Below are 144,179 nucleotides of genomic sequence, written 5' to 3'. Positions count from 1 at the left end.
GAGTAAAGTAGACTTGTCCTCAGAAGCCCTGCCCGACGGAACGATGGAATGAACGAGTACGGCGCTGCGGAAGAATATCAGCCGAACGAAAAGGACCATGGAAAAGAGTTAATCTCAGCCATTGAATAATGCGGTATTATTTGGTAAATGGAATGAAGTGAATAATAAACCAGACCTTTTGTAAACCTGAGTCCGGTCATTGGAGTCCTGTGAGTCATACACGAAATTCTCCCACAGCCTATATAACCCACGGCAGGGCGTTTCCCAAGGAGCAGAGGGGAGATGAGCTTTGACGACAGAGAGACGAGAAGAAGTCCAGGGTTGAACTGCAGCTCGAGCCACCGAAACTGCACTCACTGCAGCTCGAGCCACCAAAACTGCACTTGCTGCAGCTTGAGCCACTGAAACTGCATTTGCTGCAGCTGGAGCCACCAAAAGTGCAGCCACAGCAGCGTGAGGCCTGGACGACAGTTTGGAGCAGGGCCGCGAAGGAGCGGCGGCTGCCCACGAGTCGATCAGCTGCAGAACTAGTTGGACCTCCCTATCCCGCCAGCCATCCACCAGCCACCCACCTGCCATCCCTATCATCATTCCCCGTGTAAGTGTGCTCGTAGTCTGTCTTTTGTCTTGTCCCTGGGTAGTAACAATTAAGACTGTAGGTAAGCTAGCGTTGCACTGTGTATCTAATCTCGTCTGTAAATAAACGTGACTACTTTCTTCTTGATTATATGTGTAAATAATAAATCCCATTACTCTTCTGTACGTCTTCTTCCTCTTTGTATTCGGTCGCTTTAGAGTTTTCCCGATTGAATAGCGGTGGCGCGATCCGGCCAAAGTTTGGGGCAAATCGGGTATTAATCAAGGAAGCACTGTTCGGTCGTGGTAATACCAACCGCTCGGTCAAAATAACATCTTTAACCGCGTCCGCAACAATTGGTGTCGAGGAGTGGGATACGAGGCCCGAAGCGCGCTTAACGCGCTCAAAATTACAAGCAGCTGGAAATTTGTTTTGTTTTGTAAAGAAAAAACCCGAATTTTGAAATCGCGCCATGGCTGGTCAAGGCGATCGGATGCCGGTGGGTGAGCTAGAGATAGACGGGGTGGAATCGACCCAGGACCTCGGGGAAATGTATATGGAGGATGTGGTTGAGGGGGTATCAGACGCGCAAAATGGCGCTCTCGCGCACGAGGTATCAGGCGCGCAAAATGGCGCCTTTGCGCACGCGGTTACAGCGGCACCAAATCTAGCCGCGCCCGTGACCGTAGCAGCGCCGCTGGGGAATTCGGACCTTTTTATGTTACAAATGGGGGCCCTTATGGACAGGCTAGAAGCAAAAATGGATGCTCAGGGTGAGCGAATGGGACAAATGGGGAACCGGATGGATGCTCAGAGTGAGCAAATGAGGGCTCAGAGTGACCAAATGGGGGTAATGAGGGACGAAGTGAGGGCTGATAGTGAGCGATTGGGGGGAGAAATGGGGGGCAAAATGGGAGAAATGGGGGGAAAAATGGGAGAAATGGGGGAACGGCTAGAAGCTAAATTTGAGGGGTTAGACAACGGGATAAAAGAGGTAAAGAATGGGTTAACAGGGGTGGAAAATAGAATGGCTGCCCAGGAGAATCAGTTAGAGGGGGTGAAAAATGGGTTAATGGGGTTAGAAAATAGAATGGAAGACAAATTGCGGGAAATAGGGGAGCAATCCGCCCGGGAAATCGAACAGATGGGGAACCAGATAGAGGAGGTGAAAATCGGGTTAGAAAGTAAATTGGATGCTCAGAGGGATGAATTGGGACAGATGAGGGTAGCATCTACAAAAGAGAGGGAGGAGATGAAGGAGGAGATACGACGAGGTGTAAGTGAGGAGGTCTCGGGGGTACGCGAGGAGGTAAAGCGAGGCGAAAAGCGTATAGAGAAAGAGGTGAGGAATAATACGGCAAAGTTACAAGGGGGAATAGAAGATCTGACGGAGGAGGTGGAACAGCTGACGGAGGGACAAAAAGAACTAGTGGAGCAGGTACAAAAGAACACTGCGGTACTAGGAGGGTTAAAGGCGACACAAAAAGAAATTAAAAATGACAATAGCGACACAGAGGCAATGTCAGATGGTACGTGAGGGACTGACAATGAGGTTGGACGAGGTGACAGAGGTAATGGAGACGAAGGACCGGCAGGTGAGGATGCACATAGAGACGGTCACGGTAGCCTTAGAGGACGAACTTGAGGAGACGCACCGGGAAATAAAAGAGGTGAAGCAAAAATTAGAGGAAGTGGAAGAAGGGGTGAGTGAAATTAAGAAGAGACGAAGGGAAACTAAAAAGGAAATAAAGGAGGAGGTGATGGAATTGGTACAAGGTCTGTGCTCGAATCGTGATGAGGTGCTTACTAACCAAATAAAGAGTTTGCAGGTGGCAGAGGAGGTGCGGAGACGAGGTGTCAAGGTGAGTGGCAATATATTCGGAAATGTATATGATGTGAGGGGAGCTTCAGTCGGCTTGGGGGTTGATTTAGACCCGGGTGTTCGTGAGGGACCAATGGTGAGGTGTATGACTGGTCCGGAGTGTGTGGAAAGAGGAGGTGTGTGAGAATGTCCGACTCCGGGGTGTGTGAGGAAAAAGTGCGCGCCAAGGAGTGAGTGTGCTGTCAAGCGTGAGTCGGTCGTAGCGCGTGTGCGAGGGGGCACATGGAAGCGCGGTGTGGTGAGTGTTACAGAGGAAGTAACGAAAGAGTGTGCACAAGAGGATGCGCGAGAAAGGTGTGTAACGGACGGGTGCATGGGGAAAGAGTGCGCTGTCGAGAGTAAGGGTGAGTGCGCTGTCAAGAGTGGTGGTGAAAGTAGTGAGAGTGACACGGAGCGTGAGTTGGTTGTGACAGGTGAGCGAGGATGTACACCTGGAATGGAAGGATGCACACCTGGAATGGAAGAGCATGTGTGGGAATGCACACCTGAGTTGGTCGTGAGGCACGTGGTTGGGTGTGCGAGTGAGAGCACACCTGTGATTGTCACAGAGGAGGTGACCGAGGAGGGGGCGCGAAGAGGTGTGTTGGTGAGGTGTGCGAGCGACGAATGTGTGCCAAGGTGTTCGGTGGTCAGGTGTGTGACCAAGTCTGTGAGCGGAATGAGTGTACCGAGGTGTGTAAGGAAAGGTACGAGGAGCATGGGAACAGCTGGAGGTATGAGCAAGAAAGGGGTAGCGTATGCATGTAGGCATGCAGGTGAGGCATCGACGGTAACCGGGTTAGCGGTTAGAACGACATTTAGCCGAATCGGGCCCTCGGTGCGTGCCGGGCTTCGCGTGCCGCGAGAACCAGCGAGGATCCGAGCCACGGCGGGTTCGAAAGGACCGCCGTACGCGATCCACGCTGGGCCTCGCTTTGAACGGCCGCGTCCGTGCTCCACTAGGCGGAGCGGGCAGCCCGATAGGAAGGGTCATCATGGCGACCACTTTTTATTGAGACGTTCCGGCAGGTCGAGATCGGGCAATTGGATGGCTCCGCGCCGAGGTGATGCGTGGGATCTCGGCACGGGTAAGCCCCCGTCCCTGCACCGAGTGCCGGACGCATCCAGCCGCCGGCACCAAAGAACCCGCGTTCATTGCTCGGCTGTACGAAGCCGGGCTGTAGACGTGAATTGGCGCACCGAGAGGATCTAATAAGTAGACGGGTAATGAGGTTAGTGTTTTGGACCCAAAATTTGAAAAAGGCAAAATTTAATGATTGGCAAAGGATTGGCAGAGTGATGATTGGTAATGGTACAGTGATTGGCAGATGATTGGCAAATTTTTGATTTGTTGGATTAGGTGTGCAAAATTTATAGTGGGACCTCCCCGATGTGGTGGGATGGCAACTCTGTCATCCCTCACACCACCGGGGGGGGGGGGGGCAAAGGAGCACTAGTTTATGGGGTTTATGGCAGTGAAAACTAGCCCGGGTGGGTTAGGATATTGTGTGTAGGGCCCTAGAAGATGACATTAGGTAACGTTAAGATTAGTTAGTGACAAGGATACCTGTAGTGGGGACACAGGTAGGTTAGAGTGGATTATAATGACGTGGGAGCGCAATAGTTTAAAGGGGTGACTGGGAAGCGCAAGTTTCAGAGGGGAGTAGTTAGATGAGATGATGCCGTGTGTTTGAGGATTGAACAGGTGTGATTGCACAGGTGTGCAATTGAACAGGTGTGTGGAGCAGTGTATGAGGGAGTAGTGGTGATTGCGTGTTGTGTTGACCAAATGGTCCAGGAAGAGGAGGAGGGTGCAGGTGGCACCAGGTGTGAGTGCACAGGTGTGCAACAACAGGTATGGAGAATGGTTGTGTGGAATACATGGAGTGTAGAATATATGGGGTATTGGAATGGATGGTCGTGGAGTGAGTATGGTGGAAATTGTGGAGTGGAGTGGATGGTGCGAAGGTGTGAATGGGGGAAGAGTGGACCCCCATCACGAATACCCGGGGCGGGTAGTGTAAGTGTTAGATAGAGGGTATAGGTAAATTGTGGTTGGATATTGGCATCTGTGGTGCGGGTGAGAGAATGGCATTTGGATGGGTGCATTAGTGTTGTGGAAATGGCTGGGCGTGTAGCCTGTTAGTGTGTGTAGTTGGTTTGAGCACTCCACCACTGTGAGGATGTCGGCCAGGTGAGGCCGCAGGTGGGCTCTGGGAGCCGGTAGTTGTGGATGGGGCCCGAGGATCCGGAGGACGGACCCGGGTAGCCCAGTGCCAGAGGGCACCAAGGGGTGACAGAGCCCGGAGGGGCCTTCGCCAGTTAGATAGGTTAGGGTGAGGAGCTAGGTAAGCTCGGGTGGCAACTGCAGTGGTGGAGGTGTGCAGGTGGGTAGACCTGCTGGGAGAGCTACACGTCGCAGCCCAGAAATTGTGCGAGGGCACCGGGAGATGAATCGGGGGAGTGAGACCCCAAATTGAGAAGCACCACAGTTGGTCAATGGGAATTGGTTTTTAGAACCCATAGTGTAAGTTGGCCAATGGATTGGCAGGGAGAGACCCCGGGTAGTGTAAAGTGTGTTAAAGTCATTTAGAGGATAGATAGGATGAAGGATCTCCTCGCACCATCTGCATCCACTCACCTGAGGTGACAGGTACTCCACACCATGCCATGTTTTAATTATTTTTTATGATGCAAATGTTTTGGATTGTGAGACGCATCATGACGTGGGTGTGACATTGTGCTTTGTTGTTCCATATCTTCCTCCTTATGAGGATTGGTGATGAATTGGGTGATGGCAAATTTTGGTTAGAGGGATTGTAGAGACGAATTTGGTGTAGAAGAAATATGGGGAAGACGAGACATTCGCGACGAATTTGTAAATGTGTAGATTTTTGTAAATATGGGGTAAGGGCAAGGGTAGTGTAGGTGACAGGGGGGGTGACGTACGGTAGGGACGAGCTTTCTCACTTCGCCCTCCGTACGCATTTCGCCTTGCATTGCCTTGTTTGATGTGTACCCTTGTGACCTTACCCCTCGCTCATTTGTCTCTTTTTGTCTCCCACATGACCTGTGTGCCATTGGGCGCCGAGGGGAGCATGCGTGAGTCCTCCATTGTGCGCCCGGAATTCCCAGAACCAGCTGTCTGCATCGATGCACCACATTATGGACCACATGCCTGTGGCCGAGCACCACTGATGGACCCCATGGGTTGGGGCATGGCCCCTCTGCTGGAACCGGCCATGAGGGCCCGAAATCTTGCTGGTGGACCTTGGCCACAGGGCACCGATGCCCCACAGGTGAACCACACGTAGTCGGCCCTGTGGGCCATAAATAAAGAAAATAAAATGGACACGTTGGGCACACTTTATTGCAAATAGGCCGCCAGTAAGAAAATGAAAGAATGACAACATCTGGAAGAACAAATAATAATAACCAGCAGAGGGAGCCGAAGAGCAAGAGATCACCTGCAGGGTTAGAGGTTGTTGGTTTTATTTTCTTGAACAATGGTGACTGCACCGATTGGTGCTTGGGTGTGTATTGGTGCGTTTTTGGGTGCTTTAATGGTGCATTGATGCAGAGCAGACTGTCTCCCCCCCAGAAAGAACAATTACAGGTCCTGGGTTAGTCTTGTAAATAAAAGCAGAGTCATTGTAAATAATGCTCCCCACCGTCAATGTATAGTTTGAAGACCATTCCACAATTCGGTTAACTGTGGGCGTAAGTCTGTTAGGTCAGGATGCAATGGAGCAGCGGGACACATTTATTTATGTTTTAAAAACTGTCGCACTCAGGGTCAGGTTAAAAGTAGAGGGAACTACACCTACGTGTCACACTAAATAAAAGTTGTAGGCCCGGGACGTGCCTAAGAGGAGGAGGGTGCAGTGTTGCGGATATGAGGACTGTATTTTTTTGATTGTGTGTATTATTATTATTGTTTATTCTGCGCCTCCTGCCTCCGGAGCTGTGTAAAGGTCAAAGGGCGTCCCATAATTAGTCCATAAAGCATCCACACAACAGCTAATCATAGAATACCCCTGTTCGATAGCTTATATCTTATTATGTGTTTTAGGGTAAGGCTGTGTCTCCCATTAATTGAAATACTCCATTGCACCAGTGAAAGAGATAGATTCCCTTCATGCCCATTCCCAAAACCTCCATTCCCCCTTTCATCGATTGGAAACTAGCTCCGCTCCAATTGCCGCCATTGACCACGAGGCAGGGTTGGGGAAGAAAGGCGGGTCCCCACCTCATCATAGAGGGGAGGAGTGAGTCAGCCCCACTCAACCAACCACGAACAAGGGGTTGGACTTGGAGAGGGTGTGGAAAGAAACATCGAGGAGGTTCGCGAAGGTTGAGGGGTGGGGCCTATATAACCCACGGCAGGGCGTTTCCTAAGGAGCAGAAGGGAGATGAGCTTTGACGACAGAGAGACGAGAAGAAGTCCAGGGTTGAACTGCAGCTCGAGCCACCGAAACTGCACTCACTGCAGCTCGAGCCACCGAAACTGCACTTGCTGCAGCTCGAGCCACTGAAACTGCATTTGCTGCAGCTGGAGCCACCGAAACTGCAGCCACAGCAGCGTGAGGCCTGGACGGCAGTTTGGAGCAGGGCCGCGAAGGAGCGGCGGCTGCCCACGAGTCGATCAGCTGCAGAACTAGTTGGACCTCCCTATCCCGCCAGCCATCCACCAGCCACCCACCTGCCATCCCTATCATCATTCCCCGTGTAAGTGTGCTCGTAGTCTGTCTTTTGTCTTGTCCCTGGGTAGTAACAATTAAGACTGTAGGTAAGCTAGCGTTGCACTGTGTATCTAATCTCGTCTGTAAATAAACGTGACTACTTTCTTCTTGATTATATGTGTAAATAATAAATCCCATTACCCTTCTGTACGTCTTCTTCCTCTTTGTATTCGGTCGCTTTAGAGTTTTCCCGATTGAATAGCGGTGGCGCGATCCGGCCAAAGTTTGGGGCAAATCGGGTATTAATCAAGGAAGCACTGTTCGGTCGCGGTAATACCAACCGCTCGGTCAAAATAACATCTTTAACCGCGTCCGTAACAATATATTCTGTATTTGAAAGTTTGCTTACTGGTCAATTGTTCTTAAGATCTCAATTGTCTCCCTTTTTACACACTTTTATTTCACTTAATCTGAACTTTGTTTGTTTGTCCCGTTTCAAATCTTTGAGCCGTTCGTTTTCTAGGCTCCATATGTCCTAGAGAGCTTAAATTTGGCCCACAGTCCTCTTTTCTGGTACATTTTCATCTATCAAAATGTAATTCCAAATTGTTTTTTTTATAAATAAAAAAAAAGGTTTAAAACTTAATAAAAGAAAAAGTGTGTAGCCATAAAACATGTTTTTTGGTTTACTTGTTGAACACGATAATTATGTTGGCTTCTTTCCATTGCTTGTGGACTTTTCCATGTATTAAGCAAGCTGTATATCGTTTAGCAAGCTGTACTGTAATGGTGACTCCTCCTTCCATAATTGTCGAATAATACTGTTACTGATCGCGGTTTAGATGCTACTTTGCCGAGCGAAGGCTCCGCGACCGAACAGTTATTCCCCGATTAGAACCCGATTCCACCCAAACGTTGGCCGGATCGCACCGCGGCTGCTCAATGAGGGAAAAGACTAAAACGACGAATGCAAAGAGGAAGACGAAGGCAAAGAAAGGTTTGGAAATACTACTGAATTTATTTACTATTTACACACATAAGCAAAAAGCAAGCAGTCACGTTTATTTACAACACATAAGACGCAGGTGACACAGTGCAAATACGAGCTTATCCAGACTTAATTAAATACCCAGGGACAAGACACACAGAACAAACTCACGTACACAAGAAGGGTGGAGGAAAGGAATGAATGCTGGAAGGAGGAATGGGAAGGTTCAGCTGGGGCAGATGGTTCGGGCTTGATCCCGCACAGGACGTCGGCTGGACCTCGACGGCCACCGATGCCACCGCTATCTGGTCCCCGCGGGGTAACGGGTTGAAGCTGCCTGGTGGAGTCAACGCTGCTTGTGGAGCCAAAGCTGCTTCTCTGGCTCACCTCAGGGCGCGTCTGCTGTCTCTGGCGCAACTGCTGGTAATTGACCTTGAACCTTCTCTCTCTTGGCCCTGGTGTCTCCTCACCACCGACAACTCAACGCAACCAACACAACCACTGACCACTCGACGCCACCACTTCTCACCACCGACTTCTTACCGCAACCAACGCAACCACTGACCCTCTACTGACGACCAACTCACTTGCTTCTTGTGTGCGCGCCTTTTTATAGCGCCTCCAGCGATCAAGCCGCCGGCCTTCAGGACACGCCCATCGGTGTGCTCACCTCGGCCCTGGTTGGTCACGCGACCCTCTCGCTCCGCCCTTGATGACGACGGGCGGGCACGCCCCTCTTCTCCGACCCGAGCACATGTTCAATGGTGGTTTTTGGAGGGGAGGTAATTGGCAATCGAGGCTCGGCAATGACGAAAGGGGATGTGAAAGGAAATGGAGATTTTGGGGATGGGAATGAAAGGGGATCTATTCTCTTTCACTGGTGCAATGGAGTACTTCAATTAATGGGAGACACAGCCTTACTCTAAAACACAGAATAAGATATAACTATCAAACAGGGGTATTCTATTATTGGCTGACGTGTATGCTTGTGGACTAATTATGGGATGCCCTTTCACCTTTACACAGCTCCGGAGGCAGGGGGGCGCAGAATAAACAATAATAACAATTCACACAATCAAAAAAATATACAGTTCTCATATCCGCAACACTGCACCCTCCTCCTCTTAGGTACGTTCCCGGCCTACAACTTTTATTTAGTGTGACACGTAGGTGTAGTTCCCTCTACTTTTAACCTGACCCTGAGTGCGACAGTTTTAAAACATAAATAAATGTGTCCCGCTGCTCTATTGCACCCTGCCTAACAGACTTACGCCCACAGTTAACCGAATTGCGGAATGGTCTTCAAACTACACACTGACGGTGGGAAGCATTATTTACAATGACGCTATTTTTATTTACAAAACTAACCCAGGACCTGTGATTGTTCTTTCTGGGGGGGAGACAGTCTGCTCTGCATCAATGCACCATGAAAGCACCCAAAAACGCACCAATACACACCCAAGCACCAATCGGTGCAGTCACCATTGTTCATCAATGTTCAACAATAAAAAAATAAATCAACAACCCCTAACCCTGCAGGTGATCTCTTGCTCTTCGGCTCCCTCTGCTGGTTATTATTATTTGTTCTTCCAGATGTTGTCATTCTTTCATTTTCTTACTGGCGGCCTATTTGCAATAAAGTGTGCCCAATGTGTCCTTTTTATTTTCTTTTATTTATGGCCCACAGGGCCGACTACGTGTGCTTCACCTGTGTGGCATCGGTGCCCTGTGGCCAAGGTCCGCCAGCAAGATTTCGGGCCCTCATGGCCGGTTCCAGCAGAGGGGCCATGCCCCAACCCATGGGGTCCATCAGTGGTGCTCGGCCACAGACATGTGGTCCATAATGTGGTGCATCGATGCAGACAGCTGGTTCTGGGAATTTCGGGCGCACAATGGCCGACCCACGCACGCTCCCCTCAGCGCCCAATGGCGCACAGGTCATGTGGGAGACAAAAGAGACAATTGAGCGAGGGGTAAGGTCACAAGGGTACACATCAATCAGGCAATGCAAGGCGAAATGCGTACGGAGGGCGAAGTGAGAAAGCTCGTCCCTACCGTACGTCACCCCCCTGTCACCTACACTACCCTTGCCCTTACCCCATATTTACAAAATCTACCCATTTACAAATTCGTCACTATGGTCACGTCTCCCCATATTTCCTCTATACCAAATTCGTCACCACAATCCCTCTAACCAAAATTTGCCATCACCCAATTCATCATCAATCCTCATAAGGAGGAAGAGATGGAACATTAAGCACAATGTCACACCCACGTCATGTTGCGTCTCACAATCCAAACATTTGCATCATAAAAAATAATCAAACAACCTGGCATGGTGTGGAGTACCTGTCACCTCAGGTGAGTGGATGCAGATGGTGCGAGGAGATCCTTCATCCTAACTATCCTCTAAATGACTTTAACACACTTTACACTACCCGGGGTCTTTCCCTGCCAATCCATTGGCCACTTACACTATGGGTTCTAAAAACCAATTCCCATTGACCAAACTGTGGTGCTTCTCAATTTGGGGTCTCACTCCCCCGATTCATCTCCCGGTGCCCTTGCACAATTTCTGGGCTGTGACATGTAGCTCTCCCAGCAGGTTTACCCACCTGCACACCTCCACCACTGTAGTTGCCACCCGAGCTTACCTAGCTCCTTACCTAACCTATCTAATTTGGGAAGGCCCCTCCTGGCTCTGTCACCCCTTGGTGCCCTCTGGCACTGGGCTACCCGGGTCCGTCCTCCGGATCCTCGGGCCCCATCCACAACTACCGGCTCCCAGAGCCCACCTGCGGCCTCACCTGGCCGACATCCTCACAGTGGTGGAGTGCCCAAACCAACTACATACACTAACAGGCTACACGCCCAGCCATTTCCACAACACTAATGCACCCATCCAAAGACCATTCTTTCACCCGCACAACAGATGCCAATATCCAACCACAATTTACCTGTACCCTCTACCTAACACTTACACTACCCGCCCCGGGTATCCGTGATGGGGGTCCACTCTTCCCCCATTCACACCTTCGCACCATCCACTCCACTCCACAATTTCCACCATACTCACTCCACGACCATCCATTCCAATACTCCATACCATTTATTCCATACACCTGTCCTCCATTCACCTGTCGTTGCACACCTGTGCAATCATACCTGGTGCCACCTGCACCCTCCTCCTCTTCCTGGACTATTTGGTCAGCACAATACACAATCACCTTCACTCACTCATACACTGCTCCATCCACCTGTTCAGTTGCACACCTGTGCAATCACACCTGTTCAATCCTCAACCACACGGCATCATCTCTTCTAACTACTCCCCTCTGAAACTTGCGCTTCCCAGTCGTCCCTTTAAACTATTGCGCTCCCTCGTCATTATCATCCATTCTAATCTACCTGCGTCCCCACTACAGGTATCAGTCACTAACTAAACCTTAACGTTACCTAATGTCAGCTTCTAGGGCCCTACACACAATATCCTAACCCACCCAGGCTAGTTTTCACTGCCATCACCCCATAATCTAGTGCTCCTTTGCCCCCCCCTTCTGTGGGGGGATGGTGGACTGCCCATCCCACCACATCGGGGAGGTCCTACTATCAATTTCGCACACCTAAATCCAACCAATCAAAAATTCTGCCAATCATCTGCCAATCACCGTACCAATCATCAAATTTCGCCTTTTTCTAATTTTGGGGCCAATACACTAACCTCATCACCCGTCTACTTATTAGATCCTCTCGGTGCGCCAATTCCCTTCTAAAGCTCGGCTTCGTACAGCCGAGCAATGAATGCGGGTTGTTTTGTGCCAGCGGCTGGATACGTCCCGCATTCGGGGCAGGGACGGGGGCTTACCCGGGCCGAGATCCCACGCACCACCTCGGCGTGGAGCCACCCAATGTCCCGATCTCGACCTGCCGGCACGTCTCAACAAAAAGTGGTCGCCATGACGACCCTTCCTATCGGGCTGCCCGCTCCGCCTAGTGGAGCCCGGACGCGGCCGTTCCAAGCGAGGCACAGCGTGGATCGCGTACGGCGGTCCTTTCGAAACCGCCGTGGCTCGGATCCCCGCTGGTTCTCGCGGCACGCGAAGCCCGGCACGCACCGAGGGCCCGATTCGGCTAAAAGTCGCTCTAACCGCTAACCCGGTTACCGTCGATGCCTCACCTGCATGCTTACATGCATACGCTACCCCTTTCTTGCTCATACCTCCAGCTGTTCCCATGCTCCTCGTACCTTTCCTTACACACCTCGGTACACTCATTCCGCTCACAGACTTGGTCACACACCTGACCACCGAACACCTTGGCACACATTCGTCGCTCGCACACCTCACCAACACACCTCTTCGCGCCCCTTCCTCGGCCACCTCCTCTGTGACAATCACAGGTGTGCTTTCACTCGCACACCCAACCACGTGCCTCACGACCAACTCAAGTGTGCATTCCCACACACGCTCTACCATTCCAGGTGTGCATCCTTCCATTCCAGGTGTACATCCTCGCTCACCTGTCACAACCAACTCACGCTCCGTGTCACTCTCACTACTCTCACCTCCACTCTCGGTCGCGCACTCACCCTTACTCTCGACAGCGCACTCTTTCCCCATGCACCTGTCTGTTACACACCTTTCTCGCGCACACTCTTGCGCACACTCTCCCGTTACATCCTCTGTAACACTCACCACAGGCGTGCATTCTCCCTTACTCTTGACAGCATGCGCTTTCCCCATGCACCCGTCCGTTACACACCTTTCTCGCGCATCCTCTTGCGCACACTTTTTCGTTACTTCCTCTGTAACACTCCCCACACCGCGCTTCCATGTGCTCCCTTGCACACGCGCTACGACCGACTCACTCTCGACACCACACTCACTGGTCGGCGCGCACTTTTTCCTCACACACCCCATGGTCGGACATTCTCGCACACCTCTTTCTTCGCACACCAGACCTGTCGCACTCTTCACCAACGGCCTCTCACGAACACCCAGATCCAAACCAATCCCCAAGCCGACTGAAGCTTTCCTCACATCATGTACATTGCCGAATATTTCGCCACTCACCTTGGCACCTCGTCTCCGCACCTCTTTTGCCACCTGCAAACTCTTTATTTGGTTAGTGAGCAGCACATCACGGTTCGAGCACAGACCTTGTACCAATTCCATTACTTCCTCCTTTATCTCCCTCTTAGTTTCTGTCCGTCCCTTCTTAATTTCACTCACCTCTTCTTCCACTTCCTCTAATTTTTGCTTCACCTCTCTTATTTCCCGGTGCGTCCCCTCAAGTTCGTCCTCTAAGGCTACCGTGACCGTCTCTATGTGCATCCTCACCTGCCGGTCCTTTGTCTCCATTATCTCTGTCACCTCGTCCACCCTCATTGTCAGTTCCTCACGTACCATCTGACATTGCCTCTGTGTCGCTATCAAGTCATTTTTAATTTCATTTTGTGTCGCCTTTAACCCTCCTAGTACCGCAGTGTTCTTTTGAACCTGCTCCACTAACTCCGTCTGTCCCTCAGTCAGCTGTTCCACCTCCTCCGTCAGACCCTCTATGCCCCCCTGTAACCTAGCCGTATTATTCCTCACCTCTTTCTCCATATGCTTCTCACCTCGCTTTACCTCCTCGCTTAGCCCCGAAACCTCCTCACTTACACCTCGTCGTATCTCCTCTTTCATCTCCTCCATCTCCTTTGTAGATGCCACCCTCATCTGTCCCAATTCATCCCTCTGAGCATCCAGTTTACTTTCTAACCCGATTTGCACCTCCTCTATCTGGTTCCCCATTCGTTTGATTTCCCTGGCAGATTGTTCCCCTATTTCCCGCAATTTGTCTTCCATCCTATTTTCTAACCCCATTAACCCATTTTTCACCTCTTTTATCCCATTGTCTAACCCCTCAAATTTCTTGTCTAATCCCTCACCGGTACCCCTCGCTTCGTCCCTCATTACCCCCAATTGCTCACTCTGAGCATCCATCCGGTTCCCCATTACCCCCATTTGGCCCTCCAATCGCTCACCCAATCTGGCTTCCAATTGCTCACTATTCTTGTCCATAAGGGCCTTCATTTGGATCATAAAGAGATTCCAATCCACCACTGGCGCTGCTACGGTCGCGGGTGCGGCAAAATTTGGTGCCGCTACACCCACATGCGCGAGGACGCCATTTTGTGCGTCTGATACTCCCTCAACCGCCTCCTCATTGCTCCCCTCCATTTGATCCTGGGTTACTCCTAACCCCTCCTCTAGCTCACCCACCGGCATTCGATCGCCTTGACCAGCCATGGCGCGATCTCAAAATTCGGGTTTTATTTCTTTAAAACACAATTTTTCAGCAGCTCGTAATTTTGAGCGCGTTAAGCGCGCTTCGGGTCCAATCCCACTTCCCGACACCAATTGTTACTGATCGCGGTTTAGATGTTACTTTGCCGAGCGAAGGCTCCGCGACCGAACAGTTATTCCCCGATTAGAACCCGATTCCACCCAAACGTTGGCCGGATCGCACCGCGGCTGCTCAATGAGGGAAAAGACTAAAACGACGAATGCAAAGAGGAAGACGAAGGCAAAGAAAGGTTTGGAAATACTACTGAATTTATTTACTATTTACACACATAAGCAAAAAGCAAGCAGTCACGTTTATTTACAACACATAAGACGCAGGTGATACAGTGCAAATACTAGCTTATCCAGACTTAATTAAATACCCAGGGACAAGACACACAGAACAAACTCACGTACACAAGAAGGGTGGAGGAAAGGAATGAATGCTGGAAGGAGGAATGGGAAGGTTCAGCTGGGGCAGATGGTTCGGGCTTGATCCCGCACGGGACGTCGGCTGGACCTCGACGGCCACCGATGCCACCGCTATCTGGTCCCCGCGGGGTAACGGGTTGACGCTGCTTGTGGAGCCAAAGCTGCTTCTCTGGCTCACCTCAGGGCGCGTCTGCCATCTCTGGCGCAACTGCTGGTAATTGACCTTGAACCTTCTCTCTCTTGGCCCTGGTGTCTCCTCACCACCGACAACTCAACGCAACCAACGCAACCACTGACCACTCGATGCCACCACTTCTCACCACCGACTTCTTACCACAACCAACGCAACCACTGACCCTCTACTGACGACCAACTCACTTGCTTCTTGCGTGCGCGCCTTTTTATAGCGCCTCCAGCGATCAAGCCGCCGGCCTTCAGGACACGCCCATCGGTGTGCTCACCTCGGCCCTGGTTGGTCACGCGACCCTCTCGCTCCGCCCTTGATGACGACGGGCGGGCACGCCCCTCTTCTCCGACCCGAGCACATGTTCAATGGTGGTTTTTGGAGGGGAGGTAATTGGCAATCGAGGCTCGGCAATGACGAAAGGGGATGTGAAAGGAAATGGAGATTTTGGGGATGGGAATGAAAGAGGATCTATTCTCTTTCACTGGTGCAATGGAGTACTTCAATTAATGGGAGACACAGCCTTACTCTAAAACACAGAATAAGATATAACTATCAAACAGGGGTATTCTATTATTGGCTGACGTGTATGCTTGTGGACTAATTATGGGATGCCCTTTCACCTTTACACCGCTCCGGAGGCAGGGGGGCGCAGAATAAACAATAATAACAATTCACACAATCAAAAAAATATACAGTTCTCATATCCGCAACAATACGTTATCAGGCCCTGGTACGTTCCCTCTTTTCATGTTTTGTAATGCATGTTTAAATTCCCAGTTTGTGATGTCTCGCATCTCTTTGGCTGTTGCTTGATGCAACTCTTCAACCCCTTTGTCTAAGTGGTAAAGCTGTTCATAAAATTCTTCTATTCGTCGTTGCATTTGTTTTGATCTCTGAAGGATTACAGTTTTGCGCTCAACAGTTTCTGTCTCTCTAATCTGGTATCAATCTTTATTTTACATAAAAGCATTCCATGATCACTTCCTGGATTCACTTTGTTGAATACTTTCACTTCCTGGAGAATGTTTAATTTGTTTGTTGAGATGAAATCGATCTTGTTTTTTGTTTGTCCATCTGGACTTTTCCATGACCATCTTCTTCATGTACTTTTCTTAAAGAATGCGTTCATGATTTTTAGTTTGTTACTGACTGCAAACTCAATGAGTTTGTCTCCTCTTTTATTTCTGATTCTTGATACAAAGTTTCCCATTATGTCCTCTTCTCCACCTTTCTTAAGTTCCTCTTTCATGTTGAAATCACCTATTATCAAGTGATAATGCGCTTTTTATGTTTTAGCATTCCTGTTATCTCTTCATACATTTCGTCTTCCTCTTCGTCATATTCCGTCAAATTGGTCAAATAATGCATATTCCTACATTTTATTTTTGCTTTAATTGCTTCTCAACAGGGACATCAAACCAGGTGCAGCTGCTTCATCTATAGGACACAGCCTAATGAAGAACAGTCAATACTAAAGAATATGATTTAAATTGAAGTATAGAACTGCAAAACTGGAGGTTCTTGGGCGCATGTGCAAGCTCGATGAATTCTGAGTCGAGGAACGTTTTTTGTTGAAACGTCGTAGAAAAACGTTGAAACTAAACACTCGTCTTATTCATGTTCTGATTTGTGTTGAAAATATACCATTCAATTTAAATACCTTGTTCCTCAATCACACACTGATGATAATCAATTCACCAAGATGGAATCCTTGTCACACACACCCAACCTGTTCACCAAGTTTTGTCCAAATCAGTATACAACTTTTTGAGATATCCTGTTCATAAACAAACAAACAAACACACAGGGGTGAAAACATAACCTCCGTCCACCTATTGTTTGGTCAGAATCGTCCACCTTTGGTGGTGGAGGTAATAAAATAAATTATAAAACTCTTCCCAGGATTGTAGCAATATTTCTACATTTCTACCATCTGGGTCATCTTTTGCATGTAAAATCACTAAATTTTACCTGCACCACCGAAGGAGGTTATGTTTTCACCCCTGTCTGTCTGTTTGTCCATGGGCGGGATATTTAAAAAAAAGTTGTGGACGGATTCGGCCGAAACTTGGTGGCAGGTTGGTTGAGTGACAAGGAAGAATTGATTATGTTTTGGTGAATATGCAGATCTGGTTCCTGATACTAGAATTTTAAAACTGATTCTTCACCATTGAAGCTTAGTGTTGGCTTAACAGTTAAGGTAGCTGGCATAAGATCTTCAGGTCCTGATTTCAAGCTCCAGTCACGCCATAAGTTAACATAGGTTGACTCAACTTGTCAACCTTCCGATGTTGGAAAAATCAGTACCAGCTTACGGGGAAGAATGAGCCATTTGAGTGTCCTGCATCGGAGTGGCAACCCATCCAGAATTGTGCTCCCCACTGCCTCGGTAACCCTATGCAGCTAATGGTATGAAAATGAATGGTTATTATCATTACAAGTGGGCACTCCCGCCTTACGGGTGGGAGTACCCTTCTCGGCCCATATTCGGCGGGCAATGTTCTGCGGCACAGTCTTGAGCGGCTTTGGAAATGCACTTTTATAATTTTTGTCATTTTTGGAAGAAATTTTATTGGTCACAACATATCATACTCAATATCATAAGAAAAAGGAAGATGATTTGTAATACCGGATACCACCAACGGTGGCGCTATTTACGCCGCATGTCAATTTTGGAGTTGCGATGACATCCACATTTGCTCCATTATAGTCAGATTATTTTTATTATTATTTATGTTGCAGTCGCAATTGTTGTAGTCATAGCAGGAGTTTTCATTAGTGGTTTTCATGTTTGTGCTTTTACATCGACTTTAACTTTATATCTGAACAATTATTGCATTTTACTTCCCTGCTTCTACATTTCGGTGTGATTTACCAGTCATGTCAAGCATGTTGCTGACTCCTTCAAATTATATTTGTAGATCTGTTTTATTTTGGAATTTCTTTTTAAGCCTCTGTCAACGAAGTCAACAGAGGCATTATGTTTTCAGATTGTCCGTCCGGCCGTCGGTCTGTGATAGGTTTTCTTTAATGCCAAATGTCAGAGGTCATGAATGAATGATCGTTTTAAGGTCATTTTCCCCGCTAGAGTGGGGGTTGGCCTTGCGGGCCCCATGACAATCATGGTTCCCTGTTTGAAGCAATGTTTTTTTTTTTATGGCTGGATGCCCTTCCTGACACCAACCCTTAGTTGCCTCTTACGATGCGCAGGGATACGGGTGAAGGGTGAAGGTGACCATAAAAGGGTGAAGTGATATAACATGTGGGCCCAAATGGACAGAAAAGCTCCTTTCCTGAAGACTTTGTTAGCCAGATGGAGTTTTACCGACATTCCAAAACCGATACTGTAATTTTCCTGATACTATTTTGAGTTCAAAATGCTTACAATCAACGTACTCAATATTTTGATTGTAAGCATCTGACAATGTTTTGATTGTAAACATCCTCAGATTTTGATTGATAAACATCCTCAGATTTGATTGTAAACATCCTCAGATTTTGATTGTAAACATCTTACAATATCTTGATTGTAAGCATTTTATATTATTTTGATTGTAAGCATCTTACAATATTTCGATTGTAAGCATCTTACAATATTTTGATTGTAAACATTCTCAGATTTTGATTGTAAACATGTTGCAATATTTTGATTGTAAGCATCTTACAATATTTTGATTGTAACTATCTTACAATATTTTGATTGTAAACATGCTCAGATTTTAATTGTAAACATCTTACAATATTTTGATTATAAACATCTTACAATATTTTGATTGTAAGCATCTTACAATATTTTGATAGTAAACATTCTCAGATTTTGATTGTAAACATCTTACAATATTTTGATTGTATTCATCTTACAATATTTTTATTGTAAACATCTTACAACATTTTGATTGTGAGCATCTTACAACATTTTTATTGTAAGCATCTTACAATATTTTGATTGTAAACATCTTACAATATTTTGATTGTAAACATCTTACAATATTTTGATTGTAAACATCTTACAATATTTCGATTGCAAGCATCTTACAATATTTTGATTGGAAACATCCTCAGATTTGGATTGTAAACATCTTACAATATTTTGATTGTAAGCATCTTACAATATTTTGATTGGAAACATCCTCAGATTTGGATTGTAAACATCTTACAATATTTTGATTGTAAATATCTTACAATATTTTGATAGTAAACATCTTACAATATTTCGATTGCAAGCATCTTACAATATTTTGATTGGAAACATCCTCAGATTTGGATTGTAAACATCTTACAATATTTCGAATGTAAGCATCTTACAATATTTTGATTGTAAAGATCTTGCAATATTTCTAATGTAAGCATCTTACAATATTTTGATTGTAAAGATCTTGCAATATTTCGAATGTAAGCATCTTACAATATTTTGATTGTAAACATCCTCAGATTTTGATTGTAAACATCCTCAGATTTTGATTGTAAACATCTCACAATATTTTGATTGTAAGCATCTTACAATATTTTGATTGTAAACATCCTCAGATTTTGATTGTAAACATCCTCAGATTTTGATTGTAAACATCTTACAATATTTTGATTGTAAGCATCTTATACTATTTTGATTGTAAGCATATTACAATATTTTGATTGTAAGAATCTTACAATATTTTGATTGTAAGCATCTTACAAAATTTTGATTATAAGCATCTTACAATATTTTGATTGTAAACATCCTCAGATTTTGATTGTAAACATCTTACAATATTTTGATTGTAAACATCCTACAATATTACGATTGTAAGCATCTTACAATATTTTGATTGTAAACATTCTCAGCTTTTCATTGCAAACAACAACAACAACAACAACAACAGGCATTTTTAGGCCATTTTCCCTGCTAGAGCGGGGGTTACCCTTGCGGTCCCCATGACAATCTTCTCCATCTTGCCCTATTTTCTGCATCTCTCCTTGTTAACCCCCTTGCCCGCATTTCTTCTTCCACCATCTTTAGCCAAGTCTTTCTCGGTCTTCCCCGTCCTCGACTGCCTTCTACATTCATTTCCATCACTCTTCTCAACCAGTCACTTTCATCCTTCCTCAACACATGACCAAACCATCTCAACCTGTTCCTCTTCACAGCATCAATCACAGGCTCTATTCCCATCATCTTTCACAATTCATCATTTGTCTTCCTCTCTCTCAACGATACTCCGCACATCCACCGAACCATTCGCATTTCCACCCTTTCCAGCCTTCGTTGCTGCTCTACATTCATGACCCATGTCTCGCTCCCATAAATCATAACACTTCTCACACATGCAGCATACACCTTTCCCTTCAGCTTCAACGACACTCCCCTCCTCATCAGCACGCCACTCAGTTCCCGAAACTTCTTCCATGCACATCTCACTCTAGCAACCGTTGCCGAGTCTGATCCACCTTCTCCATTCAGCATGTCTCCGAGGTAGCAAAATGTTTTCACACCTTCCAGTTTCACGCCGTCTCCAAGATCCAACTCAACATTTCCTCCATCTGCAGCTCCCTCTGTGCACACCTTACATTTGAATGCAGCTGCCACACTGGTTAATGACCCTCTCAGACCGCTACATTTTTGATGAACCCACTCAGCGCACATTGCACATTGAATGGAGTTCATTCCGACACCCTTCCTGCACACAGCACATGGCCACTTCCCAGTTCTTTCCACCTCACCACATGCTTTACCACTTGCCATCACCTTCGACTTTCCTATATTCACCTTCAGACCTTTTCCCTCCATACATTCCTTCCACTTGTTCATCTTTTCCTTCAGTCCATCCATACTTTCCGCAACCAACACCAGATCATCTGCATACAACAACTCCCACCGTAAACCCTCCTTTACGTTCTGAGCCAGCACCTCCATCACAGCTACAAATAGTAGTGGACGTAGTACCGACCCCTGATGCACTCCCACCTTCACCTCAAACTCACCACTTTTCATTGTAAACATGTTACAATATTTTGATTGTAAGCATCTTACAATATTTTGATTGTAAGTGTCTTACAATATTTTGATTGAAAACATCTTACAATATTTTGATTGTAAACATCTTACAATATTTTGATTGGAAACATCCTCAGATTTTGATTGTAAACATCTTACAATATTTTGATTGTAAAGGTCTTACAATATTTCGATTGTAAGCATCTTACAATATTTTGATTGTAAGTGTCTTACAATATTTTGATTGAAAACATCTTACAATATTTTGATTGTAAGCATCTTACAATATTTTGATTGGAAACATCCTCAGATTTTGATTGTAAACATCTTACAATATTTTGATTGTAAAGGTCTTACAATATTTCGATTGTAAGCATCTTACAATATTTTGATTGTAAACATCCTCAGATTTTGATTGTAAACATCCTCAGATTTTGATTGTAAACATCTTACAATATTTTGATTGTAAGCATCTTATACTATTTTGATTGTAAGCATCTTACAATATTTTGATTGTAAGAATCTTACAATATTTTGATTGCAAACATCCTCAGATTTTGATTGTAAACATCTTACAATATTTTGATTGTAAGTGTCTTACAATATTTTGATTGAAAGCATATTACAATATTTTGATTGGAAGTATCTTACAATATTTTGATTGTAAACATGCTCAGATTTGATTGTAAACATCTTACAGTATTTTGATTGTAAACATGCTCAGATTTTGATTGTAAACATCTTACAATATTTTGATTGTAAACATCCTCAGATTTTGATTGTAAACATGCTCAGATTTTGATTGTAAACATCTTACATTATTTAGATTGTAAACATCCTCAGATTTTGATTGTTAACATCTTACAATATTTTGATTGTAAACATCTTACATTATTTTGATTGTAAACAGCCTCAGATTTTGATTGTAAACATCCTCAGATTTAGACTGTAAGCATCTTACAATATTTTGATTGTAAACATCCTCAGATTTTGACTGTAAGCATCTTACAATATTTTGATTGTAAGCATTCTTCAGCTGTTTTTGAACCCATAGCTTGTGGGAGCTAATCTCGAGTCTTCACCACTTCACTACAACTTCAATTGGACACTGTAATTGAACAGTTTTTGGTGTGCTTCTTACAAAAAGGGGAAAGGTGGTGATGCATAACCCCTTAAAACTTTGCTAATACCAACCTTGAGCTATAAATGGGCAATGTCTGTCATTATCCAATTGACCAACAATGGTACATTTGGTCCAAAATGAAATATCATTAAAAATGCACTCTTGCATACTTCTGTTTTTTTTAACAGATAAATTGCTCATGGAGGACCTTGTATGCAAATCACATGCAGGAAAAGAACATGACGAAACATGAGTGTCATCTATGTAAAGTATATGAACATTAGTAGATGATGGACAAATCAACACAGTGTAGTGTTTCCTTGTAAATATATATTTTTTCATAAATGTACTTCCTTTCACATATTGGGCACGTTTTGCAAATGTGAAACAATCATAACAAGTATTGTTTATTTTATTTTTTTAATACAGGGGGTAGGAGCTGTGGGCAGGGTGAGGTGAAAACTGAGTTGGAGTAGGGCGAGGAGGGAAATGGGAGAGAGCGGGTGAGCAGGAAGAAGTGAGGGGCAAGCTTTGATGGGAATATGTGAGTGGCAAACTGTGAGGAGAAGGGGTGAAAGTTCAGTAGAAAGAGGGGGCATGAGCTGGAGGGATACCTGAGAAGTGGTGGGGTTAGGAGAATGTGTGCGTGTATGAGATGACGAGGGGGAGGGTATACTGGCATGAAGGGGTTTGACAACATTGTTGGATATGAAAGGAAGTTGATGGTCATGTGCAGGCAACCTCTGCAAAATGTACTTCTCATGATCCCCAATTCAGATGTACAGAGACAGACTTCATGGGAGGGCTGAAATGAAGGGTTGGTTATTCAAGGCATGAAGGAAAATAATGCTGTCGCAGTGCAGCAGGTAAGAAAGAATTTACTTTTGTTACCCTCACCAGAGGATAGGGTATTGCATTTGAGTCCGTTGGTTTGTCTGTCTGTCTGTTTGTTTGTTTGTCTGTTTGTTTGTCTGTCTGTTTGTTTGTCTGTCTGTTTGTTTGTTTGTCCGCACAGAATAAATATGATTTTCTCTGCAACCGTTGGTCCGATTGACATGAAATTTTCACCATAGGTGCAGCTCCTCCTGTATAATTTTTTTAAATGATAATTATGCTTTTAGTCACGATAATTAGTCACGTGGTACGGGCGCCATCTTGGGAAAAAACGAAAAACTTTGAACCTCTATATCTCCGAAAGCGCTGCATAGAAAAAATTGAGACATGGCTCATTGAAAAGAACTCTCCATGATGATGTCATAGGTTACTCCATTATGACGTCATAATTCGACGAGGACAAAACTTCATCCAATGAAGATGAAATTTTTTGAGCGTCATCTAGGGATAAATTGGTGGAGAAAACAATAATGACGTCATCGGTCACGTGGTTCGGCCGCCATATTTGTTTAAACACAAAAGCCTTAAAAACCATTAAAAACACGTCCTGGCGTGGGTCTGCAATATCTGATTGCTCTTTCTTGTTTTGATTAGACAGGTTTGGGAAGGAACCTTGTAAGGAAGAATAGGAATATATATAGTGATGAAGAATAATAACATATTCGGTGTTCCTGACAGAGAATGCAAATGAAGCATTTTAAAGTAAGAAGCACATTAATTAAATTATGAGGAATGTTACTTTATTTGGGAGGTACTGAGAAAGGAAAAGATAAATAATTAATGAAGGACATACCAGGCCAATGAGTTTGTGATGTTTTTTGTACTGAATATTTTTTTTAAAGAGAGGCGGGGGAAATAAGATAAAGGGGAGGAGTATTGAAGGAGAATACTTACATTAGAAATAGTGGAACAAGGCACACAGAGTCAGAGCAGAGAGAGAATTGGCATGCCAACTATAGCTGAAAGCCTTGTTGAGTAGGCCAGAGACTCCCAGAGACACAAATTGGACATACACCACATTACCACAATTCCTAGGGACACAAATCCGATTAACACGGAAAATTGGACAATAATGCAACCAAAAACACATGGACGAAACAATAACCGAGAGACGATGGATGCAGTGGCCTGGAAAACTTAGCTTTGATGAACTGGAAGGAGGTATTGCACAAACCATTGTTCAGTAAGCTCAGACCCATAACCGGAAGTGACTGGTCCATTGTTCCCCAATTCCTCTCTGGATCTATTCAGAAGTAACAGTGTTACATTTACCACTCTCCTGTGTTGCGATACCTGTCCTTACTTCAATGAGCTATTAAGGATATCGGTTAATACCACGCTTATCTTCTTGGGTACATCCTGCAATACTCTGAGGCATACAATCTGACTCTGGAGCTTTTCTTCACTTAGTTTTCCTAACGCTTCTTTATTTTCTGATTAATATCTGAACTATTCGAGATATCCTTCCTCAGCACCTAGATGGATTCTCTCAGCCGCTGGTAATTCTCCTGACTATTTGTGTGTGAATCTTGAAGAAAAATAATCATTCAACAAGTCAGGAGACGACGATGGTTCACGAGTGAGCGGTATTCAATGACAAAGGACGGACTATAACCGAAACAGGCCCGGACAGGCCAGGCCTGGAAATATCAACATGAAGTTTACTGACCTTGAAATGAGATAGAAAATAATGTATAATCAGTTATGAGGTTAGTTAGCTACACAATACCGAAAATTCGGTGAAAAATGAAATGAAAAAAAAAAAAAGGAAAAATGAAAAGTCGAGCTCCGTGGGGTTAGACACATGACATTGGCCTAACCAAATATCGAAACCCCTGTCAGATTCCACCAAACCTTTCTGGTCTTCATCAATGATCTCTCTGACTCTCTTGAAAATCCTCTGTATCTCTTTGCTGATGACTCTACTCTCTGTCGCTCCATTCTTCATCCCTCAGATCGGCAGTCTGCTGCCTCCTCACTTTCTGCAGACCTGGACAAAATCACAGACTGGGCAAACAAGTGGAACATGTCTTTCAATCCTGACAAATCTCACACTCTTACGATGTCTCTCTGAAAAGACCGACTGGACAACCCTCCCATCCACTTTCTGAATAATCCTCTCCAAGAAGTTTTGTCACTCAAGCTTTTGGGACTCACTATCTGCCATGATCTTTCCTGGGAAAACCACATTTCAAATCTGGCCTCCAAAGCCAGTCGCCGACTGGGCATCCTCCGTTGTGCGAAGTCCTTCCTTGGCACACCTGAGCTCCTCACCACATACAAGGCTTTCATCCGCAGCTCAATGGAATACTGCTCTCCCCTCTGGGCTGGTGCTCCTGCCTCACACCTAGCTCGTCTTCACGCTGTTGAAACCAAAGCATTCAGAATCATTGGAATCTCCCACGATGAAGCTAACTCCAAGGGCCTCTCACTCACTCACCGCAGGCAGGTTGGTGGTCTTTCCATCTTCTACCGACTCCTCTCTGGCCTTGCCCCCCCCGCCCCCCAGCTCTCTCTGGGCTCTGTCCCGCAAATATTCCTACAGGTCGCACAAGATCTGCCTGCAACCCTCTTATGGTCAAACTGCCAAAATCAAGACTCTCTGCTCACCTTCACTCCTTCATTCCTCTTTTCTCCCGCCTCTGGAACAAACTCCCTCACTCTCTTCAATCCCACTCCACCCTCCAGGTCTTTAAAACAGCTGTTCACCACCATCTCTTATCTTCCCCCATCCAAAACCTTGATCTTTTCTACCCCTGCTAATTTCACCCCAATTCCACTTTTTTGAAATACCAACTTCTGTCCTGGAAGTCCTTGGTGTCCTTGTGTTTTATACTTCTCCCTCCACCCCCCCCCCCCACCCCCTTCCCACGCCTCGTCCCCCCAAGCCCTCTCCCTTCCACACATCTCCCTGCTCTCAAATTTTGTGGTTGTGTGCTTCCCCTTCTCTCCCCATCTTGTTTTCCGCTCCCTCTTTTTATGTTTTGTTTGTCTGGTTGATTTGTTTGTGAGGTAAATGCTAGCTCTTTCACGAGCCTCGATTCAGTATACAAAAAAACAAAAACAAAAAAAACCCCTCGGAGAAGATGTAGCTTGAAATCGATTACCCCCTAAAAAGACATCCTTTTCGGGCGTGGCTCTGCCCACAATGGGCACAATACGCCCACTCTAGGCAGGACACAACGAGATCATGATATCAACCTCCCACCAAAGTTTCATCAAGATCGGATGATATCATCGGGTAGTTATGCTGCGGATAGACACACACACACACACACACACACACACACACACACACACACACACACACACACACACGCACACACATGACGAATATAGTGGTCACTTGATAACTCGTGAACCAATAAGGCTGCCATCTCACTTTCATTACAAACCAATCTCCCTGTGCTATTCCTCAAATGGTCTGCACTTATTAAAAGTAATATTTACCCCTTCATCATCATCAATGATGAATGACGTGTCTCCCACACTTTCCGGAGATTTGGTGCTCCTGCTTTGCTGTGCAGGAATTTGAAATGTTGCCAGGGTGCTCATGCCGATAACCTGCGTACTCTACATGAAGGATGCCATAGTATATTTAATGCCCACAAACTAATGCACGCAGAAGAGACACCCAGTTTAATGTCCGTCGGAGGGATGGCACACACATTAATGAATCCTCTTGCCTGTGAAACGCCGCGCACACAGGTCGGTGGTCTCTCTGTCTTCTAATGCCTCCTTTCTGTTCTTGCAGCCTTTGATTTGCCTGTGCTTTTCCCCCTCAGGTTTCTGCAAGGCATATGTGGTCCACCAGTAAACCCCTCAAGGTGAAACTCCTGAAATCTAGAATCACTGCTCACCTGCACTCATTCATTCTTCCTTTTTCCACCTTTGGACCAACTTCCTCACTCTCTTCAATCTCATTCTTCCCCCTGGGTCTTCAAGACGACTGTTCACCACTATCTCATCCCCAATCCAAACCATAATCCTTTCTATCACGTTACCTCCTACCCCCTCCCCCTCCCAGAAGCCCACTGTGCATCCTCCTCTACCCCTCATTCCTCCTCACATCCCTTATTTGTCCAAGTCTCCCTCTATTTTGTCCTCTAACCCTTCTGTTTGTGTCCCCACTCTCTCTATACTGTCCCATTTGTTCTGTTGCATCCTGATCTGATATGTGTTCCTGCTCTTCCACGAGCTTTGACTTTGTATACAAAATAATAAAAACAATAATGAAAATTCCCACTGCAAACCTTGATTTCCCCCTTCCTGATTGGCCTATGCCATCATTATAAAACACTTAAGTTGCACCCAAAATGATTCCCATTACTTCTTAAAAAACAAACCCTCACTGCCAACACCAATCTTCCAACTATAGGGGAACATCTATCACTCTACTCAAATTATATTCCCAGAAGTTTTGTCAGATCAAAGCTTAGAAGATCATTACATAGTAATCCTTCGCTTTTAGTCGACAACTCCTTCGTCGGAGTTGCCAACCTGCCGCCCTCTGTTTTTCAGCTCTTCCATGAACCTTGACTTCTGTATAAAAAGACTTCATGTGCACCAGTACCTTATTCTGGATTGAAAGTTGATTTGCCCAGTTGCTTTATCTCCATAATAGAGAATTAAATAATACTGGTAAAAACAAAATAACATCAGTAGAGACTTTGGCGTAATGGTGTTTTTGGAGCAATACCACTGCAGGGCACATTATCAAACTGAATTTTTAACACGAACAAACCTGCTACCCCACTGTCAATTTATCCTTGCTCTTTCATAAGCCTTGGTCTTGAAGAAAAAGAAAAAAAAAGACATTTTTTAAACAAAGTGGTTTTTCGATCGGCTCAGAGGGAGCAAACTCGCCTTTGATCTGCCTATTCTGGTTTAGACTACTTGCCTGACTCTAAACTGTTATCCATGTGTTTTGGAGGCAGGATGTTGTATCACTGTGTATGCCATTCCTCAGAGGAGACATTGAGCTGCCTGCTACATCCACTGGCATTCCTTTGCGGACATTATAAAGATGCAATATTACTTTTAGCAAAGAGTAGGTCATTGTGTGATCACATCTTGGAGAAATTTCAACTTTCTTCCCCGAAGTAGAGCTGCTTTCGCCGCACACAGTGATGGAGTAGCTTCTGTACATTCTCTTGAGCTATGGAAATGTTTATGAGATAGTCGTGGGTATCCAAAATGCCAACCAGAGGGGTAAGGGAGCAATTGCCATTCGTTTAACAGTAAAAATACTGATGATGGCTTTGACTTAAGACGATGCTCAGGCAGGGCTGTTTCACTCTGAGAGTACCTAATGCATGGAATGGTTTCCCTGGAAAGGTAGTGGCAGCAGGAACTATATATAGGTTAAAATCATAATTAGATAGGTACCTGGAGGCATTGCAGATGAAGTCTACATGTATGTTGGCAAGATTTCACATGCTTGATGGGCCTAGAGGCCTCCTCCTGCATTGAAGTTCCTTCTGAAACTTACACTGATTTTGAAAACGATAAACCGGTCATCTTGATTATTTTGCCGGGATTTGGGACAAAGGATAAATTTGCAGATCACACAATACCATTTGCGGGATCATAATGATCATATAATGCCAGGCAAGAAATTATTCTAAAATAAAAGTTGATGGAATTGTTTGTTTGAAAACAGGAACCCATGCTAGATCTCCAGTCATGTGACAATATGTTTGCATCAATGATCAGCTTTGGTCTGATGCACTGTTATAAACGTGGTGCCGACATGCCACAGACAACGTCACGGGAGTATATCCTCGGCCCAGCAGAGTGCCCATCCTCGAGTTCCCAAATCAACAAATATTAGTGACTACAGCAGGTATTGGAGAGCCCACCACCTGCATTCCAAACACCTGATTTAATGTTCCCATCATACAGGAATGTGGGACTCCCAAGGCAGAGTTTGGAAGGTATATTGGTGTCCATGCACTCTGCCTGCAGATCATCGCAGTGATCAAATATGGAACAATCATTGAAGTGATCTAGATCGCTACTGCCAAATCAACCAGAACACTGAGACAGAGGGAGCTTACATCACAGATCACATCACCTTTGTATTGGTCAAATGCTCACCAACAGCAATCCTTACAAATTCCTTGCCATTTTGAACGATGCGATCCATCTTGGCGATGAGCCGTACACAGTGCCATGCTCAACGGAAGGGGTCCTGGGTGTCTGTAACCCCTCTAGCCTTTCAGCTTGAAAATTACATGACGTAAAAATTAGGGGTGGATCCAGAGATTTTCCATGGTCTTCTCCAAAGCCATTTCTGTCACCCAAATCCCACGCTGATATTGTAAGTGCAATCGCAAGACCTGCAGATGTTAAAGTGTTCAGATATATTTCAAAATTTAACTTTATATCCCTTTTTATTATATACATTAGTGTGACTCGGCGAGCTCCGCGTGCCTCACCACACCTCGTTTCAGAGGGATAGGCATTTTTGACCATTTCGGGGTCTATTGGGTCTTCATGGTGTTTTGGGTCTTTGCAGTCTTTAAGGGTATTTTGGGTCTTCAGGGGTCTTGGTGGTCTTAAGGGTCTTGGGGGACTTAAAGGGTTGTCAAAGGTCTGAGGGATCTCAGCAGCCTAAAGGGTCAAAAGGTATCCTCCAACAGTACGTAATACGTAATTAAAAGTTCACGGACTGTGTTTTGGGTGTTAATTTTATTTGAAGAAGAAGAAGACGTTTGGGTCACAAATAAACAAACATTGAAACAAACATCACCATATACGTTTGCTCTATTATAATAAGATATGAGTGATTACAAAGTTAGCTTTTCTGAAAGATAATGGTTGATATCGATGTACGAGAAATTTTTTAAATATCCGTTTTGCACCCACCTTGATTACCTTTCTAACCTTGAAAATGACCTTCCAAGTAGAAAAGGAAATGACACACACCTACATATTTTCCTTCATCCGATGTGAAATTGCTTGCTATGAACAAAAATGTCACCAGTTTAATTCTACTATCGTTGAAAGCGGGTAACTTGGATGTCCCTTATATTGAAACGCTGAAAACGCTCTTCCTTTTCATTTATCTTTTCTATCTTCGCAAAAAATTCTGGCTTTGTAACATCTAAAGACCCAAAGTTAGGGTTAACACAAGATAGCAGTGGGGTTGGGGAGGTATGATGCAGAGAGGGGGCGGAGAGGGTGTGGGTAAGGGGAGGCTTGGGAAGACGTGGAGCGAGAGACAGAGAGAGAGAGAGAGACAGAGACAGACACATATTGGGCTGTAGATCTTTAAATCATTGGACGATGTTCGCGTGTTACCCACAAAGTTCCTGCGCAAAGGGGATAAAGAGTTGTGTTCTTCAATTTCTGTTCTTCTACTCCGTTTTGTGTGTGCACCAACCATCGGGTCATGCAGTGCAACATAGCCCATCACAAAGGTGCGTTTATCTACTTCTTGAAAAATTCACAAATTGACTTGAATTATGGACCATGAAATATTGTGGTGCATAATGTATGGGTCCTCCAACTTTCAAGGAATACATGCTTCTTGTGTGGACATAAATGAGTGTTCTCCTGCCTTCTTGTATGGACCATGAAGATTCGTATATGCTAAAGTGGGTTAATACAATTCAATCTTAAAATATTATAAAATGATCCAGTTAGTGTGAGGATGTTACCTAAAAATCTCATTTCTATTGTCCTTTATAATCCACTGAGGTTGCTTTGCAGAATAATATTTCATTGCAGAATTAAATAATTGCCCTAAATGGAGAGTGGATATCTGTCTGCATTCATCTTCATGTTTTCTATGTGCAGTGAAATGTGCCCAGAAAATAAAGTGATCGTGAGTGAATACACATGCCAACGGTATCGTGGAAAGCACACCACGTGCTTGAGGTATGGCCGCTTCGGGCTCAGGTGCTAAGTGGGTAGAAAAGTAATTATGGGGAAAAGGTTGAGGTTCCACAACGGTAAAACTTTTCCATCACAAATAACACTTGTTTTTTGTATTTATCATTGTTCATAATGTATTTTTGGAAATAAATAAAGTAAAATGAATTTGAGATGAAACCATTATTTACCCTCCTGATTTGATAAGTTTATTGATAATACAGGAACTGTTCCATGTGTAGTCCAAAACTTAAAAAAGAGGTTCCAGATGTATATCTGAAAATACCCTTTTCTGAGCTTTTTGGCCAAATAACAATGAGGATAGAGTTACTAGTTCATTCGAGCCTGGTGTTGGCTTAGCGGTTAGGGTGCCGGCTTGGGATCCTAGGATCGAATCCCGGTCGATCGCTGAACTAACGCCAAGGGGGTTGACTCGGCCTGTCATCCTTCCGAGGTCGGCACATTGAGTACCAGCTTGCTGTTAATTCCCTATGTGTCGCAAGAGGCGACCAACAGGGTTGGCGGCAGGAAGGGCATCCGCCTGTAAAACATTGCCTCAAAAAGGGGACTGAAAAAGGCCAATCCCTGCTCTGCGGGAAAAAATGGCCTCTAAAGGTGGTTCATAGAGTTACTAGTTATCTTAAGCAACATTTAGGAAATGGTCTTGCGGATGAAAATATGGACAAAGTTTTGAAGTCTTGCATCAGGAAGCGGATACTTGTGGAGAAAAATATTGATGATTGATTCGGCTGAGGCAGATCAGGTCGAGACCCTTAATTCCTGATACGTAAAACACCCGGCAACCCATGCCTACTGATAATATAATTTGTTTTGGAACGCTGGCTGCATTTTCTACCCACTCATCATGTAACTTTCCATGTTGAAAGTTTTGGTACAGTGAAAACGAATTTAAAAGCGAATACAGGTGAAAAAGTGAGGGCGGAAGAAAAAAGTGAGGGCCTTGACCGACATTCCGTAACATGGGCAAGGATGGTTGTGGACACCTATTCCTGTACTAGTTAATTTTTTTCTGGAGCTTATTCTCGAAAGCAAAATTGTTCTCTTCGGGTGCATTTACCTATTACTTCAACAAATGGTTGGGGGATTGAGGCAATGATGAGTTAAAGAAGGGGAAAAAGAAGGAATGTGTGAGAAAAGGGAGGTTAGGAAGTTGTGAAAGGGGATTGGAAGAAGATATGGCAAGGGAAGGAAAAGAGCTGCATGAGGCTGGGGATGTCAGGAGATGGGAAGAACCAATTCTTGAAAATTAGAGGAGGTGAAGACTAAATCACCTTTGCTATAAGAGAAAGGAGATTGGCCTCGGACTCATTTATATCTCAAGCAACCATTGGTGTGTTATTGTGTTTGTTTGTTTTTGTGACTTTTACTCTCAATTTCTTTCTTCCTTTTCCCTTTTCTCTTTTATTTATGTATTTATATTATTATTTCTCTCTCTCTCTCTTTTTATGTGTGTCCACAGAGAGGTGAGCTCTTGCAAATTGTTTTTGTAAGGTTCACCTGGCTGCACCTGGATGGGTTTGAGGGTTGAGGAGTAGCAGCCGAAACCCGAATCCTATCCAGGTTCCTCCTAATGATTGATCACATCTTTGACTATTCTGGTCCTCCTGATGATTGATCATATCTTTGACTATTCTGGTCCTCCTGATGATTGATCATATCTTTGACTATTCTGGTCCTCCTGATGATTGATCATATAAATGACTATTCTGGTCCTCCTGATGATTGATCATATAAATGACTATTCTGGTCCTCCTGATGATTGATCATATAAATGACTATTCTGGTCCTCCTGATGATTGATCATATAAATGACTATTCTGGTCCTCCTGATGATTGATCATATCTTTGACTATTCTGGTCCTCCTGATGATTGATCATATAAATGACTATTCTGGTCCTCCTGATGATTGATCATATAAATGACTATTCTGGTCCTCCTGATGATTGATCATATAAATGACTATTCTGGTCCTCCTGATGATTGATCATATAAATGACTATTCTGGTCCTCCTGATGGCTCCAATGCTTTATTTAGTCTTTTGTTTGATTATAGTTTTCATTACCTTCTATGGAGTAGTCTCCATGTTTTCACCACTCTCTGCTTTGTAGTATTCCTCTGTCTACTTGAAATCTTCAGTTTAATGAACTTTACATTGCACTTCCATCATCCTTACTTTCTCTCTTTTTCACTCGATGCCACTCTGAGTTTAAAAAAAAATAAAGAAAAGAGTTTGTGTAGGCTTCATGCCTTTCTGAAAGTATCCCAAAACCTCCAAATATAACTCGGTAAAGCTTGCCAAGCTGAGTAAGGAGTACTGAGTTTTGGAATGAGAAAAAAACAGCAAGAGTCCACTGGGAAAACTGTCCAGTGCCAGTGGTTTCCATGAAGCACAGACTGCTTATCTGTGCATCTTGCAAGTAGCCACTGATGATGTTTTTGGCTGCCCCCAACAATGCATGTTGCAATCTTGCATACGGAGGAGGCGATGGAGTAAACACTGTCTTCATCTAATTAGGACACATGCAGTAATATTAATGGGGTAACTAATTTCTCTCACATTATAATCTTCAAAATGTTACATTTGCAGGAAGAGATGCTGCAGTGGCTACCACTTCGTGTTGGGTCAGTGTTTGCCTGAAGGTATGGTCGTCTGGATTGATAAAAACGACCATATTAGGTCACAAAGTCATATTTGCATGACCTGGCAGTCATATTATATGCAGGCCTGGTAGAACATTTTCCAACACAGTTCTTTTGTCATCGATTCTGCTTTTAGATGTTAATTGTAAAAAAACATTTTTTTAAAGAAATTCTAAAATTTTAGAATTTCAGAGAATAATCAATGTATAGTCACTATATCCTATACCTATAATTAATTATCAATACATTTTTAGAATTGTATAATGGTTGTAACAGGTAAAACCTCCTTTGAATAACCTTTTATCTAGGCAGTGTAATGGTGGTATGGAAACCTATATGAGTTCCATCCCTTCGACACAGCAACCCAAAAATAAACAAGAAAGTATCTAACAATGCAAAGCCCGTCCACATCCATATGTATTCATACGTCTTCTTCTCCTTCTTCTTCTCCCGTATGCTCAAAATAACGAAAACAGTTTTTAAAAAAATACAAAATGAAAATTGATTTTATGCAGCCTTGACCTTTGACCTTTTGACAAAATAAAAAAAAGAATCAGCTTCTAGCTTTTGATTGGTGAACCAATTCAGTGATCCAATATGCAAATTCTTACGATTTCAGGTCAATGAGATGAAATTGATGATTTTATATGATGCTGACCTTTGACCTTTTGACTAAATTATTCATTTTTTCTTCTCCATTTTCTCATAATTAAGCTTTGTTGAAAATATGATGACAAAACTCAAATGGTCAATTAAAATTTCAGGTCAATTGGATGAAGATTGATGATTTTATGTGACGCTGACCTTTGACCTTTTGACTAAGTATATTAATTTGCCTTCTTCATATTCTCATAATAAAGCTATGTTGAAAATTTGATTACAAACTCTAAGTGGTAAATTTAAATTTCAGGTCAATTGGATGAATATGGATGAGGCTGACCTTTAACCTTTTGATAAAACTATTAATTTATCTTCTCTGTATTGTCATAATGAAGCTTTGTTGAAAAATTGATGACAATAGCTCAAAACGTTATGGACCGGGCAAAACAAACAAACAAAACAAACAAACAAAACAAAACAAAACAACACACACACACACACACACACACACACACACACACACACACACACACACACACAACCCTGTCTCCTGCTATTCACGGGACGGGTTAATATTGCACATACTTGCACAATATTGTGCCTCATGTAATGTGGCAGTTCTGCTAATACGGTCAAAAGGCAATGTGTCGTGTTGCGTTGTACTTGGGACGTATACGTTGAGAATACCACCTTGCGAGGTCGTATTTTGAATGTCAGTAAAGCTTAGCACATTATGGTGCATCACTCGGCCCGTGAGACCATTCCATATTTCAAGTTAGGCCATTACTCTCATGTGTGGCAAAAAGTCACGTGACTGATTGCCGTTAGGCAGCCATTTCTTTCTTTATATGGTTGGATATCCAATTCGATTCAGGTATAAATCGACAACTTCACAGATGCAATCACACTTACTACAAGTGCAACAACAACATGCATTTTAAAGGCCATTTTCCCTACTAGAGCGGGGGTTAGCCTTGCGGTCCCCATGACAATCTTCTCCATTTTGCCCTATTTTCTGCATCTCCCCTTGTTAACCCCCTTGCCCGCATTTCTTCTTCCACCATCTTTAGCCAAGTCTTTCTCGGTCTTCCCCGTCCTCTACTTCCTTCTACATTCATTTCCATCACTCTTCTCAACCAGTCACTTTCATCCTTCCTCAACACATGACCAAACCATCTCAACCTGGTCCTCTTCACAGCATCCATCACAGGCTCTATTCCCATCATCTTTCGCAATTCATCATTTCTCTTCCTCTCTCTCAACGATACTCCGCACATCCGTCGAACCATTCGCATTTTCACCCTTTCCAACCTTCGTTGCTGCTCTACGTTCATTACCCATGTCTCGCTCCCATAAATCATAACACTTCTCACACATGCAGCATACACCTTTCCCTTCAGCTTCAACGACACTCCCCTCATCATCAGCACGCCACTCAGTTCCTGAAACTTCTTCCATGCACATCTCACTCGAGCAACCGTTGTCGAGTCTGATCCACCTTCTCCATTCAGCATGTCTCCGAGGTAGCAAAATGTTTTCACACCTTCCAGCTTCACGCCGTCTCCAAGATCCAACTCAACATTTCCTCCAACTGCAGCTCCCTCTGTGCACACCGTACGTTTGAATGTAGCTGCCACACTGGTTAATGACCCTCTCAGACCACTACATTTTTGATGAACCCACTCAGCGCACATTGTACATTGAATGGAGTTCACTCCGACACCCTTCCTACACACAGCACAGGGCCACTTCCCAGTTCTTTCCACCTCACCACATGCTTTACCACTTGCCATCACCTTCGTCTTTCCGATATTCACCTTCAGACCTTTTGTCTCCATACATTCCTTCCACTTGTTCATCTTTTCCTTCAGTCCATCCATACTTTCCACAATCAACACCAGATCATCTGCATATAACAACTCCCACGGTAAACCCTCCTTTACGTTCTGAGCCAGCACCTCCATCACAGCTACAAATAGTAGTGGACTTAGTACGGACCCCTGATGCACTCCCACCTTCACCTCAAACTCACCACTGTTCCCGTCCTTCGTCCTTACAGCTTAGCGCGCTCTTTTGTACATTGCCATCACTACTCTGATCAACCATTCATCCACTTCTAACTTCCTCAATGCCCATGTCAATACTTTGCGTGGAACCCTATCGAATGCTTTCTCCAGATCAACAAACGCAAGAAACAACTTCTTCCTCTTCTCCATGTACTTCTCCTGCAACTGCCTCACAATGAAAAGCGCGTCTGTCGTTCCTCTTCTTGGCATAAATCCAAACTGCATTTCGTCGACTAGTGCAGGAGTGTGTCACAATTCGAATAGCATGTAGTCATGTGACAAGGCTTCTACTGAGCATTATTTTTTGTGGCTTTAATAGACATTGTTACATATTTATGTGAATTACTATTCAGGGCTTTGCTTATCAATGTGTAGTCGATTAAAGGTTGTTGTGATTAAAGGGTCAGGAGCCCTTCTGAGAAAAAGGAGACCGGAAACGGAAGAGAAAAAGACACGAGGTCCTGGAGACGTGACGATTCTTCTTCTTCCTCGCCAAGCTCGGACGCGAGCGGTGTCGATTGAGCAACGTAAGAGAATCGGCGTTTCAAAGCCCGTCTGGCGAGAGGAGTTACCGGGACGTGTAACTACCCTTTGACACGTCAAGTCACTGTGGGTTCGTGCACGAAACCAAGCAGCTGGCACAGTTCGCCTCGCCGTCTACCAAGGCCGCGTACGGGTCGCACCTGGGGCCGCGCGCGCTGGGCAAGCCGCGTGTTGCTTTGCCTGTTTTACATTACCCGCTTTGCTTGGCCAGGAGGTGCGTGCTGCAGCCGTTGTTCCCGGTACGGGACATGCCCGGTGAAAGCACGTCAGGAAGGGTCCGTTCAACCGCCCACGTGCGGAGATCGAACTACAGGAGTACGGAGACATTGTGAGAGACATTGACCACGGAGGGAGTCGGGAGTGGGGCTCACGTGAGGAATGTATAAGATGGCCATCTTAGAGTTAATGTAGATGAGTTTACATCTTTGTACTATTGATTGCTGATTGTTGAGGGTTGATTGCTCGGGGAATATATCATTGATTATTCCGGATCCTTGGTGTGGGGTTTTTTCTTGGTTGGAATTCATATTGATTGCGTTACGAAAGTGCATACATAATAAATCTTTCTGGCGGAGTTCCTCTCACGGTCCGGGGGTCACCGAGACCAGGTAGTCACCGGGAGGACCACGTAACAACATGCATTTTGTAGCAATTGTAGCAATGTCTACTCGAGCCACAAAGCAGGTTGCGCGATCAATTTGGTAGTTGGGACATGCATGCTAAATGACATTTCTACACCACAATCTAATGCACAATTATTATGCAGATCGCCCTATAAAGCTAGAGTTACTAGCAACTATCAAGGCTTCTGAGCAGCAATAGGTACAGTTGAAGAAGGAACCATGAGTCACCTTAAGATTTGGTATTTTCGAAATGGTGATAGCTACAAACCTATAAAAAGAATTCCTGTCTCAGTTGCTAAAGCGCCATATTGGTTGCTAAGGAAGGATTCACAGGATATCGTCACAATTGTTCAACTTATAATCGCTATTGCCTATAAACGAATACATCAGTTTTTTCCAACAAAAATCCATAAATTCCCCCAATTCCCCCCATCAATTCCCCTCCCCCGACGTCAAAAAAGTTGAAACTTTGATTGCGCCATGTCGGCCATTTTATTTTCCAGAGATACTTCTCTTGCACAAACTTGAAACACCCTGGTCTGCGGACGATGTCTCAAGTTTTGAATAGATTGGTTCAGCAATTCCAGAGATCATTGAATCTTCTCTTTAAAAAAAAACATAAACGCATGATTGATTGCCACCAAGCCTTTTGATGAATCGGGTTAATAGGGCATGTGATGTCATGGCCTGAAGCAATACTTTGAAGATTCAAGTTTATCGTGTAGCAGTCTATGAAACATGAGAGAGAACTAGAACAGCACCACTCTTCAACGTTGCGATGTCGACCAATATGCCTCTGCCCCCATTATTACATCATTACACACTAGCGGGGTCACCCGTGGGAATCCCACGGGCATGGATGTGTGTGACATTTCGACATATTGAGTTAGATGCTGCACATTCATTTTTACAAAATGGTTACAGGCAAGTCATCAGATCCAGAAATGGTGTAATGAACACAATTTATTTATTTCACATAATATGTGACCCCTCACTCCTCTCCACCTGACACTCTCCTCTCTCCACCTGACACTCTCCTCTCTCCACCTAGCACTCCTCTCCTTTCCAATCCCTCACCTCTCCAATCCCTCACACTCCTCTCCTCTCCAATCCCTCACACACCTCTCCAATCGCGCCTCACACTCCTCTCCAATTGCGCCTCACACTCCTCTCCAATCGCGCCTCACACTCCTCTCCAATCGCGCCTCACACTCCTCTGCAATTGCGCCTCACACTCCTCTCCAATCGCACCTCACACTCCTCTCCAATCGCGCCTCACACTCCTCTCCAATCGCGCCTCACACTCCTCTCCAATCGCGCCTCACACTCCCCTCCAATCACTCCTCTCCAATCGCACCTCACACTCCTCTCCAATCGCGCCTCACACTCCTCTCCAATCGCGCCTCACACTCCTCTCCAATTGCGCCTCACACTCCCCTCCAATCACTCCCCACTCGCCTCTCCAATCGCTCCTCACTCGCCTCTCCAATCGCGCCTCACACTCCTCTCCAATCGCACCTCACACTCCTCTCCAATCGTGCTTCACACCTCTCCAATCGCTCCTCACACTCCTCTCCAATCGCGCCTCACACTCCTCTCCAATCGTGCCTCACACTCATCTCCAATCGCGCCTCACACTCCTCTCCAATCACGCCTCACACTCCTCTCCAATCGCTCCTCACTCTCCTCTCCAATCGCGCCTCACACTCCTCTCCAATCGCGCCTCACACTCCCCTCCAATCACTCCTCACACTCCTCTCCAATCGCGCCTCACACTCCCCTCCAATCACGCCCCACTCTCCTCTCCAATCGCGCCTCACACTCCTCTCCAATCGTGCCTCACACTCCTCTCCAATCGCGCCTCACACTCCTCTCCAATCGCGCCTCACACTCCTCTCCAATCGCGCCTCACACTCCTCTCCAATCACGCCTCACACTCCTCTCCAATCACGCCTCACACTCCTCTCCAATCGTGCCTCACACACCTCTCCAATCGCGCCTCACACTCCTCTCCAATCGCGCCTCACACTCCTCTCCAATCGTGCCTCACACTCCTCTCCAATCGCGCCTCACACTCCTCTCCAATCGCGCCTCACACTCCCCTCCAATCGCTCCTCACTCTCCTCTCCAATCGCTCCTCACTCGCCTCTCCAATCGCTCCTCACTCACCTCTCCAATCGCTCCTCACTCGCCTCTCCAATCGCTCCTCACTCGCCTCTCCAATCGCTCCTCACTCGCCTCTCCAATCGCTCCTCACTCGCCTCTCCAATCGGCTTTCCCCGTTTCGTTTCTCTCGTTTTTCTCCCGTCTCGTTCTTTTTCTTGCTCCAAATCGGCCCGTCTCGCCCGTCGGCCCGTCGGAATCGGAAATCGGCCCGTCTTGCTTTCTTGCTTGCGCGTAAATAAATTGTGTTCATTACACCATTTCTGGATCCTTCCCTGTCATCCTTCCTGTCATCCTGTCATCCTTCCGAGGTCGGCAAATTGAGTACCAGTTCACTGGTAATTCCCTGCTTGTCGTTAAAGGCGGCAAAAGGGGTTGGCGTCAGGAAGGGCATCCGGCCGTAAAACATTGCTTCAAAAAGGGGACCGAAAAACAACAACAACCACAGTTCCCGAAAAAGGCCAACCCCCGCTTGCGGGGAAAAATGGCCTCTAAAGGTGGTTTTTACACCATTTCTGGATCTGATGACTTGTCAGTAACCATTTTGTAAAAATGAATGTGCAGCATCTAACTCAATATGTCGAAATGTCACACACGTCCATGCCCATGGGATTCCCACGGGTGACCCCGCAAGTTTGCATTGACGTTCGTCGATGGACTCGTTCGCCCGTCTCATTCGTTTTCTTGCTACATCCTGTTCAAGTCTGCGTTCTTCATCGATCGTCTCATTCATTTTGGAAATAGAAGTTTCCACGCAGCGCATGAATTGTCACGATCCTCAAGAGGAAGTGTCTCGTAATCATCAAATGATAAATGGCAAGTAAATTATATTGTGGAAAATTAAAGGTTTCAAATAAACCTATTTAAAGTGTATGCGCACATAACTAATAAAAAAACGAAGAAATATCTCTCGGTAATTTCCTGAAACATATTTTACTTCCGGCTAATAATGTTGAATGAAATAAAAACGAAGAAATATATGTCGGCATCATTGTTGACGTTTTTGTGACAACTGTCATCAAACGAAAAAGTAATATATCTTAACGGAAAAGCAAAAGAGAATTTTTAATGTATATCGACACGTTGCCGTCGGTGTCATGTTGGGCGGTGTATGATACACCATGACGCGATTTTTAAAAAGATATCTCTGCATTTTCCCGCGTGTGTGGAATGTTCTCAATTATTGCTGACACCGAGTCTAAAACCATCGATAAAAATGAAATCATATGGTGAGTTAGATTGGAGATAAAGGCGTGAGAGAGACTCAATGGCCTTGAAGTTACAGGCGTTTGAGAATTCATTTCGTTCTATAAACGGCAACTTTCATCGGATTTTCTTCCCGTTTTTTTCAACCGAGTCTAAAACGATGTTAGCGACTGTGAAAAATGAAATGATATATCGAATTTGATTTGAAATAAAACTGGGAGAGAGAGCAAGACACCACGGGCCTACAAAACAGGCCTCAAAGCTATGCGAGTTAATAAAATGGTGGATATTTGTTTATAATTATATGAAGCCTCTCCCAGAATGGGTGGAGCTATGGGTGGAGCTACTCTGCAAACCGAGTAAGCCACACCCCGGACAGACACCCAACAGATAGACAGACAGACAGACAGACAGAATCATCTACGGCTATTATAATATAGATACTTGAACCAAGTTTCATTTAAATTCCTTCAGCTGTTCTCAAGTATCACACTCAAGTACCTTTGATGCCAAAATCTATTCAGTTCGGCTTTGCATGCATCATAATATGTACTGGAACTAAGTTTGGTCATAATCCCATCACTGGTTCACAAGTTAGTGCAGTAACAGAAGTTTTGCCAAACCAGACATCTGACCTTTGACCTCTTGACCCCATAATCAAATCTGTTTATCTTTAGATCATTATACATACTTGTACCAAGTTTGACTTGTTTCCCTTCAACCGTTCTTAAGTTATCACGGTAACGAAAACCTATTATAGAATCCAACCTTTGACCGTTGACCTCTTGATGCCGAAATCTAAGCAGTTTCTCTTTGCATCATAATGTATGCTTATACTAAGTTTGGTCAAAATCCCATCACTGGTTCACAAGTTAGCTCGGTAACAGAATTTTTACCTTACGGGATCTCTGTCATTCGACCTTTAACCTCTTGACCCCATAATCTAATCAGTTCATTTTTCCATCATTAAACACACATGTGTCAAGTTTGAATTTGATCCCTTGAGCCATTCTTAAGTTATCACGGCAACGAAAACCTATCACGGACGGAGGGACAGACTGCCTGCCGGACGGACAACCCGAAAACAATGCCTCTGGAGACTGTCAGCGGAAGCATAAAAATTAGTGAAATAAAATAATCCCAGCAAGAACAATAGGCTTCCAGCTTCCAGATTGGAAGCAAACTTGTGCATTTTTATTGGTGCTGATGACATGTGATGTTGGCAGACAAGGATGTATGTGCTGATTCGCCATGTGAGCAGCACTGCACTGACAGCTTTGGCCACGTGCTTTGTTCTTGCTTCTCTGGCTACCGCTATGACCCGAAGCGACACAAGGCTGGACTGCGGCCATATTGCATTGGTATGTTTGGAGTCATATACATTTTAGATCAAAAGCATTATATCAGACAGAGATTTTGTAGAAATTAGAGGTTTGTGAATTGACTGCATGGCTTGCTTATTCAAAACTGTTATCTGCCTGTCCCATGTCAATGACATACTGCAGTGGTAATGTCGTCCAATGTAAATGTAATCACTGGTGAATATAAGCTAGCAAGTTGCCTGTGCCCGCAAGGGATTCTAAACGGGGTAGGGATGATTGAGGTAAAAATGCAAATGGCGTCTTCATTCATTGAGCCGACAAGCTGGGAGCAACAATTCTCAATTATTGCCACATCGGATGTAATTGAAATGCTCGAATGACAGTGACGTGATCCATTTGAAACTGTTTGATTGATATATATATATATACATACAGTATATATATATATATATATATATATATATATATATATATATATATATATATATATATATATAGTCACGTGAAAAAGTAAGTACACCCCTTGTAAAGTTTTGACTTTTTCAACGTATTTCAACAATATTGATAGATAAAGGTGATATAATATAACAAATATCATGAAACATTTACATTTTGTCGTCCTTTGTTTAATTTAAATAAACATAAATGCAAATTTCGCATGTGGAAAAAGTAAGTACACCCTTGGCTCTAATAGGTGGTATTGCCCCCTTTGGCAGAAACAACCTCAAGTAGGCGTTTCTTATAACTGTCTACCAGTCTCTGACATCGACTGGGAGAAATTTTTGCCCACTCCTCCATGCAGAATTCTTTCAACTGTGCGATGTTTGAGGTGTTTCTTGCATGCACAGCTCGTTTCAAATCCCCCCACAACATCTTGATGGGATTTAGATCCGGGTTTTGACTTGGCCATTCCAGAACCCTCCATTTCTTTCTTTTCAGCCATTCCTTGGTGGATTTACTGGTAGGTTTAGGGTCATTGTCATGTTGCAAGGTCCACCTTCGGTTGAGCTTCAACTTTCCGACAGATGGCCTCACATTATCCTCAAGCACCCTCTGGTACAATGAAGAATTCATAGTGGATTATATGATGGTGAGCTGCCCAGGACCTCATGCAGCAAAGCTGTCCCAAGCCATAATATTTCCACCACCATGCTTTACAGTTGGTATCAGGTTCTTGTGGTCAAATGCTGTCTTTGATTTTCGCCAAACATGTCTTCTGGTACTGTGGCCAAATAGCTCTACCTTTGACTCATCTGTCCAGAGCACATTGTTCCAGAAGTGCTGGTCTTTGCCTCGGTGTTCATTGGCAAACTTTAGTCTTGCCCTGATGTTCTTTCTGGACAGCAAAGGTTTCCTCCTGGCACACCTCCCATGCAGATCAAATTTGTGCAGCCTCTTTCTAATGGTAGACTCGTGCATTTTGACATCAACAGTGGCAAGAGCTACCTGTAGGTCCCGTGATGACATTCTGGGGTTCTTCGAGACTTCTTTCAGCATATTGTGGTCTGCTCTCGGCTGAACTTGTTGGGGCGGCCTGGCCTGAACAAGTTGGCAGTTGTTTGGAATCTTCTCCACTTCAAGATGATCTTCCGGACAGTCGAATGATTGATTTCAAATTGTTTGGAGATCTTGTTAAATTCCTTCCCAGACTCGTAGGCATCTATAACCTTCTTTCTGAAGGGCTCAGAGAGCTCTTTTGATCCAGGCATGGTGACGCTGCACACTTCAACAACAAAGAGCAAACCAAACGAAATGTCTGAGGTTTAAATAAGACAGGTTCCTCCAAGATTCTCTCTAACGATGTTCTAATCATTTGCACCTGAGCTGGTGCACCTGATTGTCTAATATTAGGTTTTTGAAGTAGTGATAAATGTAGGGGTGTACTTACTTTTTCCACATGCGAAATTTGCATTTATGTTTATTTAAATTATACAATGGACTACAAAATGTAAATGTTTCATGATATTTGTTATATTATATCACCTTTATCTATCAATATTGTTGAAATGAAGATCAAATAGCTGTATGTTGAAATATGTTGAAAAAGTCAAAACTCTCCATGGGGTGTACTTACTTTTTCACGTGCCTGTATATTTGTATTGTTATGTATAGTTTATGAAAGGGGGGGGGGGGGGAGGAGGGTTAGAGATTACCTTAGAAGAGATAGAACTGTATAGAATAGCATGGTCCGTGTGCGGGTAGGTAGCCAATATCAATGTAATAAGCAGGGACACGTCAGCTGAAGGATTATCTGTTTGAATGTGTACCATGCGAAGGATGTCGCTTGTAATATATAGTGAGGGATTAAGTGAAGGAACTGTGCGTACAAACCTCCTGTAAACATCTACCGGGTGCACCAGGTGGCAATACGGCATTCCTGTTGAGTTGGTAGAGCAAGGCAGATCATGGGACTCTGCCAGGCCAGAAGAGAGGAGTGATGCCATGACCATCTCATGGAAGGAGTGAAGCTCAACGCCTCGAGGGGCAGAGGGTTGTCAAGGGAGGAGCTGACAAAAGGTGCAAGAGAGTTGCGCTAGTTTTGAGGAGAAGAGGGAGGAGCTGATAAAGGCTGGCAGGGATTGCGAGAGTTCTGAGGAGAAGGGGGAGGACGCTGTATCGGGTGGGTTTGGGAGATCACTGTTTTGTGAGGGGAACTGAGTGAGATCCGTGGAGATTTATGAGTGAAGAGAGCTTAAAGCAAGTCGTCTTGCCTGTGCCTGCCTTCGCCCGATGCCTGTGTTCGTCTGCCTGCTGCATGTTTATTGTCCAATTAATCTCCCCATCACCTCTTCATCGTCCTGTTGTCTCCTCATCATCCTGCCCATTGTCTTGCCCATCACCTGCTCTTCGCCTGGTCTGTATCCATCCTCCCCTCCCCCGCTACCACCAGAGATGTCACCTGGTTTTATCCCTTACCCTGTCTGTGCCTGTGTCTGGTGTAAGGCACCTCAGATTCCTTTAGATTTATTTTACCACATTGTTTGCCTCATTTTACATAGTTACCTCCGCCATCGAAGGTGGATGGAGGTTATGTTTTCACCCCTGTCTGTTTGTTTATTTGTCTGTCTGTCTGTCTGTCTGTGAACAAGATATCTCAAAAAGTTGTGGATGGATTTGAACGAAATTTGGCAGAGATGTAGCGTATGTGACTAGCACGAAATGATTAGATTTTGGTGAATATCCGGATTCGGATCCGGCTAGTAGAATTTTTAAAGTGATTCTTCACCATTGGGAGATAGGGCCAAAAAACGATACATAGCAGGATATCACAAAAAGTTATGGACGGATTTGAACGAAACTTGGTGGATCGGTTGTGTGTGTGACAAGGACCAATCAGTTCGATTTTGGTGAAGATATGGATTCGGATATGAGAATTATTTAATCTTCTAAGTGATTCTTCACCATTGAGTGATAGGGCTAAAACCGATACATAGCACGATCTTAAAAAGTTATGGACGGATTTGGACGAAACTTGGTGGACCGGTTGGGCGTGTGACAAGGACTAATCGATTCGATTTTGTTGAAGATCTGAGTATGGATTCGGATGCGAGAATTATTTATTTTTTAAGTGATTCTTCACTATTGAGAGATCGGGCGAAAAGCGATATATAACACGATATTTAAAAACGTTCTGGACGAGTTACGACTAAACTTGGTGGACAGGTTGGTTAGGCGACAAGAACAAGCCAATTCGATTTTGGTTGATGTCAGAATCCAGATTTGGCCTATTAGTGGGATACAAAACATAAACTGTTCAGCCTGGTGGAGGTATGCGCTCTACTGAGTTCCTTTCTAGTTATTTAATGTTCTTTGAATTCCTCATTTTCCCCAACACAATCACATCGTCACATACCCCCATCAGGCCAATCTTCCCTGGTTATTATACATTCTGGAAAACCCATTTGATTTTTTATAAAAGCTTTAAGGTTCTCGTGATGCTCCTCAGTTGTGCCTGTGAGCATAAAGTCTGCAATAATTGACACAGTCTGAGGGAGATAAAGCCTATTCAGTCCATCCGTTGAGAGGCGTGTTAATCACCCTGAACATAACAATATATATATATATTGTTACGCAACCGTGATTAACACCACAGTTACGGATGGCCGATTGCGAGACTTTACACTCCCGAGGCGAAAACTCAATGGCGGATTCAAACTCAACACAAAGTTAAACGCGCGGAAGGGCAGACACAGCAAGCTCCGCAGCCCTATCTATTAAAATGAAACACCCAGGAAAACTGCGTTCAGATATATACAGAAAATAATATAAGGATTTATTATTTATAAGTAAAGACAGTGAAAAAGCCCGCGCCGGTAATACTAATAACTCGAATAAGCCTAAATTGGGATCCCACACACAACAGATATCAAACACGATACGAGGGAGGTGAATACGAAAATAACACGTCTTTTAGTTTTATGCAAAGTGTATTCGCGGGTACGGCCTTATCTCGTCCTTGTCGTCTTGGTGACCGCCGTCCAACACCCGGCTCCTTTCGTCCCGCGGCACGCCTCACTCCAAGTTCCACGGCCCCGCGGCCCTCTCCGTCCGCCTCCAAGCGCCACCAGGCCTCGTCGGTTCAACGGCCCACCCACACCACGAGCTCCTTTGCTCCAACGGTCCAACGCCGGGCTGCACAAAGCAAACGAACTCCACTTGACTCGACTCGACTCTCTTCGGGAGTGCTGGCAGCCAAGTCCAACTGTTCAGTGCCAACTGCCAACTCCAACGAACTCTCTCTCAAAAAATGGCGTCCGACCGTCGAATATATCTCTCGCCGATGACGTCACATTGGCGCACTCCTCAGCCAATAATAGCCTCCCAACTCGCCGGCTCGCCCATGTCACGCCCTCTGCGGCATCGCTCCACTCTCCCGTCCCCGACCCCGCGGTCCTTGTGTTATAACACGTGCCAGGCGAGGTTTGTAGGCCTTGGAGGTGTAAACGGTGGCGGCCAATTGTGGCGGTGTTTTTGGCCTGGTTTCCTGTCCATTTGTTCCGAAGTCATTGTCAGGGAAAGGAATTATTTAATGTTGCGCTAAGGACCTAACTAATGTTTATGTGGTTTGCAGTGCCATAATGGACAAAGGTTTGACTACTAGGTGAAACTCACAGGGGCGTTACCTTTAATCCCTCACTATTTAACACTCGAACCTCCAGGTAGATCCACAATCATACATCTTCCCCCGACAAACGCCTAAACATCAAGAACTTATTACATGTAGAGTCCCTGTCACGACAGCCGAATACCTACCTATTCAGATCTACCTAGCTCTAGATGTTGCTCTACCAAATTCATAACACAGCCCCCCCCCCTGGAACCGTAGCTCCTGCAAGGTTCACCGCAGGCGCTACCATTCCAGCCTTAACACTTACTGTCACACACTTAATTAACCTATGAAATAAATCAGGAAGGGCTGTGGGAAGTGAGTCGGACTACCTACCTACACTTCCTTAACATGCTGAACCCCTTAACCATCATGCAAGTATGTACATTTTCTTCGTTGTTCCTGTGGAGGGAGGAAACAAACAACACACAACACTAACTTAACCACAAAACTTAACCATCTTTCCAAAACTCAAAACTCTAACCTTTGTACATACCCCGGTCTACAGACCGCGTCCCCCGGTGGATGCCACAAGACACAACCTTACCTGCGGGGCCATCCCCAATGCATCCCCCTAAATTTCCACGGGCCCTGTCCAGATGTTACAGGTGAGTGACACGGCTCGGTGGATTTCGCCCACATTCATGCAACACAGACTCCTTAACCACTCATTCTCATTCCATAGGTCATCAAGGCATTTCAAAACTCAACAAAGCACTTATTTCGATACACCCCCTGCAGGACCATGGCATTGATGTCATTCACGTGTGTGTGCATTCCTCAACTAGGCAGCGGGGAGGTACCGCACAAAAAGATGGTGGGGGCGCATCAGGCTGTGGTGCCCGCAGTCCCAAAAACAAGTCAACCGACTTACAAGTTCATTGCCCCCCCCCCCTTTTACCTCTTGGCCCCGTGACAGCCCAACAGCCCCTTTCCGCCGTTACCTCGCCGGTGAGGGTCTCCACACACACCAGGCTCCTTTGCCTCCTGCTTTCGCGCAGCAACACGGGTCACCGGGGGACTTCCTCACCCCGCGGCGCCCAACCAGACCCTCCACCGACGAGCTCCAATTTCCAGTTACCACCGGCTGCCAGGGGTAATTGCCGCAGAGGGGGGCCCGCAGGCATCGCTCCTCAGAGCTTGCTCTGTACCTGCGGACACACACACCTTCCCCACCCACAAGACCCCAAAACACACTTCCTCCCCCGCTGCCATTCAATTCTCCACACAACTCAGCACAATTCAGTACAATTCTTGGTGTAAAAGGTGTTACAAGGCTTGCCATGGCCTGCCACATGTGAAATCCCCCAGTTCACATTTAAACCATCACACATTTCCAAAAGCACATTTCCAAAAGCACAAGTATCGCCCCTCATTATCTCCAATAATCATCACTCACTCTCCAGGTTCCACTCTCACGACCACATCAAAACACCTAACCACAATACAAAAACATACGCCACCCACAAGACACTGTGGCTCCCATTCCATCCCCTCACCGGCCATGTCATCACTCTCACCCGCCTCCCAACTCCAATTTACATGTCCCCAATTTCCAAAGCAAGTCCTGAAGCCTGGGACAGTACTCCTCAAAACACTCACCTCAAGTGCAGGTAGTTACAGGTTGGTCAGGTCCAAAGTGCAATCCACCCATACAATTCCCAAAATTTCACATTGGGCCTACCAAATACTTCCAAATTTCTCTTTTGTCCCCACTACACTGGCAGGTATGTGGATCCGCATCCAACGGTGATCATCACTACACAACTACCTGTGGCCACGACAGCTCTGCACCTCTACCGTGCAAGGGTCATCGGGACAAGGTGAGCAGTCAAAACGCCAACATGGCCCATGAGTGTCCATAAGGGTGCGACCCACCATCCATCCTTCGACCCCCTGCGAGGAACACAGCTGCACCAGCCCCAGCTGGCCAATGTGGTGAGCACTTGCTGCCACAACACACACTACCGCACACACAACCTCGGCCCTGGGGGGCACGGTCGCAGTGCATGGCATCCCTACAGCCACGTCCCCTGCACCTCCCCATCATCCCCCAGTCCGACTACAGAACTGCAGCCCCCCCAGTGCTCACCCACACTTGACCACACCAAGGTCCAGTCAACAGCCATGCTCCACCAGGAGACCCACCCAGAAGACATGGTCCACACACCTCGGACACACACAGCACCACGTTGACCCAAAGACAACACAACTGCATCCCCATGATCCCGCGTCCCAAATATCAGCACAGTTGCCCCCGCAACCAGTTGAAAGCTGTGCCTTGCTACCCTATTAATTTAATCACAGCCTCCAACACTTTGGTCTACACACCTGGATCAATAATGGCGTCACTGTACAGTGTCCACCATGACATTTCAAAATCCACCCTTAAATTTGCATCTAACCCACAGATTACCCATGCCAAACATTTGTCACCTTTTACTAACCTCACCAAAGAAGGATGCTTTGCCATACACATGCCAGCCGAGCATGGCCCATATGCTCGGCTCGTTACACATCTCCCGATTCACATCCCCATGGCTCTCTTCCCAAGCCGAGAGTCCATAAATCATAACGGAGCATGTGGAAGGTCACTCACACCATCACGTTCCACAGATGCCCCAATGGTTGTCCGGCAGGCTATCTCCATCCCTGTCCATTCGGTTTGACCCGCGTCCATCGACCAACACGGCATGGCAGGTCATCACATGCCAGTTGTCCCAAAGTCTCAGGGAGAGGGTGTCAGGTCGCATGCCCGGGTGATCACTACATCAGGCTCAAGCTGGCCATCTGCGGTGCCACCACCAAAGCACGACCCACAACACCTCCCCCTAGTGGTCCTCAATAAATGCCAACCCAGGCTTGAGAAACCACCTCGGACCCCTCTGGAGGTCTTAACCCCCACCAGGGTCCGGTGACCCTGCCGGCCCGAGCCACCAGCTCGGACGGCGCCCCGATGGACAAGGGACGCCACACTCCACCAGACCCCCCGTGGGACCCAGGTCGTACCCCGACACCAAAGGCTGGACCCCACGTCCAAATCTCGCCATCACAGCCCCCCCAGCTGGCTGGCATACCCAAATTTTGAAAGGGGCAACTTTTGCCCGAGGCCATCACCCATGACCTCTCCATGTCCAGATCCCGCAGCCCGGGGACCAATCCCAACCATGGCTGCTCCACATCAAGTTCCCATTGTAATTTTATTTTAAATTTTATTTTACAAATTTTCATTCCCACTGCCAAACCGCAGCTGCAGGGAACAACCTCTACCACCGGTTGTTCTGCCCCTCCCTGCAGTTGATCCAAATTCCCTACAGGGACCAAATCTCCAGAAGCTCTATCTCCCGATCCTCCAAGATCCAAATCCAGCCCGGAGCCAACACACTCCCCCAAATGGTTGTCCAATTTTGGAGCCTTTGTTTCCAAATAGCAGTGTACGGTGAGCGTCCCCTCGGTCATTCCATCCACCTCCTTGGACCAACTCACCTCTTCCCCCAGACTCCTTTGGGCCTGGACAAGCTCTACCTCCATGGGACTGTCACAGGTCTCCAGCCGCTGGATCGAATCATCCTCATCCTCATCATTTCCACAAATCATTCCTGGCCCCGCCAGGCTTTGATCAATATCCCCAATAAATACCTGGTCCGGCTCCATTGCACGGACCCCCAAAAACTCTACCCCCTCTTGCTCCGCACCACCGCCCTGGTGCTGCACAATTCCAAATTCATCCCCCGGTTGGGGTGTTGTGACATCCACACGGTCCCGATAAACAACCAGGCCAGAATGTGGGAAACATTCCCCATTACAACTCTCACATTCCAAATTTCCTTCCAATTTTTCATTCCTCTCTTTCATTTGTTCATTCACTTTTCCCTCCAATCCCTCAATTTTGCTGTCCATCCCTTTGATCTGTTCTTTCAAACCCTCCTTTAATCTACCCATTTGCCCCTCCATGTTTTTTGTTTGGGCATTAATTTTGTTCTCCAATTGCTCGTTCTGAGCATTCATTTCCCCTTTCAATCCATTAATTTGGTCACTCATGTCCTTCAGTCCTTCCCTCCATTCCTTCCCCTGCGACTCCATTTTATTTTCCATCCCTTCAATTTTATTTTCCAACCCACTTTTCATTTCTCCCATATCATTACTCATTTTATTTTCCAGCCCGTCAATTTTATCATTTATTCCCCGAATTTCTGCAAGGTTTCGCTCACCCTGTGCATTCATGTCTCCCATCTGCTTTCCCAATCGCTCACTGTTCTTTTCCATTCCTTCAATTTTGTCATTCAATTCCCGACTGGCTCGCTCACTCTGAGCATCCATTAATTCCTTTAAAAATTTCATTAAAGCCTGGTCGTCTCTAGGGGCCGTCCCACTTGTTCCCGACTCCCCGGTAGGGGAGGGGCATAAGTTGGTGCTCGGGACGAGGGAGGTTCCAAGGCTCACCTCTGCATCAAATTCCCCTATTTCCGGCTCACTCCCAACGCTGACGGAGGCCTCGCTACGCACCTCCATTTCGTCGACCTCCGACATCCGCTTTTCGGAAGGTCGTTCCCCGCGCGCGTATTTATTTCAATTCCAAAAACACAATTTAAATTTGACGAAGACGCGATATCGCGCTCCGTATGCCCAATTGATTACTAAATTTCTCCGCCTCGCCTATAAAAATTTTGCGTTCGAACGTCGGGCGCAATGTACGCCCGACCGTGTCGATGTCTCGCCGCGGACAAAAAAATTTGTCCGACGGGTTCGAATCCTACACTCCTGACACCACTTGTTACGCAACCGTGATTAACACCACAGTTACGGATGGCCGATTGCGAGACTTTACACTCCCGAGGCGAAAACTCAATGGCGGATTCAAACTCAACACAAAGTTAAACGCGCGGAAGGGCAGACACAGCAAGCTCCGCAGCCCTATCTATTAAAATGAAACACCCAGGAAAACTGCGTTCAGATATATACAGAAAATAATATAAGGACTTATTATTTATAAGTAAAGACAGTGAAAAAGCCCGCGCCGGTAATACTAATAACTCGAATAAGCCTAAATTGGGATCCCACACACAACAGATATCAAACACGATACGAGGGAGGTGAATACGAAAATAACACGTCTTTTAGTTTTATGCAAAGTGTATTCGCGGGTACGGCCTTATCTCGTCCTTGTCGTCTTGGTGACCGCCGTCCAACACCCGGCTCCTTTCGTCCCGCGGCACGCCTCACTCCAAGTTCCACGGCCCCGCGGCCCTCTCCGTCTGCCTCCAAGCGCCACCAGGCCTCGTCGGTTCAACGGCCCACCCACACCACGAGCTCCTTTGCTCCAACGGTCCAACGCCGGGCTGCACAAAGCAAACGAACTCCACTTGACTCGACTCGACTCTCTTTGGGAGTGCTGGCAGCCAAGTCCAACTGTTCAGTGCCAACTGCCAACTCCAACGAACTCTCTCTCAAAAAATGGCGTCCGACCGTCGAATATATCTCTCGCCGATGACGTCACATTGGCGCACTCCTCAGCCAATAATAGCCTCCCAACTCGCCGGCTCGCCCATGTCACGCCCTCTCCGGCATCGCTCCACTCTCCCGTCCCCGACCCCGCGGTCCTTGTGTTATAACACGTGCCAGGCGAGGTTTGTAGGCCTTGGAGGTGTAAACGGTGGCGGCCAATTGTGGCGGTGTTTTTGGCCTGGTTTCCTGTCCATTTGTTCCGAAGTCATTGTCAGGGAAAGGAATTATTTAATGTTGCGCTAAGGACCTAACTAATGTTTATGTGGTTTGCAGTGCCATAATGGACAAAGGTTTGACTACTAGGTGAAACTCACAGGGGCGTTACCTTTAATCCCTCACTATTTAACACTCGAACCTCCAGGTAGATCCACAATCATACATCTTCCCCCGACAAACGCCTAAACATCAAGAACTTATTACATGTAGAGTCCCTGTCACGACAGCCGAATACCTACCTATTCAGATCTACCTAGCTCTAGATGTTGCTCTACCAAATTCATAACAATATGTATATATATATATGTATATATATATATATATATATATATATATATATATATATATATATATATATATATAATTATATATGTGTGTGTGTGTGTGTGTGTGTGTGTGTGTGTATATATATATTTTTCATGCCTGGGGTCCGTAATGAAAATTGTTTTGATGTTAAAGCCATTGAACAATTGCAATTTAATAGTAGGATTGCCTCTGCGAATATTACATTTGTCAGAGGTTGTATGGTCATTGTGTAACAAGGATAATGGAGGTAGATTTTAAGCTGGACAACTGTAGTGATGCACATGGTTGAAGCACATTTGATCAACGAGCATTCAATACGAATTGTAATCTGAAATCATGTATGGTGATTGAAAATAATATGTACTGGTGAAAAAGTTTTCCTATTAACTTGACAGTTGAATCGACCGGACAGAATTATGGACATAGCATATACATTTTATTCCATGTCTTGTTTCCTGATTACAGAACATCAAAAGTTGGTTTCTGCAGCTGCAGAGTAAATGGGAAACTGAGTGTTTCTCCAGTTGAAAGGTCATTTTTCTGGGACAAATCCGCCTCTCACATCTTCTGCCCCTCCCACACTCACCACCAGATGTGGATGAGTGTACAGAGAGCCTTCGAGGGAGTTTCGATGAAGTTCACATGCTCCCTGCTTCTCCTTGCTCTCATTTTTGCGTCAACACTCCTGGTTCTTTTCACTGCCAATGTCCCCATGGAATGCACCTTCACTCAGATCGACGTACCTGCCAGACAGGTGCAAAAGCAACATAAAAAGCATTTAAACAGGTTATGGTTTAATGACTATATGTTTTTGCTCAACCTTTTACCGAATATTAAATGCACGTTTTCAAGTCCACAAAGGTTGATCAAGCAGAAAAGTCAAAAAGAAAGAAAAGATGACCACCCTGTTCTTTTTACATCATTACACCACCCTCCTCCTCTCTGTACAGCAACTTACACCTCCCATAATCTTTCCACCAGCTACTTACATTTGTGAAATCTGAGAATTTTTTTGAAGCAAATATGGCTGCTGCTGTGCCAGTTTGTGAGTTATTGTTTGCTTGGTTGATGTGAACCATGCATTGCAGTGGCAGATCTGCAGCGAAGTGAGAGGAACTTCGTATCGGCCTTTGGGACGTGCGCTCTGGCATGCCCCTCTGTTCAGCGGCTTAGAATGGAGCTCGGAAGCTTACGCCGAAAGGTTTGGTCTCACCATCTAGATATGTGAACTCTCTTTCGGAACAACATCTTTCAATCTGTTGTATTTTATTTTTTTTCTTCGGAGATCTTAACATGTATTTCCCATTTGAATCATTTTCAGGCAGTTGTGTTGAATGTTATATATGTTGTTGTTTCCCCTTTTAATTTTCAATATCTCATTTCTAAGACTTGATTTTCCATTAACAGGAACTAGCAACGGTACCCGCCCTACGGGCGGGGCTTCAATTGGGGAGGCCCAAATGAAAAGGCAAAATATCAGAAATTGAAGGTTTTTTTTTATTTTAAACGATTTATATAAACATCCGTTAAACCATATCACATGCAAATCATCAAAATCTAAACAGTATTTGTAGAATTTCAATGAAAGCCACATCACTGTTCATATCGGTAAATATTATTCCATCGTGTTTGGGGAAATTGGAAAATTGGAAAAATTGGAAATTGGGAAAAAAAATTGAAAAACAATATAGCCTATTTTACTCCAGGGGGTCCCAGGATTACCCACCCAAAATTTCGTTGTGATCGGTTCAGCCGTTTTTGCGGTACCTGGGAACAGACAGACAGACAGACAGACATTTGGTGAATTATAGTAAGATGGTGGAAGGGTTTCACCTTTTTTTAACTGTATCTAAGGCTCGAGTGGAGCTGCGACACACACATCTCACACATGTGAGACATACAAACGAATACACGAGACACAACACACTGTTAAACGAGCCAAACAGCCACTGAGCTTGGGGGAAATGCCGTCAGTTCCTGCGAGTCTGGTATGTTGGGAGGGATATGCTAAATAACCGCAATGCTGAAGAGTTCTTCTCACGCATCAAAGATGATGAAATGATGGTATCCTTTGATGTCACGGCCCTATACACCAGCATCCCTATTGACCTGCAAGGAGAAACTTGGAGGCCGCAATCACAGCAGACCATTACCTAGCGGACAACAGCCGACTCAGCCCAACGCAGCTGCTTTCATTGTCGGACTTGTGTTTGATCTCAACATACTTCTGCTTTGGGGGTTAAATTTACCACCAACACCAAGGCACACCTATGGGTTCTCCCATATCAGGTCTAATTGCGGAGTTAGTAATGCAACACTTTGAGCAACAGGCATCACAAGGCGACAACAGGCCCAAACTCCGCCTTCGGTACGTGGATGACACATTTACCATCAGATGGCTTTGACCGGTTTTTAGCCCACATTAATGGGATCATACCTGCCATACAATTTACACATGAACTGGAACAAAATCGGAAGAAGGTCCCAGTGTGCGAACTGAAGAACCTGTCCAAATGGTAGTATTACTGTATATTGGCAACACGTCGGAGATTGCCAACCGTTTGTTGCAACCGTTCAGAATCCGCGTGGTGCACAAACTGCGGGAAACACTCCGCAGCTGTCAAGGCCCAAAGACAGAGGGGATAGACTAGACAAAAAGAATGTGGTCTATGAAATACTCTGTCGTGATTGTGAGGCTAATTATGTGGGCCAGACGTTCAAACGGCTCGCGACTAGGGTTGCCACCTTCAATGTGGAAAAATAAGGGACACCCCACCGCCCCGCCCCGCCACTTGAACATTTTGAAATTGTTGCCACTTTTAAGCCATTTTTCATGCTCTTATGGACATACATATCTCGCTACGTAAAGTGTGAGCAGATGAGTAGGACTAGTTGTTCTGTGGATATGAAAGAAACTTCATAGGTTCAGATCCACTGCTTAGGCTGCAGATCAGAAAGATTGCATTTTACTGACGTACAAGACTCATACATTGGCTATGTAGCCCGTGCTGTCCCACATTGTTGGCAGATCAATGAAAATAAACAACATCTCAATCAATCAATATCAATCGCAGTATATCAATATCAATATCAATCTCAATTAATTGACTGACAAAACAACCTACTATTTTAATTTACAGATTCTTATTTCAATCAGTTGAACTAAACAAAAGTAGACACAGCACAAGTGTTGCCATTAGACCAACTACCCATTTGGTATGCAATTTAAAGAACTTTAATTAAGCCGATTGAACAGGCCTAAAATATTTACATATAAATATTTACAGTACAGCACCTCAGTGCTCTGAACACCCCTGCCACCCCCCCCCCCTCCCATGTCTCTCATTACTTTCTCTTCCATGTGTACTTTTTGTCGCTCCTTGCAGCCTGAAGCAATGGCTTGTCCTTCAAAATTACAGTGTGGAACTCAGCACAGGACAGGTCGAAGTTGAGTGAGGCCAGTAGCTCACTCTCCATGAGCTCCACAGAGCATCTATTCCGGACGTCACTCCATTTGTTGGCCATTCTGGAGAATATTCTCTCCACAAACCCTGTTGAGGCTGGTCTGCTCAGTAGGTAGGAAATGACTGACAGCATATTTGGGAGATCAGCTGCCTGAAATACAGCCATACACTTGGCAGCCACGTCTGTGGTCTTCCATTGATCGCCCTCCTGGAGCTTCTCCACAAGGCTGCTTGCTGTAGTGCACTCATCGTACAGTTCATCCATGTTTAGGCTGGTAATGAGGTTGAGCTTTTCACAAACCTTTTCAAGGTCACTGAAGGTAAGCTTGCCATCATGGAGAGATAGAGGCGTAAGACAGTGAAGGCAGTTGCTGTCGGAAAAGTCAAACCATTTTTCAATGTACCTCAGGGCAGTGTCGATGAATGCAGTGAATTCCTCCCTTGCCTTCCCTGCATCAACTGGAGAGAGACGCTGCAGCTTCACTTTTGTGAGGTATCCTTAGAACTGGTCATCTCACCTCTGTGTGAGTTTGGCTCTAAAGGAATGCATGATGGGATAGACCTCTAGACAGGTGGTAGCATTGGCCTCAAGCTTCTTAACAACATCTTCGAAGAGGGAGAGAATGTTACCGCGCGTCTGAGTCTCTGTAACTAGGGCAACGGTGACGTCGACACTGAACTTGCCTGCCATTCTCTTCCGCAAATTTTGATTGGGAACATCTATGCTATGTCTTGCGAAACGGTTTTGGTTTTATTAACGATCATGTCATTGTAACCATTGTGAAGACCTAGTGTATAATGAAAGTATTGTGTACATGAAAATACGGGACAAATCGCGTCCCGTATTGACTCGATACGGGACACTGCATTTTATTCTCAAATACGGGACGGTCCCGTATTATACGGGACGGGTGGCAACCCTACTCGCGACACGGTTGACGCAACACCAGCAAGCAGGTATCACGTGGAGACAAACTGTCACTGATAGCGACACATTGTCGCAAACTACAACATAACTTCACCTGGAAAAATACGGTCGGTCGTCAAAGACTCGGCAACCAGCTGGGCAAGTCAGGAAATCCTCGAACCATGGATGTCGGATACATGGTCCATTAATCGTCAGGTGGACCTTCATGCTTCCTACCGAGGATTATGCAATCACCGCCACTCCCACCCCCACCTATGGTTGCGAGAGGCGGGCCGAGGGCTGGGACCGGGCGAGCACAAAGGGCAGGAGGCGGAGTCAATAATCTACACACACGAACCTGCAGCAGACCCGCCCACCAACAGCACACTCGTCATTACATTTACTCCAAACGTCATTCCAATTGCGCCCCCCCCCCCCCCACGCTCCCGCAGCCCAATCAGAACACGTAGCCGTTCCCGGCCAACATAAAGTACAGCTAGCCTATTGCTTGGTTTGTTACGTGAGCAAGCAGCATGCTTATTTTGTTCCATTAGTAAGCAGCTTGCTCGGTGTGTTCCGTTAGCAAGCAGCTTGCTCGGTGTGTTCCGTTAGCAAGTAGCTTGCTTGGTTTGGTTTGTTCCGTTAGCAAGCAGCTTGCTCGGTGTGTTCCGTTAGCAAGCAGCTTGCTCGGTGTGTTCCGTTAGCAAGCAGCTAGCTCGGTGTGTTCCATTAGCAAGCAGCTTCCTCGGTGTGTTCCGTTAGCAAGCGGCTTGCTTGGTTTGTTCCGTTAACAGGCATCTTGCTCGGTATGTTCTGTTAGCAAGCAGCTTTCTTGGTGTGTTCCGTTAGCAAGCAGCTTGCTCGGTGGGTTCCGTTAGCAAGCAGCTTGCTTGGTTTGTTCCGTTAGCAAGCAGCTTGCTTGGTTTGTTCCGTTAGCAAGCAGCTTGCTCGGTGTGTTCCATTAGCAAGCAGCTTGCTTGGTTTGTTCAGTTAGCAAGCAGCTTGCTCGGTGTGTTCCGTTAGCAAGCAGCTAGTTTGGTTTGTTCCGTTAGCAAGCTGCTTGCTATCGCTTACCAAGCCAGAGGTTCCGTATCAACCGCTTTGCAAACTGCTCGTCCAGTCACTCAGCAAAGGAGCAGAGCAATTTCGTCCAGGTAAAATGAGGTTTGACTTTAAACAAATTGCAACAGAATTATGAAATAAAGAGTACGAACACTCGAACACTAGTTCTAAAAAAAACCCGATATTGAACACGTCCTCAACCATTTCTCGGACATGCTTTGCCGATCTTGTTCAAACTTGGCACACTGATAATGAATGATAGCTTACATATGAACGTCATTCTTTTCGAGATCAGATCCAAGATGGCTGACTGGCGGCCATTTTGTTACTTAAACGTGTGTCCAACAACAAGTTCTCGGACATGCATGGTCCAATTTTCTTCAAATTTGGCACAAAGACAACACATTAGTATACATATGCAGAAAGTTTTGTTTTGTAATTCGACCAAAGATGGCTGAATGACGGCCGTTAACTCCGTACAGCAAAATTACTAAAAACACGGGGGCTATGACATTTTATGTCTTTTTCTTATTGTTTATGTTATCATGATATTATCACGATAATCATGATAATGAGGTCCATTATCGTGATATAGGTTTTCCATTATCGCCCTGGCCTAACATATTGTCGTGCGAATCCCTCCGGTTAATACTAGGGACCGCGGATGGACCAAACGATTTCATTGAGGCGATGACTAACTCGGATTCGGCTATAAAACGCGGGAGAAAGAAGGGAAGTGGAAGCTGCGGCAAAAGCGCTTACCTTCAGCGAACCAACGGCAGCTTTGGTCCTGTCGGGAATTAATGAAAAACGGGAATGTAGGGTAAAATGTACAAAAATAATGATTTATTTGACGGAACCCATGACAATGAAACGCGACGATGAAACTAAATCCTACGTTGGGATCCCACACACCTCACTTCAGAAACGAGACAGGGGAAAATTAATTAATAAAAGAACACGTTCGTCGTGGGCTGGTGAAGGTGGTGTGTCTTAACTGTCCATTGTCTTGTCCCCACGCGGCTCCAAACTCCGGCGTGGAGGAACCCTCCGTCCGCCTCGCACGCTTCGCTAGGCCCGAGCCAACGCCCTCTCCGTTCGCACATGAGGTCCTGCCCGTTCACAGCACTGAGCCTCGCTCCTGCACCATGCAGATGGTGAACCAACGACCACCAGGACCTCTCAAGACCAAGAAGAAGCGCAAGAGCTTCAAGCACAGAGAGATATCGTGCAGCGCCAATAGACCAAAGAGGGACGTGCAAGAGACGGAGACAGAGACAGAGCTAGAGCTAGAGCTGCTGAAAATGTCCTGCAGCACCCTTTTATAACCTGCACGGTGACGTCAGCCTTGGCGCGCCACCAACCAGTGCCTTCCACCGAACCTTCCAGCGCCTTCCCTCCAATCACACGTTCCCTGTGGTGTGGTCACGCGATGTTGCTAGGCCTAGCTGGTGGTGTAGCTGACGGCGGCCACCCAGCGGTGCCCCGATCTGGCTTCCTGCCTGTCTTCTTCCAAAGTCATTGTAAGGGAAGGGGATTTAATTACTGTGTGCACTACAGGGCCTATCTAAGTGTTTATATGGGTATGCATTGCTATAAGGGACAAAGGTTTGATTACCAGGTGTGACACACAAGGGCTGTTATCTTTAATCCCTACAACTACCTAGCACACGAACATCCTGGTATGTTCACAGGTATACTCCTTAACCAACAAACCGGACTACACACAGAACTTATTACAGGGCAGATTCCCTATCGCGACAGACGAAGCATGTTACCTATTCAGATCTACCTGACTAGATATTCCTTTACCCCACCGACATAACAATATTATATATATATATAAACGGCCCTTGAAGGAGCTTGTACATGTATCACATCCATGATTAGGATATTAGTATAGTTTTGCATGAATTACAAGGAATTTAGAAGACGATGGTTACATCAAGTTACCTTTTACAGGAATATTTGAAGATGGGATGACAGTGTCAACATCTATGTGCTCAAATGGGAACGTAAAACTGGTGACCTCCAAACAGGTGTTAAATGTTTGAGAAAAGGAAGGGAAGTGGTGGAGATATTGGAGTATTTAGAGGGTGTGATGAAGGAAGGAAAGAAAACGATGTTGGGGAGGAGACAGGAGTACTTGGAAGGAAGAGAAGGTAGATATATATGTACCATAGCGTGAGAGGGCAGAAGGGAACAATGGAGGACGGTCAACATTCTGCCACTTATTAGCATATTCAGTTTTGAGATGGACCCTAAAACTCTATGTGCATCAATCGATAAACATATTTACCTGAAAATGCTACAGAAAAAGTCTTGAACAGTTTAATAGACCATTCACACAAACCTCTAGCTATAAATCTTGAGTTGACATAATTATCATTTCCATCTTTAATCGATTTATCATGTGTGCAAGAGATGTGTTTGGTAGACCTCAGACATGTATTAACCTAAGCTACTTTGACAGCAGTGAAGTAAGTGGCTGCTTATAAGTACATCAAATTCAATTGTATCATACTTATGTGAAAAAAACATGAAGTGGCAACAGGCTTAGAGATATCCAGTGCAACATTTCAATTTGACTCTTTCATGAGATAAAGAGTCAAATTCCCTACCTTTGAAATGAATCACAGGACGGTTGCTTTTCATCTCTTTGGGCAGGTGCTTGCAGGAGAGAACAAAATCAATAAGACATTTGAAGTTGATGGAAAACTCTCGCTTTTCAACCCTGCTGGCCAGCCTGGGATTCCGAGAGACCAAGTGCATCAAGGTCCAATTTGCTCTCAAGGTCCAGTATCCTGTTGTATTTCAAACAATTATGTTGAAAATATAATTAACGTCATGGCCTAGTCATTCCCAAAGTGAATTTAAACACTGAACTATGGATTCATTGTTACAGGAATAGTGACACTTGTTACAACAAAACTTTCTGGAAGAGTTCTGACCAATAGAGAGTGCAGGCCACTCATCCACCGTTTCTAAAGCATCCATTACAGTTTAGGAGGATTTTCCAAGCAGGATATATGTAAAAGTTAAAAAGGTACACCGGGCTTTTAGTTGCAATCAGTGAAAGACAAATAATTGCCCACAGTAAACAAGCACAGTGTCTTCCTGTGAAGCAAGGTACTACTTAACATTGAAGACCATGCTTTACAGCTTATCAGCTCAAAGTTGTTGGCTGACTGATACTGCGGGAAGCAGTGTAGCAGCTGATGCAATGTTTGGTTGCAGTGCATGGTTCTTTGTCTTTCATAGACTGCAACTAACAGGCAGATGTACCTTCCTTAAATTATATATATATATATATATATATATATATATTGTTGCGGAGATGAGGACTGTACATTTTTTGATTGTGTGCTGTACTATTATTATTATTGGTTATTCTGCGCCCCCCTACCTCCGGAGCTGTGTAAAGGTGAAAGGGCATCCCATAATTAGTCCACAAGCATACACATCAGCCAAATAATAGAATACCCCTGTTGATAGTTATCTCTTATTCTGTGTTTTAGGGTAAGGCTGTGTCTCCCATTAATTGAAGTACTCCATTGCACCAGTGAAAGAGAATAGATCCCCTTTCATTCCCATCCCCAAAATCCCCATTTCCTTCACATCCCCTCTCGTCATTGCCGGGCCTCGATTGCCGAATTACCTCCCCTCCAATAACCGCCATTGAACCTGTGCTCTCGTCGGAGAAGAAAGGCGTGCCCGCCCGTCGTCATCAAGGGCGGAGCCAGAGGGTCGCGCGACCAACCAGGGCCGAGGTGAGCACCCCGATGGGCGTGTCCAAAAGGCCGGCGGCTTAATCTCCGGAGGCGTTATAAAGGCGCGCACGCAGGAAGCAAGTGAGTCGGTTGCCAGAGAGAGTTGGTCGTCAAGAGAGAGTCGTGAAGAGTCAGTCAGTGGAGTCGGTGGTCAGTTGGTTGCGGTGAGGAGTCGGTGGTGGCGGTCAGTGGTTGCGTTGGTTGCGGTGAGGAGTCGGTGGTGAGGAGTGAGTGAACCAAGAAAGAGTTGAGGGTTTGGACCAGACGCGTCAGACAAGTCCTGGGAAAGCAGCGGAGGCCACAGCAGCAACAACACCCCACAGCCACTTGGGGCCTGGACGGCGGTTTTGAGCAAGGCCGTGAAGGAACGGCGGCTGCTAAACGCGCCGATTGTGCTGCGGGACCCCCTTGGACCTCCCTCTCCTTCCAGCCATCCACCTCCTGCCTTTCCATCCTTCTTGTGTACGTGAGTTTGTTCTGTTTGTTCTGTCCTGGGTTAATTAAGCTTGTGTAGGTAAGCTAAAGATTTCACTGTGTCACCTGCGTCTTATGTGCTTGTAAATAAACGTGACTGCTTTCTTTTTGCTTATGTGTGTAAATAGTCAATAAATTCAGTAGTATTTCCAAACCTTTCTTTGCCTTCGTTTTCCTCTTTGCATTCGTCGTTTTCGTCTTTTCCCTCATTGAGCAGCTGCGGTGCGATCCGGCCAACGTTTGGGTGGAATCGGGTTCTAATCGGGGAGTAACTGTTCGGACGCGGTAATACCAACCGCTCGGTAAAATAACATCTAAAACCGCGTCTGCAACAATTGGTTGTCAGGAGTTGGATTCGGACCTGGGACTAAATTTGTTAGGCCCAAATTTTGGAACACCAATTGTACTATTAGAGTAACAATTGGTGTCTGGGAGTGAGATTCGGGTCCCGAACCAAATTTTTTAAAAAAACATCTAGAAAAAATTTGGTCAAAATTTGGAGCGGTCGAAATTTGTTTTGTTTTAAAGCAAAACCCGAATTTTGAAATCGCGCCATGGCTGGTCAAGGCGACGGGATGCCGGTGGGAGAGATAGACGGGGTAGAATCGACCCAGGACCTAGGGGAAATGTATGTGGATGAAAGGGAGGAGGAGAGCAATGAGGAGGCGGTTGAGGGGGTATCAGGCGCACAAAATGGCGTCCTCGCGCACGTGGGTGTAGCGGCACCAAATTTTGCCGCGCCCGCGACCGCGGCAGCGCCGCCGTTGGATTCGGACCTTTTGTTGCTACAAATCGGGGCCCTTATGGACAAAATGAGGGACGAAGCAAGGGCTGATAGTGCGAAAATGGAAAGCAGAATGATGGGGGTAATGAGGGACGAAGCGAGGGGTACCGGTGAGGAGTTAGAGAAGAAATTTGGGAAGTTCGACAATAATTTTGAGGAGTTAGACAAGAAATTTGGGAAGTTAGACAATAATTTTGAGGGGTTAGACAACGGGATAAAAGAGGTGAAACATGGGTTAACGGGGGTGGAAAATAGAATGGCTGCCCAGGAGAATCAGATAGAGGGGATGAAAAATGGGTTAATGGGGCTAGAAAATAGGATGGAGGACAAATTGCGGGAGATAGGGGAGCAATCCGCCAGAGAAATTAAACAAATGGGAGAGCAGATAGAGGAGGTAAAAATCGGGGTAGAAACCAAACTGGATGCTCAGAGGGATGAATTGGGACAGATGAGGGCGGCATCTACAAAAGAAAGGGAGGAGATGAAGGAGGAGATACGACGAGGTGTAGGTGAGGAGGTTTCGGGGCTACGCGAGGAGGTAAAGCGAGGTGAGAAGCGTATGGAGAAAGAAGTGAGGAATAATACGGCTAAGTTACAAGGGGGAATAGAAGTTCTGACGGAGGAGGTGGAACAGCTGACGGAGGGACAAAAAGAACTAGTGGAGCAGGTTCAAAAGAACACTGCGGTACTAGGAGGGTTAAAGGCGACACAAAAAGAAATTAAAAACGAATTAATAGCGACACAGAGGCAATGTCAGATGGTACGTGAGGAACTGACAATGAGGGTGGACGAGGTGACAGAGATAATGGAGACAAAGGACCGGCAGGTGAGGATGCACATAGAGACGGTCACGGTAGCCTTAGAGGACGAACTTGAGGAGACGCACCGAGAAATAAAAGAGGTTAAACAAAAATTAGAGGAAGTGGAAGAAGAGGTGAGTGAAATTAAGAAGAGACGGACAGAAACTAAGAAAGAAATCCAGGAGGAGGTAATGGAATTGGTACAAGGTCGCTGCTCAACTCATGATGTGATGCTCACTAACCGAATAAAGAGTTTGCAGGTGGCAAAGGAGGTGCGACGATGAGGTACGGAGGTGAGTGGCAATGTATATGATGTGAGGAAAGCTTCAGTCGGCTTGGGGATTGGTTTGGATCCGGGTGTTCGTGAAAGGCCGTTGGTGAAGTGTGCGACAGGTCTGGTGTGCGAAAAAAGAGGTGTGCGAGAATGTCCGACCATGGGGTGTGCGAGGAAAAAGTGCACGCCGAGGAGTGAGTGTGCCGTCAAGAGTGAGTTGGTCGAAGCGCGTGTGCGAGGGGGTACATGGAAGCGCGGTGTGGTAAGTGTTACGGAGGAAGTAACGAAAGAGTGTGCACAAAAGGATGCGCGAGAAAGGTGTGTAACGGACGGGTGCATGAGGAAAGAGTGTGCTGTCGAGAGTAAGGGTGAGTGCGCGACCGAGAGTGGAGGTGAGAGTAGTGAGAGTGACACGGAGCGTGAGTTGGTTGTGACAGGTGAGCGAGGATGTACACCTGGAATGGAAGGATGCACACCTGGAATGGTAGAGCGTGAGTGGGAATGCACGCTGGAATTGGTAGTGAGGCACGTGGTTGGGTGTGCGGGTGAGAGCACACCTGTGATTGTCACAAAGGAGGTGACCGAGAAAGGGGCGCGAAGAGGTGTGTTGGTGAGGTGTGCGAGCGACGAATGTGTGCCAAGGTGTTCGGTGGTCAGGTGTGTGACCAAGTCGGTGAGCGGAATGAGTGTACCGAGGTGTTTAAGGAAAGGTACGAGGAGCATGGGAACAGCTGGAGGTATGAGCAAGGAAGGGGTAGCGTATGCGCGTAAGCATCCAGGTGAGGCATCGACGGTAACCAGGTTAGAGGTTAGAACGACTTATAGCCGAATCGGGCCCTCGGTGCGCGTCGGGCAGCTTCGCGTGCCGCGAGGACCAGCGGGGATCCGCACCACGGCGGTTTCGAAAGAACCGCCGTACGCGATCCATGCTGTGCCTTGCTTGGAACGGCCGCGTCCGGGCTCCACTAGGCGGAGCGGGCAGCCCGATAGGAAGGGTCGTCATGGCGACCACTTTCTATTGAGACGTGCCGGCAGGTCGAGATCGGGACATTGGATGGCTCCACGCCGAGGTGGTGCGTGGGATCTCGGCCCGGGTAAGCCCCCGTCCCTGCCCCGAATGCGGGACGTATCCAGCCGCTGGCACCCAAGAACCCGCGTTCATTGCTCGGCTGTACGAAGCCGAGCTTTGGAAGGGAATTGGCGCACCGAGAGGATGTAATAAGTAGACGGGTGATGAGGATAGTGTTTTGGCCCCGAAATTAGAAAAAGGCAAAATTTGATGATTGGCAGTAATGATTGGCAGATGATGGGTAGAATTGGCAGTAAATGGAAAATTTTTGAATTGGCTGAAATTTGGTGTGCCAAATTGATAGTGGGGGCAAATGCGCAATAGTTTATGGGGTGGCTATGACAACCGAGCCAGGGAGGGCTTGGTTATATTGATAGGGATCTAGCGAAGATGACATTAGGTAACGTTAAGATTAGTTAGTGACTGATACCTGTAGTGGGGACGCAGGTAGTTTAGTGTGGATGATAATGACGTGGGAGCGCAATAGTTTAAGGGACGACTGGGAAGCGCAAGTTTCAGAGGGGAGTAGTTAGCTGAGATGATGCCGTGTGGTTGAGAATTGAACAGGTGTGATTGCCCAGGTGTGCAACTGAACAGGTGTGTGGAGCAGTGTATGAGGGAGTAGTGGTGATTGCGTGTTGTGTTGACCAAATGGTCCAGGAAGAGGAGGAGGGTGCAGGTGGCACCAGGTGATTGCACAGGTGTGCAACAACAGGTGTATGTGGCTGTGTGAAATAAATGGTTGTATGGAATAAATGGTATGGAGTATTGGAATGGATGGTCGTGGAGTGAGTATGGTGGAAATTGTGGAGTGGAGTGGATGGTGCGAAGGTGTGAATGGGGGAAGAGTGGACCCCCATCACGGATACCCGGGGCGGGTAGTGTAAGTGTTAGGTAGAGGGTACAGGTAAATTGTGGTTGGATATTGGCATCTGTGGTGCGGGTGAAAGAATGGTCTGTGGATGGGTGCATTAGTGTTGTGGGAATGGCTGGGCGTGTAGCCTGTTAGTGTGTGTAGTTGGTTGGGCGCTCCACCACTGTGAGGATGTCGGCCAGGTGAGGCCGCAGGTGGGCTCTGGGAGCCGGTAGTAGTTGTTGTGGATGGGGCCCGAGGATCCGGAGGACGGACCCGGGTAGCCCAGTGCCAGAGGGCACCAAGGGGTGACAGAGCCAGGAGAGGGCCTTCCCCAGTTAGTTAGGTTAGGGTGAGGAGCTAGGTAAGCTCGGGTGGCAACTGCAGTGGTGGAGGTGTGCAGGTGGGTAGACCTGCTGGGAGAGCTACACGTCGCAGCCCAGAAATTGTGCGAGGCACCGGGAGATGAATCGGGGGAGTGAGACCCCAAATTGAGAAGCACCACAGTTTGGTCAATGGGAATTGGTTTTTAGAACCCATAGTGTAAGTGGCCAATGGATTGGCAGGGAAAGACCCCGGGTCGTATAAAGTGTGTTAATGTCATTTAGAAAGTAGTTAGGATGAAGTCTCCTCGCACCATCTGCATCCACTCACCTGAGGTGACAGGTACTCCACACCATGCCATGTTTAATTATTTTTACTGTGCAAATGTTTGGATTGTGAGACGCATCATGACGTGGGTGTGACATTGTGCTTGATGTTCCATCTCTTCCTCCTTATGAGGATTGATGATGAATTGGGTGATGGCAAATTTTGAAGTAGAGGGATTGTGGAGACGAATTTGGTATAGGGGAAATATGGGGAAGACGTGACAGTAGTGACGAATTTGTTAATGTGTAGATTTTTGTACATATGGGGTAAGGGCAAGGGTAGGGTAGGTGACAGGGGGGTGACGTACGGTAGGGACGAGCTTTCTCACTTCGCCCTCCGTACGCATTTCGCCTTGCATTGCCTTATTGATGTGTACCCTTGTGACCTTACCCCTCGCTCAATTGTCTTTCCCCTTTTGTCTCCCACATGACCTGTGCACCACTGGGTGCCGAGGGGAGCGTGTGTGGGTCGGCCATTGTGCGCCCGGCACTCTCAGAACCAGCTGTCTGCATCGATGCACCACATTATGGACCACATGTCTGTGGCCGAGCACCACCTATGGACCCCATGGGTTGGGGCATGGCCCCTCTGCTGGAACCGGCCATGAGGGCCCGAAATCTTGCTGGCGGACCTTGGCCACAGGGCACCGATGCCCCACAGGTGAACCACACGTAGTCGGCCCCTGTGGGCCATAAATAAAATAAAAACGGACACGTTAGGTGCATTCTTTTATTGCAAATAGGCTGCCAGCAAGGGAAGATGACAACACCAGGAAAATAATAATAACCAGCAGAGGGAGCCGAAGAGCAAGAGACACCTGCAGGGTTTGGGTTTGTTGGCTTTATTTTATTGATGAACAATGGTGACTGCACCGATTGGTGCTTGGGTGTGTATTGGTGCGTTTTTGGGTGCTTTCATGGTGCGTCGATGCAGAGCAGACTGTCTCCCCCCCAGAAAGAACAATCACAGGTCCTGGGTTAGTCTTGTAAATAAAAGTAGCGTCAAGTGTAAATAATGCTTCCCACCGTCAGTGTGTAGTTTGAAGACCATTCCGCAATTCGGTTAACTGTGGGCGTAAGTCTGTTAGGCAGGGTGCAATGGAGCAGCGGGACACATTTATTTATGTTTTAAAACTGTCGCACTCAGGGTCAGGTTAAAAGTAGAGGGAACTACACCTACGTGTCACACTAAAACTAAAAGTTGTAGGCCCGGGTCGTGCCTAAGAGGAGGAGGGTGCAGTGTTGCGGAGATGAGGACTGTATATTTTTTGATTGTGTGCTGTACTATTATTATTATTGTTTATTCTGCGCCCCCCTACCTCCGGAGCTGTGTAAAGGTGAAAGGGCATCCCATAATTAGTCCACAAGCATACACATCAGCCAAATAATAGAATACCCCTGTTGATAGTTATCTCTTATTCTGTGTTTTAGGGTAAGGCTGTGTCTCCCATTAATTGAAGTACTCCATTGCACCAGTGAAAGAGAATAGATCCCCTTTCCTTCCCATCCCCAAAATCTCCCTTTCCTTCCCATCCCCAAAATCTCCCTTTCCTTCCCATCCCCAAAATCGCCATTTCCTTTTACATCCCCTTCCGTCATTGCCGGGCCTCGATTGCCGAATTACATCCCCTCCAATAACCGCCATTGAACATGTGCTCGAATCGGAGAAGAAAGGCGTGCCCGCCCGTCGTCATCAAGGGCGGAGCCAGAGGGTCGCGCGACCAACCAGGGCCGAGGTGAGCACCCCGATGGGCGTGTCCAAAAGGCCGGCGGCTTAATCGCCGGAGGCGCTATAAAAGGCACGGACGCAAGTGAGTCGTGAGTTGGTCGCCAAGAGAGTCGTGAGGAGTCAGGCAGTGGAGTCGGTGGTCAGTTGGTTGTGTTGGTTGCGGTGAGGAGTCGGTGGTGGTGGTCAGTTGGTTGCGTTGGTTGCGGTGAGGAGTCGGTGGTAAAGAGTGAGTGGACCAAGAACGAGTGGAGGGTTTGGACCAGACGCGTCCGACGAGGCCTGGCAAAGCACGCGACATCCACAGCAGCCAAAACAGCAGCGTGGGGCCTGAACGGCGGCTGCTAAACGCGCCGGTTGTGCTGCGGGACCCCCTTGGACCTCCCTCTCCCTCCAGCCATCCACCTCCTGCCTTTCCACCCTTCTTGTGGACGTGAGTTTGTTCTGTTTGTTCTGTCCTGGGAATAAGTTAAGTCTGTAGATAAGCTAGTATTTGCACTGTGTCACCTGCGTCTTATGTGTTGTAAATAAACCTTGATTGCTCCTTTTTGCTTGTGTAAATAATAAATCCCATTACTCGTCTGTACGTCTTCTCGTTTTATTCCTTCTTCTTCTTCACATCCGTGTCGCCTTTGCCTTTTCCCTATTGACTAGCTGCGGTGCGATCTGGCCAACGTTTGGGTGAAATCGGGTTCTAAGCGGGGAGTAACTGTTCGGACGCGGTAATACCAAACCGCTCGGTAAAATAACATCTTTAATCCGCGTCTGCAACAATATATATATATACATATTGTTATGGAACCCAACGTCGGCCTCTGTTCCCCTTATCGAGGGGGGATTAATCCCCTCGTTTATGACTGACCGACGTGGTCCCTGACGCTGCCCAGCTACCTCCCGAAAGGCAGGTGCACAGCCCCGTTCGTACCGCGGACAGATGTTAATTGCCGAGCGGTTTTAGCAACCGCGGCACGAACTATTAACAAGGACTAGACCCGATCCCTGAACGTTGGCCAAATCGTGTCACAGGTGTCCAATGTGGAAACCTCAAAGACGAACGGATGTGAAGAAGAGGAAGACAAAAGGTTGGAAATACGAATATTATTTATTACTACTATTTACACAATTAAAGAAACCAAGGAAGAAGGAAGGATAATAAAAGAATTTACAGAAGAAGAAGACACAGTGCAATTATTAGCTTATATATTACAGTCTTACTTAACCCCAAGGACAAGACAAAGACAGACTACGAGCACACTTACACGGGGGATGATGGCAGGAACGAATGCTGGAGGTGGCTAGCTGGAGGGAGAGGAATGTCCATGGGAACTGGGTCACTGTCGGGCCGGGAGCGGCAGCTCCGTTCCTCCGCGGCCACGGTCGGCACCGCCGTCAACGCCCAAGCTGCGGTCGTGTGAGCTGCCGCGGTACGAGCTCCGCCGGTTCAAGCTGTTGCTGCTGTTCGAACTCCGCTGGTGGAGTCTAAGCTGCCTGGTGGAGCCAACGCTGCCTGGTGGAGTCAACGCTGCTTGGTGTAGTCAAAGCTGCTTGGTACTGCTCGTGGTACTGCCTCTGGTCTCTTCTGCCGCGTCTCTCTCTCTCTTCACCGCAGCACTTGACCGTCTGGGTGCTCTCTCTCCCACTCTTCACCGCAGCACTTGACCGCCTGGATGCTCTCTCTCTGACTCTCAAATAGCTTGCTGTCCCCCTCTGAGGCTTCCGCGTGCGCTTTTATAGCACGCCTCGAGATCAATCCGCGGGCTCCCAGGGTACGCCTACCGGGTCGCTCACTGCAGTGCCGGTTGGCTGGCATGGGCTCTTTCGCTCCACCTTTGATGACGAACGGCGGCCAACGCCCTGGATTCGGCCGCTCCTCCCCCTTCTTCTCCGATCTGACCGCGTGTTCAATGGTGGTGTTTTGCGCCAAAAACCACAAAGCAGCAGCGGCGAATGCAGAAAACCGCACGCGGAAAACCGCCCAATGCAGTTGGCAATTGATGCCAAAAGGGGAATGCGTTTGGAAGTGGAGGCTTTGGGGAATTTGAAAAGGGATTCTACCTTGTTCCAATTTGGTGCAATGCAGTGTGAACTAGTGGGAAGACAGAACCTTAACCTAATACACATAATAAGGAGATAACTACTGCACAAAGGAAATCTATGATTGGCTACGTGATTGTATATGGAATAACTACGGGAACGACCTTTGACCTTTATACACAACAAATGGAGGAAGGAGGGTGATATTTTACAACAATTAAACACAATTCTCATATCCATAACACTGCACCCTCCTCCTCTTAGGCACGTCCCGGGCCTATTACTTTTACCTTTAGTGTGGCACGTAGGTGTAGTTCCCTCTACATTTAACCTGACCCTGAGTGTGACAGTTTTAAAACACAAATAAATATGTCCTGCTGCTGCATTGCACCCTGCCTAACAGACTTACGCCCACAGCTAACCGAATTGAGGATTGTCTTCAAACTACAACATGAACGATGGGGGAGCATTATTTACAGTTACGCTACTTGTATTTACAAAACGCAACCCAGGACCTGCGATTGTTCTTTTGGTAGGGGGTGTGGGGGGGAGGGGGGGAGACAGCCTGTGCTGCATCAACGCACCAGAAAGCACCAAAAACGCACCAAAGCACCATCACGGACCAATCGGTGCACAGTCACCACAGTTCAATAAAAATCCAACAAACCCCTGGTGCCGGTCTTCCTCTTCGGCTCCCTCTGCTGGCCATTGTCGTTCTTCCAGTTGTTGTCTTTCTTCTTTGCTGGCAGCCTATTTGCAATAATAAAAACAAGCACAGAACGTGTCCATTGTGGTTTATTTATGGCCCACAGGGCCGACTATGTGTGGTTCACCTGTATGGCATAGGTGCCATGTTACCAAGGTCCGCCAGCAAGATCTCGGGCCATCATGGCCGGTTCCAGCAGAGGGGCCATGCCCCCACCCGTGGGGTACATAAGTGGTGTTCAGCCACAGACCTGTGGTCCATAAGTGGTGCATCGATGCAGACAGCTGGTTGCGGGAGTTTCGGGCACACAATGGTGGACTCCCGCACGCTCCCCTCGGCGCCCAGTGGCACACAGTCCTCGGGTGGGAGACAAGGGGGGGGGAGAAGACAGGTGAGTGAGGGGTAAGGTCACAAGGGGTACACATCAACAAGGCAATGCAAGACGAGGTGCGTACGGAGAGCGAAGTGAGAAAGCTCGTCCCTACCGTACGTCACCCCCCCCCCCCCTGTTACCTCCTCTACCCTTGCCCTTACCCCATATGTACAAAAATCTACACATTTACAAATTCGGCACGACTGTCACGTCTTCCCCATACCTCCCCTATACCAAATTCGTCCACACAATCCCTCTAACCAAAATTTGCCATCACCAACTCATCATCAATCCTCATAAGGAGGGAGAGATGGAACAACAAAGCACAATGTCACACCCACGTCATGATGCGGCTCACATTCCAAACATTTGCACACAAAAAATACAACAACATGGCATGGTGCGGAGTCCTGTTACCTCAGGTGAGTGGATGTAGATGGTGCGAGGAGATTCTTAATCCTAACTATCCTCTAAATGACTTTAATACACTGTACACTACCCGGGGTCTTTCCCTGCCAAACCATTGGCCATCTTACTCTATGTGGTTTTAAGAACCAAATTCCCATTGACCAAACTGTGGTGCTTCATCAATTTGGGGTCTCACTCCCCCGATTCAACTCCCTGTGCCTTTGCACAATTTCAGGACTGGGTCGTGTGGCTCTCCCAGCAGGTCTACCCACTTGCACACCTCCACCACTGCAGTTGCCTCCGAGCTTACCTGCTCCTTATCCTAACCTAGCTACTTGGGGAAGGCCCTCTGGCGCTCTCCCCACTCGGTGCCCTCTGGCACTGGGCTACCCGGGTCCGTCCTCCGGATCCTCGGGCCCCATCCACAACTCTACTGGCTCCCAGAGCCCACCTGCGGCCTCACCTGGCTGACATCCTCACAGTGGTGGAGTGCCCATTCAACTACACACACTAACAGGCCACACGCCCAGCCATTTCCACGTCACTAATGCACCCATCCAAACACCATTCTTCCACACGCACCACAGATGCCAATATGCAACCACAATTTACCTGTACCCTCTACCTAACACTTACACTACCCTCCCCGGGTATTCGTGATGGGGTCCATCCTCCTTTCCCCCATCCACACCTTCGCACCATCCACTCCACTCCACAGTTTCCACCATACTCACTCCACACAATCCATTCCATACTCCATATATTCCATACAACCATTCTCCATACACCTGTAGTTGCACACCTGTGCAATCACTCCTACTGGTGCTTCCTGCACCCTCCTTCCTCCCTGGACCATTTGGTCAACACAACAAACAATCACCACTACTCAGTCATACACTGCTCCATACACCTGTTCGATCCTCAAACACTCAGCATCATCTGATCTAACTACTCCCCTCTGAAACTCGCGCTTCCCAGTCGCCCCTTACATTATTGCGCTCCCCCGTCATTATTATCCAACTACCCTCTCTATGTCCCCACTACCTGTCCAAAGTCGCTACTTAAACTTACCGTTACCTATAGTCATCTTCTCTAGATCCCTATCATTTTATCCTAACCCTCCCGGGCTAGTTTTCACTGCCATAAACCCAATAAAACTACTGCTCCTTTGCCCCCGCTGTGAGGGATGGCAGAGTTGCCATCCCACCACATCGGGCATCTTCCACTACCAATTTGGCCCATCTAATTTCAGCCAATCAAAAATTTGCCAATCACTACCAATCATCTGCCAATCATCAAATTTTTTGCCAATCACAAATTTTGCTTGTCAAATTCACTATGCTATCACCCTCACACGTCTACTCACTTGAGCCTCTCGGTGCGCCAATTCATGCTCAGAACCTGGCTTTGCCAAGTCGAGCCATGAATGCGAGTGGTTCGTTGCCGGCGGTTGGATCCGTCCGGCATTCGGTGCAGGGAAGGGGGTTCGCTCAGGCCGAGATCCCAAGGTCCACCTCGGCGTGGAGCCTTTCGGTCTCCCGCCTGATGACCCGATCTCGCCCTGCCGGAACGCCTCAACCACAAGGGGTCGCCGTGCCGACCGTTTCCTACCGGGCCGCCCGCTCCGCTGAGCGGAGCATGGACGCGACCATTCCGAGCGCGGCCCGGCATGGATCGTGTACGGCGGTTCTTTCCAAACCGCCGTGGTTACGATCCCGGCTGGTTCCCGCGGCACACAACGCCCGGCACGAACCGAGGGCTCGCTTCGGCTACAAGTCGATCTAACCGCTAACCCGGTTACCGTCGATGCTTCACCTGCAGGCTCACACGCATACGCGACCCCTTTCATCCTCACCGAGCTCGGTGCTCCAACGCCGCCCGTACACCCCGCGTACGTTGTCACAGCACTTGTTCTTGTTTCGTTCACAGACTTCGTTACACACCCGACCACCGCACACCTTAGCACACACTCGTCGTTCGCACACCTCACCAACACACCTCTTCGCGCCCCCTCCTCGGTCACATCCCCGGTGACAACCACGGGTGTGCACTCACTTGCACACCCAATCACGTGCTTTACTACTAACTCCAGGGTGCATTCCCACACGCGCTCGACCATCTCAGGTGTGCATCCTTCCATTCCAGGTGTGCATCCTCTCTCACCTGCCACAACCAACTCACGCTCCGTGTCACTCTCACTACTTTCACCACCACACTCGGTCGCGCATTCACCCTTACTCTTGACAGCGCACTCTGTTATCATGCACTCCTCTGTTACACACCTTTCTCACGCATCCTCTTGCGCACACTCTCCCGTTACACCCTCCGTAACACTCACCACAGGTGTGCATGCTTCCGTTACATCCCCTGTAACACTCCCCACTACGTGCTTCCATGTGCCCCCCCGCACATGCGCTACGGCCATCTCACTCTCGACAGCACACTCACTCCTCGGTGCGCACTTTTTCCTCACACACCCCATAGTCGGACAGCCTCGCACACCTCCTCCTTCACACTCTGTACCTGTCGCACACCTTACCAGTTTCCTCTCACGAACACCGGGGTCCAAACTAACCCCCAAACCGACTGAATCTCCCCTCACACCATATACATTTCCGAGTATATCGCCACTCACCTTGGCACCTCGTCTCCGTTCCACCTCCGCCACCTGCAAACTCTTTATTTGAATAGTGAGCACCTCATCACGATTTGAGCACCGACCTTGCACATATTCCATCACCTCCTCCTTTATCTCCTTTTTAGTTTCCCTCCGTCTCTTCTTAATTTCGCTCACCCCCTCTTCCACTTCCTCTAATTTCTCCCTTACCTCCTTCATTTCCCGGTGCGCCCCCTCAATCTCTTCCTCTAACGCCACCTTGACCGTTTCTATGTGCGTCCTCACCTCCCGGTCTTTCGTCTCCATTGCCTCCGTCACTTCGTCCAACCTCTTTGTCAATCCCTCATGTACCATCTGACATTCCCTCTTTGTCGTTATAAGTTCCTTCTTGATGTCTTTCTGCGCCGCCTTTAACCCCCCGATTATTGCAGTGTTCTTTTCCACTTGATCCACTAGTTCCTTTTGTCCCACCGTCAGCTGTTCTACTCCCCTTGTTAGATCTTCTATGCCCCCCTGTAACCTAGCCGTACTACTTCTCACCTCTTTCTCCATACGCTTCTCACCTCGCTTTACCTCCTCGCGTACCCCCGAAACATCCTCGCCCACACCTCGTCTTATCTCCTCCCCCATCTCCTCCATTTCTTTAGTAGATGCCGCCTTCATCTGTTCCAATTCATTCCTCTGAGCATCCATTTTACCTTCCAACCGGATTTTCACCTCCTCTATCTGGTTCCCCATCTGTTTGATTTCCCGGGCGGATTGCTCCCCTATTTCCCGCAATTTGTCTTCCATCTTGTCTTCTAGCCCCGTTAACCCATTCTTCACCCCTTTTATCCTGTTGTCCAACCCCTCAAATTTACTGTCTAACCCCTCAAATTTCTTGTCTAAACCCTCAAATTTATTGTCTAAACCAGGGGTCGGCAACCTTTTTGACATGAAGTGCCAGTTTGAAATGTTCTTGTTAATTAGTGTGCCATATCAACATTAAGTTTAACATTAAGTTTAATTATGACACCACATCAAAAAAATACTTCCAACAGACATGGAATTTTATTCCATCCATACAGGCTACATGCATAGCAACAACATCCATACAGGCTACATGCATAGCAACAACATCCATACAGGCTACATGCATAGCAACAACATCCATACAGGCTACATGCATAGCAACAACATCCATACAGGCTACATGCATAGCAACAACATCCATACAGGCTACATGCATAGCAATAACATCCATACAGGCTACATGCATAGCAACAACATCCATACAGGCTACATGCATAGCAACTACATCCATACAGGCTACATGCATAGCAACAACATCCATACAGGCTACATGCATAGCAACAACATCCATACAGGCTACATGCATAGCAACAACATCCATACAGGCTACATGCATAGCAACAACATCCATACAGGCTACATGCATAGCAACAACATTTTAAAGAAACATTTATCTCTCATAATCAGGACATTGTAATGATCATTTTATCATTGTAAAATTTGTCCCCAATGAGGTTACAAATTATATGCACGGACCCCATTTCAAAACACTGCTTTCAGTAACTCATTTACAAAGTATTGCATTGGGAACAAATGTCAAAAAGTGAGAATAAACTGTATCAAACAGAAATACCAGTACTATACAAGAATGCTGCCATCCTCATGAAAACATCCACATCTGAGTTGGAAAAAAGAGATGGACAAACAGCGACATATGCAAACCCATGTGTACTACAAATAAACAGATGCCTACCAGTCAGTGTGATCCCTGGCCCTGCTTTCCTTTGCTGAGCTCAATTATCTGGGGGTTGTCGTTAGTCACTTTAAGTTGCAAACATGCTTCGGAGTGGTGGGTTGTCAAACGACTACGGGAGGCCATTTCTTCAATGCGTCGCTCAACACTTCTAGCTGACATGGGAATCTCTTTTATTCTTGATTTGATTGTCTCTTTGTTTGGTAAGCCTTCAAACAGAACCTCTGAGCTACAGAGAAAAGCCTCCTTAATATATTCGCCATCCGTGAATGGCTTTCCACGTTTCGCAATGCAATGAGCAATGCGATAGCTTGCTTCAGTCGCTTGGTTTTTAGCAGTGGCAAAGATTTTGAGGGTGTTGGCTTGCTTCCCATACCTGGACACGGCACGTTTGATGGATTCTGCCTTGTCTGCCTGATCTTTGAAAGTTTTCTCGTGCTTTGTCTCAAAATGGCGCTTAACACTCGACGTTCGACAAACAACATTTTCAAAACATAAAGTACACACAGCACGGTCCTTCTGAAAAACAAAACCCCACTCTTCTGTCCATGAGGGCTGGAATGCCCGAACCTTTACTTCAGCTTTCTTAGCTAGCGGGGTTGCCATCATCTACCGAACCTGAACCGCTTCACTGCACTGTGGGAAATGTGAGCGGGAGGCCGTACCGTCAATCAAACTAAATAAGACAGGCCGCGCAACAGCCAATGGCTGTTCAAGAAGTGATTTGTCATGCAACTGAGAGGGCACTGCTTTCGCCAGTGTGCCAATGATTACGCTGCCGCGTGCCAATGGTGGCACGCGTGCCTAAGGTTGCCGACCCCTGGTCTAAACCCTCAAATGTATTTCCCATATTGTTTAACCCATCTCTTAATTGCTCACTAGTACCCCTCGCTTCGTCCCTCATTGCCCCCATTTGGTCCCCCAATTGCTCACTATTCCTTTCAATTTGGCTTCCCAGCCCCCTGTTCCTTTCCCTCTCCTCAGCCGCCTTGGCCATGAAGGCCCGCATTTGCAGCATGAATAGGCCCCAGTCCATTGGCGGCGCTGCTACGGTCACGGGCGCGGCGAAATTTGGTGCTGCTGTAACCACGTGCGCGAGCAGCCATCTTGCGCACCTGATACCCCCTCAACCACCTCACCATTTCTCTCCTCCTCCATTTCTTCCCTCTGGTCCTGGGTTACCCCTAACCCCTCTTCTAATTCCCCCACCGGCATCCCGTCGCCTTGACCATCCATGGCACGATTTTTAAATTTAGGAGTTTATAAAACAAAATTTTGGGCCACTCGTAATTTGAGCGCGCTAAGCGCTTCAGGTCCGAATCTCGCTCCCGACACCAAATGTTACGGAACCCAACATCGGCCTCTGTTCCCCTTATCGAGGGGGGATTAATCCCCTCGTTTATGACTGACCGACGTGGTCCCTGACGCTGCCCAGCTACCTCCGGAAAGGCAGGTGCACAGCCCCGTTCGTACCGCGGACAGATGTTAATTGCCGAGCGGTTTTAGCAACCGCGGCACGAACTATTAACAAGGACTAGACCCCAACCCCTGAACGTTGGCCAAATCGTGCCACAGGTGTCCAATGTGGAAACCTCAAAGACGAACGGATGTGAAGAAGAGGAAGACAAAAGGTTGGAAATACGAATATTATTTATTACTACTATTTACACAATTAAAGAAACCAAGGAAGAAGGAAGGATAATAAAAGAATTTACAGAAGAAGAAGACACAGTGCAATTATTAGCTTATATATTACAGTCTTACTTAACCCCAAGGACAAGACATAGACAGACTACGAGCACACTTAGACGGGGGATGATGGCAGGAACGAATGCTGGAGGTGGCTAGCTGGAGGGAGAGGAAGGTCCACGGGAACTGGGTCACGGTCGGGCCGGGAGTGGCAGCTCCGTTGCTCCGCGGCCACGGTCGGCACCGCCGTCAACGCCCAAGCTGCGGTCGTGCGAGCTGCCGCGGTACGAGCTCCGCCGGTTCAAGCTGTTGCTGCTGTTCGAGCTCCGCTGGTGGAGTCAAAGCTGCCTGGTGGAGCCAACGCTGCCTGGTGGAGTCGACGCTGCTTGGTGGAGTCAAAGCTGCTTGGTACTGCTCATGGTACTGCCTCTGGTCTCTTCTCTCTCTCTCTCTCTCTCTCTCTCTCTCTCTCTCTCCCCTCTCTCCTCTCTCCTCTCTCCTCTCTCCTCTCTCCTCTCTCCTCTCTCCTCTCTCCTCTCTCCTCTCTCTCTCCACCGCAGCACTTCACCGCCTGGATGCTCTCTCTCTCCCACTCTTCACCGCAGCACTTCACCGCCTGGATGCTCTCTCTCTCCCACTCTTCACCGCAGCACTTCACCGCCTGGATGCTCTCTCTCTCCCACTCTTCACCGCAGCACTTCACCGCCTGGATGCTCTCTCTCTCCCACTCTTCACCGCAGCACTTCACCGCCTGGATGCTCTCTCTCTCCCACTCTTCACCGCAGCACTTCACCGCCTGGATGCTCTCTCTCTCCCACTCTTCACCGCAGCACTTCACCGCCTGGATGCTCTCTCTCTCCCACTCTTCACCGCAGCACTTCACCGCCTGGATGCTCTCTCTCTACCACTCTTCACCGCAGCACTTCACCGCCTGGATGCTCTCTCTCTCCCACTCTTCACCGCAGCACTTCACCGCCTGGATGCTCTCTCTCTCCCACTCTTCACCGCAGCACTTCACCGCCTGGATGCTCTCTCTCTCCCACTCTTCACCGCAGCACTTCACCGCCTGGATGCTCTCTCTCTCCCACTCTTCACCGCAGCACTTCACCGCCTGGATGCTCTCTCTCTCCCACTCTTCACCGCAGCACTTCACCGCCTGGATGCTCTCTCTCTCCCACTCTTCACCGCAGCACTTCACCGCCTGGATGCTCTCTCTCTCCCACTCTTCACCGCAGCACTTCACCGCCTGGATGCTCTCTCTCTCCCACTCTTCACCGCAGCACTTCACCGCCTGGATGCTCTCTCTCTCCCACTCTTCACCACAGCACTTCACCGCCTGGATGCTCTCTCTCTCCCACTCTTCACCGCAGCACTTCACCGCCTGGATGCTCTCTCTCTCCCACTCTTCACCGCAGCACTTCACCGCCTGGATGCTCTCTCTCTCTCCCACTCTTCACCGCAGCACTTCACCGCCTGGATGCTCTCTCTCCCATTCTTCACCGCAGCACTTCACCGCCTGGATGCTCTCTCTCCCACTCTCAAATAGCTTGCTGTCCCCCTCTGAGGCTTCCGCGCGCGCTTTTATAGCGTGCCTCGAGATCAACCTGCGGGCTCCCAGGGCACGCCTACTGGGTCGCTCACTGCAGTGCCGGTTGGCTGGCACGGGCTCTTTCGCTCCACCTTTGATGACGATCGGCGGCCAGCGCCCTGGATTCGGCCGCTCCTCCCCCTTCTCCGATCTGACCGTGTGGTCAATGGTGGTGTTTTGCGGCAAAAACCACAAAGCAGCAGCGGCGAATGCAGAAAACCGCACGTGGAAAACCGCCCAATGCAGTTGGCAATTGATGCCAAAAGGGGAATGCGTTTGGAAGTGGAGGCTTTGGGGAATTTGAAAAGGGATTCTACCTTGTTCCAATTTGGTGCAATGCAGTGTTAACTAGTGGGAAGACAGAACCTTAACCTAATACACATAATAAGGAGATAACTACTGAACAAAGGAAATCTATGATTGGCTACGTGATTGCATATGGAATAACTACGGGAACGACCTTTGACCTTTATACACAACAAATGGAGGAAGGAGGGTGATATTTTACAACAATTAAACACAATTCTCATATCCATAACAATATATATATATATATTAGGGTGGGCTTCAAAAAATCTAAATGCAGATATTCTCCGGGACATGGTCTAGTTGTGTTCCATTTGGTGTCAAAGGAAACCACACCAAATTTGAATGGCATCCAATAATATTTAGGGGTGCCACATCAGTGATGAATTTTCCCCCATGCAAAAATAGGAATTCCCATTTTTTGGGCTGTATATACACAAAATAAATACATAATTACATATATACATTAAATATAATATTAAAAATAAATATATAGTAAATATACATTAAATAATAAATATACATAAATACACATTATACATTATATATATAGTTATATACAATATATTATACATACAGTTTTGAGACTTCCTAATATCACTATCTGGGCAATTTTCATGCATGTTTTGTACAGGTTCCCGGGGTCAGGGGTACGCTTTTTTAGTGTGTAATATGTAGGCCTAACTTATTGACTGTGGCTCTTTTGTAGAGAGTGACCCTGTGGAGTAAGAATTAACAGGATTTTACCCACATTCTTGCTTATTTTGCAGATATGGCATGTGCTAGTACCAGTGTTTCATTGAAAACTCGGGCTCAGGATAATGTGTATCTCATTGGGTCCACTTCTGGAGATGCCATCAAAGGTGCCAAGCTCCCGACTGTGCATCAATCTCTTGTCCTGTTTTTCCATCACCTGAAGAAGGAGAATCGCACTGCCCGGGAGAGTGCAACCCTCACCATTGAAGAGGTTGTGAAGTTCTGGGAAAAAGCTCACCTACCTACAACGACTAAGCAGCACTGCATCCATCGTTTGGAGAGGCTATATGAAGAATGGAGGAGCCTCCAAAAAGGTGCAAAGCGGGGTGGTGCGACCCAAGAGAAAAAGGAAGCATCCTTCAAGGCCTCCTTGGAGAAGACGTTTGATCTTAGGCATGCAGATTCGGAGGCCATAATCACCAACCCCGAGGACAGGAAGTTTCTTCACGATCAATTCTCAGAGAGGAAGGCTTCAATGGGATCTGTAGACACTGTGTTGGAAGCAAAAACGTTCTTGTGTGTTTGAAAGATCAGCAGCCACGAGATGATTATCGTGAACTCCTAGAACTGACTGTCATCTACATGGGAGGATTCCCACCTCGTGGAATCCGGATCATGGCTCCAGGAGCAATGCACAGAGCCAGATGGATGGCAAAAGCACGATATTCACTACAGGTGTTCATGTTTCGGTCAGAGTTCCACTTGACACTTCGAGAGGCGAGAGAACTCCGAGCCTTCAACATTTTTGTCTGCCTTGTGTATGTACAGGCTTGGTTTCGGGCTCCACAAGCTATTGAGGCTCCCCTGAATGATATTAACCTCTTCAAGAAGTTGGAAAAGTTTGAACAAATCAATCAGAAGATGGCTCAGGCAGCCTTGAAGGCACTTGGCCGCCACACGTGGTACATGAGCCCAGTACTAGTGGCATTTGCATTCTTTGACACCAGAATTGACAAAGAAAGCAAGATCAATATGATTGAAGCATTGAAAAATGACGGTGAAAACCCCTCTCCAAAGAGACCAGCTATCAAACGAGGAACCGCCCTGTCAATCGCTGGCCTCATAACAAAACACACCAAGCATTTCTTCAGCATCCTAGGGACCCCAACTGATTGGATGGATAAGGATCCTGGTTCATGGGAGCAAGAAACCAGCTTTCAGGAAGCAAAGAAAGCCGCCAGTGGCTTAGTCGTGGTGAACAACAGGGCAGAAAGGGGTGTCGCATTGATACAAGACTACAATAAGCTCCTTACAAAGGATGAAGAGCAAAAGCAAGCTCTGCTCCAAGTTGTTGCTGCTCACAGGAAGATGTACCCCGATGCCAAGAAGGCAACAGTGGTGAAACAGGCCCAGAAATAGGAGTTACATTTCTCATTATATTTGGGTTTTTTAATATTATGTGATATGGTGTCTCTTCATTTTATGAACTGAACATTTGGATTGTTATCATTGAATTTGAGTTTTCATAGCAATATAGTGCTATTTGTGCAGCTATTGTAACTTGTGTTTGCTAGAATACAAAGAAAGTGAGTGGAGGGTGGATTTTCATAAAACAAACTTCGGGTTTTGCTTTCGATCCATATATAGAAAAGTTTTGTAGACACCTTTAGTTTGAAGGCTGATGTGGCACCCCTAAATAAAATCAGATTGCTTTCATATTTGGTGTCTTTTCATTTTGGAACAAAAGGAACAACATAAAGCCATGTCCCAGTAAATATTTAAAAAAAATTATTTTGAGCACCACCCTAATATATATATATATGTCGGTATCTGATTTAGAACTCGAGACAGAGGAAAAAGAAGCAACTGAGATATTTATTTGGACTCGTTGTACACAAGCTTGTGGAAAACAGGATGTCGCATATGAAGCTCACAAATGACCGACACGATGGCAAATTGCTCTAAAAGGGAGCTGAACAGGGTTCGCTTTATATAGAGATCACGATTGAAAGATAAAGGGTGACTCATCGGCTCACACTTTGATCTCATCCTTTGTTCAGTAAGAAAAGGAGGGTTCAACTGGAGACCATGCCTGGCTTATGTCCAGATAAGCACATGTCCGTAGTTTGGATAAACATTCATTGAAGGTCAGTAAAAGCTCACGAAGATAAGGGTAGCCGATCGTAAAAGTGTCGGCATTCATCTGATTGGTAGGTTTTGAGTAGTAACGGCTGGCAACTTTATACAATGGAGCCACAGTTAGAGCAGGAACAATAAAGAGAATATGCCAGCACAGTAACTTAACTCCTTAACAGGAGATATGATGGATAAAGTTAAGCAAAGCAACACAACACATATAAATTGGTTGTATTTTGTTAATTGAGCAACATCATTGGCATAATACTGGGAGGGGGATCTCAGGTCCCACATACCCCCCTTTTGGCTCTATAACATAACGTTATCTAAGAGCCAATCAAAGGCCTTTATTCAATCAAGGTAGGAAATAGAAAGGTATCACGCGAATGTTCTCCAAGGGAGCATGCCCCGCACCCAAAGCGCCCCGCACCGCGCCCTGAAGGACGATTCGCGTGTGTGTGTGAGTATGTGATGTGAGTTGGCCATGGAGGCATGGAGGTCAATTAACGTGTTGGATCCACAACGAAGACGTCTGGCTCGGCCGGGGTCCACACCCGAGAGGTCTCCCGACCCACCCTTGGACCACGGAGGTGCAGCCGGAATTCCCCCCTAGCAAGGGCTCGCCCAAGCGTCCCCAGGCACAATCCTTGCAGATCTTCGGCGCTAATCGATGTCTATGTCCATGAGGCCTTGTAGGTGCTGGTGTTCTGGGGAATACATAACATCATCAGCATCTGATGGCATAGGTTTCTTGCCATAACACAAAACATTACGATCCAAAGGAGAGAGAGAAACTTCCTTTGAGTTAAAGTCGAAGTTGTTCGAGTCGAAGTCGTCGTCCTTGGACGAAGATTCAAAGTCGGAATCCAGAGTATCATCGGTGTCAGGTTCCTTGACAACCAGACCCAGTGTTGCAGTCGGGTCCAGAGTTGGGTCGACATCCAGAGTTGGGTCAATGACGATTGAACCACTGTGAGCTCGTGAGACATAAGGAGACATAAGAATCACTAGGCGGGGTCCGTGAAGACCAAATCAAATCCACATCCGAATCCAAATCCAACTTTACAGTATAATCAAAATCATTATCGGTAAAATCAATATCGGCAGTAAAATGAACAACGGAAGAACAATCTTCGGAAGCGGAGATCTCATCATCACTGCCCAGTGGCTCGTTCGGGTCATCGTTCCAGGATCCGCAGTCCGCAGTCACGTCGACAGCCAGAGGTTCATTTGGATCCATGATCAGCTTGACGGTCACCACCATGGCTTTTTCTGGTGTCTCCTTCAGTGTCCATCCTGAAAACCACTTTCTCACACACGCAAGGACTAAAGCCTTGATTAGTACACCACAAACCACAAGTCCGAGGATTATTGCTAAGACGGTCAATATCCACTTTACTATTGTACCAGTCCATCCCTTAAACCAGTCGGTGAGCCACTGGTAGGAGGCTTCTCGGTCCATTCGATCCTCTGTCAATCTGTGTCCACTTTCCCTTAACCTTACAATAGCAGCTCTGACCCCCTCTGATGGGTCAGGTATGTACGTACAACACTTACCCTCAATTATCCCACATACACCCCCTCGTTCTGCCAGCAACATATCCAAAGCGACCCTGTTCTGCATAACCATTGTGCGCATATGGACAACCTTGTCCAACATTTCGTCGTGTGCTGTAGCGGTGTCGTTGGCCACCCTTTCTAAAATTAGCGCAATTTTGTCAATGCGGTAACTATTCATGACCGTTCCTGCCCATGGAAAGAAGAAGCTAACGCCTTTCTCCCAATCGGCGCCGTGTAAGGTGGTGGTGTCATCATCATTCCAATAGGTTCCCCTCCGTGCTCTTATGGGTACCATGCAAGTGTTGCCGCAATTCCATTTCTGGAAAGACTGATCTCAGGTAGCATGTCCCTCCCCAATTATCAGGTAAATACGGGTAAGCTTTATTTCCGCACACAAACATGGTCCCGTGCGGCCACAATCACTTCACTTTCCCTTATACCCTGCCTTACCATCAACTTTTTACAACCCTTTTTCCTTCCTTCTCAACAAATCCCTGCAGAGTCACCTGTCATTGACAAATAATTCATCTGATTCGACTTTCCTTTATCATCTCTGCACTTCCCACAACCTTCTTCACACTTCCTCCCGAACCTTGCCTCCAGACACAACCCACATGAGTCTCGAAGGCCAATTCTGCCATCCTCATGCAGACATCAGTATCTCACTTCCCCCGTTACCTTTTGGCATCCCAATGCTCTTAAACAAACAGCTTTAACAACACCTGTTACAGTGAGTATATTTCCCCTGCTCCCTCCCCTTATTCAGGAGCCATCATTTTGATAAAATCATTTGAAAAATGCCCATTGGCAATCCATTCTGCTCAGGATTGCATGCTCCTAACATAATACTGGATTCCAACCTCCAACCCAACCACCGTTTCTCCGAAACAGCTCCAATTGTTTTTCTTTTTCCTCGCACACAAGCCAGTCCAATCGTACCACAGACTTACAATCAGACAGACAGACAGATAACAGAGGCGAATCACAAGCCCCAGAACCCAACCAAACTCGAATCCACCTTCAAAGGACACCACCTCTCCAGACAGTCTAATCCACAGTATCTGTATGCCAACCTCGTGCATAAATCAACACCCCAGCTCTCCAATTACCTTCTGTGAAACTGTAACCTTCAACCACACGAGGTGCCAGCCACACCTCAACCACGCGTGCAGCCACCCAGATCCCTAGCAACACGTCCCAACTTTAACACAAGGCCTCCACCACGAACAACACCGTCAGGTTGTGGTCGACATCCCACACCACACCCCCGAAATCAGTGTTCAGAAACATGACTCCATGGATGGCCAGAAAGCCAGACAGACCCAGGGACACACACACAAAGGGACAGACATAGGTGGGGTATCGCCGGCATTATGAACCAACTCCCTATTCCTGCCCTAATTTCGGCAGTATATGTCAACGATCTGTGCGAGTGCCCCCTTCGCTCGTGTCACCATCGGCATGTTGCGTCCTATCCTCTGGTTGGCGGCTTTTCCCGCCGCCTCGTCCACCCTTGCGTTGCCCCGAGCAACATCAGTGTCCACCCTTTGGTGGCCGCGCCATTTAATCACTGCGATAGCGCAGGGAAGCAAAATGCTTTGGAGTAGCCCTTCCACCAATGCGCCATTTTTTATCACCGAACCTGCGGATGATGTGAGGAAACCTCGCATTTTCCAAATTGCTCCTTTGTTGTGGACTACCCCGTGTGCGTAGGCAGAATCTTTGTAAATGTTGGCGGCAAGGCCTTCCTTCAAGGAAGGAAAGAAAGGAAGGAAGGAAGGAAGGAATTCCTTCAAGGTCTGTCTGTCTGTCAAGGGCGGTAGTTCCCTACAAGATTGTTTCAGCCTCTGGCCCAATGGCTGCCCAATATCTACAATGGATCCCAATATCCCAATATAAATTGTTTCAACTAGAATTACCACCAGCAAACCACCTCCCTCCTGTTATTTATTTATTTTTCTTAAATAAACAAATAACAAACAAGGTTTATTGAAAATAAAAATCGTGCTCATATGTCTTAGCAATATCGTACTTGATTTACCCAGCATTGAAGAATTTATTTACTATCCATTCCCATCCGTCAGCCAGCGACGCTGCCTGAACTCCAACACTCAATTTGATGAATCCCATGTGTACAGCCACCACTCATTGAAACCCCTACCTTCTATGTTGTAGAAAATATCCAAGTAAGTGTTTTTACGCCCCCTTAACTATTTCTAATCTTTTCTATGCAACTTTTTTTTAAACTCACAATAGTTCAACTCAGCAAGATTTTCTTTACTATTTTCCCACATCATCCATGCCTAATACACATTCATACATACAGCACAATTTATATGCTGATAAAATTCAGGTTTATATATATATTCCATCTCCCTTGACAAAAGAAATAATTTTCATAATCAAATTATATTTCTATTTTATTTTACAGATTCTCTGGATATTCAATCCCATTCACATGAAACTATCTATTTCCAGACAGGCACACTGTCGGTGTAATCTGTTTCTTTTCCTGAGTCCCTCGGAACAACCAACAACACATCAACAACTTTCAGAAATCAATATTCTTCTGTTCACAAATTACGTACACAATTTCAGTTTTAACAAACAATATATTTCCTTTTGTCCCGATTTAAAACGTCCTCCCAAGGCTAGCAACTTGGTCCGTTTCAGCCCATCTCAGCTCTGCAAGAGCTCCACATCCGAACAGATAAATGACGATCATTGCGGCTCCACATTGCAAAATGCAAACACCTGATGAATCAAATAACCGCCAACAATCCGCCCAGGAACTCCCGCCAAAATCCCACAGCCTTTCTTGGGAGGCGTGCTCTACCATGCAGCACCCTCTCTACCTGGTGCACACTTTCCGCACCCGTGCTCGCTCGGCACATCATTCACCCGGCACAAGCCACCCCAATATCGACCGTTGAATACCACAACCATACCGACAACCTCTGTCTTGGGGGAGACGGTCGCAGTGCGTGGTATCCCCTCACGTCACCTACGCCACCCTCGTCCCCCTGTCCACACAACTGCAGCCCCCAGTGCCCACCAAGAGTGCCCAATCCATGACCCACAATTTTCTCAGGGCACACACTCTTTGAAATCCATGTTTCAGAAATATAACTCCATGGCCTGCTAAACAGCCAGACAGACACAGCAATGAAACCATAACCTCCGTTCTTCCATGGTGAGTTTGTAACCCCAATTTGTCAACCAAAAATAACTCCCCTCCAGTGCAAAGGTGTGCATTTCGCACCTCTGACGTCATTCCACACCAGCAGAACTTTAATCCTTCTCATTACACAACTCAATTGACTCCCATGTCTTGTCAAGCAATGTGCAGCTTCACAATGTGTGCTACATCCTTCGGATGGACGTTAAATGTGGTGTCTTGTCTGTTACATCGGTGTGACAAACATCCCACAGTTTCCCTTTTTTTTTTTTGAGAGTAGGCAGGTTATCGCCGGCACTCTGAGCAAATTCCATGTTCTGAATTTCATCCGAGTGCTCTCCCGTCAGGACTCGCATCCGCACAACACCACACGGTGCAGAGCTCCCGTCCTCAAGCGATCCCTCAACCTAAGCCTCCGAGTAGCCGGATTACAGGCGCACGCCACCACACCCGGCGGACCTCCGATCGCGCACGGTCCCACGCGGTCGTCACAATTCCAGGCCCCGTGCTTTCAACGTCATATCTCGCAAATGTCATTTTATATCAAATCATATCATATCTCTTTATTCAACGCATTCCGCGATCCCTGTTCGAGTTGGCCCTGTTCGAGCCCCTGCAGGTCGCTTCCCGCATGGTCATGTGACCAACAAGAGTCTTATAAAGAATTTCAAAATGAACAATGGACTCCTTTTAACCAGGCAGAAACACCAAGAATCCACAACTTCAAGACCGCACCCAATTAGCAGCGGCACCCGACCAATCCATCCAACAACAACCGCAACAACAACCGCTCCCAAACCGAGGCCCCCCCCCCCCACCCCCATACAGCGCACACATGACTCACAGCTCGCTCGGCTCCAGCCCGAATGCACAATAACTCTATTCCCAAACTACATGCACCTTCCACGGAGCCGCACAGCAGGAACCACATCACATACCGACAGTTGAAACCCCGACCGTTCTCATCCCTCGGATGAGCGTTTGGTTGAACACCCGACATTTCTACTCAAATTATCGAATTTCCAAAACTCTCCCTCCTCCGCCTGTGGGGCAGCTTGTCCCACCTTATCTGCCCTGAGACCCACATGCATTTTCATAACTAAACCATACCACCATCGCTCACCTGCAAAGGTCTTTATCCGGCGCATCGATCAACACAAATGCATCTTGCGTCTTCCAGCTGCCATTCCGCATCACATCCGTACCGTGATCTTGCAACTGCCATTTCCTATTTCATCCGCTCTAGACAACCTCATTTACCTCATTCAGAGAGACCTCATCCACACTGTACCTCATTTACTGTAGATAATGGCCCACAATGCATTTGGGCACACATCCTCCAAGCAACCTCATAGCAGGGTTCTCCCCCATACTCACGCATCTTTCTTGCGCACTCTCTCCTGGTACATACTCCGTACCACTCACCACAGGTGTGCACTCTTCTGCACACGCAATCACCACCGCCACCCTTGCTTACCAACACTCCTCGCTCGTACACCTCATCAACACACCTGTTCCACACCTGTATCGCATTCGTCCCGCCTCGCGGTTCCCTGCGAGGGCCGTTGCCTGGTGACCAGCCTGCACGTCGGACTCGCGCGTTCACGGCGAGGTTTACCACGCGCTGGGACGTGAGTCTAGTTTGAAAGTCTAGTTTTCTAGTTTTCTAGTTTCTAGTTTTCTAGTCTAGTTTCTAGTTTTTCCTTCAGATTGAGTATTACACCGACATAATGTATGATTTCCCTTAAGATATTAATAAATGTGCACGGAACATTTCCCGGTCCATGCTCAGGCGGTCGCTCCCGGCGCACGGCAGCACGACCCTCAATCGCAAGAAGCAGGTCGTGATGTGCACAAGGCGCAAGGAAGCGCCCCGAGGCCATCCACTGAAAATTCCTGCCTTTTGTTTTACCGCGCCGATCTTTCCCCAATCCGGTCCTCCCGTGGCGCAAACTCGTGGTCAATGCTTGTATAGCGCTTCTAACTTGTCTAACAATATTACCCACGCCCCAAATTAACTCAATTTAATTTTTACCTTTACATCATTTCATAATACTCAATTTGGTAAGAATCTCATCTCTGGTTCGCAAATTATCGCAAAAAAACAGGATATCTGACCCTTGACCTCTGACCCAGAATGCAATCAATCAATGACGTCCCACATCACAAATTCATCACAAAGGTGAGCTGCCTTAGGGATATACTCATCCAATACACACCTACAATACACAAGTAGCCAATACCAATCGACATTGCATAATTTCTGCAGGCAATACAAGAAACCCTTTCACACGTCAATGACACACACACACAATGGACACAAATACATACTTCAATGACAGACATCCACATATACATTTATTCATTCATATACCAGTGAGTCTCTCAGACGTCGCGCGAATGCCGGATCGACTCCATCCATGCACCCCCAACTGCAACTCCCATGCCAACCTATGCAACGTACTTCGAATCATGCGTTTCCTTATACATTCTCCATACCACGTGACTGACAAACCGGCTCGCATTTCAAACCACTGCGCACACCCAGCAGTGTTAACAGTCACAAAATTCACAGCACAACAACCTGAGTGGGTCATGTACAATGCCTATCCGACCAACTTGTCACTAACCACGTACAGTACAGCATAAATTCATGCACATGCGTCTCTTTGTACAATCTTGTTCAACAATCCCCATTCACTTATGTTACGTCTCAATCATTCAAAAGAAAGGGGATTTTTAGACCGGGGTGGAAACGGTGAGTTGGGGTGAAAAGGGCGGGGCAGGGAGGGTGGTGCCTGGAGCCCCGGGACAGAGCTCAGGGCTGGGGAGGGTAGTGAGGGTAGGTTGGTAACTACCTCCCCTACCACGGGGTCTATGCCGCTCGTTGGTCTGCCTACCTATTTCTTTAATCGCCTTATCCTGCAATTTGTTTGCCTGCTTCCTCAGGCCTTTGAGAGGCTCGCCCGCCTTCTCTTTCTGAGAGGCTCGCCCGCCTTCACAGATTTATTACCCATCCTTGGAGAGTTTTTGGTTTACCTGCGTTGCCTTATTCCCGAGAGGCTCTCCCGCCTGCACGGGTTTACGGCCGCCTAGCCTCACTCCTGAGAGGCTCGCCCGCCGACACAGCTTTCTAGCCTCACTCCTGAGAGGCTCGCCCGCCTACACAGCTTTCTAGCCTCACTCCTGAGAGGTTCGCCCGCCTACACAGCTTTCCGTGTGCTAACCGTACCTTACTTTTCCAGGTAACCGCCAGGTAACCTTACTCCTTATTCCCGAGAGGTCTCTCCCGCCTACACGGGTTTATTTCTGAGAGGATCGCCCGCCTACACAGTCTTGGAGATCTTACCTCCTTACCCTTACGTTACCATAACGAATCCATAAACAGTCAGTTGCTCCGGAGCCCCAAACGGCTCGTTCTTAAATTTTGTTCGAGGATCAGGCTCGAGCAGGGGACGGGGCAAATGGCACCTGGGCGAGAGTGTGGGTTCCAATTTAGCCTAAATCCCAGTCTATAAAGGAAAAACAAAATAAACCCAAAGCTCACCTCACCCGGACCGATTGAACCAGCTGATCTTTCCACTCGCTCGCGCCTGGAGCCGCGTCCCGGGTCTGCCCGAGCTGAATCCGAGTCACGGCACCATATGTCGGTATCTGATTTAGAACTCGAGACAGAGGAAAAAGAAGCAACTGAGATATTTATTTGGACTCGTTGTACACAAGCTTGTGGAGAACAGGATGTCGCATATGAAGCTCACAAATGACCGACACGACGGCAAATTGCTCTAAAAGGGAGCTGAACAGGGTTCGCTTTATATAGAGATCACGATTGAAAGATAAAGGGTGACTCATCGGCTCACACTTTGATCTCATCCTTTGTTCAGTAAGAAAAGGAGGGTTCAACTGGAGACCATGCCTGGCTTATGTCCAGATAAGCACATGTCCGTAGTTTGGATAAACATTCGTTGAAGGTCAGTAAAAGCACACGAAGATAAGGGTAGCCGATCGTAAAAGTGTCGGCATTCATCTGATTGGTAGGTTTTGAGTAGCAACGGCTGGCAACTTTATACAATGGAGCCACAGTTAGAGCAGGAACAATAAAGAGAATATGCCAGCACAGTAACTTAACTCCTTAACAGGAGATATAATGGATAAAGTTAAGCAAAGCAACACATATAAATTGGTTGTATTTTGTTAATTGAGCAACATCATTAGCATAATACTGGGAGGGGGATCTCAGGTCCCACATATATATATATATATATATATATATATATATATATATATATATATATATATATATATATATATATATATATATATATATACAGTGATCCCTCGTTTATCGCGGGGGTTACATTCCAGAACCCTCCGCGAAGTAGCGACCATATTTTTATTTTATTATTTATATATATTTTAAAGCTTTATGACCCTCCCCACACTCTTATTAACCTTTCCCACACTCTTATTAACCTTTCCCATACTCTTATAAACACTTCCTATACTCTTAACACTTTTTACACTCTTAAACATACGTAATTTTAACAACATATAAAATTCTAATGGGTACTCACCATTGAAGATACTGTAGCGACCCATGGATCCCCCAAGCAAGACCAGCATCAGAATCTCCTTGCTCCAGCCGGTGACGTCACCGGCGGGGTTCCACGGCACAAGAGTGGCTGGTCACGTGACCACCAAAGCGTGCCGCGCGTGCGGGTATAATCAGCTACACCTGTTGATCACGTGACCTCCGAAGCACGCCACGCTTGAGAGGCGTGGCTTTCGGTTTCGGTTTCTGGTTGTGCTTTATAATGCAGCCCGATAAACGGGCTTTTCAGTGTTCCCGAGTTGGTTTTGAGAATAAATATCTTCTCGGACGAGTTTGTGTCTTGCCCGTCATTTCGTCCGTATCAAGCAAGAGCCCCGGCTCTTCAATACTACAACTTGCGTGATGAAGATGATGATGAATTAGCTGTGCAGTACTGATGACGATGAAGGTGATGACGATGATGAATGTACTGCACAGCCAGAAAGAGCATTACAGTTACCCATTATGTGGGTAACTAGTGCAAGTGGAAGCTGCCGCATCTGTGTTTTCCATACGCACGACTCTTTGTCTCTCCTTCTACTGTACACTATGTACCGTATTTTATTTCTTGTAATATGTTTTAATTACTGTATTTTTCTTATTTGTTTACGTTTTTTAATTTTTTAGGCTAGAAAATGCTTATTTTACCACAAAAATATTTAAAATAATAGTATATAAAAATACATTTATACCGCAAAATCCCGCGATATAGCGAAAAATCCGCGATATAATTTTACATATACTAGCGAGAAAAACCCGCGATGTACCGAAGCCGCGAAAAGTGAACCACAATATAGCGAGGGACGACTGTATATATATATATATATATATATATATATATATATATATATATATATATATATATATATATATATATATATACATATATATATATACATATATATAGTGGAACCTTGACTTACGAGTTTAATTCGTTCCGTGACCGAGCTCGTAACTCAATTTGCTCGTTTCTCAAATCAAATTTCCCATGAAAATGCATTGAAATGCTATTAATCCGTTCCAGCCCCCAAAAAACCACACCAATTTTTTTTGTTACGTGTTTTTAAATAAGAAAAATGTACTTTATAAATAACAAATAATGTATAAACAAGCACGACCTCGTATATACTGTACATAATAAAAGAGAATGTAAAGAAATAAACTGGTTTTATTAAGTGTATTTACCTTGAAGATCAGACGAAAATGCTGGCGGAGGTAGAGGAGATAGCTTTTGCCTTTTTCGCCACACTTTCCTCGCTTTCACTTGCAGGGCGTTTCAAGAAAAACCTGTCCAACGAGGTTTGTTTCTTCCTCCCTTTCAAAATGTTTCGAAAATGAGTGAGGCAAGTGTCGTTACACAGCGCCAACGCACGACCTGTTGCAACTTTTTCAGGGTGTTTCTTTTCAATAAACTCTGAAATTTTCTCCCACATTCCCAACATTTCCTTAATCTCACTTGTAGCGATAACCACCTCCGCCTCTGGCTCCTCCGCGTTAATTTCCTGCAAAACCTCCGTCTTCTGCTGCTGCTGTAGCTTCTTTAATTCCTCCGTTGTCAGTTCCTCGTTGTGCTTCTCGACGAGGTCGTTAACGTCTTCTTCATTCACTTGCAGGCCCATGGACTTTCCGAGGGACACAATCTCCTCCACCACTAACACTTCAGGTTCGAATCCTTCAAAGTCCCTTTCGGACACAACCTCAGGCCACAGCTTCTTCCATGCAGAGTTTAAGGTGCTCCTTGTAACACCCTGCCAGGCCATGTCGATAATTCTGAGGCAGGTCACGATATTGTAGTGATCCTTCCAGAACTCTCGAAGGGTGAGGTTTGTGTTCTCCGTAACCTCAAAGCAGCGCCGGAACAGGTGCTTGGTGAAGAGCTTTTTGAAATTTGAAATCGCCTGCTCGTCCATGGGCTGCAGGATAGGGGTGGTGTTGGCTGGAAGGTAGAGGACCTTAATGAACTTAAATTCTTCAAGGGTGTCGTCTTCGAGGTTTGGTGGGTGTGCGGGAGCATTGTCAAGGACGAGAAGGGCTTGCAGGGGTAGGTTATTTTCCAAAAGGTACTTCTTGATGGCAGGACCAATGACCAGGTTTACCCACTCCACAAAGAACTGCCTGGTGACCCACGCCTTTGCGTTTGCTCTCCACATAACCTGCAGTTTTTCTTTAAGTATCCTATGAGACTTAAAGGCTCTGGGGTTTTCAGAGTGATATACGAGTAGCGGCTTAATCTTGCAGTCACCACTCACATTCGCGCACAGTGCAAGGGTTAACCTATCCTTCATGGGTTTGTGGCCTGGCATGCTCTTCTCCTCTGCCGTTATATACGTCCTCCTCGGCATCTTTTTCCAGAAGAGCCCTGTCTCGTCACAGTTGAAGATTTGCTGGGGGATGTATCCTTCAGCTTCTATCAGTTTGGCAAAAGTTATAATAAAATCTTCAGCTGCCTTCACATCCGAGCTTGCTGCCTCACCATGCCTGACGACGGAGTGAATGCCGGTCCTCTTCTTAAAATTATCAAACCATCCCCGACTGGCTTTGAATGACTCTTCCGATGCCTCGTCCGTTGATGTTCCCGCCGTCTGCTGCACCAAATCCCCGTAAATGTCTCGGGCCTTCTCACAGATTATTCTCTCGGTCACGGTATCTCCTGCGAGCTGCTTCTCCGTCAACCACACAAACAACAACTTCTCCATCTCTTCATGGATAGAGGTCCGGAGCTTTGAAATAATCGTAACGCCCTTGGCTGGCGTTATAGCCTTTATCGACTCCTTCTGCTTCAAAATCGTACATATCGTAGAAGTACTACGATCGTACTGCCTCGCCAAGTCGACAACACGCACACCTCGCTCATGTTGTTCGACGATTGCGTGTTTTATAGCCAAGCACATCATCCTCTTCTTCTTCTCAGCACTGCCCTTGGCACTCAATTTCTTAGGACCCATGGTTAAAACTAAGAAATTTTCCAAAATAACCAAAATGCGAAAACAAAACAGCAGCGATATACGGCAGAGATACTTGCACAGCAAGATAACCACGTGACCGGAACCCAACTGGTGGCGGGTGGCGTAAGCTCCAAAATAACCAAAATGCGAAAACAAAACAGCAGCGATATACGGCAGAGATACTTGCACGGGAAGATAACCACGTGACCGGAACCCAACTGGTGGCGGGTGGCGTAAGCTCCAAAATAACCAAAATGCGAAAACAAAACAGCAGCGATATACGGCAGAGATACTTGCACGGCAAGATAACCACGTGACCGGAACGCACCTGGTGGCGGGTGGCGTAAGCTCGTAACTCGGATCTCGGCTCGCATCTCAAAGCAATAAACCGCCCGAGCGACGGCTCGTATCTCGGAAAACTCGTAAGTTGGTGCACTCGTAAGTCAAGGTTCCACTGTATATATATATATATATATATATATATATATATATATATATATATATATATATATATATATATATATTATATATATATATTATATATATATATTATATATATATATTATATATATATATTATATATATATATTATATATATATATTATATATATATATTATATACATATATATATATATATATGTATATATATTGTATATATATTATACAATGTATATATATTATATATATATATATATATATATATATATATATATATATATATATATATATTGTTACGGTCCGCGGTTAAGGATGTTGGTTTGCCGAGCGGAGGCACCGCGACCTAACAGTTTCCCCGATTCACCCAGGCGTTGGCCGTATCGCGCCACAGCTATTCAATATGGAAAAGACTAAAACAACGGATGTGAAGAAAAGGAAGAAGAAGAAGACAAAAGGTTGAAAATACTACTAAATTTATTTACTATGTACAGGCTCAAAGAAACCAAGGAGGAGGAAAGATAAGAAAATAATATACAGAAGCTTTTTAGAGACACAGTGAAAATCGCTAGCTTATCTAAACAGACTTAATTATACCCAGGACAGAACAAACGAAGACGACTCACACAGGGAATGATGATAGGAATGGCAGGTGGATGTTTTGAGGGAGAGGGAGGTCCAACGGGTCCTGCAGCACGATCGGCGCGTTGGGCAGCCGCCGTTCCTTCGCGGCCCTGCTCCAAACTGCCGTCCAGGCCCCAAGCGGCTGTTGAGTGTTGTTGCTGCTGTGGACGCTGCTGCTGGCGAGCAAGGCGACGAATAGCAGGCTTTGTGTTTCCCTGGATGATCTCCTTTGAACAAGAATCGCTGCTGGATGATCTCTTCTCTTGGACAAGAATCGCTGCTGGATGATCTCCCTTCTCTCTCTTTGACCTCACAACCCAGCTCTGCCTCGGACCTCACAACTCAGCTCTGCCTTGGACCTCACAACTCAGCTCTCTCTTGGACCCTTTTACTCAGCTCTCCTCTGACGACCCAGCTCTTTTCTTTGCACCTCACCACGCAGCTCAGCCCTGGTCACTCTTGCGCGCGCGCTTTTATAGCGCCTCCGGCGATTAAGCCGCCGGCCTTCAGGACACGCCCATCGGTGTGCTCACCTCGGCCCTGGTTGGTCGCGCGACCCTCTGGCTCCGCCCTTGATGACGACGGGCGGGCACGCCTTTCTTCCCCAACCCAAGCACATGTTCAATGGTGGCAATTGTAGTTGGCAATGCGAATGGCAATTGACGAAAGGGGAAATGGAGGTTTTGGGAATGGGAATGAAGGATGAAGGGAATCTATCTCTTTCACTTGGTGCAATGGAGTGTCATTCTAATGGAAGACAAGGCCTTACCCTAAAACACATAATAAGGATATAAACTACTGAACAAGGGTATTATAGTGTCCTTCAATGGATGCTTTATGGAATTAACTACCGGGACGCCCTTTTAACCTTTACACAACACTGGAGGCAGGAGGGGCCAGAATCAAACAATGTTACACAGCAATTTACCACAATACAACACAATAAAAAAAATACAATCCTCATATCCGCAACAATATATTATATATATATATATATATATATATATATATATATATATATATATATATATATATATACAGTGGTACCTCGGCTTACGAGTGCCCCAACGTACGAGTTTTTCGGGATACGAGCCGTCGCTCGGGCGGTTTGTTGCTTTGGGATACGAGCCGAGATCCGATGTACGAGCTCAAAAAATTTATTTTTTTGAATTTTCCGGTTGTGGCTTCCGGTTCCGGTCACGTGGTTATCTTGCCGTGAAAGCATCTCTGCTTGGATATAAAACACGCAATCGTCGAAATACATTAGCGAGGAATCTCCTTGCTCCAGCCGGTGACGTCATCGGCGGGGATCCCCGCCTCCAGAGTGGCTGGTCACGTGACCGCCAAAGCGTGTCGCGCGTGCGGGTATAATGAGCTACACCTGTGGATCACGTGACCACGGAAGCACGCCTCGCTTGAGAGGCATGGCTTTCGGTTTGCGTTTTGCTTTATAAGGCGCGATAAATGGGCTTTTGAGTGTTAGCGGTTCATGGCGTTGACGGTTCATGACGGTTCATGGCGTTGACGGTCAAAAACCCATTACATCAATTTTACCAGGCACTGTACAGTAAGTACAGTGGACACCAAATGCACGGTGGAAGGCTAGAAGTAGAAGATCGTCCAAGACAAGTGAGAATAAGCCATACTTTGGAGATGATGTCATTCGCTGGTCCGATAACCAAAGATGTGGTATAAAAAACCAGGTGAGCTAACAATGCAGCAATGAAGGAATTCGGCCAAGGCACCGGCACACAACGACCTACCTACATCGAAAGACTCAATGCCAATGGTGACAGAAGCCAAGACGGCCGGCTTAAACACCGCCGAAAGACCACGGTGTACCAACTTACGATGCAGAACATCTTGCACTTAATATGATGACAACAGGTGCCATCCTCTGACGTACCATTACAGGTACAGGTACAGTACACGTGAGCACAGAGCAAAAGTTCACTGAAACCGAGATTAAGAAAAAAGAAAAAACACCTCGTGGTCCGTGCTCGATATCCGAGTTTCAATCTTTTCAAACACATGATGCTCTCGGTCACGGTATCTCCTGCGAGCTGCTTCTCCTTCAACCACACAAACAACAACTTCTCCATATCTTCATGGATAGAGGTCCAGTTTATTTCTTTACATTCTCTTGTATTATGTACAGTATATACGAGGTCGTGCTTGTTTATACATTATTTGTTATTTATAAAGTACATTTTTGTTATTTAAAAGCACCTAACAAAAAAAATTGGTGTTTTTTTTTTGAGGCTGGAACGGATTAATAGCATTTCAATGCATTTGAATGGGAAAATTTGCTTTGACTTACGAGCGATTTGGCTTACGAGCTCCGTCACGGAACGGATTAAACTCGTAAGCCGAGGTACCACTGTATATATATACATATACATATATATATATATATATATATATATATATATACATATACAGATATATATATACATATACATATACATATATATATATATATATATATATATATATATATATATATATATATATACAGTGAAACCTTGACTTACGAGTGCACCAACTTATGAGTTTTCCGAGATACGAGCCGTCGCTCGGGCGGTATTTTGCTTTGAGATGCGAGCCGAGATCTGAGTTACGAGCTTACGCTACCCGCCACTAGGTGGCCCAACGAGCGTTCCGGTCACGTGGTTATCTTGCCGTGCAAGCATCTCTGCCGTATATCGCTGCTGCTTTGTTTTCGCATGTTGGTTATTTTGGAAAATTTCTTAGTTTTAACCATGGGTCCTAAGAAATTGAGTGCCAAGGGCAGTACTGAGAAGAAGAAGAGGATGATGTGCTTGGATATAAAACACGCAATCGTCGAAAAACATGAGCGAGGTGTGCGTGTTGTCGACTTGGCGAGGCAGTACGATCGTAGCAGTACGATCGAAACATTTTGAAAGGGAGGAAGAAACAAACCTCGTTGGACAGGTTTTTATTGAAACGCCCTGCAAGTGAAAGCGAGGAAAGTGTGGCGAAAAAGGCAAAAGTCATCTCCTCCACCTCCGCCAGCATCTTCGTCTGATCTTCAAGGTAAATACACTTAATAAAACCAGTTTATTTCTTTACATTGTGGCGGACACGGAAGCTCACTGGCGTGGTGACATCATTCCGCGCACCAAGTGGGCGGCGGCCACGCCGAGGGGTAGGCGTGGCCTCAGGATATACACCGGGCGCGCAGCCCGGAGTGCGCCAGTGTTACAGTGAGCTCTTGAATAAAGACTCTTACAAATTACCGCGTTGTCCACTTCCTCCTTGTTTACAAGCAGCGCGCGTAACGCCGCTTAATATGTACAGTATATACGAGGTCGTGCTTGTTTATACATTATTTGTTATTTATAAAGTACATTTTTCTTATTTAAAAACACGTAACAAAAAAAATTGGTGTGGTTTTTTGGGGGCTGGAACGGATTAATAGCATTTCAATGTATTTTAATGGGGAAATTTAATTTGAGAAACGAGCAAATTGAGTTACGAGCTCGGTCACAGAACGAATTAAACTCGTAAGTCAAGATTTCACTGTATATATATATATATGCATATATATATATATATATATATATATGTATATATATATATATATATGTAAATATATATATATATATATATATATATATATATATATATATATATATATATATATATATATATATATATATATATATATATATATTGTTGCGGATATGGCATTTGGCCTCCATATCCGCTTGTAAATATTCCCCTATTTCCCCAATACTCCCCAACTATCCCCAATCCCCCATTCCCTAGTCCCATTGCCTGTAAATAACACTCTGTAGAACCGACCTTCCCCTTTTTCCCCCATTAAATGTCGTGCCCAGGTCCACCGCATCTCACGTAGACAACTTTCGGACATCTTGCTAGTTATTCTTAGTCTATGTCAGTTAAGGACTCGTTTCCATTAATTCTGACTCTTCGTTGCACCAGAATGTGATTGTATGGCACCAGTAGTGAGTTTAGGACCTCCCCATACCTCCTCCCATCTTCCCCATGAAACAACAACAACAACTACAACAACAACAACAACTACAACTACAACAACAGAGGAGATTGGGGGCGGCGCGGCGCGGGGAGTGTGTGTCCTCACACCGGCTTGGTTAGTCGCCATTGCCATGTGCGCCCACGGGGTTACCACGAAGGGGCTGGCTGTCAGCCCCTCGTCAAGGGCGGAGCCGGTAACCCCCGCACCCAATGAGAAGCAACGGGCCGATTCCATCTGGGGCGGAGCTAACGAGCCGAGGGCGTGTCACTCCCCGCCGGATATACGCAGCCACTTACCGGACGTGACGTCAGATGCGCCCCCAGCTTGAGAAGACAAGTCGCGACCTCCGAGCACTGAGCGACCTCCCCGCATCTACTGGACCGGACCGGGTCGATTCTGTCCCTGAGCCAAGGTGCACCTTGAGCCATCGACTACCCGCTTTCCTTGCCATCAATCCCCGTGTGAGTCAGTTTTGTCCTGTTTATCTGTCGTCTGTCGGGGCTATTATAAGACCGTAATTAAGTGCCTATCTTACTATGCTGTACCTCTCATTCCTGTAATCTAACCTTCCGCCATATTATAACCTCCTCCGGAGGTCTTGAGAACCGTATCCCTGGTGTCGTGTCATTTTAATCCCAGCCGTTGTGTCCTTTTCCTTCATTGATCTAGCGTAGCGCGACTCGGCCAAGGTTCGAGTATAATCGGGTAACTTGTGCGGACACGGCGGCCATTCCGCTCGGCCCACCATAACATCAAAGTCGTGTCTGTAACAATTGGTGTCAGGAGTGTCGGATTCGGACCTGGGACTAAATTTATTAGGCCCAAATTTTGGAACACCAATTGTACCACTAGGGTAACAATTGGTGTTGGGAGGTAGAATTCGATCCGGAGCGCGTTTCCCGCGCTCGAAATTATAACGGCGAAATTTGATTTTGTTTTACGAAAATAAAAACCCGAATTTTGAAAGTCGCGCTATGGCAGACCAAGTCGACTGGGGTCCGGTAGAGGAGAGTGAGGCAGGGTCGATCCAGGACCAAATTGAGGGACATAAGGAGAGCGAAGCAGTGAGGGTAGCAGACGCACAAAATAGCGTCGTTGCGCCCGACGTTGCGGGCGCGCAAAATGGCGCCTCGCAAGAGCGCGCGGTAGCCGAGCCCGCTGTATCAACGGGCTTTAACATGCAGCCGATTGACATGCAGGCCCTCATTGCGCAGCTACAGGCAGCTGTACAGATGAGTATGGGGAGCCAAATTGAGCGATTGGGTGAGCGGTTGGGGAACCGGATGGATGCTCAGGGTGAGCGATTGGGAAACCAAATTGTGGGAATAAGGGCTGATAGTGAGCGATTAGAGGGCCAAATGGGGGCAATGAGGGACGAAGCGAGGGGTACCGGTGAGGGGTTAGACAATAATTTTAAGGGTTTAGACAAGAAATTTGGGAAGTTAGACGACAAATTTGAGGGGTTAGACAACGGGATAAAAGAGGTGAAAAATGGGTTAATGGGGGTAGAAAATAGAATGGCTGCCCAGGAGAATCAGATAGAGGGAGTGAAAAATGGGTTAGAGGGGTTAGAAAACAGGATGGAAGGCAAATTGAGGGACATGAGGGACCAAGCGGAAAGGGAAGTTAACCAAATGGGGCAGCAGATAGAGGGGGTCAGAATGGGGGTAGAAACCAAACTGGATGCTCACAGGGAGGAAATGGAGCAGATGAGGGTGGCATCTGGGCAGGAGATGCAAGTGATGGGAGAGGAGATCAGAAGAGGAGTGAGTGAGGAGGTCGGAGGAGTGCGCGAGGAGGTGAGGCACTGTAAGGAGCACATGGAGAAGGAGGTGAGAAAGGGGACTGTAAAGTTACAAGGGGGCATAGAGGACCTGACGCAGGAGGTGGAACAGCTGACGGAGGGACAAAAAGGACTAACGGAGCAGGTTCAAAGGAACACTGCGGTATTAGGAGGGTTAAAGGCGACACAGAAAGAACTAAAAGATGACTTGGTAGCGACGAAGAGGGAATGTCAGATGGTACGTGAGGGACTGACAACGAGGTTGGACGAGGTGATAGAGGTAATGGAGACGAAGGACCGGCAGGTGAGGACGCACATGGAAACGGTCAAGGTAGCCTTGGAGGACGAGCTTGAGGAGACGTACCGGGGAATAAAAGAGGTGAAACAGACATTAGAAGAAGTGGAAGAAGGGGTGAGCGAAATTAAGAAGCGACGGAGAGGGGATAAGAAAGAGATAAAAGAGGAGATAAAAGAATTGGTCCGAAGTCTGTGTTTGGATCGTGATGATGTGCTCATTAACCGGATGAGGGATTCGCAGGTGATGGAGGAGAAGCGAAGAGGAAGAGGACCCGGTGTAAGTGGTGACCAATATGGTCGTGCGTATGATGCGCCAGGGGATTTAAGAAGCTTGGGGGTCGAGATGGACCCGGGTGTTCGTGAGAGGCCGTTGGTGAAGTGTGCGACAGGTCTGGTGTGCGAAAAAGGAGGTGTGCGAGAAAGTCCGACTCTGGGGTGTGTGAGGAAAAAGTGCGTGCCAAGGAGTGAGGGTGCTGGCAGGAGTGAGTTGGTCGAAGCGCGTGTGCGAGGGAGCACATGGAAGCGCGGTGTGGTAAGTGTTACAGAGGGTGTGACGGAAGAGGTGTGTTGGGGAGAGTGTGCGCGAGAAAGGTGTGTGACGGACAGGTACATGAGGAAAGAGTGCGCTGTCAAGAGTAAGGGTGAGTGCGCTGTCAAGAATGGAGGTGAGAGTAGTGAGAGTGACAAGGAGAGTGAGTTGGTTGTGACAGGTGAGCGAGGATGTACACCTGGGATGGAAGGATGCACACCTGGAATGGTAGAGCGTGAGTGGGAATGCACGCTGGAGTTGGTGGTGAGGCACGTGGTTGGGTGTGCGAATGAGAGCACACCTGTGATTGTCACAGAGGAGGTGACCGAGGAGGGGGTGCGAAGAGGTGTGTTGGTGAGGTGTGCTACCAACGAATGTGTGCCAAAGTGTTCGGTGGTCAGGTGTGTGACCAAGGCTGTGAGTGGAATGAGGGTACCTGGGTGTGTAAGGAAAGGTACGAGGAGCATGGGCACGGCTGGATGTGTGAGCAAGGAACGGGCTGCGGGGTGTAAGCATGCAGGTGAAGCATCGACGTTACACGGGTTAGAGGTTAGAGCGACTTTTAGCCGAATCGGGCCCTCGGTGCGTGCTGGGCCTCGCTTTGAACGGCCGCGTCCGTGCTCCACTAGGCGGAGCGGGCAGCCCGATAGAAAGGGTCGTCATGGCGACCACTTTTTGTTGAGGCAGTCCGGCAGGTCGAGATCGGGACATTGGATGGCTCCACGCCGAGATGGTGCGTGGGATCTCGGCCCGGGTAAGCCCCCGTCCCTGCACCGAGTGCCGGACGCATCCAGCCGCTGGCACAGAACAACCCGCATTCATGGCTTGGCTTTACGAAGCCGGGCTTTGGACAGGAATTGGCGCACCGAGAGGCATTAGTGAGTAGACTGGGTGATGAGGTTAGTGTTTTGGACCCAAAATTAGAAAAAAGCGAAATTTGATGATTGGCAAAGGATGGGCAGTAATGATTGGCAGATGATGGGCAGTGATTGGCAAATTTTTAATTTGTTGAAATTTGATGTGCAAAATTGGTAGTGAGCGATGGGCCCGGTGGGTAAGGCTGGCATCCCTGCCACCCTTCCCATGGTGGGGGCAAAGGAGCAATAGCTTATGGGGTATATGGCAGTGAAAACTAGCCCGGGTGGGTTAGGTTATATTGTAGGGATCTAGCGAAGATGACATTAGGTGACGTTAAGTTTAGTTAGTGACTGATACCTGTAGTGGGGACGCAGGTAGATTAGTGTGGATTATAATGACGTGGGAGCGCAATAGTTTAAAGGGACGACTGGGAAGCGCAAGTTTCAGAGGGGAGTAGTTAGATGAGATGATGCCGTGTGTGTGAGAATTGAACAGGTGTGATTGCACAGGTGTGCAACTGGACAGGTGTGTGGAACAGTGTGTGAGTAATGAGTGTGGTGGATCAGCGCGAATGCGCTTGGGGAGAGAAGGGTGCAGGTGGCACCAGGTGTGAGAGCACAGGTGTGCAGGTACAGGTGTGTGGAGAGAGTTGGAGTAAGTGGTACGGAGTGGTGTGCATGGTGCGAAGGTGTGGATGGGGGAAGAGTGGACCCCTTTCACGAGTACCCGGGGCGGGTAGTGTAAGTGTTAGGTAGAGGGTATAGGTAAATTGTGGGTGGATATTGGCATTTGTGGTGCGGTTGCAGAATGGTGTTGTGGATGGGTGCATTAGTGTTGTGGAAATGGCTGGGCGTGTAGCCTGTTAGTGTGTGTAGTTGGTTGGGCACTCCACCACTGTGAGGATGTCGGCCAGGTGAGGCCGCAGGTGGGCTCTGGGAGCCGGTAGTTGTGAGTGGGTGCCTGAGGATCCCGGGTGTGGATCGGGCAGCCCAGTGCCAGAGAGGGCACCGAGTGGGGAGAGCGCCAGAGGGCCTTCCCCAGGTAGTTAGGTTAGGGTAAGGAGCAGGTAAGCTCGGAGGCAACTGCAGTGGTGGAGGTGTGCAGGTGGGTAGACCCGCTGGGAGAGGTACACGCCACAGCCCAGAAATTGTGCGAGGGCACCGGGAGAGGAATCGGGGGAGTGAGACCCCAAATTGAAAAGCACCACAGTTTGGTCAATGGGCATTGCTTTTTAGAACCCATAGTGTAAGAGGGCCAATGGTTTGGCAGGAGAAAGACCCTGGGTAATGTAAAGTTGTTAAAGTCATTTAGGAAATAGTTAGGATTGATGAACCTGTCGCACCATACGCAGCCACTTACCTATGGTGATGATGATGACTCCACACCTGTGTTTTCTTTGTTCTGTGTGCAGGAAATGAGAATTGCTGTGTGGATTGGTGAGACGCATCACGACGTGGATGAGACATTGGGGTGATTCCATCTCTCCCTCCTTAGGAGGGACTGATGATGAATTGGTAATGGCAAATTTTGATGTTCAGTTGGAGATGGCAAATTTTGATGAGAGTTGAAAATGGCAAATTTGATTGGTTAGGAGGGAGAGAAGACGAATTTGGTATATGGGAGGAACGGGGAAGACAGTAGGGACGTTTGTTGATTTGTAAAGTAGATGTTTATGGGTAGTGTTGCGTTATGTGGATACAGTAAGGGGTAAGGGAGGGGCCATGTAGGTTACCTGGTGGGGGGGGGGGGGGCGTACGATAGGAACGTACCTTTCTCACCTGGTTCCCATGTGCCCCCAGTGTGCATCATCTTGTATTGCGTGCACTTTTGCGCCCTTACCACCTTACTCACTTGTCTTTTCTTTTGTCTCCCACCTCCGAGGATCTGGCTTTGGGGCAGAGAGAGAGGAGAGAGAGGTGCTGGCTCCGCAGTTGTGGGCCTGCACTTTCGCTGCTTGCTGCCTGGATCGATACACCATATGGACCGCAATTTTGGTGGCCACCCACAATGGACCGCAGTTCTTTTGCGGCCAAGCACCACCCGTGGATGGACCTATGGGTCAACGTGGCACCTATGCCATACAGGTGAACCACTTATAGTTGGCCCCCTGAAGGCCACAATACAGAAATGGACGCGGTTGGCGCCTTTCTTTATTTTTAAAGAAGCCAGAAGGCCAAGTGCACCACACGAAGGCAAGACCAGCGGCAGAACATCGGCCGGCTGCGACACCACACCATGGTTATTAAACACTTTATTGGTGCACCGGATGGTGCTGACTGTGTGATGGGGTGGTGCTTTTGGTGCTTGGAAGGGGTGCTCTGCACATTATTAAAGGCCGTAAGGCCACAGAGCACTCGTGGGTTGGTGTATCGATGCTGGCATGCGTGCTCTCTCTATGCATAACATCTGCATGTGTTCCTCCAAAAACAGGTCCTGGATCGTAGTGTAAATATCAGCGTAGTCTTGTAAATAATGCTCCCTACCGGCTGTATGTTTAGTTTGCTAATTCTTTCCGGATTCGGTTATCCTGTGGGTGTGTTTCTGTGAGGAGAAGGGTGCAACGTCGCAGGGGGACATATTTACTCATTTGTGAATATCTGTAAAACTGTCGCACTCAGGGTGGAGTTAATAGTAGAGGGAACTACATCTGAGTGCCACACTAAAATAGGTAAAAATTTATCGGGTCGGGACGCCCCGAGGGTAGAGAAGGGTGCAATGTTGCGGATATGGCATTTGGCCTCCATATCCGCTTGTAAATATTCCCCTATTTCCCCAATACTCCCCAACTATCCCCAATCCCCCATTCCCTAGTCCCATTGCCTGTAAATAACACTCTGTAGAACCGACCTTCCCCTTTTTCCCCCATTAAATGTCGTGCCCAGGTCCACCGCATCTCACGTAGACAACTTTCGGACATCTTGCTAGTTATTCTTAGTCTATGTCAGTTAAGGACTCGTTTCCATTAATTCTGACTCTTCGTTGCACCAGAATGTGATTGTATGGCACCAGTAGTGAGTTTAGGACCTCCCCATACCTCCTCCCATCTTCCCCATGAAACAACAACAACAACTACAACAACAACAACAACTACAACTACAACAACAGAGGAGATTGGGGGCGGCGCGGCGCGGGGAGTGTGTGTCCTCACACGGCTTGGTTAGCCGCCATTGCCATGTGCGCCCACGGGGTTACCACGAAGGGGCTGGCTGTCAGCCCCTCGTCAAGGGCGGAGCCGGTAACCCCCGCACCCAATGAGAAGCAACGGGCCGATTCCATCTGGGGCGGAGCTAACGAGCCGAGGGCGTGTCACTCCCCGCCGGATATACGCAGCCACTTACCGGACGTGACGTCAGATGCGCCCCCAGCTTGAGAAGACAAGTCGCGACCTCCGAGCGCTGAGCGACCTCCCCGCATCTACTGGACCGGACCGGGTCGATTCTGTCCCTGAGCCAAGGTGCACCTTGAGCCATCGACTACCCGCTTTCCTTGCCATCAATCCCCGTGTGAGTCAGTTTTGTCCTGTTTATCTGTCGTCTGTCGGGGCTATTATAAGACCGTAATTAAGTGCCTATCTTACTATGCTGTACCTCTCATTCCTGTAATCTAACCTTCCGCCATATTATAACCTCCTCCGGAGGTCTTGAGAACCGTATCCCTGGTGTCGTGTCATTTTAATCCCAGCCGTTGTGTCCTTTTCCTTCATTGATCTAGCGTAGCGCGACTCGGCCAAGGTTCGAGTATAATCGGGTAACTTGTGCGGACACGGTGGCCATTCCGCTCGGCCCACCATAACATCAAAGTCGTGTCTGTAACAATATATATATATATAGAGTGCTCCAGAAACTCTGGGCACATTTTGAAGAAAGATATCTGCAACAAACAACTAAATCTATTACTGTTCTTTGGTGCAAAACAAAACATGGTTACTCATAAATGGATGTAACGGCTTCAACAGGGTGAGGTGCATCACGTGATATGGATCGGTGTGAGCTTCGCTCACTGTGCTACACGCATTTGTCTTTGCATTAGTTCAGTTCATTGTGCATTAGACGCCCTAATATGATGGAGGATATCGTGAGACAGAAAATTAGCGCTGTACGCTTGTATTCTGTTTCTGGAAATTCGGCTGAAGTTCACAGACAACTTGTCAAAGAATGTGGCGCCGACACAATTGACAGAAGAACCATCGACAGAATAAACAAGCAGTTTGATGAAACCGGCAGCATTCTTCCAAAAGAGTCACCAGGTAGGCCTCGTAATGTTTGAACTGAGGAAAGCAGTGCGGTCATTCAACAACAACTCGACAGTAACACACCATTATCAACTCATCGTTTATCAAACGTCACCAACATAAGCCAATCATTGATTTGAAGAATACTAAAAGACCTTAATGCGAAACCATACTGTTACGGATTCGTCACTTCCGTTGTGGTGGTTTTCATCCACTGTAAATATTTCTGATTTCATGTACTATTATGGTTTTCAAAAGGTTTATTGTCCATGAACTGTTTTCAAAAGGTAAAAAAGTTAATGTTGAAAGAAACAGGAAACCGGATCGGGAACCGGACGACGAAGAGGAAGAAGAGGGAAAAGAGGGCGGAGCGAGTGAGTCGGACAAGAACTTGCGGTCTGGAGCGAACGTTGGCGAGCAAGAGTCACTAGCGAACTTTCGGGTTTCCGGGAAAGGGATTCCTGCGACAGTGTTGTCATCGATGTGACCGATCAACCTGCGTGTCAGGTTTTTGGCGGTGGATTCCGAGGAGAATTATCGCCGGGCCGTTACGTCTCAAGAATGGGTCGTCGGCCATTTTGACCCATGCGCGTCGAGCAAGGTCTTTACTTCGTCAGCCGTTTTCACCGCTTTCAGACGTATCTGGCGTGTGTGTGTGCACCGTGGCTTGAAGATTAATTTGCGGTTCGCCGACTGTGAGCCGCGAAAGTCCATACTCGAGAGTGTGATTTCCCAGTCGCCTGGAGGGTGCCTTTGTATTTCCCAGTCGCCTTAAGGGTGCCTTTGTGCAGCTTCGGCTGTGTGACTGTAATTGCCATCTGCACGGGATTCTGGTCTCGATTGGACATCGTTCTGGCGATCGCTGGAGCGAATCAACTGTGGCTTGAAGCCGGGAATAAGAGACATTGGGGATGTTCTTGTTTCACTCACTTGGAGCACAGTGAGTTATATAGTATAAAACTGATGGTACCATCATAGGATATTGATTGTACTTTTGATTCATATTATTGTTGTATTGTTATTCTTGTGTGATCTTAATACAATATTTGTTTGTGAGTAATGATTGATGTGGCTTCACCATTGATCTTTGACATACAGAATAACACATTTTTCTGCCGTGACTCCTCTCGGGGCTCGGAGGTACACCGTGACCAGGGGGTCGGGGAGGAGCACGTAACAGAAATTGGGGGCTCGTCCAATTGGCTCGGGGGCTCGAAATTGGGTCTTCGTCTGGGATTAAATTCCCTAACATTCGTCCGGGATAGAATTCCCTAACATTCCCAAAATTCCCAAAATTGGAATTTTTTTCAAACATTCCCAAATTTTTCAAAAAAATTGGAAAATTTTTTGTGTGAAGGTTAACAGGTGTTAACTAATAGTCACCATGGTGTTTGACGCAGAACAGTTTGCGGTGTCCTCTAATGAGGCACAGTTCCAAGCCTTAAAAAAATCGGAACTCTTGATATTGGCCAGACATTTTAACTTGGAGGTCCGAGTTAATATGAAGAAAGCAGAGATGCAGACATTGGTGGTAGAATCTCTGGTGGGACAGGGAACATGGACAGAGGGAGCCTTGGATTGGTTACCCGAGGAAAAAGAAAATGTGGAGTTCCGGAAAATGGAGATGCAACTGCAGAGCCAGGAAAGGTTAAAAGCAGAGGAAAGGAGAGCTGCAAGAGAACTCGAGGAGAGAAGAGCAGAGGAAAGGATAGCTGAAGAAGAAAGAAGAGCAGGGGAAAGAGCAGAGGAAAGGAGAGCTGCAAGTGAACTCAAAGAAAGAAGAGAAGAGGAAAGAGCAGAGGAAAAGAGAGCTGCAAGTGAACTCGAAGAAAGAAGAGAAAAGGAAAGAGCAGAGGAGAGGAGAGCCGAAAGGGAGTTAAAGGAACGTGACATGGAGTATCAGAAGGAAGTTAAACTCAAGGAGCTGGAATTAATGGGAGAACGGGGAGAGGTAGCATCCATGCCGGCTGGTTCGACAACTAGTCAGAACACCTGGGATGTTGGTAGACATGTGAGGCTGGTTCCACCCTTCAATGAAAAGGAGGTTGCCAAGTTTTTTTTACACTTTGAGAAAGTGGCTCAAATACTAAAATGGCCTGTGGGGTCCTGGACTATGTTAGTGCAAAGTGTTTTGGTGGGTAAAGCTCAAGATATCTATTCGGCTTTACCGATTGACCAATGTGCAGATTATGAGAAAGTGAAGAAAGCCATTCTCAAAGCCTATGAATTGGTCCTTGAAGCTTAGCGGCAAAAATTCCGGAATGCCAGGAAGAGGGAGAGTGAGACCCATGTGGAGTTTGCCAGAATGAAGGAAACCATGTTTGATCGGTGGTGTGATTTGAATAGGATTGGGAAAGACTTCGAACTGTTGCGACAATTGATCTTGGTGGAGGAATTCAAACAGTGTGTCCACGAGGACATTAAAGTACATCTGGAGGAAAAGAAGGTGCCAGAGTTGTATGAGACAGCAACCATGGCAGATGACTATGCCTTGACACACAGGATGGGGTTCCACAAACCTAACTTCCCGCCTAGAGTTAGCCAGGGGAGTTATGGTACATCCGTGCGGAGAACGAATATTCATGGGGGCGGCCGAGAGATGACTATGAGGACAAATCTGATCCCGCGACTTTTAGGGATCAGAAGACTACAGTTCCAAGACAGACTTATCTTCTGGGGGGCTCGAGGCAGACCACGAGTTTTCCCTCCGGGCCTACTTGCGCTTTTTGCAAGAAACCTGGACATTTGATGTCCCAATGTTATGCCCTGGAAAGGAAAAATCAGGAGCGGAGTCAGACTAGTACAACTCCGAATGCATTGGCAAATGCGAGAAATCGTCCTTGGAGGACAGTGCCTTGTGAAGGTTCCCATGCCAAAGTTACGGCATCACAGAATGACCTTGTTCAAAAGGGTTATTAACCTTTTATTTCAGAGGGGTTTGTGTCACTGGATGGAGACTTGACTAACCAGAGACCTGTTAGGGTATTGCAGGACACAGGAGCACATCAATCTTTAATGCTTGAAGGCATTTTGCCATTGTCAGAGAAGACGGCAACTGGTGTGAGTGTTCGTTTACAGGGGGTTGGTGCCTGTATTAAAGCTCCACTTCATGTCATCCATTTAGAGTCTGATTTGGTGTCAGGACCGGTCACCATAGGTTTACAAGCCACCCTACCTGTAGAGGGAATATCTTTTGTTATCGGGAATGATTTGGCCAGTGGTCAAGTTTCTGGTAACCCGATGTTTGTTGAAAAGCCTAGTATGGAAAATAACACCGCACAGTTAGAGCCGGAGAATCCGGGTATCTTTCCATCCTGTGCCGCGACTCGTGCTATGGGTAGGAAGCGCTCTGAAGAGAAGAGGAAGGTACTGACGTCATGCTTTGCACAGACACTTCTTGTCAAGTACCCTGAAACTAAGTGTCGGCACACACAAGTCAGGGATGGAGGCAATATTGGCAAGCTCTTTGTAGGTGGACTGAACTTCAAAACAAAGGAAGTTGTTCTGGACTCTGTCTTCGGCCAATATGGACCACTCTTGGAAGTGCGGCTGATAAAATACAGGGAGACGCAAAAGTCAAGAGGGTTTGGCTTTGTCACGTTTGAAAACACAAAGGATGCCAAAGTTGCAGAAAAGGATTTGAATGGCAAGGATTTGGATGGTCGGGCCTTAATAGTAGAGAAGGCAGGCCATGGGCGTCGAGGGGGCTACAGAGGAGGAAAACGTGGAGGTAGTTTCAGGGGTGGCTATGGCTCCCAGGGTGGAGGTAGTAGTTTTGGTGGTGCCGCAGTCGAGATTACTATGGAGGCTCCCAGAGTTACGGCAGCTCCCGAAGGGATGATTATCAGGGTAGTGGCCGAGAAGGAGACCGCTATTCATGTGACTACAGCGACAAGCACTCCAACCGTGATTATTATGAAAGTTAGGAAGAGTTTGAAGCACTGAATGCTGTGGAGCAGCCGAGCCAAGATTCCTACATGGATTAACCGTGAACGCCACGTTCCTAAAGGCGTCCACGTAGTGAATACTTCCAGGCCTCACCATCCAACCACCATGAAACCTGGCTCTCAGCTCAGCCTCCCTAAAAAAGTGCTGTAGATTTGCTTGACTTTGGATTTTTGAGTTCAACTTTGGAGTTCAACTTGGAAATTGAGCGTGTAAAGGGCAGGGACAATGTCGTTGCGGATGCTTTGTCCAGAGTGAACTAACTTTGGAAATCTCTGTAGGTGGTTTGAAGTGTTGTTGCTTTATTTTTGGGAAATATTGATTATTTTATCGTTGCTCACGGGAATTGATTATGTGGGTGTGAGTTTACTTTTGTTTGTTGGGAGAGTTTTGCCGACAAAGAAAGTTTTCACTATGTTCAAACTTTCTTTCTTGAGGGGGAGAAGTGTTACGGATTCGTCACTTCCGTTGTGGTGGTTTTCATCCACTGTAAATATTTCTGATTTCATGTACTATTATGGTTTTCAAAAGGCTTATTGTCCATGAACTGTTTTCAAAAGGTAAAAAAGTTAATGTTGAAAGAAACAGGAAACCGGATCGGGAACCGGACGACGAAGAGGAAGAAGAGGGAAAAGAGGGCGGAGCGAGTGAGTCGGACAAGAAGGAGCCGAGCTACTTGCGGTCTGGAGCGAACGTTGGCGAGCAAGAGTCACTAGCGAACTTTGGGGTTTCCGGGAAAGGGATTCCTGCGACAGAGTTGTCATCGCTGTGACCGATCAACCTGCGTGTCAGGTTTTTGGCAGTGGATTCCGAGGAGAATTATCGCCGGGCCGTTACATGTCAAGATCGGGTCATCGGCCATTTTGACCCACGCGCTTCGCGCGTCGAGCAAGGTCTTTGCTTCGTCAGCCGTTTTCACCGCTTTCAGACGTATCTGGCGTGTGTGTGTGCACCGTGGCTTGAAGATTAATTTGCGGTTCGCCGACTGTGAGCCGCGAAAGTCCATACCCGAGGGTGTGATTTCCCAGTCGCCTGGAGGGCGCCTTTGGATTTCCCAGTCGCCTTGAGGGCGCCTTTGTGCAGCTTCGGCTGTGTGACTGTACTTGCCATCCGCATGGGATTCTGGTCTCGATTGGACATCGTTCTGGCGATCGCTGGAGCGAATCAACTGTGGCTTGAAGCCGGGAATAAGAGACATTGGGGATGTTCTTGTTTCACTCACTTGGAGCACAGTGAGTTATATCGTATAAAACTGATGGTACCATCATAGGATATTGATTGTACTTTTGATTCATTTTATTGTTGTATTGTTATTCTTGTGTGATCTTAATACAATATTTGTTTGTGAGTAACGATTGGTGTGGCTTCACCATTGATCTTTGACATACAGAATAACACATTTTTCTGCCGTGACTCCTCTCGGAGCTCGGAGGTACACCATGACCAGGGGGTCGGGGAGGAGCACGTAACAATACATACCCAGATTAATTCACCAACTATCTGAGGATGATTTTGACAGGCACTTTGAGGCATGTGAGACAATGCTTGGGTTAATGGATGTGGACAATGATTTGCAGAACAGGATGTTGTGATCAGATGAATCAAGTTTACTTTATCTGGTTCTGTGAATAGTCATAACAGCGTGATATGGGCAGTAGACAACCCACGATTTACTGTTGAGCACAACGTCCAGTATCAAGCTAGTGTGTCTGTCTGGGCAGTCATTTCTTCTGGAGGCATTGTTGGACCAATATTTTTCGAAGAAAATGTGAATGCTGCAAATTACCTTCTAATGTTGGAGCAGCATGTATTTCCACTCAATGATGTCCAAATGTGGTTCATGCATGATGGTGCGCCTGCTCATTATGCTGTCAGTATACGCCAGGCCCTTGGTTTGAACTTTAGACAAATTGATTTGCCGTCGTGGTCCGGTTGAATGGCCGCCGCAGGCTTGTGATTTAACACCCTGTGATTTCTTCCTTTGGGGTTTCCTCAAACACAAAGTTTATGTGAGGAATCCTACAACCCTTCGACTTGAAACAATTCATCCGTAATGAGACTGCTGCCTTAATGACTGAAACATGCAGAACTGTGTGTCAGAGTGTTTCGTCACAACTACAGCTGTGCATAGACAATGAAAGAAAGCAGTTTGAACATTTTGAACTGATTTCAAATATGTTAATGTTTCCTTTTTGCTTGAGCAACGCCAGATACTCCAGCTATAAACACTTTTATACTTTACTCGGGGTACAATTACAAATACAACGTTGTCTGGGGGGTAACATAGGCTATGTGAATGCGGCCTTATTCGGGAGTGTGGGGACCAGGAGAGGGGCGTAAATTCTCTATCTAAATGTGTACAGTGTGGTGCCACCTGGTGATGGTGGCAGAGGGTATTAAAATTTCCTTTTTTACCTGTGCAACACTGAGGTTATGAAGCACTCTTTGCACAGGAATTTTTTTCTTCCTTCCCCTCACCCCCTCCCCCAAAACGGAGGGGCCTGTCAAAGCCACCCCCCATCCCCCAATATCTTTCCCCTCCCTCTCCCCTCACCGCCCCTCCCCTCCCTCTTCCACTCCACCCACTCCCTTACTCACCCTCCCTCTCCTGCTTCTCCCCCTCTCCCCTCACCCCGGAAACGCCAGGTGCTCCTGCTAGTACATAATAAATAAAAGTTTTATGATTATAGGCAAGCATCACAGACCTGCTAGATATCGATTGATTTTTTGTTTTTGTGGACACATTTACAGTTTTTATGTAAATTTTCATTGAGGTTTTTATTTCACAGTTTACAGTTATGGAAATTACAATTTTCAAATAAATTGCAATATGTGGGAAACGTACATGCCCAGACCAGGAATCGAACCCAGGTCCTCTGGAAAACCGTACCAGTGCTCTTGTGTGGATTGGTATTGTTTTCCAGAAGACCTGGGTTCGATTCCTGGTCTGGGCATGTAATTTTCCCAAATATATCAATTTAATTATGTAAACCTGTTCATTAATGTAATCAAATACTAGATATCAATTGAGTTTTTTTTTTTACGGACGCGTTTATGTTTTTTTTAAACGTAAATGTTCATTTATGGACAATTTCCGACGGTTCGATGATTTTTCACAGTGTATTGGCTTTGATGTCTGTCTGCAAAATTTCAGCTTTCTACCTCACCGGGAAGGTAATGAACATTAATTTCAGTCAGTGAGTGAGTTAGTGAGTGAATGGTTAGAATGAGCATTATATAATAGATATATACAGTACCTTCAGAAAGTATTCATAACTCTTGACTTTTCTCACATTTTGTCAAAATCCCCTTACTCAAAGTAAGGGGAGTAATAATAGCATCAAATTTTCGAAACCATTTTTTATCTAGCCTTTGGTGCATGTCTCGTGCATTGTTGTCTGACAAACAATTGAAGGCTTTTTATACTTTCCATATCTATTGTTGTTTCTACAATGCCATTTTGCTCCCAAATGGGATCATTGGCTTCTTGTGAACCTGTTTATTGCTTTAATGCATGTCTTGAATGTGTATATAATATACATTGTGTATGTATAATATGTATATATACATATATATTGATCAAAACGGAACCCTTACGCCAATCTTATTTGATATCGACTGTTGCTTCTGGAGATTTATCGGAGTTACAGTGCCTTCACAAAGTATTCACGTCACACCCCTTGACTGTCTTCACATTGTATTGTGTTACAGCCTGAATTTAAAATGCATTGAATTGCGATTTTTTTGTCACTGATCTACACATAATACCCATAATGTCAAAGTGGAATTTTATTTAGAAATCTTTACAAAATAATTAAAAATGAAATATATAAATATCAAATTAACTCCACCACCGAGGGTGGATGGAGTTTATGTTTTCACCCCTGTCTGTCTGTTTGTCTGTCTGTCTGATTGTGAACAGGATATCTCAAAAGGTTGTGGACGGATTCGGACGAAATTTGGCAGAGAGTGGATTGGTATGGTATGGTAGTGTATGTGACAAGGACGAATCAATTCGATTTTGGTGTAGATCCGGATCTGGCTCGTATAATTTTTTCAGTGATTCTTCACCATTGGGAGATAGGGCAAAAACTGATATGTAGCAGGATATCTCAAAAAGTTGTGGACAGATTTTGACGAAACTTAGTGGAGAGGTTAGGTGTGTGACAAGAACAAGCAGGTAAGACTTTGGTTCAGGTCTGAATCCAGATCCGGCCTATCAGTGGGATAGAAAACATAAACTGTTCAGCCTGATGGAGGTATGCGCTCTACCGAGTACCGTTCTAGTTTAAAATGGTATTCAATCCCCTGAGTCAATATTTCATAGAAGCGCTTTTGGCAGTGATTACAGCTTGGATAACTTTTTGGGTATGTCTGTATCAGCTTTACATAAGTCTTTCCACACATTCTCTGGGATTCAAGTCTGGGTTTTGGCTGGGCCACTCAAGGACTTTCACGTTCTTGTTCTGAAGCCATTCCAGTGTTGCTTTGGCTGTATGCTTGGGGTCATTGTCCTGTTGGAATGTAAATATTTGCCGCAGTCTATGGTCTTTTGCACTCTGAAGCAGGTTCTCCTCAAGGATTTGCCTGTATTTAGTTCCATTCATTGTTCCCTCTTTCCTTACAAGTCTCCCATTTGTTGCCACTGAAAAGCATCCCCATAGCATGATGCTGCCCCCACCATGCTTCACGGTAGGGATAGTGTTGGATGGGGAAGAGCTGTGCTCGGTTTCCGCCAGACGTAGCACATTCAGGCCAAAGAGTTCAATTTTTATCTCATCAGGCCACAGAATATTTTGCCTCTTGCTCTCAGTCTTTCACATGCCTTTTGCAAATTCCAGGCATTCTGTCATGTGCTTTTTTCTCAGGATTGGCTTCCTTCTCGCTACTGTCCCATAAAGCCTACATTTGTGAAGTGCTGTACAGACTGTTGTCCTTCTGGCAGGTTCTCCCATCTCAGGCAAATAACTCTGTCACAGTGGTCATTTGGTTCTTGGTCACCTCCCTGACCAAGATCCCACTTGCCCAGTTGCTCAGTTTGGTCGGATGTCCAGCTCTAGGAAGAATCTAGGTAGTTCTATATTCTTTCCATTTCATAATGATGGAGCTCACTGTGCTCTTGGGAACTTTCAACAGTCTAGAAATTGTTTCATACCCTTCCCCAGATCTATGCCTCCTCACAATTATTTCTCTGAGTTCTACAGACAGTTCCATGGACTTCATGGTAGAGTTTCTGCTCTGACATGCACTGTCAACTGTGTGGCCTTATACAGAAAGGTGTGTTTCTTTCTAAATCATGTCCAATCAATTGAATTGGCCATAGGTGGACTCCATTCAAGTTGTAGATACATCTGAAGGATGATCAAAGGAAATTGGATGCACCTGAGCTCAATTTGGAGTGCCATAGGAAAGGGGTTGTATACTTATTGACAATGAATTTCAGCTTTACATTTTTAATTAACTTGTCAAAAAAATTCTAAAAAAAAATCCACTTGAAACATTATGGGATATTTATTATGTGTAGATCAGTGACAAAAAATCTCAATTGAATCCATTTTAAATTCAGGCTATAACACAACAAAATATGAAAAAGTCAAGGGGTGTGAATACTTTCTGAAGCCACTTTAGGTGGCTTTAAAGTTTAAAGGATTCACATGAGTCACAGTTTTTAGAACTCAAATTTCAAGGATTGACATTTGAATCAGTTCAAGTAGATGGAACTGCAAGACCAAACCATCTAACCAGTTCAGGGAATTCACTTCGTATTTTCTTTTCTTGGTTATGGAGGAGTTTGGGTAACCAAAAATGTTTGGAAATAGTATTGCAGTGCATTGATGTGGAATTATTGTCTTTCTATTTTATGGATGAACAGGTCCTCCTGGTCCTGTGGGGCCTCCAGGTCAACCAGGCCGAATGGGACGAACACCTGACCTTTCACATATGAAGCGTGGTCGTCGGGGACCTGCAGTAAGTCTGTTTGTTTTTTTAATAGAGAATTTGTTCTGTGGGCAGTACTTCATTTTTACAGGAAGCAAGTACTGCCCCACCAAATTCTAAATTCTTAGCCTGATTTGTTTCACTGAAATGGCAATGGCAAACCATATATTGTTGGCCATGGCACATCTTCCAAAACACCTAATCGCAGATCAGGGAGCACTAAATCAGCTGAGAAACCCCATTAAGCAGAGGGAGAAATGAAGTAAGAAAGAGGGGAAGTCGAAGAGGATTATACTGTAGTAAATTGCAGTAATTAAATGGAGAAAATATATCTTCAGGTGCTTATACAATAACAAGTGGGCAATTGATTATTATCCATGCACCTCAAGATTTGAAGGGCATCAAAAAAGATCACAGCTCCACATTGACTAGAGCTTATCAGTTTACCCCTGACTAGAATAAACCTGAAGAAGCAACCATGTAGAGCCTGTAGAGTGCTGAAAGGCTCGAGCAAATTAAAATTGTTTTTTTCATATGTCGCTGAATTAACGCCAGGGGGGTTGACTCAGCCTGTCATCCTTCCGAGGTCGGCTAATTGAGTACCAGTCCACTGGTAATTCCCTGTTTGTCGTAAAAAGGCGACAAAAAGGGTTGGCGGCAGGAAGGGCATCCGGCCGTAAAACATTGCTTCAAAAAGGGGACCAAAAAACAACAACAACCACGGTCCCCGAAAAAGGCCAACCCCCGCTTTGCAGGGAAAAATGGCCTCAAAGGTGGTTATTTTTTTTGTTTTTTTTAAAGAACAAACTTTGCAGTGCACGCTCGAAGTGGAATCTACATGGATAAATTAATGCAAGCAGAAGAGTGATTTGCTTAACTCAACGAAGATGTTGAATAGAGAGGACTTGGTGTCAAGCACTAACTCTGTCTCACAGGCTTTGGGCAAACGTCTGCTACGATATTTATCTTTGTTCTTCTCTTCTCCGGCATGGGGAACCTCCTTCCTCAGTCGGTTCACTATTCCTTCCAGGGTTTCCAGTTGGCAGTGCACCACCATGTAAGGTCATCCTCCAACCCTACCCATGATGTTTTCTATTCTCATTAACCCTCACCTACCTCTATTTGCAGTTTAATTTGTCTCTTCCCTTCTCTCTCCCGAATGTACATTCATCTGCACTGTTCCAATGTCGTTCTGTTGCCTTTTACCTTTCGTCACCTCATTATTCCATGAGCCTTGGATTTGCATACAAAAAAGTCGAGTGCACTTACAAGGCCTCAGATGTGCAGTAATTTAAATGAACAAAACACTGGTGAAACATCACTGCAAATTCAGCAATAATTTGACACTGCAAAATCGACAATTGTGCAAACTCAACAGAAGGCCCAAATGCAATGGACGAATTTGATTGGCTGACAAGCAACAGTAATTTGTACAACATCTGAAACAAGAAGAAAAAGACATAAAATGTCACATCCACCATAGTTTTAGTAATTTTGCTTTACGGAGTTAAAGGCCGTCAGAAAGCCATCTTTGGTTGGATTACAAAACAAAATCTTCTGCATATGTATACTATCATGTATCGTCTTTGTGCCAAGTTTGAAAAAAATTGGTCCATGCATGTCGAGAAATGGTTTGGGATACGTTTGAGTAACAAAATGGCTACCAGTGGGCCATCATGGATATGATCTCGACAAAAAATGACATGCATATGAAAGCCATCATTCATTAACTGTGTGCAAAGTTTCAATAAGATCGGTAAATGCATGTCCGAGGAATCGGTGAGGACGTGTTCAATATCAGGTTTTTTTTACAACTAAAATGGCCGCCAGTCGGCCATCTTTGATAGCATCATGAAACAAAATGATGACCATATGTATACCATCATGTATTGTCTTTGTGCCAACTATGAACAAAATCGATCCATGCATCTCCGAGATAGGGTTACGGACGGACGGGCAAGACCCAATCCATAGGCCCTCATTTCGGACTAAGTCCAACAGGGGCTAATATATCTAAACAATATTTAATAATTCCATCGTTGGCCAGTATAGATCCAGCAGGCATGAAGCCCCATATTTAAAGCAGTTATTCGTAGTATATAATCATAAGCTTCACAGAAAAGCAATATGGTACTAAATATTGCGCAGACTGTAAAATTGCTATGTTATTACTTGGCCCAAAAATTGTTTTGGACAAATATGTTGATCACTCCGGTTTGTGTGTTTGTGTATTTCTCTGTCCGTTCACTTATACTTGCCTACAGATCACAATTTTAAACTGATCTTCATGAAACTTCACCAAATGGTAGCGTTGGTGGTCTGACAGAATCTTATTTATTTTTGAAATTTTTGGAGTTTTTGCCGCCAAAGGTCAACCACTTTTTTTCAAATTTCTAAAATCCTCAATTTTCATCTGATTCACTCGAAATTTGAATAGGATTTACATATTGTTACATTTGTAGGGGATAGGTATACCATAGACCAGGTAGAGTGTATAGATTAGCATGCTCGGTATGTCACGATGAAGAAGAAGAACCACCATGTAATAAGTAGGGAATTTGTATTAGCCCGGATGTCGTGTAAGGTGTATCTTCGTCCCCATTACGAGGAGTGGGGCATGTTAATTAGTTCAGGGATTACGGGTAATTTATCCCATGTATGTAGTTACCTCTGTACTTTATTCCTATGTCGCTTTTGGCACCACACCATAGACACTTAGCCAGAATCCCGCATTTAAACACCCTAATTAAAACCTACCAGAAGCCAGGATATTGAGCGCTGCCACTGATAACATTGACTTGGTAAGTGCACAGATCAGGCAGGCCAAGGCCACGCCCCGAGGAGCTGTGATTGGACGGGGGTTTGATGGACAGAAAGGATGGGTAAGATGGAACTCGCTGATAGGGTCGGGACGGAGACGTGTTGAGATGACGTCAGAGCCCGAGGAACAAAAGACTGTGTCCCCGACATTTTGTCCTCTTATGCGTGGGGATTTCAGAATGCTCTGACCGGCATTTTCCCACTTTTGTGCCCTCTCGTGCTGGAGACCATCGTGAACGGTCGCAATTCCCTCATGCGCCTTTGAACTTTGTTGGTGAACGATCACATTTCGGTCTCTCTCTCTCTCAGCATCATTTTTTTTTTTTATCTCTCTACACATCAACGCCCTTCTGGTTCTTCTCTGATTTTGGATCTCATCGCGAGCTGCCATGTGCCGACATCTTGCTGGTGGTCGTGAGGAGGAAGAGACACCGACTGGGAACCACAAGTTTCCAAGCAGGAATGGTGAGTGGACAGGCACGGCCCGTCTGATTCACGCGCGAGGCCCGGAGTGAGCGTGACACACGAGGCCTGGTTTTTGCCGCCGACGTGCTGTGTGGAAGAGCGAGCACATTTTACCGCGACGGCCTGAGACGACTTTGATTATTCCTGGCGAGACGCACCGATCGAGTTGAGCTAAGTGCAATAAAATTACACCTGTTATTTTTACATTATTATATTTCCCTTTGTCCGTGTGTGGGTCTGGTGTGAAGGGTCCCTCAATTTAGGAATTTAGTTTATCGTGTGTTTCTTTGTTACCGGCATTTTCTTTAATAAACCTGTCTATTTTTGTACATTTCATTCCGTTTTCGTTTGAGTCATTTTTATCAGGTGTGGAGACGTCGAGTAGAAGCCGTTCAGGTAAGGCTCCAGTTTCTTCCCCTCCCTCTTACTTCCCCACGTGTATTCTCCGCCATTTGAACTGAACGCCTCAGAGTAACAGCTCGTTTGGTCATCCGTGCTACCCTAGGGTCATCACCAAGGGTAGTCACACGACAATATAATCTAACTGAATTCAACCACCAACTATTTTTGAGATCAACATAGGCCAAAAGATCAACATAGGCCAAAGGGCCAACCTTTTCAAATTTCTAAAATCTTCAATTTTCATCTGATTGACTTGAAATTTGAATCGGATTAACATATCAGCTAAGTGAATTCAACCACCAACTATTTTTGAGGTCAACGTAGGTCACAAGGTCAACATAGGCCAAAGTCAACCACTTTTTTCAAATCTCTAAAATTCTCAATTTTCATCCGATTGACTTGACATTTGAAGAGGATTTGCATATCAGCAAACTGAATTCAACCACCACTTATTTTGGAAGTCAACATAGGCCAAAAGGTCAACATAGGCCAAATTTCTAAAATTGTCAATTTTCATCCGATTAACTTAAACTTTGAAGACGATTTGCATATCAGGTCACTGAATTCAACCACCAATTACTTTTGAGGTCTAAAGGATGCTCTACTGAGAGCCATTCTACTTTGTTATCTTTTACCAAGTGTCACTCGATGAGTGATTTTTCATTGGTATATCAACTGCAATGTTTTGTAATTTAATCTAATAAGGTATTGTAACATTGTAACTGACTTTTTCATTTACATTATTGTACCTCAGGGAGCCCCAGGACCAATTGGACGCAGGGGTCCCAAGGTGAGGAAAAATACAACATTTATACTCACACCATTGCAGAGGTGGTCAACTATTTCTGTTAATATGTCCATTCTTTCTTGTCGAGTATGGATATTTCCTCTAATCATCTTGATTCATCCCTGTTTTTGCGCCTCAAATTCAGGGAGACAAAGGGATGGGAGGACCTCGGGGAGAGCCGGTAACGCCTCGTTTGACTTGTGTGAATTATTTGTGTGAAAACCAACGAATTGTGTGAATTACTTGCTTTTGTTGCTTATTTGGGATGATGATTACGTGTAGTGTCCAGTGATAGTTTGAACAGCTTTCTGTTAACATTCATACATATATTCATGTGAGACAGCCTCCGTTACCACAGACCATCTGCGCTAGGATCTTTAATTCCACGAATGGCCAAAAGGTCCCTAACTAAACTGCATTCAGTAATCGCAACTTACTATTCCCCAATCGCAACTAATGGAAAGCCAAATTTTGGCGGCGGTAGGTAGAAAGATGGAAAACGTTTCTTTCCTTTATAAGGCTTTATTTATTTATTTATTTATAAAATAGTATGGGGAGAAGGGTGGACAGGATGCTATAGCTAAATGGAACAAACCAGGCGATTCACAGACACAAATAGAGATGAGGGGACACTCAAACTTATACAACAACAAACACACAACATGCATTTTAAGGCCATTTTCCCTGCAAGAGCGGGGGTTAGCCTTGCGGTCCCCATGACAATCTTCTCCATTTTGCCCTATTTTCTGCATCTCTCCTTGTTAACCCCCTTGCCCGCATGTCTTCTTCCACCGTCTTTAGCCAAGTCTTTCTCGGTCTTCCCCGTCCTCTACTTCCTTCTACATTCATTTCCATCACTCTTCACAACCAGTCACTTTCATCCTTCCTCAACACATGACCAAACCATCTCAACCTGTTCCTCTTCACAGCATCAATCACAGGCTCTATTCCCATCATCTTTCGCAATTCATCATTTGTCTTCCTCTCTCTCAGCGACACTCCGCACATCCACCGAACCATTCGCATTTCCACCCTTTAAAGCCTTCGTTGCTGCTCTACATTCATGACCCATGTCTCGCTCCCATAAATCATAACACTTCTCACACATGCAGCATTCACCTTTCCCTTCAGCTTCAACGACACTCCCCTCCTCATCAGCATGCCACTCAGTTCCCGAAACTTCTACCATGCACATCTCACTCTAGCAACCGTTGCCGAGTCTGATCCACCTTCTCCATTCAGCATGTCTCTGAGATAGCAAAATGTTTTCACACCTTTCAGCTTCACGCCGTCTCCAAAATCCAACTCAACATTTCCTCCATCTGCAGCTCCCTCTGTGCACACCTTACATTTGAATGTAGCTGCCACACTGGTTAATGACCCTCTCAGACCACTACATTTTTGATGAACCCACTCAGCGCACATTGTACATTGAATGGAGTTCACTCCGACACCCTCCCTGCACACAGCACATGGCCACTTCCCAGTTCTTTCCACCTCACCACATGCTTTACCACTTGCCATCACCTTCGTCTTTCCTATATTCACCTTCAGACCTTTTGTCTCCATACTTTCCTTCCACTTGTTCATCTTTTCCTTCAGTCCATCCATACTTTCCGCAATCAACACCAGATCATCTGCATACAACAACTCCCATGGCAAACCCTCCTTTACGGTCTGAGCCAGCACCTCCATCACAGCTACAAATAGTAGTGGACTTAGTACCGACCCCTGATGCACTCCCACCTTCACCTCAAACTCACCACTGTTCCCGTCCTTCATCCTTACAGCTGTGCGTGCTCTTTTGTACATTGCCATCACAACTCTGATCAACCATTCCTCCACTTCTAACTTCCTCAATGCCCATGTCAATACTTTGCGTGGAACCCTATCGAATGCTTTCTCCAGATCAACAAACCCAAGAAACAACTTCCTCCTCTTCTCCATGTACTTCTCCTGCAACTGCCTCACAATAAAGAGCGCGTCTGTCATTCCTCTTCTTGGCATAAATCCAAACTGCATTTCGTCGATCTTCACCTTCTTCCTTATCCTCCTCTCCAACACCCTTTCCAATACCTTCATTCCATGCTCCAATGACTTTATCGCTCGGTACGAGCCACACTCCAGAGGGTCACCTTTCCCCTTGTATAGAGGGACAAGGGTACTCAGTTCCCAATCCACTGGAATGCGGCCTTCTTTCACCACCAGATTACAGATCTCTGTCATTCTCTTCACACCCAACTTCCTGCTGCCTTCAACATATCTCCCACAACTCCAGTCGGCCCTCCCGCTTTTGTACTCTTCATTGCTTTTATCGCTTCCTCAACTTCCTTCTCAGTTATCTTCTCTGCCGGTCCTAAAACTGGGTTACTCTCTATGTTGCCATCCCATTCATTCTCTGTATTCAACAGCATTTCCATATATCTTTTCCATCTTCCTTTAATTCCATCTGGGTCCACAACGATTTGTCCCACTTCATCCTTCAAGCAACTCACCCCCATCACATCACACCTTTCTTTCGCTATCTGCTTTGCAATCCTGAATACTGCTCTCTGACCCTCTTCCAAATCCAAGCGTTCTCCGAACATTTTCCTCCATGTCTCCTGCGCCTTTGCTACCTCTATCTTTGCAGCCTTCTTGGCTGCCTAATAACTTTCATGCTCTGCTTTTTCTGCTCCCGTACCCTTCGCCTTCTGCCACTCCTTGAACTTCTTCCTCTTCTCGTCAATCCTCTTTCCAACTTCATCATCCCACCACCATGTTTCCGAGTGCCTCGGTGGTCCTTTTGTCCATCCACATACCTCACCAACGGCTCCCAACAGACTATCTTTCAAACTTATACACAAGGAAATAAATAAAACCTAACCCCTAATGGCGCCAAATGAATACCAGAATCCATCGAGGTGCAAAGAGGCAGGCGAGGGCTTGTAAAAGCAGGAGCTGATTGTGGTCTCACGACGGCAAAGAGACTGGAGTAACTTGGCCCGTGAAGGTGAGGAGCGATGTAAGCGAAGCACAATGAAGGCGTGGAGCAATGAAGAGACAAGTAATGTCAGCAAGGATTAAAGAGGCGCAATATGGGCTAAATTCAAGAATAATGATCTCCAGAGGTCAGGGCTGGTACAACGTTGAAGCATTTGACAGACTTCCCAACACATGCACACACTGTGAGTAAACTCACACATGTAATGCTTTTAATGCCCAAATTGTTACCTCTGACATTTCAAAATGATCTGAGGATGTTAAAGGAGCTTGAACATGTAGGACTTGCTCAAGAAGGAGCTGAGTAGACATCAGGGTCCTTGTGCATGAACTTTCATGGATATTGGTATAGAAAAGACAACTCAGCTCAGCACATGTGATTTGAAGCTGGGATATCAGCATAACGAGCTCAGTACTTAGACGGAAATACCAAACAAGAACACACAAACTAAAGCTCAAATATAGTAAAAAACAAGTACAGATACATTCAAAGTACACCGCCCCCATGCCAAATAAATAAATATACTCCAGTGCGGCATCGAATAACCCCCGGCATCTGGCGATGCCACCATGCAGCACATAGAGACGGTATTTGGAGGGAGACAAACAAACAACAACATGCATTTTCAGTCAATTTTCCCTGCTAGAGCGGGGGTTAGCCTTGCGGTCCCCATGACAATCTTCTCCATTTTGCCCTATTTTCTGCATCTCCCCTTGTTAACCCCCTTTCCCGCATTTCTTCTTCGACCATGTTTAGCCAAGTCTTTCTCAGACCTCCCCGTCCTCTACTTCCTTCTACATTCATTTCCATCACTCTTCTCAACCAGTCACTTTCATCCTTCCTCAACACATGACCAAACCATCTCAACCTGTTCCTCTTCACAGCATCAATCACAGGCTCTATTCCCATCATCTTTCGCAATTCATCATTTGTCTTCCTCTCTCTCAACGATACTCCACACATCCACCGAACCATTCGCATTTCCACATTTTCCAGCCTTCGTTGCTGCTCTACATTCATGACCCATGTCTCGCTCCCATAAATCATAACACTTCTCACACATGCAGCATACACCTTTCCCTTCAGCTTCAACGACACTCCCCTCCTCATCAGCACGCCACTCAGTTCCCGAAACTTCTTCCATGCACATCTCACTCTCGCAACCTTTGCCGAGTCTGATCCACCTTCTCCATTCAGCATGTCTCCGAGGTAGCAAAATGTTTTCACACCTTCCAGCTTCACTCCGTCTCTAAGATCCCACTCAACATTTCCTCCATCTGCAGCTCCCTCTGTGCAAACCTTACATTTGAATGCAGCTGCCACACTGGTTAATGACCCTCTCAGACCACTACATTTTTAATGAACCCACTCAGCGCACATTGTACATTGAATGGAGTTCACTCCAACACCCTTCCTGCACACAGCACATGGCCACTTCCCAGTTCTTTCCACCTCACCACATGCTTTACCACTTGCCATCACCTTCGTCTTTCCTATATTCACCTTCAGACCTTTTGTCTCCATACATTCCTTCCACTTGTTCATCTTTTCCTTCAGTCCATCCATACTTTCCGCAATCAACACCAGATCATCTGCATACAACAACTCCCACGGTAAACCCTCCTTTACGTTCTGAGCCAGCACCTCCATCACAGCTACAAATAGTAGTGGCCTTAGTACCGATCCTTGATGCACTCCCACCTTCACCTCAAACTCACCACTGTTCCCGTCCTTCGTCCTTACATCTGTGCACGCTCTTTTGTACATTGCCATCACTACTCTGATCAACCATTCCTCCACTTCTAACTTCCTCAATTCCCATGTCAATACTTCGCGTGGAACCCTATCGAATGCTTTCTCCAGATCAACAAACACAAGAAACAACTTCTTCCTCTCCTCCATGTACTTCTCCTGCAACTGCCTCACAATAAAGAGCGCGTCTGTCATTCCTCTTCTTGGCATAAATCCAAACTGCATTTCGTCGATCTTCACCTTCTTCCTTATCCTCCTCTCCAACACCCTTTCCAATACCTTCATTCCATGCTCCAATAACTTTATCGCTCGGTACGAGCCACACTCCAGAGGGTCACCTTTCCCCTTGTATTGAGGGACGAGGGTACTCAGTTCCCAATACACTGGAATGCGGCCTTCTTTCATCACCAGATTACAGATCTCTGTCATTCTCTTCACACCCCAACTTCCTGCTGCCTTCAACATATCTCCCACAATTCCTGTCGGCCCTCCCGCTTTTCAAGTCGTCATTGCTTTTATCGCTTCCTCAACTTCCTTCTCAGTTATCTTCTCTGCCGGTCCTAAAACTGGGTTACTCTCTATGTTGCCATCCCATTCATTCTCTGTATTCAACAGCATTTCCATATATCTTTTCCATCTTTCTTTAATTCCATCTGGGTCCACAACGATTTGTCCCACTTCATCCTTCAAGCAACTCACCCTCATCACATCACACCTCGCTTTCGCTATCTGCTTTGCAATCCTGAATACTGCTCTCTGACCCTCTTCCGAATCCAAGCGTTCTCCGAACATTTTCCTACATGCCTCCTGCACCTTTGCTACCTCTTTCTTTGCAGCCTTCTTGGCTGCCTTATAACTTTCATGCTCTGCTTTTTCTGCTCCCGTACCCTTCGCCTTCTGACACTCCTTGAACTTCTTCCTCTTCTCGTCAATCCTCTTTCCAACTTCATCATCCCACCACCATGTTTCCGAGTGCCTCGGTGGTCCTTTTGTCCATCCACATACCTCACCAACGGCTCCCAACAGACTATCTTTCATTGACATCCAACCACGTTCAAGCTCAACCACATCATCCTCTACCCTACTCAGCCTCTCTTTTAATGCCTCCCTTACTGTCACCTCTTTCAACCTCCACGCCTTCATTCTCGGTTGGTACTTTACCCGCCGAACTCTCCTCGCATATTTCACCCTTATGTCGCAGACAAACAAGTGGTGCTGTGAAACAGCCTCCTCCCCCGGGATCACCTTTGTGTCCCGGAGGTGCCCCCTATCTCGCCTACGCACCATCAGGTAGTCAACAGTTGTCGTCAACCCACCTGACGTGTATGTAACAAGCTTATTATCCCCTTTCTGGAACTGAGTATTACAAATCAACAAATCAGCTCCATCAGCAAACTCCAAAATCCTTTCACCTTCTCCATTTCTCACACCATATCCGTAACCCCCATGAACTCCCTCAAAACCGTCCATACTCCTTCCCACATGTCCATTTAGGTCTCCTCCTACCACAACAACTTCCTCATCTTTCACGTTTTCCATCAGCTTCTCTATCGCACACCAGAACTTGTCCTTCTCTTCATTGCTCCGACCAACCTGCGGAGCATATCCCGAGATGACGTTCACCAAGAGCTTTCCAATCATCATTTTCACCATCATCAACCTATCACTCACTCTAGTCACACTCACCACACTGTCTACAAACTCCTCAGAAAACAGGACACCAACACCATTCACGCCCTCCGGGCACCCTTGCCACCCAAACTTGTATTTCTGTCCCTGCCTACCCTTAACCATTCTCACACCACTTCCCTTCCATCTCGTTTCTTGCACACAACATATGTCCACTCTTCTTCTGACCAATACTTCCACCACTTCTCCTGATCTCCCTGTCATTGTCCCTACATTCCATGTCCCAAACCTCAGAAACCGATCTCCACTTCGGGCTGTACCCTGCCCATATGTAGTTGTAATTGTCATGGTTCTCTTTTTGAGGCAATGTTTTTTTGGCCGGTTGCCCTTCCTGACGCCAACCCTCTTAGTCGCCTTTTACGACACGCAGGGATACGGTGTACCTATTCTAACCAGGGTACACACCGGGACATGTGTTTGTGTTTGTGTGTGTGTTTGTTTCGCGGATGTGTTGGTTTGGTGCATGTGTTTGTTTGGTCGATGTGTTAGTTTGGCGCATGTGTTAGTTTGGCGCATGTGTTTGTTTGGCGGATGTCTTAGTTTGGCGCATGTGTTTGTTTGGCGGATGTGTTAGTTTGGCAGATGTCTTAGTTTGGCGCATGTGTTTGTTTGGCGCATGTGTTTGTTTGGTGGATGTGTTAGTTTGGCGCATGTGTTAGTTTGGCGGATGTGTTAGTTTGGCGGATGTGTTAGTTTGGCGCAGGTGTTAGTTTGGCGGATGTCTTCGTTTGGCGCCTGTGTTTGTTTGGCGGATTTGTTAGTTTGGCGCATGTGTTCGTTTGGCGCATGTGTTCGTTTGGCGCATGTGTTAGTTTGGCGGATGTCTTTTTTTTTTTTTTTTTGTTGTTGTTGTTGTTGTTGTTGTATACAAGATCGAGGCTCGTGAAAGAGCGAACATTAATCACACAGAAAGACAAACCGACACATAAAACATATAACATCGGGAGCGGTAGACAAGATGGGGAGAGAGGGGGAAGGACACAAACACAACATTTGAGAGCAGGGACCGAGAGACATGGAGACATCGAGAGATCTGAGAGAGGGCGAGGGCTTTGGGGGGAGGGGGGCATGGGAAGGGGGCGGTGGGAGAGGTATAAAACATATGGACACTGCCAGGACTTCCAGGAAAGAAGTTGGAATTTCAAACAAGGTGGATCTGGGGTGAATTAGCGGGGGTAGAAAAGATCAAGGTTTTGGATGGGGGAAGATAAGAGATGGTGGTGAACAGCTGTTTTAAAGACCTGGAGGGAGGAGTGGGATTGAAGGGAGTGAGGGAGTTTGTTCCAGAGGCGGGAGAAAAGAGGAATGAAAGAGTAAAGGTGAGCAGAGAGCCGAGATTTCGGCAGTTTAACCATCAGAGGGTTGCTGGCAGATCTTGTGCGACCTGTAGGAATATTTGGGGGACAGAGCACAGAGAGAGCTGGGGGTGCAAGGCCGGAGAGGAGTCGGTAGAAGACAGAAAGACCACCTACCTGCCTGCGGTGAGTGAGTGAAAGGCCCTCAGAGATAGCTTCATCGCGGGAGATTCCAATAATTCTGAAAGCTTTGGTTTCAACAGCGTGAAGCCGAGCTAGGTGTGAGGCAGGAGCACCGGCCCATAGGGGAGAACAGTATTCCATTGAGCTGCGGATGAAAGCCTTGTATGTGGTGAGGAGCTCAGGTGTGCCGAGGAAGGACTTCGCACGACGGAGGATGCCCAGTCGGCGACTGGCTTTGGAGGCCAGCTTGGAAATGTGGTTTTCCCAAGAAAGATCATGGCAGATAGTGAGACCCAAAATCTTGAGCGACAGAACTTCTTGGAGAGGATTGTTGAGAAAGTAGATGGGAGGGTTGTCCAGTCGATCTTTTCGGAGAGACATAGTAAGAGTGTGAGATTTATCAGGATTGAAAGACATGTTCCACTTGTTTGACCAGTCTGTGATTTTGTCCAGGTCTTCAGAGAGTGAGGAGGCAGCAGACTGCCGATCTGAGGGAAGAGGAATGGAGCGGCAGAGAGTGGAGTCATCAGCAAAGAGATAGAGAGGATTTTCGAGAGAGTCAGAGAGATCATTGATGAAGACCAGAAAAAGCACGGGGCCCAGAACACTGCCTTGGGGAACTCCAGCCTGAACAGGAAGAGGAGATGAGAGAAACCCATTCAGGGCCACACGTTGACGACGACTAGAGAGGAAGTCCGCCAGCCATGCATGGAGATTTCCATGGATACCAAAGGAGGAGAGTTTGGTGAGCAGAGCGGGGTGCCAGACCGTGTCGAAGGCACGTGATATGTCGAGGGAGACAGCTCTAATTTCCTGTTTGGCATTGAGGACCTCCATCCATTGTTGAGACAGCAGAAGCAGCATGTCCAGAGTAGAGTGACCTGGTCTGAAACCAAATTGATGATCAGAGATCAAGCCATTGGAGAAGAGGAAAGATTTCATATCCGAAGCAATGATGGATTCCATGACTTTGCTGATAATTGGGAGAAGGCTGATTGGTCTGTAGTTGCTAGGATCTGTTTTTGCACCTTTTTTGTGCAAAGCGGTGATGTTCGCTGATTTCCAAGCAGATGGCAGTTGACCTTGAGCAAAAGAGAGGGTGAAGAGAACAGAGAGAGGGTGAGATAGAGCAGCAGAGCAGGATTTTAGGACCCGTGGGCTGATGCCGTCGGGTCCAGTTGCAGAATCAGAGTCGAGGGTTGACAGAAACTTTTCCACCTTGTCAGGAGGAAAGGACACGGAGTCCAGGAGCAGCAGGGTACGACTGGGTATGGTGGGTACAGAGAGGGATGGGTTTGGGACACAAGATTTAGAGGCAAACACAGAGTTGAGGCATTCAGCTTTTTCACGTGCGGAGTCAGCTGTGTAGCCATTTGAGGTAAGGGAGGGGATGGAGGGGGAACAAACACCAGAAACGGATTTGACCAGACGCCACCAGGATTTGGAAGAGGGAGACAGATAAGAGAGTTCGGTCTTGAGAATGGAGAGATATTGTTTCCTGGCTCTCCTGAGGGTGGACACACACTTGTTTCGGGCTTTGTGAAAGGAAATGAGATTTCCTTCCGTTGGATTTGCTTTCCAGGAGACGAAGGCAAGTTGTTTCTGGGCAACAGCCTCACCACAAGATTCCATGTACCATGGACGGGAGGAAGGGTATGACAACTGAAGACGAGATGGGATAAATCTGTGCATGAGAGAGAGCAATTTACTCTCTCTCATGCACAGATTTACTCTCTTAGTTTGGCGCATGTGTTTGTTTGGCGCATGTGTTTGTTTGGCGGATGTCTTCGTTTGGCGCGTATGTTTGTTTGGCGGATGTGTTTGTTTGGGAGGGAGAGGTGTACAATAATTGATTGATTAATTGCATAATTAAAATCAATAAATAATAATCCTAAAATAATTGCTTAATCAACTGGATAATAGCATACCAAGACCACCAGTGTTTCATCTGAAGCTGTAATTTTGGAAAATTAATTAAATAAGTCAGTAATCGGAAAAATTAAATAATAAATAAATAAATAATAAATCGATTAATTGATTAATCAATAAATCAAAAATATTCATAGCCGCTTCACTTGGTCACTGTCGTGTCCCAATATCACCTTCCTCGCTCAAAAGGTGCCTGAGATATTGCCCAGATTTGAAAGGAAATAAATAAGTACATAATTAATCAATTAATCGATTAATCAAAAACCAAAAAATACTGTTTTTGCCAAAGCACTTGTTCATTATTGTGCCGAAATTTCAGCTTCCCAGCTCAAAGTATGGCTGAGACATTGCCTGGACAAACAAACAAATGAAAAATCGGTCAGAGACCGAGGACTTGCCGGAATATACTTTTTTTTATCGGCCATTTTGGACAAATATGGCGGCCGAACCATGTGACTGATGACGTCATCATTATTTGTTTTCTAAACGAATTTATTCCGAGATTATACTCAAGAAATTTCATCTTGATCGGATGAAGTTTTGTACTTGTCAAATTATGACGTCATAATGGACGCACCTATGACATCATCATTAACATATTTTGTTCCCTGTGGAGAGTTCTTTACAATGAGCAATGTCTCAATTTTTTCTATTCAGCACTTTCGGAGATATAGAGGTGCAAAGTTTTTCGGTTTTTCCAAGATGGCGGCCGAACCACATGACCGATGATGTCATCATTTTTTTTTTCTCCACCAGTTTATGCCGACATGGCACTCAAGAAATTGCATCTTGATTGGATGAAGTTTTGTACTTGTTGAATTATGACGTCATAATGGAGGCACCTATGACATCATCAATAACATGTTTTATTCCCCTGGAGAGTTCTTTGCAATGAGCCATGTCTCATTTTTTTCTATTCAGCACTTTCGGAGATATAGAGGTGCATTAATTTTTTTTCTCCACCAGTTTATGCCGACATGGCGCTCAAGAAATTGCATCTTGATCGGATGAAGTTTTGTACTTGTCGAATTATGATGTCATAATGCAGGCACCAATGAAATCATCATTAACATGTTTTATTCCCCATGGAGAGTTCTTTACAATGAGCCATGCGTCAATTGTTTCTATTCAGCACTTTCGGAGATATAGAGGTGCAAAGTTTTTCGGTTTTTCCAAGATGGCGGCCGAACCACGTGACCGGTGACGTCGTCATTATTTTTTTTCTCCACCAGTTTATGCCGTCATGTCGCTCAAGAAATTGCATCTTGATTGGATGAAGTTTTGTACTTGTCGAATTATTGAATTATGACATCATAATGGAGGCCTTGGGCCGAGAGAGTTAAAAATTTGGCACAGTCTATTCCAGGGCAAGATAAATATGTGTGTAAAGGTTGGCGATTCTATGTGCAATGGTGTAGACGCAGTACTGTGAATAAACATACAGACAAACAGACATACAAACAGACAGACAGATGAAAAATCGGCCAGAGACCGAGGACTTGCCGGAATGTACTTTTTTATCGGCCATTTTGGACAAATATGGCGGCCGAACCGCGTGACCGATGATGTCATCATTATTTGTTTTCTAAACTAATTTATTCCTTGATGATGCTGAAGAAATTTCATCTTGATTGGATGAAGTTTTGTACTTGTCGAATTATCGAATTATGACGTCATAATGGAGGCCTTGGGCCGAGAGAGTTAAAAATTGGGCACAGTCTATTCCAGGGCAAGGCAAATATGTGTGTAAAGTATGGCGATGCTATGTGCAACAATGTAGACGTAGTACTGCGCACAAACAGACAGACAGACTAGAAATCGGTCAAAGACCGAGGATTTGCCGGAATTTACTTTTTTTTCAGGGGTGTTGGTTAGAAGGTAATCGGATAATGTTTGACAGTTATTAGTAAAAAAAAACAATTTCTTACCTTGAGTTTGACCTTTCAAGGTCACTCAAGGTCAAAGGTCATGGTGCCAAATAAAATGTCAAATGTGACTTCCTACATGTCAGTACCAGTAAGTGTATACATATCTCTTGTACTTTTAGAGTTATAGTGGTTTGAAATATATTTTAAATGAAAACTCGACCCCCCCTGATTTCACGTTTTGGGTGACCTTGAGCTTGACCTTGGGCCTAGAGAGTTAAAAATTGGGCACAGTCTATTCCAGGGCAAGGCAAATATGTGTGTAAAGTATGGCGATGCTATGTGCAACGATGTAGACGTAGTACTGCGCACAAACAGACAGACAAACCAACCAACCAACATACTATTCCAGCAAGTAACAAGTACAGATACATTCAAAGTACACCGCCCCCATGCCAAAGAAATAAATATCCTCCAGCGCGACATTGCCGGGGCACCTTTGGCGCCCGGAAATACCGCTGCGCAGCTCATAGAGACTGAATTGGGTGGGAGAGGTGTACAATAATTGATTGATTAATTTCATAATTAAAATCAATAAACAATGATCATAAAATATTTTCTTAATCAATTGGCAAATCGCATACCTAAACTACCAGTGCTTCATTCGAAGCTATAACTTTTGGAAAATTAATTAAATAAGTAATTAATCGAAAATAAATCAATAAATAATTGATTAATTAATAAATAATTAATCGATTATTGATTAATCAATAAATCAAGAATATCCTTTATAGCCACATCACTTGGTCACTATCGTGTCTAAATATTAGCTTCCTAGCTCAAAGGATGCCAGAGAGAGAGAGAGAGAGAGAGAGACAGAAAGAGAAAGAGAAAGAGAAAGAAAGAAAGAGAAAGAAGAAAAAGAAGTGAAGAGAAGCGAAGAGAAATGAAGAGAAGAGGAGAAGAAGAGAAGAGGGAAAGGGCCGGTCCATGCGGACCGATTGGCGCTCTGACCGTGACCGCACTGCCATGAATCCGGGCAACAGGGAAGAATGGGGATGGTTTGGCCCCAGACTTGTGTTGGGGGGTACAACCACCGCAAAAGGCATCCCCAATAGTTGTACATATGTGCAGTTATATGTATATGTAGATGGTCCACATTGTCATGTGATGTAGCATTTGAACACATGTCAATTTTTTAATCTGCAAACTTTTCCATACCGTACTTCTCAATCCCTTCATTTATCCTTTACACATATCCTGATGTTTTTTTTGGTTGAGAAACGGATTTGCAGGTTCTGTGTATATCTTGTTGCGATAACAAACCATTGCAGATATTTTTTCTCATCGCAGGGATCTCCAGGCTCTTTTGATTTCTTGCTGCTCATTGTTGCCGACCTGCGCCATGACATCATTGACCTCCAGAAGCGGGTTTTTGGTGAGCAGCGAGGAATTGACCCAGTGGATCCAAGGTCTCGTGTCAAGATAACACCAGGCCCAAAGGGCTCGAGCAGGCCTGTTTTCCAAAGTGACCAAAGCTCTGGAGATGCTTGGTCTTTGTGGTGGAAGAGGAGACAGACTTTTCGGAATGGGGTGTGGTGATCTTTGTGGAACATCTGTATTTTGTGAAACAAAATTTCACTAAAAGTGTGGATTTATTCCAGGTCATATCTAAGAGATAGCTTGCAGTTTAGGTAGTTTATGTGTTATACAAGATGATTCGATAACCGCAAATCATGTACTTTCACCAATCAAATATTTCTTTTGTTGGATAATTGAAGTGTTGCATATTATGTAACATGTTTATTCTCCATGTTGGACAAACAAAGTCAAATGCAACAAACTTCCATGAGAAGTCATGTAGCAAAGTAGATTCAAGTTAATTGCGACTTAACAGAACACACCACCTTTTATAGTTCCATATGCTGGTGCAAATAGAGGAGACATTGTCACCATGGTCACAAAGGAAAGGTGAACCAAATGGATACTCCTGACATATTATTTACGAAAATAAAATTATATGCAATCATTCTAAAATATGCAATTTGGTGTCTGTTTGTCTGACGATTTTTGACCGCAGTACATTCGGTCGTTACTTATCCAATGTCAACAAAACTTGACAGGAGGACTAATGGTCACATGATGGAGGTTGTAGCGATTTAATTTCCTCCCCCACTCCGCAGGGGGGTTTCTGCCTTGCACGAAATCCATGTTGAGGTGTATATCTGTGTTAAAATAGCCAATCATAGCATTTTTCCAAAGCAGCTTCTAATAACAAAAGTAATAACAACATTAATGATAATACCATAATATTAATGTTATTACAGAACAATATTCATACAAAATACGAGTAATATCCCCTCTGATCCCCAAGGGTTTTTTTTCTCCGTGGACGTCGTGCTAACATGTATAAATAGTTTATCGTGTTGTTTCTTGGGGCAGTGCCTATAGCCTACCAGAAGGAAAAAATATTATAAGCCACAAACACATATGATTACCTTCTTAAACAGTCGATACTGCTGTTTAACACTAAACTGAAAGAAATCTGGAGGAATCCCGACATCTGTGAGGCATTCTATGCTTATTGCATCGACCACAGACTAACACACCAGAGCCTAGATCTACTGTAATCTATATATCCCAAATAAGATAATAACATGACCCTTCCTGCCCTGCATGCTCCTGTATGGAGTGAGTGTACTAGTAGAAAAAAACAACAACAAGCAAACAAAAAACCAATATAAATGATAAAAGTCATTTTTGGACCAAAAAAGAGAAACATCACAAAGATTCTCTCAATATGGACCCCCAAATGGTCAATCTAGAAAGTCTGATATTGCTTCTCTAATCACCAAACCGATAATACCGAGCGGCATCTCCTCTGCATCAATCCCAAGCCAGGAGGTTTCTTCACAGAGTGTTCCTTTCATTGTTTGGGATGGGTCATTGTTGGAAGACCTGGATTATATAGTGGTAACCACCCTTAGAAAAGTCAAATTCCAATGCTGTTTCCAGCTTATCACTTCATACTTGAATTGGGATTTTCAAGATATCAAGTGACTTACTGCAATAGGGATCCAGAGATACAGGTTCTCATAAACCATATTTAACCTTCTCAACATGTTAACACCAATATTGCTGATGGAAACCGTTTGTTGTATAAATAGTGACAGTCATATGTAAATCACATATGAAATATTGAAATATTTTAATATGCCAAATTTAATATGCATGCTAAAAAATATTTACAGGGTTATTGAACTGTACATTATTGTTTGTAATATGTTTATATTAATACCATTAACTAAACAGTCTGTCCCTTTTATTTTTAGTACCTTTCATGGTTGACAAGATAACTTAGAGGCTTAGAGGTAGCATACTCATCTTTGAGCAGTCTGTTGTGGGTTTGATTCCTGGTCTAACTGGCAACTCTCATCCTGATGATTCACAGGCATGTTGTTCCATCAAAGAGTGCACCAATACTTTGGAGGGGACATTAGATGAGCACTCTCATTTACTATGGCATTTTTCTTGTGGACAATAACCCCATTGCTACTTTTGTAGGGTGTAGGCCATTGTTTGTGACTATTCCAGCCAAAATTTGAACTCCTATCTTGTTTGAGGCCTGCTTCTCCAGCATCCTGTGATGGAGCAACTCTTTCTTGCCCAGTAGTCAGGGCCCTTAGGGATATTTTGGTTCAAATTCTTCCAAAAGCATCAAATTTGGCGCAGATGTTGCCCATGCCATACGCTTTCGATTTTTGACGGGCGCCAAGGGCGGTATGATCCGGGGACCGTACCGGTCCATCCCGCCATGTCACCTGACCTATGACGTCATAATTAGGATATGCATCCAATCACATGACGTACTATAAGTGGTCAAAGTTCAAAATGAATCGATCGAAAAATGAAGGCAGGGATCCATTTTTAAGGTTTTCATAAAATCCAATATGGCCGCCAGGTCACATGACCTATGACGTCATATTTATGACATGTATACAATCATGTATACATGAACCCGGATCATGATCGCACAAAAATTAAACACAAGGATATGGCATACAGTTCATAAAACATCAAAATCCATACCTTTGTAATTAGACTGATGAACTGCATATGCCTGAAAATTAGGAAATAGACATGTAAATATTTCCTCTAATTGTCAAAAATAAGGTCAGAGTTCGATTACCCAACCCAGAAACATAAAATGGTGAACTTCGCGTAAATCTTGACAAAAAACTCAAAAACCGACATGTTTGACTCAAAAATGACCTTTAAGATGACCTTGAGGGTTGACCTTGACCTCGAATCATCAAAATAACATCATAATTGGATTCCTCGACCTCGAAAACCCCTGAAAAGTGGTATCATACATGATTCCAACCCTTTTGGTTATTTAACTGATTTTCCTCTAATCCGGGTGGCAGCCATTTAGTATTTCGCCAATATGGGGCCCCCGGGGGGGGGGGGGGGCGCCCGTCTTGGCGCCCGTCAAAAATCGAAAGAGTATGGCATGGGCAACATCTGGGCCAAATTTGGTGCTTTTGGAAGAATTTGAACCAAACGGCCCCAAAATATCCCTAAGGGCCCTGACTACAGGGTAAATTCTCAGCAATGAAAACATTCACGACCGGTTGGCATGCCTAGTGGGAAAATTTACTTATATATATATAATATATACTCATTCATTACAAAATCCTTCTTAACACAATTATTTTCCAAAAAAGACAAGGTAATCATATTTTTATATTACGTCTATGTAAGGAGAGGGGCAGTTATTTTGCTCTCAGGGCATGATGGTGTGAATACTGATTCTCATAGTTACTCTGCCCTCAGGGCATGAATATTTTCCTAATTACTGCTAAACGGAAGTGTCTTAAAAGTGATAAAAAGGCGATTTGTGTTTTACATTCTTCAAATGTATAATTCAATTGAAATAAAAGAAAGATTTTAGAGGTTGTAGGAATTTTTTTTTGGAAGTTTACGGCCTGTGATGCAGACTTTTACACCACCTTATAACATTACATTAGTCATTCATGCTTGTTGTTTGTGTCCATTATGGCATCCTCAAAAACAGGAATTTTACTGTTTGGAATGATTTAAAATTTTTTAAAACTCACTCCTCTCTATGTATGCGTGATCCGGACGAATCCAGAGCCAAAGAATTGCAAAACAACAGATTTATTTTCCGAATCCTGTTCCAATTCGTGTTCAGAATGTAACATTCAATTGAACTTAACATTTTCCTCGATCATAAACTGACATTCAGGGTGCTGATGATCATTTCCACGTACTCTTTGGGAAAATCTATGCATTGCGATCATTAACGTCCATCAAATAATGCAAGCAGATGAGACACCCAGCTTCAATTGCATCTGAGGGTCGGGATGCTTTATGCCGGTAAAGCACTAATCCGACAGTTTGGAGTTGGGTCAGGAATCAAGCCTAGACCAGACAGGGCCTAGTAGTAGTAGTCGTGCACTCACTACCTGAACTGTGCAATCCAGATACCCACCAGAGACCCACTCGCAATGTTAAAAAATACCGAGTCAGAACAAATGATGTATTGCAACTATTACTTTGGTTTGATCAAATTGTAGCAGGAAGGTAATCAAAGATTTGCTTCCACTAAAACCGGACGCTGTTTAGCTCCGGTCTATCCAGTACCGCTATTTGTCTGGCAAAGATAATTGTTTAAGTATGCGTGACATCATACCCAGTGGAGGGCAAGCTATCTGTTTTGTATTCTTGTTTGTTTTGAGAAAAATTATGGGTTGTTCCTCTGCCTAATTTCCTAATGTATTGTGTGTGGGCGCAGCATCTCGTTGTGCACCTTTCTTCTTGAAAGTCCCATGCTGGTTTATCGGCGGAGCAGTACTGCTGCCCTGAACCGCAGGAAGGTTATGTGTCTATGAATCCCGAAGTCCAAAGGGAGATCAGATCTGCTGGTTAATGTCTTGCCCTTGAGGAACAACTGACCATCATATTTTAATCTGGGCCTGCCATAAACCCTCAAGATCGCTCAGCATCCCTGGATAAATGTCCGACTGTTGACGCCATCAGTTTGGTCTTCAAGGAAGCATTTCAACAGTAGAGGGCATCCGTAGTCTGTACACACTCAACAGCATGGTCTCCCCTGAAATTTCATATAATGCCTCGTGTCTTGCATCGCTTTTGTAGGGTGTTCCAAAAAAATCAAACAATTTGAAAATAACAGAAGCCCCTGCTCAATATATATATATAGTCGTGGCCAAAAATATTGGCACCCTTGCACTTTTTTCAAATACCTCACAATTTTCTCGAAAGCTAAGTTGAAATTGACAAAAGTATTTGGTCTCCACAATTCTTTATTTCACTGTTAATATTACAGAACCTTTATTTTTGATTCAGAACTTAATATATCCTTTTAAATCAGAAAATAAAAAGAAATGGCATTGACAAAATTATTGACACCCGAGACTTCATATTTGGTAGCACAGCCTTTGGACAAAATAACTGCAGTCAAGCGCTTCCTGTAGCCATGAATGACCTTCCTATAGCCATGAATGAGCTTCCTATAGCCATGAATGAGCTTCCTACACCTTTCTACTGGCAGTTTGGCCCACCTGCTTGAAATATAACTGTTTCTAACAACTTCTAAAAGGTGCCAATAATATTGTCCGGGCCATTTGAGGATTTCTGTGTGGAATAAGCTAAGATTTAGTAATTTTTTTCAGCTTTTTTTGTTTTGTGCCACTGCAAACCAGAGAAATACATTTGTGGATACCAAAATATTTTTCAATTTCAACAATTTTCTGGAAGAAATGGTGCATTATTTGAAAAAAAGTACAAAGGTGCCAATATTTTTGGCCACAACTGTAATACAAACATTTATTTTGTACAAATTTATTTGTAATATTGGTGACATTATATATTTGTAATTTATTTGTAATCAGAAAAGGTCCAAGTAGTGTAAAGCTCTAAATGGTCAAGGGTCGAAGCTGTCTAATCGTTCTGAAGTGCGTAAGGGGTCTAAATGGTGTTTAGGTCTGAGGGGTCGAAAGGGGCTTAAGCGGTGTAAAGGTTTAAAGAGTATAAAAGGTTGGAAGGGTGAATGGATCTAAAGGTGCCTAAAGTATTGGAAGGGTCTTAAAAGTAAAAGTGGTCTTAAGGGTTTGGGGGTCTTCAGGATCTTGGGGTTTAATGGGTCCTATCGGTCTTAAGGTTATTTTGGGACTTTTGGGACTTCAAGATATTTTGGGTCTTCAGGTTATTTTGGGTCTTCACGGTATTTTGGGTCTTCAGGGTGGTTTGGGTATTCGGGGTCTTTTGGGTCTTCGGGGTACAAAAATAGTCATGATTCTGTCCTTTTGTTGGCGCTTTGTATGAGTTGTATGCTGTTGAGATGTCCAGGCATGTGTTCAGTTGCCAAGCAGCTAGCTAGCACTTGCTAAGCCAGCCGTTCCTTATCAACGGTTTCAAATGGAGTGCTTAAGCCAATTGGAGAGGGCTCTACAAGAAACTTGATAACTGAACACACCTCAGATTCATTACGTGGCCACAAGGATAAACATTTATATCATGACTTATTTCGGCCATATCGATGAATTTGTCCCTCAGGGAGCAGGTTTTGACATGGCATTTAGCAAGTTAGAGGTGACGAGGCAAGTTAGAGGTGACGAGACAAGTTAGAGGTGACGAGGCAAGTTAGAGGTGACGAGGCAAGTTAGAGGTGACGAGGCAAGTTAGAGGTGACGAGGCAAGTTAGAGGTGACGAGGCAAGTTAGAGGTGACGAGGCAAGTTAGAGGTTGGTGTTGTGGCCATTTGTAGCGCTTTTGCACATCAGCCTGAATTTGATCCTGCCACGTTTTGACACCTGGCTTGAGTCGTAACTTTCGCTGTAGCGGTGACACAGCGGTACTTTATGATCTGTAAGCTGCCTATTCGCATTTGCTATTTCGCGGGGCTGCGATATGTCACGTGTTTCGCTCAGCCAATCATCCTGTTTCTTATGACCCTCCGCCATCTTGGTCAGGGATAATGTGAACCCGGTCCCTGTGGGAACCGCATTTTACCGTTTCATCTTCGCTACATCACCCTAAAGTGGTCGCGATCTTGTAAGTACATATATTTTGTATAACAGCAACCTTTTCTGTCCATCAGATAACTTTGATTAACCGATTTGATCGGTGTGGCCTGCGTCTCTATCCTGATGTCGGTATTACTATGAGGGTTATTGAGGTTTATTTGGATATGTTATTTACTAGTACCCTACTGCAAAGCCGCAATGAGCCGGCGAAGCCAAAGCCACTTGCCACTATTTTACCCATCACTATGGCATTAGTAGGTTAGGTAGTTGGTAGTAGGTAGTTGTAGTAGGGACCGTACCGAGTTCAAAATGACACCATTTGCATTCTGGATGAGATTAAAATTTATAAAATTTCCTTCTTGATTAATTCGGTGAATTCCGTCTCAACTTCGGATATTTCCGGCCTTGAAAAACTATCTCCTACGGCCGCGAGATTTCTAATAAATAATTCTTCGTCAATTTTAGAATATTTGATGCCGTTTTCAGCCTCTGAAACGTGGTTATAGCCGGCGAAGCCGGTGTTGTGAATGAACGCGTGCGTATTATGTTTAAAAGCCAGATGTTGCTGAATCATTTGAGAATTTCGAAGCTTTGACGCACCAAATCGCTCAATGGAGGCCGCCATCTTGCGGATGCGGAAGTATGCATAAAAGATTTGCGAAAAAGTTCAATAGGAGTTTGTTTCACCCATCTTTGTTTGATTCACAATCTTATGCACCTCTAATTTGTAATTAAAATACTTTAAGACCAACCTCGTTCCCCGGGCCCACACGGGCCCCGGTTATCTTCAACGAAAATCTTCACCAAACACCGGAACCAATGAGATTCGAGCATTTGAAAAAATATTTAAATAACCAAATCGCTCAATGGAGGCCGCCATCTTCCGGATGCAGAAGTATGAATAAAAAATTGCGAAAAAGTTCAATAGGAGTTTGTTTCACCGGTCTTTTTTTGATTCACAATCTTATGCACCTCTAATTTGTAATTAAAATACTTTAAGACCAACCTCGTTCCCCGGGCCCTGGTTGTCTTCATAGCCGGCAAAGCCGGTTTTGTGAATGAACGCGTACGTATTATGTTGAAAAGCCAGATGTTTCTGAATCCTTTGAGAATTTCGAAGCTTTGACGCATCAAATCGCTCAATGGAGGCCGCCATTTTGCGGATGCGGAAGTATGCATAAAAAATTGAGAAAAAGTTCACTTTTTCGACTTTAAGAGTCGACTTTAAGGTATTGTTTTTTTTACTACTTATCTGACGACATAACTCTCAAGGATGAAAGAATAGTTTGTGGAAAAAAGATTACCACCTTAGCTAACTTCTCCAAATATACACGTGTGAAAATTCCCTTTTGAGAGGAGGGAGGTGAAAGATGGAGGTGGGAAAACGGAGGGGAAGGGGTGGTGTGTAAGGAGGCAGAGGATGGAGTGGGAGGAGGGTGGGGTAGGGATGGGGTGGGAGTTTAGAGATGGTGGGGTGGGTGTGGGAGTGAGTGGAAGAGGTGTGGTGGGAGTCCGGAGGGAAGGAGGATGGGGTGGGACGAGGCAGGGGACGGGATTGGAGGAGGGAAGGGATGGGAATAGGGATCCGGCATTGCCCAGCAATACCTGGTAC

General features: G+C 45.8%; 1 protein-coding gene across 4 annotated transcripts; it reads left to right on the top strand.

Moving 5' to 3' along the window:
• The first annotated feature begins 30,263 nt into the window (after nucleotides 1-30,263).
• Nucleotides 30,264-138,939, top strand: LOC137431537 (collagen and calcium-binding EGF domain-containing protein 1-like). 4 transcript variants are annotated; one of them, XM_068122954.2, is made up of 12 exons: nucleotides 30,270-30,465; nucleotides 30,845-30,925; nucleotides 33,530-33,582; nucleotides 42,010-42,144; nucleotides 53,832-53,993; nucleotides 54,328-54,440; nucleotides 61,340-61,448; nucleotides 118,264-118,358; nucleotides 119,338-119,385; nucleotides 122,770-122,805; nucleotides 122,948-122,983; nucleotides 135,852-138,939. In XM_068122954.2, exons 1-12 carry the CDS (start codon nucleotides 30,332-30,334, stop codon nucleotides 136,098-136,100), a joined length of 1,251 nt encoding a protein of 416 aa, XP_067979055.1. In that variant the 5' UTR covers nucleotides 30,270-30,331; the 3' UTR covers nucleotides 136,101-138,939. The 4 variants fall into 4 exon arrangements, with proteins under 4 accessions (XP_067979056.1, XP_067979057.1, XP_067979055.1 ...); XM_068122953.2 differs by having other exon boundaries at nucleotides 61,340-61,466; XM_068122955.2 differs by lacking the exon at nucleotides 119,338-119,385 and having other exon boundaries at nucleotides 30,264-30,465; nucleotides 61,340-61,466.
• Nucleotides 138,940-144,179: the final 5,240 nt, after the last annotated feature.

Source organism: Myxine glutinosa, chromosome 7, assembly GCF_964187855.1.
Source record: "Myxine glutinosa chromosome 7, kmMyxGlut1.1, whole genome shotgun sequence".
NCBI lineage: Eukaryota > Metazoa > Chordata > Myxini > Myxiniformes > Myxinidae > Myxine > Myxine glutinosa.
The sequence above is the reverse complement of the archived record's forward strand: the minus strand, read 5'-3'. Positions and strand labels throughout refer to the sequence as shown.

Coding starts and splice junctions, on each gene's coding strand:
- LOC137431537 (XM_068122953.2), top strand. CDS start 30,332: ATGTTCGCGTGTTACCCACAAAGTTCCTGCGCAAAGGGGATAAAGAGT. Junction 30,466..30,844: donor CAACATAGCCCATCACAAAG/GTGCGTTTATCT, acceptor TTCTATGTGCAG/TGAAATGTGCCCAGAAAATA. Junction 122,806..122,947: donor TTGGACGCAGGGGTCCCAAG/GTGAGGAAAAAT, acceptor CCTCAAATTCAG/GGAGACAAAGGGATGGGAGG.